The following is a 131,142-nucleotide window of genomic DNA, read 5'->3' as shown; positions in this document are numbered from 1 at the left end:
CACAATAAGCTCAATAAATAACAAATGTGACTAGGATAGACTTAGATGACTCAAATATACCATCTTAGGAAGTAAACTTTTTTAAGTATAACTTAACCGACAAAACGATCTCTTAAATGAGATTTGTACCAATTTATATATTCTAAATTTATCTTATCTCTAATTAATGAGAAATCTCAACCTCAACGTACAAGAAAGAAGAAGAGAAAAACTTGTGAAGACATTATTTTCTATACTAGATCTTTTATATCGTTAAGTTTATATACTTTTGTATAAATATCATAGTAATTTGTTTGTTTCTTTTCTTCTATAATGAACATTATAAAAGGGATACATTTTAAGATTTTTAGAAGGGAGTTGATGGTTCTATGAAGAGAAATGATGAAAGTTGTAGTTATAATGAAAGCTTATTTCGATGGATTTTTATTTTATTTTCTAGCTGATTTCTCGTACAGGTAACTTTTTTGGCTATGGCCGCTAACCAAATATGCATTTCTTGAGGCTTAGATTTGCCATTGATTTTATTATATTGTGTGGAGTGTGAGTGAAAGGTTATAACTCACAAGTTCAATACATACATTAATTAGGTGGGAAACTACATCATTAAAAGATAAAAATTAATAAGTAGATAAATAACAAATAATGTGATGTTATGGGTAACCTGGTTGTTTATATATAATAGAATTTTCATTGATAATATGCATTTAATACTATATTTAATTTACTATTTTTATTTGTTTCAACATGCATTTAATGTGTCTTAACCATGTCCTAGGCAATGGTTAACAGGACCCAATCTATATATAAAGGTCAAAAACTATTTTGGAAAAGGCAGAGCATATTGTGCACTTTGTCGTTTCTTGTTCTCCCTTTTTTCCTTAAAACTAGGACCAATCGTTATCGACGGTCTTCATCACCAGCTGTCAATTACATGGAAAAAAATATATATCGAAAAGTCCAATGTTTAGGATTGAGGTGTCTGTAAAAATCCTGTGGTAATAAAAACAAGAGGGAAAAAAATAGCCACAGAAAAGCACATTTCGATTCCGTTCTCACCTCAAGTCAAATACTCCAAGTTTCACCAACATTTTGGAAATTGATGTCGACAAAGAAAACACCAATTGGATGGTATGGTAAAGTATATAGCATGAACATGAACACTACATTTTTACAGAAGTTGGAAATCCTTTCGTATGCAACAGAAGCTAAGTATATATCAGTAGAAGTTCTACCCATACAATCTTGCTTCAAAGTACACCATGGCTTTCCCATATGGAACAAATCTCTAAAGCCAACTCTACAAGCAGCTCGACAAACAAAATAGGAAAACTAAAAATGTAAGCAACAAGAAACATGAATTAATAAATCCACCTCGCTTGCCCTATCTTGCTTTGATGCAGAAAATAGATTTGCGTCTATGTAGGATCTTACAAATCATCATCAATCAATCCATTCCTCCCACAGCTTTGCCTGCTGCCCCTTTTGGCAATTTCACACAAATAATCTTTCATGTTCAGTCTCCAAAATTGATTAAAGTTGCGATCAACTTTGCCATCTCATGTCTCAGAACCTTCTTGAACAGTAGGAAGACCGCCTTCTCTGATAAATGTTGGGTTGAGAAACTTAGCCACAAAAGCCCACAACTTATATACATCCTCAAAATTCGTCAGAAAGCCCAGTGAAGCCGTCACAACTTCAAGCCTAACAAAGCTACCTTTTCCATCACGCCGACCATTCTCCATTGGTCTACAAAGAGTTGTGTCTTCTAGATTAGGAGCTCCACGATTATGTCTTGAGCTATCAAGAATCTGTATATGACTCAGAAAACCAAGACCAAGAGAGATTCCTTCTTTTTCAGCAAGCTTTTGAACAATCTCTGGATTGATCAGCCCCCTACTTCTGTCCCTCACATTGAAAGCCACGGCTGCACCTCTTTCATATTTTATTTTCGGACCATATATGTGGACAAGATTTGCTTTTTCACCGCCATCAGAAGCAGGCAACTTCAGTTGCAGTAACGAGGTAACAAGCCAATTTATCAAAAACCGAAGTCTAAGTGTAGTTTTATTGAGACCAAGCATGTTGACGTGGTCAATATGACGACATGCTATCTCTGGTTCCCTCCGGCCCCAGTCTTGTCCATCACCATAGTCTCCATCACTGGTCGCCTCTTCATCATCAAAGCTGGTTGCAGATACGTCTCCCGGTTCTAAGGTCTGGCTAAGGTACTCTTTACGATTATCTTCCATGCTAAATGACACTCTTCTTCCCCTGCTGGTCGCTTCATTCTCTTCCAAACCAAAAAACCTACCACCGCCATAACGATTCCCTTCTCTCCTACCCAACAGTCTGAATTCACCTTCTGTTTCCCTTCTTATGGCACTCTCTTTGACATCAGCACATATTTCAGAGGTAGACCCATTCTCCAAGCTTTGATGCCGAGCAAGAGAAGTTGAATTATTGAGCCAAGATCCATTATTGACCGCTCCACTGGTTCCTGGTTCTTCCAGGATCTCGTCGACATGCAGATGATCAGACCCATTACCATTTCTTGAATAATGATCAACTTCCTCCACCTGCTCTTCTTCAGGCACCTCTTTGACCCGGTCAAGTTCCTGTGACATCAGGACAGCCGCATCAAATGACAGCACACGGTGGTCCTCATGAGCACCTAGGTTTACCTCTCTGTCATCGTACATCGGGCTGCCATACATCCTGGATGTTGGTTTTGGTGAAGGTTGCTTCTGGTTCCTCCTCCCATTGAACCAGAAAGGTGGTAGTGGGGAAGCTATCTTGTGCTTATTCGACTGACCTGCACCATCAGACCCCAATGGACTCTGACCCAAATCAATCCAAAATGAATTGTCCGATGACTCGTCCTCACTGAAAACAGGACTCTTTATCACCTCTCCAACAGATATGCTCTCCGTCTCCTCAAATATGGTGCTGGTTCCATCTCTTTCAGAGCTGTCTTGATCCATTTCAGTCTCGAACACATCTCTGACCTGAGCAGATGTGAATGCACCAGAAAAGGCAGGCAACTGTGTTCCCTGACGAGTTTCAGTAGTCTTCTCCCCCAACCCACTGATTTCATCGTCTTCAATTCCAACAAATTTATCCAAACCATCCACAGAATCACTCAAATACATTGGAAACTCCGGGGTAATCTTCACCATTCCAGACCCAGTACAACCAGACTGATTTTGAAGGCTTTGCATCACCGATTTCTTGATCAGAAGACAGCCAAAGCCTGTGGGATCATATCCAAAAACCCTGTAAAATGAAGTGATTATAAAATCTGGCCGAAAGAGGGACAAGCCAAGCGAATCCATGTCCTTGGGGCCCAATGAACCGGCATCCAGTAAGACATGCCAGTTGTTCTGTTGGGCCAAGGCCATCCACTGGTACGAATACTTAGCCCCCGTCACTCTAGACTGAACTGGGAACACAAAAAGACCAGTAGCCGAATCCTTCTTCCTCTTCTTCTTGTTGGAAATCTGTTTTCTCAAATCAGTAGAACAGAGTTTGAGGGTTGGCCATTTAAACCAAGCACTGTACACTTTAGCACCTTTCTCCCGAGCACTCTGAGCCATCCAAGCAACGGACTGGCTCTCATGGTCGAACATGGTCAACAACTTTTTGTTTGTATGAAAAGGGTATGATTCAGCAAGCAGCTTAAAAGCTGATCCTCTGCTCACAGTAAAAACAAGGCCATACTCATTCTCGGGGATATTCAAATAGTCCATGATCCTAGTCTTTATATCATGCTCAACGGTTCCTCTCTCGGCACCACCATAAAGTGCATGGTTACTCAAATTTGCAGTAATCTCAGACAAGCTAAACGTAGAAGACTCCCAGTAATGAATTGTCTGAACAAAAGAGAAGAGTCCAAAACCACAGTAATCAAGGCATACCTTGGGAGACAAATGTGAGTACTCATCAGACCTCAACTGATCAACCTTCTCGGAGGACTGGTACTTGGGGTACATGGTAAGGAACTTGGAAAATGCTTCTTGTAGGCTCGGAATTTCCTCCTCCGACTCGAAGATGCGCTCCGCCGCAAGTGCGGTGGCTCGAAGGAACTCGCGCTGGGCGTGCAGCCTGGCAAGCGATCGGGATCTCCCAAGGCCATCATCTTGGTTGGCAGCAGAGTCCGGCTGGTCTATGTCTTGAGATTTGGAGAGTGAGCCATCTTCAGAAGCTTCCTCAAGGGCCTCCCTTAGCTTGTTTTCTTGCAGCTTCCGAAGCATTGATGGGTTTCTCTTTATGTCCACATTGGATTCATCTTTCCTCCTGCTCTTCTTGTCCATGATCAGTGCCGCACAGTGAGAAATGGGCTTCCATAGTGACAGATGCATGCTGCCTTTCTCCTCTCCTCACACAAACCAATCTCAGATTCTTTCCCACACTTCAAACACCACACAACAACAGGCTTTACTTTAGCCCATCACATCAATCTACAACAAATTCACCTTCAACATCTTCCCCCAACAAAACATAAGGAATCTGGAATCTTTAAAGACTACACCTCCCCAACAATCTAATCTGTGAAACATGAGATTTTTGTTTGAAAGATAAACAAATAACTCAGCTCACCATTTCACGAGAAAACCGACAATGAAAAAGAAAACTTCTATTTTGTCCACAACCTAGAATAGAATTCAACACCCAGTTTCTCAGAGAAGGAGAGAGAAGGGCAACGAGCGAAAAGAAACCGAAAGAGAGAGAAAGTCAAAAGCTGAAACCCTAGAACCCAGATCCCAAAATTTTCCAAGCAAGTCGCAGCAACAAGAAAATTCAAAACAGAATTTTGGAGTAATAGGTTTCAAGAAGAATCAAACGACAACTAATAGAATCCGTGAAGCTGAATCAGTAGCGAGACACACTCTGCAAAACACCTGAGTTGCCAACAAAGGTGAAGAAAGATCCTCCTCCTCTCTCTATTCAATTCTTGGCAGCATAATTAAAGCACAGCTCCACAGCGAATTCTCTTTTTACTAGGAGAGAAGGATAACCAAAACAAACAAGTTTGGTTAGATATCTGTCATGAACGATTTTCTTCTTAAATTGAAAACCAAAAAAAAATAAAAAAGAAAAGGTAAAGAAAAGAAAAAGAAGGGAAATTTCAATTCAGTGTAACCCCGATGTCCTCTTTCTCTCTCTGACCCAAACACCTCTTTCAACTCTTGGAAAACAACCCTTGCGTAGCATCCACTATAGGTCAAATTATCAGAATTTGCCAATTGGTGGAATTTTGGAGATGCTATTATCTAAGTGTCTTTTGTTTATTAGACAATTGTTTAATTAAAAAACTAAAAAAAATATGCGTAAACAACAAATATAGACGGATTTCTTTTAAGAGAAAATAAAAACTTATAAGTCCTGAATATATATAAATTATAAAACACTTGTTACTATTTTATTTTTCATTTTCGAGATATGATATGACCTATATCAAGCATCCTTCTGACTGTTTTTTTTTTACGATTATTTAATAATTTACTTAAAAAAATTACTATAAATTTTGACTATCATAAAAGAATTAAAAATATCAACTAAGAACTCCGTCACCTGATTTTTGTTGAATTATTAACCATGATGTAATATTAAATAAAATTATGTATTTGATAGTAATGTAATTACTCTATCAAGTTAAAATTCAATATATCTGAATTAATATTAATATATATATATATATATATATATATATATATATATATTAACAACCGACCTATACATAGTATAAAATATTTCAAAATTATTACATAAAAGTACACAAAAATGTATATTTTCAAATATTTATAAAAATGTCAAAAATAAAATCTTCACTGTCTTTCAAATGGTGCTTTTATACCTATCTCTTATACCTATCCTTGTATTTACTCATCTACCTGGGACAATGATAGCAAATCATCATATCGAAAACAAACATAAAGTAAGCTACTAAAAAAAACAATAACATAAGAAAATAATATAAAAGAAATAACCTTACTGAAAATTCATAAATAATCAATTTTTCGATCATACACATCGTACTAAAATTACATAAATCTATATGTTAAAAGATATTCAACAAATAAAATATTAACTTACATCATTCAAAATATCCACATTAAGTATATATAACTACATTTAATTTAATTCAAGACTTAGATGTAGAAGTAAATCCAATAATATATTATTAAGGTAAGTTTATTACAATTCATGTCACATATTTACCATGTTGTGGTGTATAAAAACTCTTCTTTAGCTTTTCATCACCCTATTACAATATAAATGTTAATATTTAATACACAAATTAAACATCAATTCATATATATCACCCTATGTGACAACAAATTCATATAGCTTCAATCAATCACAACAAACATCATGAATCAGTATAATTCATTCAACTAAAATCACCTATCAATCAAATACTTTTTTTTTTTCATTTTGCTTTTATAAAAGCTATAAGTTAAAAAGACCAAAAGAAAAAATAAATTACTTTTCCTTTTAGCTTGAGTGAAAATGTTTTTAGTTAAGCAAAAAATATGCTTGTTTGATTGAAAATTATTGGTTGAGAATAAGGTTATTTTTAGCTCGTTTTTCTTTTGAGCAAAATCTGGACCCAAAAACAAAGTTTGAATCCCTATTTTATTTTTGCTTAAACAAAAATATCATAGAAATCAACCCCACCAATATAATTGATCAAATTCAAAGATATTTTCAAAATTATTTTAAATCATACGTGAACAATTCAACTTAGTAATTTAAATTATAATTTGATCGAAAGTCAATTTTCCTCATTTCAAATCATCCTTGGTCTCTTAACTTAAAGTATACATATTTAACCTCATATCAATTTTATAAATTATATCATAAGAAAATCTTCAAAACTCAATTTGAGGAACTCCATAACTAACTTCCACAAACATTTCAATAGAGTATCCAAATCTTAAAATTGTTAATACAAGCCCATGTTTTAAACTTATTTACTAGACTCATGTTTTAGGCTTATTTACTTGTGTCCTCATAGAATTAGCTCTGTGTGTATATATAACAAATATCTTTTACATTTTATACACACTTAATAATATATAATTCCCTCTTTCATATATTTCTTTGTTTTCTACATGGTATCAAGAGTCTCAAACGATCCATGATTGAGAATAAATTTTTGCAATGATTTTTATTTTCCAAGTCCTAAGCCTATTTCTCAAATCTTGAGGTGTTTCACTAGGTATTTGCAGTCCTCTAATATTGGATTTGTATATTGTTTTGTTTATAACATCCATCGCGTGGTTCACATTTTTGTTTTGTATTCGATTTATTATAGCAACTCGTAAACTCTTTATTTTATTAGTGTGCAATTAGATGGTAAAACAAAACAATAGTGCTATCAACTTTGAAAAAAAAAACTCAAACAGAACAACAATGTTAAAGTATTTTCTATAACCAGAAACCTTCAATTGATTTTTCAAACAGTAAAGAAAATGAAAAACTATGTGTCACAAACCTGTGTCAAAAAAAAATCAATTTCGTCTAACAATAAAAGAAACAAGAGTTGTACTTAGTGAATATGCCTACAAATTTTCTCTCACGTTTTTCTCTTTCAAAGACTGCTAAAATAACACTTTATTGGGTAAAATAATCCTCTTCCACTTAAATCAAGTGAAACAAAATAAACTTTTGGACACATAATTGAAAACTGAATCCAACAAAATTAGTGTAGTAGAATCCATTTCCACATTTATAGTAGCAATATATCTACATTTATAATAGTAACATGTTTTGATAAATTATTTTGATGAGTTAGGGGGGAGGATATGCTAGTTAAGAGAACAAAATAAACAGTTGGTCTTTTTTGTATTATCTTTGTCTTATTGGGACACACTCTCTCTCAGGAAAATATAGGAACTCATCTAAGTCGACCATTAAGACTAATCTCCAACTTTGATATACAAAACTTTACCACTATAAAGGATTGAGACCATTTTTAACACAAAACTTTAAGACACTGGATTTGTGAAATTTCATCCTTATATGGTGCTTAACTTTTTGATTTGTACTCATATCAAACTTTTACTCATATTTAAATTTCTATAAATTTATCATCTCTTTCAATAAATTTATCGTCTCTTTCGTTTGTGATTGACAAGACGAACAACTTTTATAACTCAAAAAGAATGATGAGAAAGTCATTCTATTTTATATATCAAAACACTTCAACAAATTAAGAAGAAAACAAAAAAAAATATATCTATATATATATATATATATATAAATTATTCCTATAATGTATTTAATAAAAGTTCCTTATAAATTTCTTAAATAGTTTTTATGTTCATCATATCTTTAACAAATATTTTGAGATATCAAAATTTATATAATGATATATAATTTTTAAAAAAATATCAAATATATTAAATATATTAAAATTTAAAGAAAATATTTTAAATTAGACATTAAGTTTTATATTATAAAGAAAAAATTGGTAGGTCAAAATCTCCCTTAACCCAACCAAAGATATGCATATATCCGATTGGTTAGTTGATTCAAGGTTAAATCCCAGATATCCCCAATTTTGTAACAAAATTTCAAATAGGTTCCCTCATCTTTATTTGACTCAATTGGGTTCCTATTTTGGAAAATTCTTTGTAATTAGACAATTTTCGTTAGTAATACTCTAAAGGTGTTAACTATGTGTCACGTGTCAGCACATGTTTTTTTTTAATTTTTAATTTTTTTTAATAATTTAAAAAAAAATTGTCATGTGTCAATTTGACATTGTGTCACGTGGTAGAGACAATGTGATATGGCAATGACAGTGCCACATGTCACTATTGTATGTCAAAAGCCTCAATGTAGTGCTTCTATTTGTTCTTTTGTCTCAATTTGGTTCCAATTTTTTTAAAACTGAATCAATTTCATCCCTATATCAAATTTAATTTTTAAAAAAATTTACAATGGTATTTTTATAATAGTTGATATTTGCAACAAAATTAAGTTTATTTAAATGTATATTTTCCATTGCACTTTATTTAAATATTGTTTCAAATATTTATATATCAATAATTTATAGACAAATGTTATAATTGGTTTAAAAATAACAACTTTATAAATTGAATTGTAAAATTTTAAATAAATTTATTTATTTTAAATTTTTATAAAATTGAATTGTTTTAAAATTTTATATTTGAATTTATAAAGTTTTTATTTTTAAAGCAACTCTAACATTTATATATAAATTATAGATATATAAATATTTAAAACAAAATTTAAATAAATATATTTATTTTAAATTGTTATAAAATTGTTTTAAATTTTATATTTGAATTTATAAAGTTTTTATTTTTAAAGCAACTCTAACATTTATCTACAAAATAATAAATATATAAATATTTAAAACAAAATTTAATGCAAAATATATATTTAAATAAACTTAATTTTGTTAAAAATATCAATTATAATAAAAATATCATTGTAAAATTTATATAAAAATAAAATTTGATATAGGAATAAAATTGATTCAGTTTTAAAAAAATTTGGACCAAACTGAGATAAAATAACAAATAGAGGAACTGAACTTTTCACATCCAATAGTGACACATGACACTGTCCACTGCCACATCACATTGTCTTTGACACTTGACATAATACAATGCCAGATCGATATGTGACATTTTTTTAAATTATTAAAAAAAAATAAAAAAACCACGTGCTCACACGTGGCACATATTTAACATCGTTAGAGTACTACTAAAGGAAATGACCTAGTTACAATGAATTTTCCAAAATAGGGACCCAAATGAATCAAATAAAAATGAAGGGACATATTTGAGATTTCGTTACAAAATGGGGAGCGGTAGAATAATTTAACCTTAATTCAATTACAAGTTTTTTATAGAACTAGCTGAAAATAGAGATGGCAAATAAACCCGTGCCCGTGGGTATCACCCGAACCCGTCCCCGTTTTGACGGGGAATCCCCGCTTTGACTGGGTATGGGTATGGGTATGGGTAATACCCGAAATTTTCAACTGGGATGGGGATGGGGATGGGAATATATATATACCCGCCCAAATACCCGTCCCCGCTTAAATTACTAAACTATTTATAATTTATTAAATAATCTAAAAAATATATATAAATAAATAATATATTTACACATAAAATATAATATAATATAATATAATATAATATAGTATATATACATATAAATAAAATATACTTTTATATATATATATATATATATATATATATATATATATATTTACACATATACATGTAATATAATATAATATAATATAATATAATATAATATAATATAATATACATATAATATATATACATAATAATATAATATAATATATATAATATATACGTATAAAACAAATTAATCATTTAACTAGTGAGATCTTTTATAAACAAATTTATAACATTACAAATTTATAAAAATTTAAAAGAAATATATATATATATATATATATATATATATATATATATATATATATATATATATATAAAGCATAAAATATCTACGCATATACATATAATATATATACATAATAATATAATATATATTATTATATTTATATTATTATATAATATAATATAATATATACTTAAAATAAATATATATCTATAAAAAATATATATATATATATATATATATATATATATATATATAAACATAAGATATCCACACATATAATATATATATACATAGTAATAATAATATAATATATAATATAATATAATATATATAAATAATTATATATATATATATATATATATATATATATATATATATATAAACATAAGATATCCACACATATAATATATATATACATAGTAATATAATATATAATATATAATATAATATAATATAATATATATATATATATATATATATATATATATATATATATAACATATTTCTCATTCTCTTTGTTTTTTGTTATACACTTTGTTTACTCTCTCAATTATCTGGTTTGTTTTTCAAGATTTAATTTTGAAGGTAATTTTTCTTCTTCTTATTACATAATTTTTACTCTCTGTACATGGTTATGTTCAAATAGGTGTTCCTCAATTTCATTCTATGAAATAATTTTTAGGTTACACATTTGATTATCTTTATTTATTTATTTATTTTCATGAAAATGTTTGACTCTTATTTTGTAGCTCTTCTTTTTGTTACTTTGGTTATACACTTTTTTACTCTCTTTTAATTGTTTGGCTTGTTCTTTAAGGTTTAAGCAGATCTTCAAGGTACTTTTCCTTTTATCATAATCTTAATTATACATTTTTTTTCCGTTATGTTATGTTCAAATGGATATTCTCAAATTTGGGTCACACATTTAATTATCTTTACTCCTTTATGATAATGAATCTGATGAAGAAGGTACATTATATTCTAGTAATTAAAATTTTCAATTTCAATTATTATATCATATCTAATTTTTCATTTTTTTTCTATGTGTAGGTGGATCGAATGCAAATGAAACCACTGATCATTTGTAAAATTAATAAATATTTTGGTTATTATAAAATTTTAGTAATGTGTAATTTTTTAGCTTTTATATAATTATTTGAATTTTATTTAGTTGTTATTTGATACTTTAATTTGAGATTTATACTATTATAATATTTTTCTTAATATTTGACATCATGAAAATCAAAAAGAGTATGTTATTTTAATATTGAATATTTTGATAGTATCATGATTCCGTTGGTGTGATTTTTAAATTTTTTTTATAAAAAATATTTAATTGATATATGGAACAATAAAAAAATGGGTATGGGTATGGGTATAAGAAAATACCCGTTACCCGGTGGGGATGGAGATGAGTCAAAAGTTGTATACCCGTTGGGTTTGGGGATGGGGATGGGGATGAATTTTTATTATGGGGATGGGGATGGGATCATGATACCCGTACCCGCCCCGCCCCGTTGCCATCCCTAGCTGAAAAGTTTAGTTAATAAATGTAGAATATCATAGCAAACTATAATATAAAACTTTGAAATAAAAAATTTAATATATATATATATATATAATATAATGTTGTAAAAACATATTGAACATTAGTCTTAAATAATGATTTGTTCATAGTTTTTGTTTGATTTTTTCAATTTGGTCTTTTTTTTTCAATTTGGTCATAATATTCGTTAATTTTATTCAATTTGGTCATTTTCGCTAACACTGTTAAAATAGTGAACTGATTCTGAACAATAATTGTCACGTGTCATTTTGTGATTTTTTTTTAAATGTCCACGTGTTAAGCTCGTATCATGTCACGTGTCATGTTGTAATATTTTTTTTTTACTTTTTTTTAAAATTAATTATTTTTTATTTAAAAAAAATTCACGTGTCAAGCCAATATCATACCACGTGTCAGATCAATTTTTTATATTCAATTTGGTCCTAATATTCTTTATTTTTTTTTCAATTTGGTTCTAATCTTTTTTTTTTAATTTAACATTTTTGTTCCTCTCCAAATTGAGACAAAATTTAATTTATATGTAAATGTTATATGGATATTCTTATTAAAATTCATATTTTTATTAAATATTTTTTTAATTTTGAGTTAAAGGTAGTTTAAAATTGTCTCTTACAAATTTAAAAGTAAAGAATAATACTATTAATTCAAGTATTTTTAACCTCTTAAATTTTAAATTAATGGTGTCAGTCCCTATTTTGAAATTTTTCGTTTTAATTTTAAATTAATTCTAACTCTAAATTAAATTAAAAAAAAATTAGGACCAAACTGAAAAAGAAAAATAATGAATATTAGGACCAAATGAAATATAAAAAATTGACTCTGACACGTGACATGATATTAGTTTGAATAGTGGTTTTTTTAAATAAAAAAATTAAATTTTAAAATAAATTAAAAAAAAATCACAAAATGACGCATGGCATGATACGAGTTTGATACGTTGACTTTTTTTAAAATAATTTTTTTAAGTTAAAAAAATCACAAAATGATACGTGATAGTTATTATTCACAGTCCGTTAACTATTTTAACTATGTTAGTGAAAAATACCAAATTGAATAAAATTGATGAATATTATAACTAAGTTGGAAAAAAAAAGAACCAAATTAAAAAAAAAAAAAGCAAAGGAAAAGTAAGAACAAATTATTATTTAAGTCTTGATAACACGTGAATTAAAAAAAAGTTATGAAGATGAACACGTGCTAAATAACGAAGATGAAAATGTAGAGATTAAAGAGTAAATAAATAGCAATATAAAACAAAAGAAATGACAAAAACGAAATATAAAGACGATAAATCAGCAATAGAATGATATATTCCACAATGATATCTATTCTTTACGGCATAATAGTTAAATAATTGAATTCTTCAATCTTATTCTATTTGTTGTATTCATTCATTTTCTTTTTTAACATGTTATTCCAGTTGTGTTCGTTGTTCGCTTATCTTTAGATGTAAAGATACTAAGTGAATATTCATAATACATAAAAAGAAATTATAAAAAGATGAGCAAAGTATAGAAAGAGAAAAATAATTTATCGTTCTATTCTAGTTAGAAATGAGTATAAACGTATAATTTATCGTATCTAAATAAACTTACGCAGATGTTAAACTATGTACCCACGTATACAAATAATTTATCGTTCTATTCTAGTGAGGTATTTCCAATCATTTAGTAATAACTCTTTCAATGAACTATGCTTTTTTAACTTCTATTTCAATTTTTCTATGGATTTAATGGCGATATTTATATTTTAATTGACATATCTATACTTACTTTTTGTTTATATTTTCTAAATTCCATCTATTCTTTTATTAGAGACCTTTCGGCCATGTCTAAACGATGCCATATTTGGAATTATGTTGGTACTTATTTTTATTTAAAGGTTCAAAGAAATCACCTTTCATAATTTTAAATAAGCTATTTTAGTTTTACAAAAGAAAAATATTATGATTAAAAAGAAAAAAATTAATAAAATAAACAAGTTAACTTTTTGTTAATATAAAAGAAGATGAATACAATCACTTTTAATTGACTTTCAAATCTTTATAATTGTTTTATTTATATTGAGTTTTTATTTAATTTTTTATTTGTTAAGTAATTGAATAATGTGATTGGTATTTAAAACAGTAAAAACTATTTATTGTTTATATTATTTATTTTATTAATTTATGATATTTCATATTTTTTAACATTAAGACAAATAAATAAAATGTCAATTAAAAAATATAAAAATTATCACAAATATATAAATTTACAATACATTCAAAACTTAATTAAATTTATTTATTTTTCAAATTGATATAATTCATTACACACCTTGTGTATTCATACTCGTATGCTAGCCTTGTTATTCTTCTTAATAATAATTTCATACTTTTTTACTAATTCCAATCTACTTTTTGTTACACCTTGAAAATAAAAAATTAAAAAACTAGCTAAATTCTTGAATTGAAGACTTCTTAATTCTAATTTATATGCATGATGTATAATAAATACATTTTTAAATGTAAGTTGTATCAGGTATAAGACTTCTTTGTTTTAAATTCGCAAAATAAACAAATATTTTTTTAATGTGAGACACAATTTTATGACCGCTGGCTATTTCATTAATAATTTCAATGACAAGCACCGATTTAACATTTTAATATAATGTACCCTAATCCTGCACTTTCTAGAGGAAACTACATCTATTACCAGTTTCTGGGAGAAGGGAAGTTGACTATTGCAAAAACCAAATTTGATAGCATATTAAAATAGATATTTGATTTTTTTTATTTAAGACATAATGTTTTTTATGGTGTGACTTTGTCTACGTTGGGATTGTGGACCCACACACTGAGCAGTGGCCAAAAGTCAAATAAAATCAGTTCGCTTGTAAAAGTTGTTATCTGTCCAACGGAGCATACCATAAAGTCCACACGAAAACCCCAATCCTTCTTTGCCTTTCATTTTCTAAATCTCAAATCAAATCATACACCAGTCTTTTAATTTTAGAACATGTTTTCACAAAATAAAAATATGCTTTGGTATAATGAAAATTCATACGGTAAATATTTTAATTTATAAATTATATTTTCAACTTGCATATTCTAATCTTATAATACATTCATAATTATTCCCGGTACTCACATACCTCATTTCAATATATTTAAACTATGAATGTCAACAAGATGGATATAATATGAACAATAATTTTTTTTATTCTATCCGTTGAATAAATATTTGTTTCGAATTCGTCTCATACGGATATATATTATGTGAGTACCCGCATATTCTTTTTAATATCCACGAATATTTATAAAAAAAGAAATTTAATAACATATTTTAATCAAAAATCCAAATAAAATATAATACGTAGATTTCAAACAAAATCCAAATAACTCATTTATATAGAATTGAATGACAGTTTACAAAGGAAGAAATTGAGACTTTTTAAAACCAATTGATAAAAAATAACTGATTCAAAATCTGTGTTAATATTTCAATCATATTTTTTTTAATTTTTTTTAATTTAAATTAGTATAACGGTTACTATGATACTTATATCCGTTCCATTAGCATGCAAGTATAACAAAATATTCGGACCTATCATCCACATAAATCTATATACAATATTCATTTTCTTATCCATTGCAAGTTTTCTTCGCGGATATCTTTAAATATGAATTTTTTTGACATCCCTAATTTAAAACACCATAATTTTAAAAAAAATCAATTATCATTTTAATGTTAGGCTTAAATATACATTTGGTCCCTATTTTTGTTGATTTTATTCAATTTGGTCCCTATTTTCGTTTTATGTTCAATTAGGTCCTCATTTTCGTCAAATTGTGGTCAATTTGGTCCTTTTCACTAACGGTGTTTAAATAGTTAACGTTTTTGAACAGTACATGCCACGTGTCAGCTCCTGGTTTTTTTGATTTTTTTTTAATTTTTTTTTTAATTTTTTTTTAATTTTTTTTAATTTTTTTAAAATTTTTTAAATTTTTTTTTAAATTTTTTTTAAATTTTTTTAATTTCAAAAAAAGTGTCCACGTGTCAAGTCACAATTGTGCCACGTGTCAATGCTAGTGCCACGTGTCAATTTCTGATAGTATTATTTTTTTTGTTCAATTTAGTCCCTATATTTGTTATTTTTGTTCAATTCAGTCCCTATATTCGTTATTTTTGTTTAATTTAGTCCCAAATTTTGTGAAAATAGAACCATTTAATTTTTAAAATTGACATTATTATTACTTATTTTTTAAATTTAATTATAAATTATAATATTTAATTATTAATTGAATATAATTCTTAGATTCAATTGTTAAATAGAATATAATTATTTAAATATTATTAAAATATAATTATTTAAATATTATTACAATATAATTATTAAAATTTTAAAAATATATATTAACATTTGTAAAATTTACATTTAAATTTAAAGTATTTAATATTTTTATTGCATTTTAGATATTAAAATCTAAAATATTTTATATGTAAATGTTAATTTTACAAATATTAGTTTATTTTTCTAAAATATTTTGAATATTTAAAATATTTTTATATATCAATTTTAAAAATATTTTAGAATATAAATATTAGAAAAAAATTAATAATTATATTTTCATAATATTTTAAATAATTATGTTCTATTTAGAAATTAAATATAAGAATTTATTCAATTTATAATTAAATTTAATAATTTATAATTGAATTTAAAAAATAATAAATTTAAAGATCAATTTTAGAAAAGATATTAATATAATTTGTATAAAAGATATTAAATTTAGTGTCAGACTAAATTGAACAAAAATAACGAATATAGGGACTAAATTGAACAAAAATAACGAATATAGGGACTAAATTGAACAAAAAAAATAATACTACCACAAACTGACACGTGGCACAATTATGACTTGACACGTGGACCATTTTTTTGAAATTAAAAAAAATTAAAAAAAAATTAAAAAAAATTTAAAAAAAATTTAAAAAAAATAAAAAAAAAATCAAAAAAACCAGGAGCTGACACGTGGCATGTACTGTTCAAAAACGTTAACTATTTAAACACCGTTAGTGAAAAGGACCAAATTGACCACAATTTGACGAAAATGAGGACCTAATTGAACATAAAACGAAAATAGGGACCAAATTGAATAAAATCAACAAAAATAGGGACCAAATGTATATTTAAGCCTTAATGTTATATGTACACTCAGATAAAAAGATTATAAAAATGATTCTTTGATATCTAATAAAAAAAGCAGTAATGTTTATTTTTTCAGTAAACCCTTCTAATTTGAAAAAGTTTGACAAATGTGAATCATGTTAGGTGAATTTTTCGATGTGGACAAAACTTTCTCACACTGCAATGTATTATTTGATATCAATGGCTTCTCCGATCATTTTTTAAACTTTTTTCCTTTTGGTAAATTACTGCTTTGAAAAATTAAATTAAAGGAGTATGAAGAAAACCCATTTTTGTGTGCGTGGTTTGGCTTTATCAAAGGTGTTGCTTTTAAGTTTTAAATTCAATTTTGTATTGGACTTCGAAAGAATCTATTCCTCCAGCCCCTTAAGTTTAAAAGAGAGAAAAATAAAAAAACGAATCTTTGACACAGGTGGTTAATTAGAAAAATAGACTCCACAATCCTAAAAGTAAATGATATAAAAGTATATAATGAGCTTTTAGATAGAGAACACAATCGAGTAATGAATAGTGACCGATCAATGTAATTCAATAATAATAATAATAATAATAATAATTATTATTATTATTATAAAAACATCCTTCCTCTCTAATATTTTTTAAAAATGATTTGTGTCATTTATTTAAATTATTTTATTCAAAAATATACTTAGAAAAATAATGTTTTTTTATTGTAGAATGTGTTTGGAAGTAGAAAAGGAAAAGAAAAAAAAAGAATGATTTGAATTAAGAAAATAAAAATAGAAAGTAAAAAAAAATGTAAATTTTAAAAGTAATTTGATTGATGCGAAAAATGTACTTATAAAAATATTATATTATTCGCATCTTTGTATAGCTATTAATAATAGTTTAATTAAATCATTAATGTTATTACGAGTCGAATATTTACATTTAAAAGGTTAGTTTTGATACAATCCAAATACTTGTTTTTGAAATAATTATGAATGATATGATATTGTCATGTATATATGTGTGATGTACAAAAAAATATGCTTTTAACACCGGTACAGTAAGGGCTTTTGACCCCGATTGTTTTTGATATTCTGTTCTGGTTCAAGAACCGAGACATATTAGAATGAGGTCAAAGGGGGATGACTTTTGGTCACGGGTGTGAACCGAAGTCATAGAGCTACTCTTCTGCCTCAGTTCTAATGTGAACCGAAGTCATTCAGTACAAAATCTGGAGCTCTTGCAGCAGCGGTGGTCGCCGGGAGACACGATAGTTTTTCATCGCAGTGGCTGGTCAATCGTCGGGAGACACACATATCATCACTATGCACACATGTTGCAACAACCAAAGGTTCCAATGCAGCAATAATCACAACAAAATTCGTCAAATTTGTTGCTACCTCATTCACAACAGTCACAGCCATTTGGTTCAATGGTGGGTTACGATGGTAAAGACACTTCTTCGCTTGCGGTGTCTCTTCATGACAGGGTAATGGTGTGTTTTGAACCCTAAATCTTGAATCCCAAAGCAACACAAACGAATCAAAAACGTAAAAAAAAATGCGAAGGAAAATCCATTTTTCGAACTCACCTTTAGCGAGAGACGACGATTTAATCGACGACAATGGATGGCGTGATGGAGGCAACGACGCGCAACGAACGGCGACTGCAGCTGGTCGGCAACGAAGCTGGACAGTGGTGGTGGCAAAGAGAGCGAAGAGGGGTTTTGTGCGCAAAGAGTTTTGAGAAGATGATGAATAGTGAAAGGATTTCACGATTTAGGAATTTAACAGGATTTATCGCCTTAGTTCAATTAATAACCGAGGCCTAAAGTCCCTTTACTGCTTCGGTCCCTAAACACCCGAGGCCAAAAATATTGATGTTGGTGACAATTTTGAAATTTTGCTTACTGGGCTGCCTTATAGGCTTCGGTTCTTTTGTAACTGAGGCCTAAAGTCTCTTTACTGCACTGGTTTTTAGAGACCCGAGGCAATATAGTTGGACAAAATTGCAAAAATGTCACCGCCTCTTTATAGGCTTCAGTTCCACTATAACCAAGACCTATAAGGTGAAGTGAAATGTCAAATCTACATTAGTGTAATAAATTAAATTCTAAATGAAATAAAATTATAATTGAAAGATATTCTAAAATGTTAATTAATACCAACATTTAAATGAATTAAAACTTAAAATAATTGACTTGTTGGTGTGAGTATCACATTTTAGTATATAATTCCATACAAAACTAAAAGAAGATAGCAAACAAACAAAAGTTAGATTATAATAATTGAAACAAAAAATAAAATAATAGAAATAGGATGTCAACTTATATAGAATAATAATTTAAACTATTGGACCTTTTAATTTTTTTATCTCTAATATATATAACATAAAAAAAATAAACCTTCACATTATATCATGGTAATTGATTACATACAACAACATTAACATTGTATCAACGGATAAGCATTACGTGCTTTTAGCATCCTACAACACATTCATGAACAAAAAACTATTTGTGTTCTTATACATAAAACATCATAATCAATTATTAACATGACTATAATCGACAATTGACTTAAAAAATAGCACATAATCGACTATGACTATGTTATTATGTCTTTTTTTAAGCATAATCAGTTATGTTCATCATCATAATCAAGTATGACTTCAATTTAGTTATGAACAAATAACACATTTCTACCATCCACAGAAAAAAAGAACAAAAACTAATACCGCTGTATTGCATTAAACCTTAGGGAAGAAAAATTAAAAAAAGAATAAAAATATAAAACTACATATTCGACTTGACTTTCATCTCATGTTATTTCACATGTGCAGTAGACAAACATGAGCGTTTCTTTACACTCGTACATTATGCTTACATAAAGAAACAAAGGCTTAAGAAAAAAAAAATGTATTTATGCACAATAAAAAGGAATAAAAAAAGCTATTTGGTTGAACGTGCCATAGATTTAGTAAAAACAAACCTCATTATATTCTTGTATTTTGTTAACATGTATTTTAGTTCGAGAGGAACAATTTTTTTGACAAGTTTTTTACGATTTAAAAAATGATCAAACTTCCGTGTATCCGCGTTTAGCGCTTGAGGATTTAGTTTATTAGAGCCAAATCAACATCATATATTTCTTTATTAAAGTTTTTTTTTTTTTTTGAGAGAAGAGACAAACGAGAGATCAGAAGCACAATCTAAAAAAAGAATATTATAAAGTTGAGTGAGTATTGCTCTATTTTAATTTCCACAAAACAATTACTCAGAAACAAATTCAGTTTATTGTTTTAATAACTGACATATGGGTCAACCCTTGCATGCGTGTCTGTGCCTAGTTCCTACTTTATAATCAATCCGTGATAAGCCATTGTTTATGACGTTTACGTGATGTTAACTACTTATTATTATAATTACTGCTGCTACATTATTATTACTATTATTAATTGATCAAGGAATAACTTGATTTTTTTTTTCCATCATCCGTGTTTTCGTCATATTCATCGAGCTTCATCAAGGTAGCAAACTTTCCTCGATGCATATTGAATTTTGAACTTTTTAATTACTTTATTGGTTCAATACTTCTTAAAAAAAAACAGATTTTAAGTTTAATTCAATCCTATAAAATCAAAATATAAAATGAGATTTATCACCTACTTAGATATCATGAAATTAATTACCTTATTTGTAATTGACATTAAACTTCCAACAATAATAGTTAAAGTGGAGAAGAATTTTCCTGTATGAATTGATTCTTTAAGTTGCGTTAGTCTAAAATTTGAATTCTCCTATTGAAATATATGAAATAAAACTTACTCTGGATTCATAATGAATCACTGCTATAGTATTCACACGTAAAAATAAAGTTTATAGGGGGGACATTCATTCTATAAACTTGCATATGAAGGAAAATAGCGTGTCTGTCTTCGAGATAAAGAGTTATGTACGTAGTAGTTATGTGTTCGTAATTTAATACTTGGTTTTAAGAGGTGTAGAAAAAGCTTGAGTAGAAAAAAATTATGATTTTACTTTTGGGGACGATGCGTGAAAATTGTCATAATAAATTCATCATGTGGAAAGCTACTAAAGAGAAATGCACATGAAAAATCAATCATACATCATATCTGAATAATGTATTTGCTCCTTAAAATATGCATGGTAACGTGTGGTGCAAGAGTTGTAGTCACGTTAAGGACAAAAAAAAAGATGGTTTATATGGATAGGGTGTTGGAAAAAAATAACTAAAATTAATGAAGAATAAAATTATATATAGAACAGAAACCATTTTGAAGATGTCGAACAACATCACAAGAAGATGAAAGGAGATTTGAATAAATTGGGAAAACATAAGCGAGGGAGGCGCTCTATCAATCACATGAATAATGCAAAATGAAAAATAAACAAATAAATACATGATGGTCCTTATATATGCGTAATGAATTTTTGTGAGGTACTAAAAATAAAACTATATGTGTTGTTTTATTTGCTTTTTCTAAATAGTAAGAATCAATTTTTTAGATTAATTTATTTTATGTTTCATCAAATATTTAATCTTAGGTTTAGGATTTACTTTGATTTCTATATTATTTTTAATTTAATTGGGTCATAATATTTGTTAATATAATCAATTTTGTCCAATTAAATTTGTAACATCCCATTTTAGTAGTATAAAACTAATAAAATAACACATTTCATAATAATATTCAAAGACAGATTAACAGAATAAAAAATATATTAATACAATTTTTCAAGAGTTCAAACTATACATATATATTATTTATACAAAACACCAAACATCAAACCTACAAAAATATCCCTATATCGAACATACTAACCATTCATACATCCGCTGCAATTCAACCACTCTAACTATGGACTTCTCAACCTTCGGAGGTGTCTTTAAACCTGCATCTTCGTGATTATCGCAAAAAAAGAAAACAACACAAGACCACAAAGTACAAATGTAAGCTGGTATAAAAATGAGTTATCATAAGACCTTTAAAACATATCAATTATAAGCCATACATAGACAACTACAATAATTCACATAATTGCACACAGACAATTGACACTAAACTCAAATATTTAGATATATGCATTTAGAATCGAAATTACTGGAGATTTGTAGTTGTGGTGACCTCTATTGTTCTGCAGATCCATTTTAATGGGTTTCATCCTATCACACACAAGTTAATCTATAATCATCTAGGGTCATTATCTTGCCTTAGACTAGGACTTCCTGCTACTCTCACCACATGAACCATTATTATACTCTATTTGAGTGTGAACTATCATTAGAGTTTCAAGATGTCACCTTACTTGAATCCATAGTCCAATACATATATTAACAATAATACCAGTAGCTGAACTTCTACGTGACATAGGGGAGTCATGACTCTCCCAAACTTTTTTCATTTAATTATATATATATATATATATATATATATATATATATATATATATATATATTTTTTTTTGTTTGTTTGTGGCACGGATGACATTCTGTAATTTGTTTTGAATGGTTCTTCACTCTATATTGTGTTTCAGACAAAAAAAAATGATTGATTGTTACAAGTCCAAAGTTGAAGATTTTGTTATTTTTGTTGTTGGCTTTCAATTGTTATTAGCTTGTTGCAGAATAAGTTTTTTTTTTTAATGGTAAATAAATACCTAATAATGCAGTGTATATAGTATTATGTTTTTATTTATAGAATAAAGCTCATATTTACTTTACTAACATGCCTTATTAGTTACATGAGAGACTCTAATTGTTTTTTAATATTTATATAAATAAATATATACTTCAAAATGTTTTTAAAAAATGTATTATATTTTATATATTTGATGCTTCTAAAAGTTTTCATACATATATATCATAATATAAAAAGGGAATTCATCTTTTTGTGTATATTTTTTTTAAAAAAATTAATTTTTTAAATATATATTTTTTAAATTAAAACAATTATTTTATTAATTAATATTACCTTCTAAATGGTGATTTATCTATAACTATATATAAAGGGGATTCCCTCTTTTGTGTCCACATTTCATAATTCCAATTTTACCCTTTACAATTTAATTATTTATTAAAATTTTAAAAATTAACGGTTAATTTTACAAGTTTTTATAAAAATATTTATTTATCTCCTTTTTCTTTTTTCTCATACTATTCATCAACAATTATTTTTTTCATATTTTTTCCATACATTTCACTTTAATTTTTATAAATATACTTTTATTTTGTTCATTAACTTAATAACATTACAATATCATCAATTATAAATATAATTCGAAAAATGCGTACACGCAGGCGCGATAGCGCCTGTGTTTACACTAGTTTAAGTTTAACCATTTTCTTCAATTTGACAAACTATTTAAACTTTACCACTTTTTAAATTAAAAAAAATATCTACGAAATAAATAAAAATTAATTGTAATAAAATTATAAAAGTTATTTATATTTAATTTGATTGTAATAATAATAATAATAATAATAATAATAATATTTCATTAGTAACCAATTTTAGTGATCAAAAATTGTTAGTCACTGTAATGACTAATTTAGATACCAATTTACAAAGTAAAAAATTATTGGTTGCTAAAATAGTTACTAATGTGAATAAAAAAATATAATTGGTAACTAAATTAGTTTTTAAAATTAGTTATCATGATTTTGGCTACCAAAGAAAATTAGTCACTAAAAATTAGCTACATAGGTTTTGGCTACTAAAATGACTTAGTTACTAAATTGACCTCTAATTAATTAATGACCAATTATAATTTTTTATTTATAATAGTGATTATTTTAGTAACCAATAATTTTGGATTTTGTAAATTAATATTTAAATTTGTCACTATAGTAACTAATAACTTTTGGTCACTAAAATGGGTTACTAATGAACCATTTTCTTGATATGGATACAGGTACGGGGCAAATATTTATCCAGCGAGTAGGGTACGGGGGAGCTACTACCCATACCCTACCCGCCCCGTTGACATCCCTAGGTACATACCTAGGGATGGCAAAAATACTCGTGCCCGCAGATATCTACAGATAAAATCTGCGGCGAATAGTTAGTACCCGCAGGTAGCGGGTATTTTAATACCCGCTTATAAACGGGTCGGGTACGGGTATCATACTATCCGTACCCGCGGGTACCTGTTATCCGCAACAAAATAAAAATAAAAATTAATTTATATTTTATTAAGTTAAATTTAATTAAAATTAATATTAACAGTATATTTTATTATGTCAAATTTAATTATAATTATAATTTAATTTAATTTATATTTTATTTTTATAATTTTATATTAAAAAATTTATAAAATATATATTTTTTAAAATATTTGCGGATATCGGGTATCCACGGGTATTTGCGAGTATTTTTTAAATGGATACCCGACATGTAAACGGGCGCGTAGCGGGCAGATTTTTTTTTAGTGGGTCGGGTTGCGGGTAGGCACTATCCATACCCGACCCCTTGCCATCCCTATACATACCCGTTGGATGAATAAAAAAAAGATTGATTAGTAAATTGTAAAAAAATGTACGAAAAGTAATACGCAACTCCAAACTTATTTATTTATTATGCCCCAAATATTTACCTATTTGGTTTGTCTTATTTATTTCTTCAAACCAGTCACCTAGTGCAAGAAATAACGATTGATTTTAGTGAATTGTAATCAAATTTGTGGTACATAAGAAATACATCCCTTTAAAAAGTAACAAGCAGCTTCCACATATTTATTCATTGTGCCCTACTTATTTGCATATCTAGGTTGACCTATATTTGATTACAGGTCACTAAAATCAACCCATAGAGTGCATTATGGAGGTGCCCCACTTATTTTCCTATCTTGTGGTGCCTTTTTTCTTCTTTAAGTCAGTCACCTAGTGCAAGCAATAAGGGTTGATTTTTCTAACTTATAATCAAATTTGTGGTACATAAGAGGTACATACCAGTTGGATGATAAAAAAAATTGATTAGTGAATTTGAAAAAATTGTACGAAAAGTAATACGCAACTCCACACTTATTTATTTATTATGCCCCAAATATTTGTCTATCTGGTTTCCTATTTATTTCTTCAAGTCAGTCACTTAGTGCAAAAAATAAGGGTTGATTTTAGTGAATTGTAATGAAATTTTTGGTACATAAGAAATACATCCCTTTAGATGAAAAAAAAAGATTGATTAGTAAATTTAAAAAAATTGTACGAAAAGTAACAAGCAGCTTGCACACATATATTCATTGTGCCCGACTTATTTGCATATCTAGGTTGGCCTATATTTGATTAAAAGTCCCTAAAATCAACCCATAAAGTGTATTATAGAGGTGCCACAGTTATTTTCCTATCTGGTGGTGCCTATTTTTTTTTAAGTCGGTCACCTAGTGCATGCAATAAGATCTGATTTTTGTAACTTATAATCAAATTCGTAGTACATAAGAGGTATATACCAGTTGGAGATAAAAAAAAGATTCATTAGTATAAAATACATCAAAATAATGAAAATCAATTATCATAAACTCCAAAACAAAGATCCCACCAGTCAAAACGAAGAATCACACGTCTAGGATCAACTATCAAAATTTTAGCTCAATCCAACGGTGAATGAAGTGAGAATCTTCATTCTACAAAGAGGATGTAGTGTAGAAAAAATGGGTGGCTCCCGTCGCCAGAAAGTGGCGGCTTGCACCACACGTGCAGTGGCTTCTATTTTGGGTTTCCAAAACTGGTGCCCAACGCCTAATCAATGCAGTCAAACGCCATGACAAATCACATAAACTCCTCCTTAAGCTTGATTTGTGAAATTTGACATTCCTTGAGTCAATCCTTAGTTAAAAACATCTCTATGATGATAGATTTCATGATTTTAGGCTCAACAAATGTCGAATTACTCAAATTGAAGCCTTACATAGAGAATTTTTTTAGCTTAGTCAAAGTCACATACACAATCTACAAATAATTGTCAATCTAACCGAACAGAATACATCTAGTCATACTCACACCACATCAAATCCATAAATATAAGCAAAGTACTAAAAATCACATCCCATAAAACACAAAATTTAAGCTAGATTCCCTTATCTATTAAAACTGCTCAACAAGCTTTAATACACCCAAAACACCTTTAACTTCATAGGATTCTCTATCTATACCTAGGAACAACACTAGAATAGTAAGGACATATCGTTATGATCACTGACCAATAAAGACTCAAATTGATGATTTAAAGTACATGCAAGCATGAAAAACCCACATATAAGACGAAACAAATTGGGCAGCAGAGAAAGACAAAAAACTTGACTTACACGATTGAAGAAACTAATCAGTCTAAAACAAAGAGCTCGCCACGAGAATCACTCCTACATTCTCAGTCTCAGATCTTCAATGAGATAAGCAGAGAACGATAACTTCTAGAGAGAAATTAGAGAACTCTATAAAAGTGGTTTATAGAGAGATGATATGTTTTGAAATAATAAAATTCGTTTATAGCAACATTATTTATACTAAAATATTTTAATATTAAAATAATATAGTCTCATTATTTTTAAACCATTATCACTTCTAAAATATCATTTTCTATAACTTTACAAAATTCACATTAATATCTTTGAAAGTATTATATGTTAAAATTTGATTAATCTTTTATTTTGGAACCTCTATTTTGCTTTTCTCTTCACATTCCTTCACTTCTCTCAGCCTCCCACCACCTCCATCCACATTCTCATCACCTTCCTTTATCTTTCTCCCAAATGTGGTCAAAAAATAAATTTGGGATTCTAAGGTATCACCGAGTGTAATTATGAAAACAAAATTGATATTTTAAAGTTTTTCACTTTGTTTTGTTGTTCTCTGGTGAGAATCTTGTTTTTGAAATTACATAAGTAGGGTAACTCATTCGATGCCATGGTATTTTATTTTTCTTAAAAATAATGCAAATTAAATATTCAATGAAAGATGGAGAGAGACGAAGAAAGACGGTGGAAGGTGAAAGGAAATGAAAGAAGTGGAGGGAGGAAAAACAAAAATTCCATTATAAGAGATGAATAATTTTTTTTTATATGTGACAATTTTAAATAGTATCACCATTGATTTAACGGACCACAAAACTTAATGCTAAACATTGATTTTTATTTATTTTTCATTCTTTTAAAAAATCAATTTACTATTTAAATTAATATATTATTGTTCTTATATTTTGTAATTTTATCTATTTAAAAAAATCTAATTATTGCTTGAATTGATACACAGTTGCTATTTTTTTAACATAAAAATAGTTGTTGTTTAAGTTTTTATTTTAAAAAAATCAATTATTACTTGAATTAGTATATAATTGAAACAGCATTAATTGTTTTTGTTATTTTTTATAAAAAAATAGTTGTTGTTTAAAGATTTTGTAAATTTTATATCTTAAAATAATTATATTAATATTTAAATTAATATACACCTGTTATTTTATATTTTATTTTTTATATACAAGAATGAAATCACTTTTATGTTGAAAGGGGAGTTACTTTAACTCATATGAAGATAGTTTTGATGATGTCCAAGTCCACACATCATGTGTATTATTAGTTTAGAATTAGTCCTGTTTTGTAGATTGTGCATTAGGGTATTAGAGCAAAAATATCATATGTAAAACAAGCTTGCATTGAGTTATATTAACTATCAAACTCTTGCTTATGCATTCATAAATCGATTAGCTATTTAACTAATAGATTAGTTGAGGGTACTACACTAAGGCAGTTACAACACACTCACGATAATTTATTAGGTAAATTCCTAATCCATTAATGACTGCAGAGAACTCTGTATAAAACTAGTCTTTGAAATCAGTTTTGAGTGTGTGAAAAATTACAGAATTCCTGAGAAACATTATGAGAAACTGTCCTTTGAGATTTACAGAGTTCCTAAACATTCTTGAAAGATCATTCAAGTAAAGATTCAAGGAGATTGATGGTGGATTCAACCGTGATGGGTAAAGCTTGGATCTAGTAGCAAATTGACAAATCTGCACAACAATAGGTGTATTTGTTTCTTGATTCTTTCTTATTGTATTTCTGTTCATAGTTGATTCACTGAGTAAAGTGAAGGTCTAGGTGCAATTGTGTGAATGCATTGCTCCTAGGGTGAGTTCTTGATTTGTAGACCAAACTCCTTAGTCTTTAGGGTCTTGAATTATATAGATGCTCTGTAATTCTTGGATCTCTATTGAGTTAGTGGAATCCTCCTAAGTGGGTTTACTTAGGAGAAGACTGGACGTAAATTCATCTTGAATCGAACCAGTATAAACTGTTGTGTTCTTTGTTTCTCTCTTCTCTTACAATCTTTCTTGATTGTTTTACGCAGTCCATTAACACAGAACTGTAAAATTGATTAATTGGGTCATAAGACTTAAAATACTTTCAAGATTCAAGTTAACTAAGTAAAAAACTTAATAATCAGTTCAAATCCCTTTCTTGGTTAAGATTGTTAGACAGATCTGTTTTGACATTTTAAAATTAATATATGACTATTCTTATATTTTCTTAATTTTGTATACATTTTTTTTATTTAAGGATTTATCTATATATACATATGTGATATTTTTAATATTTTTTATGTTTTTTTACTTAAAAATATCTTATATTTTATTTATAATGTATCTTGTAATAAGGTTTTACTCACCATTTAAACATCTCATTTATCATATATTTTGTAATAGGATTTGATTCACAGTTGAAAACATCGTAAACTATTTGGTATTTGAATCTGGATTAACGTGCCTGGAGATTATGACCGCAGATTTTGCTCTTGTGCAGTTTATCAACATCCAGCTATTACATTAAGAAACAGAGTATTCTAAGTTGTTTTCGATTCCTCTTTTTCTCGTTTCCATCAGAGTTCAAATCTTAATTTTTTATCATCTAAAATTAAAAACATAAAAAATATGAGAAAATAAATAAAATTCCTAAATAATTTACAAAATAATGCAAATAATATATCGTACTTTAATACTGTCAAATTAATTTCTAAATGCTTTTAAAAAGGTATTTTTCTTAATAGTAAACTGAGTTAAAATCTGAAAAAATAGCTTAAATCTTTTTAAAAGAATAGTATTTATAGATAATCCAAAAGATTGTTAACATCGATCATACCAGTAGCTTTAAATTCTCAATATTTACAATTGAGTATGGCAATTCACACCTTGCACTTCTTGCAGAGATTTCTTAGATGACATAAATTAACCATGTTCTTCAGTAAACCTGTAAGACTTACTTTTACATATCACGAAGTCTTAGCTTCGAAATATTTCCGTAATAACCCAGTATCCCTTCCAAATCAGTTCTGGAACTAGAATGAATCCTCTCATGTAAGAAAAAACCTCGATAATCATGTGTTAAAAATCTAATGCTTTCTCACTTTTATTGTAAGAACATACTATATTGATAGAACTAATAAAAAAACTATGATCTCATGCAGTGGCAACGTCACACGAGAAGATATATTCACAGGTTCAGGAGTTCCAAATGCTATCCAGTTTCCTAATTTCTTGGTGCAACGGATTAAGCTTGTGGCAATTATTAGCCACCATATCCTCACAATATAGTCCATGTTCAAATCTAATGGATTTGGAGATGAATCTGAAACTAAAAGGGTACCATTCAAAAGCCTGACTTTATATTGCTACAGATAAAGAGGGATACTTTTTTTTTTAGATTCCTCAATATTCCTAAGTTAGGAACAGAAATCGTCTCTAGTCCGAGTCTTTTCAGTTTGGATACAGCGCCTAGTAGTTTTTACGAAGAGAACTTATATTTATTCTGGAAAGTACAAGTAATTGAGATTGGGGTGGTTGAATGTGTTACCATATTTCATCAGCAAAGGAAAAATCAACTCATTTGAGCTATTAGTAGAAAAGTGTGAATATGAAATCACACATTCAATAAAAAAATTTAATGTCTTTAACTTAAGTTTTTTTTCGGAATATGGTATAAAGTTCACTCTTGTATGATTCTGGGTAACAGTGGTGTTTTTTGATGGTCTGGGTCACTTGAACTTATCATGTTAAGTGAGAAAGGAGAAGAATCCTTACGAAGAGAAATTATCCCGCAGCATAAAAATGTACGGTCACCATGAGATACAGTAAATGCGAATTTATTACATAATTAGGCTTTAGATTCACTCCAAGATGTTTGGTCATTTTGGTCTATTTCATATGAAACTAATTGCTAGAGCTATCATGCTATGGAGTTATTTGTTCTACTGTATACGTAACTTTGCCTAATTTTTTGTTCATGTCCATTACTTTCAAGCCGTCTTCATCAAATTTATATAACTCTTCCTATATATAAAAAGCAGCAAGAAAAGGAATTCTTTGGCCTTGAGGAAATTACCCTAGGTCCGTGAAGCACTTCTTGAGGGATTTTCCAAATCATCCAAGAGTGACAATTCACCATCTTTTGCCACGGCTCAGTAGCAAGTGGTTAATCCGTGCATTATCAAAGAACCGGCATAATTCAGAGCAGGCAAATATAGTAAACAAAGGTCAAAACACAAAAATTAAATAGTCTCTACGACATTCTTCAACGTAGGCACTTGTGGATGACCAAATATTTTCCTTGAAGTTACCTGATGAAAGCAAAGGGACTTGTCAGCCTAAAGCATTTGATCTTGTCTCGTACCAAACACAGATAATGTTTTACTGAAAGAATATACAGGTCAAACCAAAACGCTTCTCTAATCTTAAAGCATTATCTGCAAAGAATAGGAAGTTCTTAGGATAAGTTCTAATTGAGGTAAAGATACATACAGATACAATAAGCTTGGCCTCTGCTTTTAAGCTGCTGTACACTTGATAAATAGGAATTCAATCACCTCATTGCGTGCTGCTATTTTCCTCTCACTGGTAAAACTTCCCAAATATACTTAAATACCATGTGATGTTCGAGAATTTCCAATGTTCTAGAAAGAGTTTATGAAAGCACTGAATATGGAAAAACAGAAAGACTTTCTTAAAGGGCATAGACTTCCTATTACAGAAAGAATTAGTTATGCCAACCTCACCGAATCATACCCTTCATTTGTTCAACAGATCTTTGTACTCAAAGTTGTTTCATGGTCCGATTCACCTATACAAGGCAACAAAAGGAAGGACGTAACGTCCGGAGAAGCTCCATCCTCAACTTGCTCAACAATCATTATCCATGAGCAAGTTGAAGATGGAGGTTTTCAGGAACGCAACAAGCACATTAGATCGGTATTCCAACACATTCAAGTTTCATCCCAAAATTCTCCGTGTGCCAACGGATAGACCAAGAACGAAGTTGTGTGGTCTATCCCATGGTAACAACCTGTGCCTTTCTTCCTCTACTAAACCAAACAATGTGCAGGTTATCGTCGGCACAGAAACTGATCAGCAATGATGCATCAAATTGAGAGTTTAGAAAACGAAAACAAAAGTTATATATAACGTTACGCAAAGACGAGACTGAAAAACGAAACAGAAAGCAAAAGAAAAACAGATAGAAGAAGCTTCACAGAATCAATGATGCAATTAAGACCTTTCTTTATCCTTCAAATTTTTGAGCAGCAACGTAGAGTGGATAGCAATTGAGAAGATTAAAATCGTTGGAGAGCGAATCATGGTATATATAGGGCATGGTTTTGACCTTATCGGTTTCCTGTCAGTTTCTAGGAACTTACTCGGTCCTAATGATTTATATATTTATTTAACGATCCAAGAATTACGTGGACTTTTTCAACGGGGAGAGAAATTACTGCAGAAATGTCAATGTGAATACAGACATTTATATCATCATTTACTATGTAATCATTTCTAAATTGAGAAACAAAGTTGTCCAAGTCTGACTTTGAACCTATTAAATGACAAGCTACGAATGTGAACGGTTTAAGCTTTATTATTAAACAGGTCTTGAGCGATTTATTCCTTCCCTAAAGGGCGGGTGCCGTGCTTGTGAGGCGCACACGTTGTTGGATGTAGCAGTACTGGTGTAATAATCTACTTTCTGGTAGTTTGACAGGGGTATTTCACGTATTATAATTTTTTCTACTGATTTTTGAAAAAAACATATTTTGACAAATTTTTATTACATCATAGTCATTTTTTAAATAATTTTTAATTATAGAAAAAAAAAGGAGAAGAGTAGTCTGTTAGCAGCGAGTGAAACAAAATGTCCAAAAAATCTGTTTTTTTTTTAAACAATGATTCTGATACCATGTTTGATTAAGAAGTGAATTTTAAGTCTAACTCAACACCACAAAACCGGACTTGTAAGATAAGATTTGCACCACACTTATATACTATAAAATTGTCTCTAACCAATGTGGGACTTCCAACAATTTTATTAAGGTTCGACCATTGTGTAGTCTTAAATTTTTACACAAAAATTATTAAATATTAACTAAATTTAGAGATAAAAGATAATAGTCTTTATAACGACCAAGTTAGTTACTATTTAATAAACTAAAAATTATTTATATCAGAAATAGTATATACTATTAATAAATATTTATAATTATTTGTGAATTATAATTTAAATTAGTCTCTAATATAAAAATTTTAGTTACTTACAAATATTGACCCAAAATTAGTCTCTAATATCTATCAATAATTTTTAGTTTATAAAATAATGTTTGTTCTAGTACATCTAATGGTTTTACATTGTTTAAGAGTCAAGCACAATGACAGTTTGTATAGACCTTCGTCCTTCTCCTTCAATGTGTCTTTTATTGACTAATCATCTTTTTTAAGTTTTGTGGTTATTTAATTATCTTCTTGTTGTGTTAAGTTCCTCTGTAGGATTAACATGTGATTATCTTGTTTCTTTTAGAGTGATAGGAGTTGATGTCGAGCGATGGTTAAGGGAATTCATTCTTTGTGCATGGTCAGATTAAAGGGTAAAATTTTAAAAAATTATACGAAAAGTAATATGCAGCTCCACACTTATTTATTTATTATGCCCCAAATATTTGCCTATCTGATTTTTCCTATTTATTTCTTCAAGTCAGCCACCTACTACAAAAAATAAGGGTTGATTTTAGTGAGTTGTAATCAAATTTGTGTTACATAAGAAATATATCTCTTTAAATGATAAAAAAAAGATTAATTAGTAAATTTTAAAAAATTGTACGAAAAATAATAAGTAGCTCTCACATATTTGTTTATTCTGCTCCACTTATTTGTATATCTAGTTTGGTCTATATTTGATTACAAGTCACTACTAAAATCAACCCATAGAGTGCATTATGGAGGTGCCAGGCTTTTTTTCCTATTTGGTGGTGCCTATTTTTTTCTTCAAAATAGTCACCTAGTGCAAGCAGTAAGGGACTTATAATCAAATTCGTGGTACAAAAGAGGTACATACTAGTTGGATGATAATAAAAAAAAAGATTGATTAATAAATTTTAAAAAATTGTACGAAAAGTAATACACAACTTCACACTTATTTATTTATTATGCCCAAAATATTAAATATTTGTCTATCTGGTTTGTCCTATTTATTTCTTCAACCTAGTCAGCCACCTAGTGCAAGAAATAAGGGTTAATTTTAATGACTTGTAATTAATTTGTAGTACATAAGAAATATTAGATGATAAAAAAAGATTGATTAGTAAATTTTAAAAATTTTTATGAAAAGTAACAAGCATATCCCACATATTTGTTCATTGTGCCCCACTTGTTTTTCTATCTGGTGGTGCCTATTTTTTTCTTCAAGCCAGCCACCTAGTGCAAGCAATAAGGATTGATTTTTCTAACTTATAATCAAAGTCGTGTAGTACATAAGAGCTACATATCAGTTGGATGATAAAAAAAGATTGATTAGTAAATTTTAAATAATTGTATCAAAAGTAATACGCAACTCCACACTTGTTTATTTATTATTCCCCAAATATTTTCTATCTGGTTTGTCCTATTTATTTCTTCAAGCCAACAACCTAATGCAAGAAATAATGGTTGATTTTAGTGAGTTGTAATTAAATTTGTGTTACATAAGAAATACATCCGTTTAGATGATAAAAAAAAAAGATTGATTAGTAAATTTTAAAAAATTATATGAAAATTAACAAGCATATCCCACATATTTGTTCATTGTGCTCCACTTATTTGCATATCTAGTTTGACCTATATTTGATTACACGTCACTAAAATCAACCCATAGAGTGCAATAGAGTGCATTATGGAGGTGCCACACTTATTTTCCTATTTGGTGGTGCCTATTTTATTCTTCAAGTCAGCCACCTAGTGCAAGCAATAAGGGTTCTAACTTATAATCAAATTCGTGGTACATAAGAGGTACATACCAGTTGGATGATAAAAAACATTGATTAGTAAATTTTAAAAAATTGTACGAAAAGTAACACACAGCTCCACACTTATTTATTTATTGTGCCCCAAATATTAAATTAAATATTTGAGTATCAGGTTTTTCCTATTTATTTCTTCAAGTTAGCCACCTAGTGCAAGAAATAGGGGTTGATTTTAGTGACTTGTAATCAAATTTGGGGTACATAAGAAATACATCCCTTTAGATGATAAAGAAAAGATTGATTAGAAAATTTTAAAAAATTGTACAAAAAGTAACAAGCAGCTCCCACATATTTGTTCATTGTGCCCCACTTATTTGCATATCTAGTTTGGCCTATTTTTAATTACAAGTCACTAAAATGAACCCATAGAGTGCATTATGGAGGTGCCACACTTATTTTCCTATTTGGTGGTGCCTATTTTTTTCTTCAAACCAACTGCCGAGTGCAAGCAATAAGGGTTGATTTTTCTAACTTATAATCAAATTCGTGGTACCTAAGATATTATTTGGATGATAACAAAAGATTGATTAGAAAATTTTAAAAAAATTAGACGAAAAATAATAGGCAGCTCCACACTTATTTATTTATTATGCCCTAAATATTTGGCAATCCGGTTTGTCCTATTTATTTCTTCAAGCCAAACACCTAGTGCAAGAAATAAGGGTTGATTTTAGCGACTTGTAATCAAATTTGGGGTATATAAGAAATACATCTCTTTAGATGATAAAAAAAAAAGATTGATTAGAAAATTTTAAAAAATTGTACGAAAAGTAACAAACAGCTCCCACATATTTGTTCATTGTGCACCACTTATTTGCATATCTAGTTTGGCCTATATTTGATTACAAGTCACTAAAATCAACGCATAGAGTGCATTATGGAGGTACGACACTTACTTTCCTATTTGGATGTCCTATTTTTTTCTTCAAGCCAACTACCGAGTGCAAGCAATAATGGTTGATTTTTCTAACTTATAATCAAATTCGTGGTACATAAGATGTAAATATCATTTGAATTAATTAGTAAATTTTAAAAAATTGTATGAAAAGTAATATGCGGCTCCACACTTATTTATTTATTATGCCTTAAATATTAACTTTTTGCCTCTGGTTTGTCCTATTTATTTTTTTCAAGTCAGCCACCTAATGTAAAAAATAAGGGTTGATTTTAGTGACTTCTAATTATATTTGCGGTACATAAGAAATACATCTCTTTGGATGATAAAACAAAAAGATTGATTAGAAAATTTTCAAAAATTGTACGAAAAGTAACAGGCAGCTCCCACATATTTGTTCATTGTGCCCCACCTATTTGCATATCTACTTTGGGCTATATTTTATTACAAGTCACTAAAATCAACCAACAGAGTGAATTATGGATGTGCCCCACTTATTTTCCTATCTAGTGGTCCCTAGTTTTTTTCTTCAAACCAGCCACCTAGTGCATGAAATAAGGGTTGGTTTTTGTAACTTATAATCAAGTTCGTGGAACATAAGAGGTACTTGTTAGTTGGGCGATAAAAAATGGATTGATTAATTAATTAAATTTTACAACATTGTACGAAAAGTAATACGTAGCTCTACACTTATTTATTCATTATGCTCTAAATATTTGCCTATCTAGTTTGTCCTATTTATTTCTTCAAGCTAGTCACCAAGTACAAGAAATAAAGGTTGATTTTAGTGAGTTGGAATCAAATTTGTGTTACATGAGAAATACATCCTTTTAGATGATAAAAAAAGATTGATTAGTACATTTTAAAAAATTGTATGAAAAGTAACAAGCAGCTCCCACATATTTGTTCATTGTGTCCCACTTATTTGCATATCTACTTTGGCCTATATTTGATTACAAGTCACTAAAATCAACCAATAGAGTGCATTATGGAGGTCCCGCACTTATTTTCCTATCCGGTGGTGCCTATTTTTTTGTTCAAGCCAATTGCCGAGTGCAAACAATAAGGGCTAATTTTTCTAACTTATAATCAAATTCATGGTACATAAGAGGTAGATATCATTTGGATGATAAAAAAATATTGATTAGTAAATTTTAAAAATTTTTACGAAAAGTAATACGCGGTTCCACCCTTATTTATTTATTATGCCCTAAATATTAAATATTTGTCTATCTGGTTTGTCCTATTTATTTCTTCAAGTCAACCACCTAGTGCAAGAAATAAGGGTTGATTTTGGTGACTTGTAATTAAATTTGTGTAGATAAGAAATACATCTCTTTATATGATAAAAGAAAAAGATTGATTAGTAAATTTTAAAAAATTGTACGAGAAATAATAAGCACCTCCCACATATTTTTTTTATTGTGCTCCACTTATTTGCATATCTAGTTTGGCCTATATTTGCATACAAGTCAATAAAATCAACCCATAGAGTGCATTATGGAAGTGTCACACTTATTTTCCTATTTGGTGGTGCATATTTTTTTTTCTTCAAGCTAGCCACTTGGTGCAAACAATAAGAGTTGATTTTTCTAACTTATAATCAAATTCGTGGTACACACCAGTTGGATGATAAAAAAGATTGATTAGTAAATTTTAAAAAATTGTACGAAAAGTAACACAGCTCCACACTTATTTATTTATTATGCTCCAAATATTAAATATTTGCCTATCTGGTTTTTCCTATTTATTTCTTCAAGCCAACCGCCTAGGGTACACTAGATTGCTCTAGATGGTTGGCTTGAAGTAAAAAATAGGCCAAACCAGATAGGAAAATAAGTGGAACAAATAAGAAATAAGTGAGAAGTTGCGTATCACTCTTCTTACAAAATTTTAAAATTTACTAATCAATCTTTTATTTATCATCCAAATCGATATACTTCTTATATACCCTAAATTTGATTCTAAGTTACAAAAATCAACCCTTATAAACAAATAAGAAATAAATGGGAAGCTGCAATTAATAAGGGTTGATTTTTGTAACTTATAATCAAATTTAGATGATAAAAAAGGATTGATTAGTAAATTTTAAAATTTGGTACGAAGAGTAATACGCAGCTTCCCACTTATTTCTTATTTGTTCCACTTATTTTCCTATCTGGTTTGGCATATTTTTTCCTCAAGCCAACCACCTAGAGTTGATTTTTGTAACCTATCATAATATTTTTGGGTATATAAGAAGTATATCCATTTGGATGATAAGAAAATGATTGATTAGTAAATTTTAATATTTTGTGCGAAAAGTAATACAGAGCTTCCCACTGATTTCTTATTTGTTTATTTTATTTGTCTATCTGGTTTGGCTTATTTTTTTCTTCAAGGCAGCCACCTAGTGCAATTAATAAGGGTTGTTTTTTGTAACTGATAATCAAATCTAGGGTATATAAGAAATATATCGATTTGGATGATAAATAAAAGATTGATTAGTAAATTTTAAAATTTTGTAAGAAGAGTGATACACAACTTCTTATTTGTTCCATTTATTTTCCTATCTGGTTTGGCCTATTTTTTTCTTAAAGTCAGTCACCCAAAGCAATCAATAACTGTTGTTGCTTTTTGTAACCTATCATAATATTTTGGGTATATAAGAAGTACACCCATTTGGATGATAAGAAGTGTTTTGATTAGTAAATTTTAATATTTTGTACGAAAAGTAATATGTAGCTTCTCACTTATTTCTTATTTTTTTACTATGCCCCACTTATTTTTCTATCTAGTTTGACCTATTTTTTTCTTCAAAGCAGCCACCTAGTGCAATTAGTAATGGTTGATTTTTGTAACTTATAATCAAATTTAGGGTATATAAAAAGTATATCGATTTGGATGATAAATAAAAGACTGATTAGTAAATTTTAAAATTTTGTACGAAGAAGGATACGTCGCTTCCCATTGATTTTTATTTGTTTCACTTATTTTCCTATCTGGTTTGGCCTATTTTTTTCTTCAAGCCAACCACCTAGAGTAATCAATAAGGTTTGCTTTTTGTAACCTATCATAAAATTTTGGATATATAAGAAATATACCCATTTGAATGATAAGAAAATGATTGATTTGTAAATTTTAATATTTTGTACGATTAGTAATACGCAACTTCCCACTTATTTCTTATTTGTTTATTATGTCCCACTTATTTGTCTATCTGGTTTGACATATTTTTTTCTTCAAGGCAGCCACCTAGTGCAATTAAAAAGGTTTGATTTTTGTAACTTATAATCAAATTTAGAGTATATAACAAGTATATCGATTTGTACGATAAATAAAAAATTGATTAGTAAATTTTAAATTTTTTTACGAAGAGTGATAGGTAGCTTCCCACTTATTTTGTATTTGTTCCACTAATTTTCCTATCTAGTTTGGCCTATTTTTGTCTTCAAGCCAGCCACCTAGAGCAATCACTAAGGGTTGTTTTTTGTAACCAATCATAATATTTTGGGTATATAAGAAGTATACCATTTGGATGATAAGAAAAATAATGATTAGTAAATTTTAATATTTTGTACGAAAAGTAATACGCAGCTTCCCACTTATTTCTTAATTGTTTATTATGCCAAACTTATTTTTCTATCCTTTTTGACTTATTTTTATCTTCAAGGCAGCCACCTAGTGCAATTAATAAAGGTTAATTTTTCTAACTTATAATCAAATTTGGGGTATATAAGAAATATATCGCTTTGGATGATAAATAAAAGATTGATTATTAAATTTTAAAATTTGTTACGAAGAGTGATACATAGCTTCCCATATATTTCTTATTTGTTCCACTTATTATGCTATCTCGTTTGGTTTGGCCAATTTTTATCTTCAAGTCAATCACTTAGAGCAATCAATAAAATTTTAGATATATAAGAAGTATATCCATTTGGATGATAAAAAAAATATTGATTAGTAAATTTTAATATTAGGTACGAAAAGTAATACGCAGCTTCCCACTTATTTCTTATTTATTTATTATGCCCCACTTATTTGTCTATCGGGGTTTGGCTTAATTTTTTCTTCAAGGCAGCCACCTAGTGCAATTAATAAGGGTTAATTTTTGTAACTTATAATCAAATTTAAGGTATATAAAGGAAGAGTAATACACAGCTTCCCACTTACTTCTTATTTATTCAACTTATTTTCCTATCTGGTTTGGCCTAGTTTTTCCTTCAAGCCAGTCACTTAGAGCAATGTTGCTTTTTGTAACCTATCATAATAATTTAGGTATATAAGAAGTATATCCATTTGGATGATAAGAAAAATGAAAAATGTTGATTAGTAGATTTTGATATCTTGTGCGAAAAGTAATACGTAGCTTCCCACTTATGTCTTATTTGTTTATTTTGCCCCACTTATTTTTCTATCTAGTTTGGCCTATTTTTTTCTTCAAAACAACCACGTAATGCAATTAATAAGGGTTGATTTTTGTAACTTATAAACAAATTCTAGGGTATTTAAGAAGTATATCGATTTGTATGATAAATAAAAGATTGATTAGTAGATTTTAAAATTTTGTATGAAGAGTGATTCGCAGCTTCTCACTTATTTCTTATTTGTTCCACTTATTTTCCTATCTGGTTTGACCTATTTTTATCTTCAAACCAGCCACCTAGAACAATAAATAAGGGTTGATTTTTGTAACCTATCATCATACTTTTGGGTATATAAGAAGTGTATCAATTTGGATGATAAGAAAATGATTGATTAGTAAATTTTAATATTTTGTACGAAAAGTAATACTCAGCTTTCCACCTATTTCTTATTTGTTTATTATGTTCCACTTATTTGCCTATCTAAGGTTTGATTTTTGTAACTTATAATAAAATTTAGGATATAAAAGAAGTATATCGATTTGTATGATAAATAAAATATTGATTAGTAAATTTTAAAATTTTTTACGAAGAGTGATACACAGCTTCCCACTAATTTCTTATTTGTTCCCCTTATTATGCTATCTCGATTGGTTTGGCTATTTTTTTTCTTCAAGCCAGCCACCCAGAGCAATCAATAAGGTTTCTTTTTGTAACCTATCATAATATTTTGGGTATATAGGAAGTATACCCATTTGGATGATAAAAAAAATATTGATTAGTAAATTTTAATATTTTGTACGAAAAGTAACACGCAACTTTCCACTTATTTCTTATTTTTTTTATTATGCCCCACATATATTTCTATGTGGTTTGGTCTATTTTTTTCTTCAAGGCAGCCACCTAGTGCAATTAATAAGCGTTGATTTTTGTAACTTATAATCAAATCTAAGGTATATAAACGAAGAGTGATACACACCTTCCCATTTACTTCTTATTTATTGCACTTATTTTCCTAACTGGTGTGGCCTATTTTCCTCTTCAAGCCAGTCACATAGAACAATCAATAAGGGTTGCTTTTAGTAACCTATCATAATATTTTGGGTATATAAGAAGTATACCCATTTGGATGATAAGAAAAATATTGATTAGTAAATTTTAATATTTTGTACAAAAAGTATTACGTAGCTCCCCACTTATTTCTTATTTGTTTATTATGTCCCACTTATTTTTCTATCTGGTTTGGTCTATTTTTTTTCTTCAAAGCAGCCACCTAGTGCAATTAATAAGGGTTGATTTTTGTAACTTATAATTAAATTAGGCTATATATAAAGTATATAAATTTGGATGATAAATAAAAGATTGATTAGTAAATTTTAAAATTTTGTACGAAGAGTGACACACAGCTTCCTATTTATTTTTATTTGTTCCACTTATTTTCCTATCTAGTTTGGCCTACTTTTGTCTTCAAGCCTAGAGCAATAAATAAGGGTTGAATTTTGTAACCTTTGATAAAATTTTGGGTATATAAGAAGAATACCCATTTGGATGATAAGAAAAGGATTGATTAGTAAATTTTAATATTTTGTACGAAAAGTAATACGCAACTTCCCACTTATTTCTTATTTGTTTATTATACCTCACTTATTTGTCTATTTGGTTTGGCATATTTTTTCCAAGGCAGCCACTAGTGCAATTAAAAATGTTTGAATTTTGTAACTTATAATCAAATTTAGGATATATAAGAAGTATATCGATTTGTATCATAAATAAAAAATTGATTAGTAAATTTTAAAATTTTGTACGATGAGTGATAGGCAGCTTCCCATTTATTCCTTATTTGTTCCACTTATTTTATTATCTAGTTTGACCTATTTTTTACTTCAAGCTAGCCACCTAGAGCAATCAATAAATGTTGCTTTTTGTAACCTATCATAATATTTTGGGTATATAAGAAGTATACCCATTTGGATGATAAGAAAAATATTGATTAGTAAATTTTAATATTTTGTACAAAAAATAATACACATCTTGCCACTTATTTCTTATTTTTTTATTATACTGCCCTTATTTTTCTATCTGTTTTGGCCTATTTTTTTCTTCAAGACAACCACCTAGTGCAATTAATAAGAGTTGATTTTTTTAACTTATAATCAAATTTAGGGTATATAAGAATTATATCGATTTGGATGATAAATAAAAGATTGATTAGTAAATTTTTAAAAATTTTACGAAAAGTAATACGCGGTTCCACACTTATTTATTTATTATGCCCCTAATATTAAATATTTGTCTATTTGGTTTGTCCTATCTATTTTTTCAAGTCAACCACCTAGTATAAGAAGTAAGGGTTGATTTTAGTGACTTGTAATTAAATTTGTTATACATAAGAAATACATCTCTTTAGATGATAAAACAAAAAGATTGATTAGTAAATTTTAAAAAATTGTACGAAAAATAATAAGGAGCTCCCACATATTTGTTCATTGTGCTCCACTTATTTGCATATATAGTTTGACCTATATTTGATTAAAGTCACTAAAATCAACCCATAGAGTGCATTATGGATGTGCCCCACTTATTTTTCTATTTGGTGGTGCCTATTCTTTTCTTCAAACTACCCACCTAGTGCATGCGATAATGGTTGGTGTTTGTAACTTATAATTAAATTCGTGGTACATAAGAGGTACATGCTAGTTGGACGATAAAAAAAAGATTGATTAATAAATTAAATTTAAAAAATTGTACGAAAAGTAATAGGCAGCTCCACACTTATTTATTTATTATGCCCCAAATATCTGTCTATCTAGTTTGTCCTATTTATTTCTTCAAGTCAACCACCTTGTAAGTGTTGATTTAAGTGAGTTGTAATCAAATTTGTGTTACATAAGAAATACATCCCTTTAGATGATTAAAAAAAGATTGATTAGTACATTTTAAAAAATTGTAATGAAAGCAACAAGCAGCTCCCACATATTTGTTCATTGTGCCCCACTTATTTGCATATCTAGTTTGGCCTATATTTGGATGCAAGTCACTGATATCAACCCATAAAGTGTATTATGGAAGTGTCCCACTTATTTTCCTATCTGTTGGTGCCTATTTTTTTTTTTCCAAAATAGTTACCTAGTGTTATCAAGGGTTAATTTTTCAAACTTATAATCAAATTCGTGGTACATAAAAGGTACATACCAGTTGGATGATAACAAAAAATATTGATAAGTAAATTTTAAAAAATTGTACTTAAAGTAATACGCAGCTCCACACATATTTACTTCTTACGCCACAAATATTAAATATTGTCCTATTTGGTTTGTCCTATTTATTTCTTCAAGTTAGCGAGCCACCTAGTGCAAGAAATAAGGATTAATTTTAGTGACTTGTAATTAAATTTGTGGTACATAAGAAATACATCCTTTAGATGATAAAAAAAAGACTTATTAGTAAATTTTAAAAAATTATATGAAAAGTAACAAGCATATCCCACCTATTTGTTCATTGTGCACCACTTGTTTTCCTATTTGGTGGTGCCTATTTTTTCCTCAAGTCAGCCACCTAGTGCAAGCAATAAGGGTTGATTTTTCTAACTTATTATCAAATGAAATTCATGTGGTACATTGGATGATAAAAAAAGTTTGATTAACAAATTTTAAAAAATTGTACGAAAAGTAATACGCAACTCCACACTTATTTATTTATTATTCCCCAAATATTTGCCTATCAATTTTGTCCTATTTATTTCTTCAAGCCAACAACCTAGTGCAAGAAGTAAAGGTTGATTTTAGTGCTCGTAATCAAATTTGTGGTATATAAGAAATACATCCCTTTAGATGATAAAAAAAAGACTGATTAGTAAATTTTAAAAATTTGTACGAAAAGTAACAAGCAGTTCCCACATATTTGTTCATTGTGCCCCACTTATTTGCATATCTACTTTGACCTGTATTTGATTACAAGTCACTAAAATCAAACCATAGAGTGCATTATGGATGTGCCCCTATTATTTTCCTATCTGGTGGTGCTTATTTTTTTCTTCAAACCAGTCATCTAGTGCATGCAATAAGGGTTGATTTTTGTAATTTATAATCAAATTTGTGGTACATAAGAGGTACACGCCAATTGGACAATAAAAAAAAGATTGATTAGTAAATTAAATTTTAAAAAATTGTACAAAAAGTAATATGCAACTCCAGACTTATTTATTTATTATGCCCTAAATATTTGTCTATCTGGTTTGTCCTATTTATTTCTTAAAGCCAGCCCACCTAGTGCAAGAAATAAGGGTTGATTTTTGTGAGTTGTAATCAAATTTGTGTTACATAAGAAATACACCCCTTATAAAAAAAGATTGTTTAGTGCCTTTTAAAAAATTGTATGAAAAGTAACAAGCAGCTCTCACATATTTGTTCATTGTGCCCCACTTATTTGCATATCTAGTTTGGTTTATTTTTTATTACAAGTCACTAAAACCAACCATAGAGTGCATTATGGAGGTGCCACACTTATTTTCCTATCTGGTGGTGTCTATTTTGTTCTTCAAACCAGCCACGTGGTGCATGAAATAAGGGTTGATTTTTGTAACTTATAATCAAATTTGTGGTACATAAGATGTACATACGAGTTGGACGATAAAAAAAAGATTGATTAGTAAAAAATACATCAAAATAATCAGTGACAGATCTTGACCACAAAATTTGGAGGGGCCAAAGCAATATATTTATTTGATTATTATATTGAATCATTAGATAATGCTTTAAAAAATAATTCTTCTAATTGGACAACTTGATCATTAGGTTAGATCATTAGTACAATACTTCAAAATATGTAAAGAAGTAAAATCTATCTAGTTTTCATCTTTATCAACAACTTCTCTTCTATCATCTTTAAAGAATGAATCTATTATTCTTCATCAATATACTTTTAAAAAAGTTAATATTAAAAAATAATTTATCATAATCTAATGAAAAATTGAGAAAACGAATTATTAAAATAAAAATATATTATAATCAAGTCACAAAATCGATTTGAAAAAACACATAATACATTATTTATTTCTTCTATATTAATAAAAAATGAATATACAAAGGTTCATGTAATAAAAAATAATGTTAATAACTATTAAACTAATAGTTTATTATCAAGTGAGACAAGAGAGTTACATTTTTTTCTTCAAGGAAGAAAGAAAACAAATGAAAATGAGAGCAAAAGTAATGAGTTTGTGTTTAACTTCTTTTTTTCTTCAAAAACAAAAAGAAAACATATGAGACTGAAAGATGAGTATAAATTTGTGAAAACCTAAAAAGACAATAAAAATAAAATAATAAATATCTTAATAAATATTTGTTTTAATTACTTTTTAAAAATTCAAAATTTTAAAAATATATAAAATTAAAAAAAATCAATATATATATATATATATATAATTTAAAAAAAATCAAAATTTTTTGGGGCGGGGGGCAGGGCCCTTCCCCGCTCCTTGTATAGTCCGCCCCTGAAAATAAGTGATCAACCCGTGGTGGGTCGAGCCGGGTTGGCGGGGTTACCTGCTTTAACAACTCTAACTTAATTGATGTGATAGATTAAAAAATATGTTTTAATTGATAAAAAAATTTAAGATTACTAAATTACCCTTACAAATAAAAATGAAATCAAATAATTATTAGATGAATTAAAAATATTAAAATTTAACAATATTTATTTTAATATATGTATATATAAATAAATAAATAAATATATATATATATATATATATATATATTATTTTTAATTATTTATATCAAAAATATTAATAATAATAATTATATATAATATTCATTTTTAACAATATTTTAGTTATTATTAATTATTACACATTATTATATATATTATTATTGTTTTTATTAATTATTAGGTTAAAATAGAAATAATATTAGATGATTATTTTGTATATATCATTAATTATTATATATGAATATATTAATCATTACATTTTTTAACAATATTTTAATTATTATTAATTATTATACATATTTATACATATTATTAATAATATTTTATATATATAATATATTATAATTTGTTACATATATTAAAACATCAATGAAAAAAATAAAAATAAACAATTATTGAATAAAATAAAAATATTAAATTTTAACAAAAGTTTTATTACTTTCAATAATTATTATACCTATTTTTATTATTTATAAATATTATATATAGCAATAAAAATAATTATATATATATATATACACGAGTAAATATATTATTAATCATAATATATATTTTTAATAATTAATAGATTACTAACTATTGTTAAATATATTATTAATTTATTATATATATAAAAAATATAAGAAGGGTATAAAAGTAAAACATTTATAAATCATTTCAAATTTTTGCAAAATAGAGTGAAAGTGGATGAGATCTCAGAAGTAATTTACAAATGCGTCGTAGCTTTTCCTTTGAAATCATGTAATGCGAACATGACATTTTTTTTATATCCATCTTTACAAATCATTTAATCCTTACAATTTGTTCAAGCGAACATACCCTTAGTCCAAACAATCTCATTTCTACCTACAAATCAATTCAAATCAATGCAAATTCATTCTCCTAAATCCATACCCCAATCCAAACACAACATAAGGACTTAAGGAATGTCTAGTTTCACAAGAGTGCTTCTCACTTTAAATAAATGGTTGACATTATTAATTATATATGATAAATGATGTTGTTGTTTAAGGTTCTAAGTGGAGACCCTTTACCATGATAAATTAAGAGTTAAATATGTTTTTGGTTCTTTAACTTTCATTATAAATTTGAATTAGTTTATTTTTAAAATTTTGATCCAATTTAATCTTTCAACTTTAAAAATGCTGAGTATATTACTTAATATATATTTTTATTTAAATTTGTTTTTAGAAAATATTTTAGTTTTAGAAATTAATAATTATCTTAGATTAGGAGTGAAATATTGTAAATATTTTATACCTAATATTTTGTTACATTTTACTCTCTATATAATAAAATACAAAGTTATGTTCCACCGTATAAAATTAAAACGAAAAAAGTAATAACACCATTAATTTAAAATATTAAGGTTTAAAAATATTTAATTTTAAACCAACTCTAATTCTAAATTAAAAATACTTAATAAAAACATGCATTTTAATAAGAATATCCATATATCATTTATATACAAATTATATTTTGTCTCAATTTGGAGAGGAACACAAATGTTAAATTTTTAAAAAAATTAGGACCAAATTGAAAACAAATAATGAATATTAGGACCAAATTGAATATAAAAAACTAACTCTGACACGTGACATGATATTGGTCTGACACGTGGAATTTTTTTAAATTAAAAAAAATTAAAAATTTTAAAAAATCACAAAATGACACGTGACATTATATGAGCTTGACACATATATATATATTTTTTTCAAAAATTTAAAAAAAAATCAAAAAAATCACAAAATGACACGTGATAATTACTGTTCACAATCCGTTAACTATTTTAACGATGTTAGCGAAAAGGACCAAATTGAATAAAATTGACGAATATTAGAACCAAATTGAAAAAAAAAAACAAAAGTAGAACCACATTAAAAAAATCGAACGAAAACTAAGATCAAACCATTATTTAAACCTTTAGAATATAACATGTATTTTAAATATTTTTTTATTAACAAAAAAATATTGTTAAAAGAAAATCATTCTGTAGTCATATGTAAATGTTATGGGCAAAAACGTCAAAGTTCATGTGATGACATATTTTTCCTTCTTCCTATTTCCAAAATGAGAGGATGAGAATCTTGAGGTTTTTTATAAATTCATATTTCCAAATTAGCTCAGATTACTTGAAGCAAACACTAATATCATTCTCAAATCTATCATTGTATAAAAAGATATGAAAATAAATTAGGTAGTTTTGCATTTTCGAAAGAGATAAATATGTTTTTGGTTTCTTAAATTTAAAAAAAAATTAACTATTAATAACATTTCAATTATTTACACCATTTGACACATTCTCGCTTCAATATTAATTCAATGTTAACTTAAAAATGCATTCGAAATGTCAAATAAATTTAACAAAATTTAATTAAAGGACTAAATCCATTCATTTTAGGAGTTAAAGGATTAAATTAAATAAAAAATTAAAATAAAAAATAATTCAATTTTTCATTAAAAAATAATTCAATTTTTCATTAAAAAATAAAAAATAAAAAACATATTTAACTCTTCCAAAAATCCAAACTACCATGTGTGTCGGGTCGGTTTCTGATTGCTTTTAGATTTTGGGAAAATTCAATTCAATCAGTTAGATAGAATGAAACAAATATTTGTGGATAAAGCAGGACGAAGACACCTGGATATCGTGTGTAACACGAAACTCAAGTGAGCACGAGGGTTGCCAAAAGACACATCAACCATTTCCCTTTCCCGCCGAGTCACGCACTACATCACTCCCAAACTGAAATTCTGTTAATCCTTCCTTCAAATTCATCTCCTCCATCTCAACACAGCACAACCAAACCAAATAATCAATCTATGATATCACTGTCACACTGTCCATGCCCTTGAAAAGCTTTATCCGGCGGAGACTATTGTCTCTGCTCCAGCCATGGCTCCGAGAAGAGCCTCACCTCGATCTCCAATTAGGGTTCCTCCACTCTCTCGCCGTTCTCACCAACCTCAGCTTCGACGTTTCCTCTCTAAACCGCCTCTTCGACGCTCCCGCGTTCGTGTTCTTTAAGGACCTCACCGTCGATCGCATCACCTTTAGATTCTCCACCTGGTTCCCTCCGGCCTTCACGATCGAACTTCACGGCGTGCGCATCGTGCAATCGTTCGAGTAATCAAACAGTCGCAAAACAGAAAAAACACTATCAGCTCTAGTTATTTATTTATTCTTGTTCTTTGTTCCTTAACCGCTGATGTAACCGTTTTGTTTGAAGGAAGCCGGAAGCTGAGGATTGCGTGGCGCGGTTGCGAAATTCGAAGTATGATCATTCGGATTATCTGAGAAAAAAACTCTCGGCTCTTGATCCTGAGGTAACGAGTGCACTTCTCCTAGTCTGAATTTACTATTCACACTTTGGTTGACGACGAGTGTTGGTCCTGGCAAGGTTCTTTATTTGTCTAGTAACGAATTTGATCACAATTAAATGAGATCAAATCTTAAAAATAACTTATTTAGTTCTTATCAGTTGCTTTATCTGGTAGAATGATACATTGTCATGTTTGATTCTATTATTAAGATATTTGGCAAATTCACTGCTTTTATGAGTCTTATTTTGTGATTGATTTTGAAGCTTCAGGATGCTCCGGTGACTGTAGGGATAATAAAATGCGTGGCTCTTTTTCTACTCTGACAATATACTGTGGAGAACAAATTTTCAAAATAATAACATTGAACTTGAGCATGTTGAATTTCTTCAACAAGTCAGTTGCATAGTTTCCCTGGTGCATAGGAGTCCCAAGTTTAATAGCCTTGAATTCAATCCCTAGAAAGACAAAGACCCCATATCACTCATTTTGAGTTCACTCTTCAGGATGGCTTTGTGCTTCATCACTCTACCATTTGGGTTTTACTTTCACTTTGTAAACCCACTTTAAGGCAATGATCTTTTTCTCATATGGCAGACTCCCTAATTACTATTTGGTTCTTCTCAATTAAGTCCCTCTTTCATGACGTTGACTCACTTAGGTTCTTGAGTTTCTCTTTCAAACTTAATTGGTTCAGCTTCAGCTATCTATATTGTGCATTAGTTCACCTTGAGTATTCTGCACTATCTAACACAGTACTACTGTAGTCATTCAGGTTAGGTTAGTAATCAACTGCCTTAAAAGAGTAGCACATTATGCATGAATAAACAAGAAAGTTTTATAGATAATCTATGAAGATCCTACAAATATTTTGTCCTATTGATTAGGAGGTTTACTTTTATATAATGTATGTCTGTGTGACATGCATTATTGTCAATAAATGATTGTTGGTTCTATTTTAATTTGCAAATAGGAACCCTGGGGAAAAAGGTCATCCTAACAAGTTGGGCTTTTTTTTGGGATAGGTATTCAAACAAATGACCCATTTTAACTCAAACCTTAGCTGCTTAAATTGATTGACACGGTGCACGATCCTCTGATCTCACGAGTAACTGTATGATCCCACTACGACCTGTGCTTTTCTTGATCCTTTGTGCATGTCATCTCGCTCCATCATTCACACAAATCTGACCTTGTTCTTGTTTGATTCATCAAGGCTAATGAGTTTTGTTTGCCTCATTGTTGGATTTTCCTTTTCCTCCCTTTTCACTCTTACATTCATTTGCAAAGTCCTCCCTCTTCTTGCAGTTATAACATTGAATCTTCGTCTTATAATTTTTTTTTTCTTTTCTAAAACTCATGCTTGGGGGTCACTATGCTCCTTGACATCTTAGCTATCCTGACAACACGATCAAACTGCAGAGTTAAGGTTCCAACCTGCTGATCTGAGAGTTCCTCCATTCACCATAAATTTGATTTTTGTTGAAATAATCTGCAATTCCTTCTTTATCATTCATAAAAGAGTAGCTTATATTGCCTTCTTTAAGTTTGGAACTTGACTTTCTATATGTTGTCAACACCACCATACTACTTAACCAACATATCCCAAACTTATTTTTCTGTAGCGGCCTTGGATATTCCTCCAGAGATAGTTGCATCTACTCATTGATGAACAAGAACCGTTCCTCACTATCAAGCCTTTTGAGTTCTTAGTGATTTTCCATTTGTTCTTCAATGACATTTTCTCCTAGTTCTTGAAATCCCACCTTGACCACATCTCTTGCATCTCGAAAACCAAATATGGCCGTCATCTTCAATCATCAAACTTTTTCCCATCAAACACTGGTAAAGAGCAAGAAACAACATCATATAACTAACAATTTCTCCTTATTTCAAGATTCTTCAGGTTCTACAGTCCAAGAACACACTAAAACATGCCTTCACCACAGTAGGATTAAAGCACATACACTTGTAGTGTACCTCACTTGTTAACAGATCATACAGGCTTTGGATACCCACTTATTAGAGAAGAAACCACATGTGCATGGGGAAAGAAGAATAGGATTACAGAAAAATAATACTTTGTATTAATCATTCAAAATTGTATACACACAATTTCACACATTTGCTCGTACACACTCTATTCTTAGGTTCCTTTTATATCTATCATATTGAAAAACACTGTAATACCCTTTTGAAGAACTGTTTTTTACACGATCAATCAAAGAGGATCAATCAAAGAGGTCCCATCGCAACTTATTTTCATACGTGTGAACCTTGTATTTTGTAGGAAGGTATTGTACAAGATATAAGTAAAATAATGGAAAAATGCAGAAATTACTTTGGTTTTGTTGAGTATAGCTGTCTCTATCACATGTTTGAACTTTTAACCATTTATACCTCTTTATAATGAGAGAATGCTACTAGAACAGGGAAATTGCTTAGGGATGAGCTGGTAGATTTGTTTAAAACGAGGAAAGGTACTTTGTGATTGATATATGTTCTGAGTCTTAAGAGAGACACATGCCTAAGCTGCTGCTGATTTTTGTTTATTGCTTTCCCAGGCAGATTTATTCTGTTCAATATAATGACATTATGGTGATAACTGTTATTGGTTACCTTTTGTATTGTAGGGCTGTTCATTGCATCACATTTTGGAGAGAATCTTATTTGCTGTATCTGAGAAAAAAAATTTAACAATATCTTTTTGGAATATTATTTTGAAAAACTGTCATCTAGTGGCACATCGCATTCACGTGGAGGTTCAATTGCCAATCTTAAATGATGAGTTTATGTGTTTTGGGGAAATACGTGAGTTTAGTGCAAGACCTAAATGTGTGGATAAAAAATGCCTACTTAGAGGTTTTCTCCGTACAATTTTTATTCCAGTGAAAGAGAACACTGTTATATTAAAAGGTGATGGATTCAGGGTCAGATTAATTGGAAAAAATTCCACAGACCATGCTTTGGTTTCTTCTGATGTACAAATTTATATTACATTCAGAGATCTTAAGTTGGTAAATTGCACTCTCTGTATTCCAGAACTGGCTTTTTCATTATCTCCAGATGGCATTTCTGCATGTATACTTTTTCACAAATTGCTATCTAATAAGTACAATCAATCTAGAAGTGCTGGAGAATTGTGGAGAATAGCTGCCAGCAGAATTGGCCATGTGATTGTAACTCCTAGGTTGTCATTATATAGATTAGTTGGAGTTATATGTCAATGGATACATTACGTCAATGCTTATGAGAATATCTTGCTGTTATTTGGATATTCTTCTAGCTGCACATGGAAAAACTTCATTTCTAAAATGTCTCGTAATAAACCGATTTTAAGTTCTGCTAGATGTCATTGGGAGTTGATCTCTGACATTGAGAAAAAGTTGCCTGTTGAAGGCATATCACTGGCAAGGAGAATAGCCCGTCACAGAGCAGCATTGAAGTTTTCAATTAGTTGTCATGAGGAATTCGCTACTACAAATAAATTTTTTCGTCCTTTTCTTTTTATTCTGGGATTTATGTGGAAAGTGATCTCCGTGACTGTCCATTGTCTAGCAAATATATTTTCTGGGAAAAGAATAGTGCAGGATTCAGATATTGATAGATGTTGTTTAGATTCATTGGAAAGTCTTATTGAAAACCCCTGTCAAATTTCTTGTCTTACTCTCAACTTTGGGAAAATCATAATGACAGTTTCCACAATCAACAGTATTCATCCATCTGTATATGAAAAGCTGCAGTCATCTGCTGGGATTGTCTGCTCAAATGTCCTTTCGATTTGGTTTCGTTTTGATGCTTTGTTATTTGTATCTATAAAGGATCTTTTTGAACAGAAAGTCTTTGTATCATGTGGGCAAATGAAGGTTGAATCTACACCTTTGACAATGGCAGGAGATGCATGTGCAGTGAATCAACTTAGTTCAGCTAAAGGTAATGAAATGGAAGGTGTGAATCGTATGGAATCTATTATGTGGGTTGCACCTGCTGAAGTATTTCTTTCAGAAATTGATGCTGGCCAAGCTGAAGATGCTTGTGATGCTTATATTGAAAGCTTCATGGAAAAGTTGGGCATGAGTTGGAAAAGAATTTGCAGAAAATTGAATGATAATGAGATTGAGTATTCTGAAAACCCATGCCTTCTCTCTAAGGTTGAGATATCTTCCACGTGCCCTAACCATAAGAATCCAAATTTTGGATTTTGTGAGTGTGGTTTAGTGCTAGGGAAATTAAATTTAGTTTTGAGTCATTCTTCAGTATCATTGCTCTCTCTAGTTCTTGGTAAGATCCAACATGCTATTTACTGGGAGGACAGCAGGGAAGTGTCCATTGCTTCAGATTTTAGGGACAAAGCTGAAATTGCTTGGGTTGAAAAATATGACTATTCCAAAGAATTGATTATGATCTTGCTTCAAAAGCTTCCAGAGAAACTCATTCATTTTGGAGTATTTTTTGAGGGTCTTTCAGTTAAGTTTTCACACAGAAGGGATGCCAATCAAGAAATTGATGACATTATCAGTCAGGACAATTTTGATCTTACTTTTGATTTCCGTGAGATTAAAGTGGTTGTCAGTTCATCTTCTTCATTTGATATGACGCCAATGACAGGTCAATTGGGGCATGGCAATGCTAAAGCAGAGTGTGTTAAATTGGAGCCGCGGGTGATTGAAATTCCAAAACCAAGTAATGATAAATATTCATCCTCAGGAAAAGTTTCCATACATTCTTTCCTTCATCTAAATGGCACAAATATTTGTTTGGAGAAACAAGAAGAAAACCATCCGATTCAACTTTGTCTATTGAAGCCAATCACTATCCATATATTGTCCTTTAGGTAGGAGCTTTGGATACGGGCTGGTACTTTGTTTTCATTATCAATTTCCTCTATTTTATGTGAGGATTTCTTATGTGTTCCTATATCTTGAATTATTTCTTTACTCCTTGGTTTTGCACCTCTTGACATTTTAATTTATGGTTTGAATTAAATTTTAGAAAGTGTCTAACCCTAATTTATCTTGTTCTTGTGCTGTGATAAGTTGATATATGTAATGGCTAGTATATTGGTCATGACGGTGACTTAATTTGTTCAGGTCTGCTTTTGCACCCATAGATGGAAGCTCTATCTGATATCAACCTATCTTGAGTTTATCCTTTTCGTGTTAGGGTACATTTTTCACAAATTAAACTCATGCTAAGGGAAATAGTCAGTTTTTTCTCAAATTTTAGGTAGCTTTGCAGTTGTGGAATAAGTTTGGTGATGGATTACCAACTGAAATTGATGTTAAGTTTAATAACACAAGATTTTACAGAAATTACATTGGAAATGTTTTAGAAACTCTTTTAGAGAAGGAAACTTACCCAAATTGCCAAATATAGACGTAATAACGGCCTCTAAATCCCTACTTATTCAGCAGAAATCTATAACTTCCGCACATCACTCACCTGCATAGTTAGACACAACTGCTGCATAATTGTCTTGAGGATTTAAGTACATAACTACTGCATGACCATGCTGCCTTATTAAATACATTTCCGTCCTTAGTGAGCTTGCATACAATTCTTTCAAAAACTGAACTGTATAATCCTATGGTAAGAATATTTGTGAGTTGATTTTGTGACCTTTCAGATTTGCTTTTCTAACCATTGTTTTTCGGTGGAGCTCGATTTTTTTTTTAATTAGCGGAAAAGTAAATTATTTTCTTGTAGCAAGCTAAAGTTCAATAAGTTTCATCTTGAGGGTGAGTGATTGAAATGTAAGGAATATCCGAAGATATTATCTTATAATATTATAGAGTATGTTGGATGATGTCTTAAGGAATATCTGAAGATTTACCTTGTGATATTTTAGAGTATCTTAAATGATATCTTATGATTTATTATTGTTTTTATATTTTGATTTACTTCCTTATTTAATTAGGGTCTTTATAAATAGGAATGTCTTTTTAGAATCAAATTTATGAGAACATGAGTTATAGGCATATCATATCATATCATGTATATAGGTATAAAATGTCCTATAGTTATTTTGTATTTTTTTGTAATTAACTTACATAAACGGACTCTGTTTTGTAGTTCACACACACAGTTTTTATTATATTTTACATTTGTTTTTCTTATGGTAACATTTACTATTGATTTGATATTGCAGGGATTGCATTTATTCCTTGAGCACAACAATGTCTGCCTTATCAACTGCGTCTGACATAACAGCTGAAGGATTCACTCTGTTAACATTTTTGGACGAGGTCTATATGATCTATAAGGTTAATATCTTTTCTCTATATTTAAGTCTAAAGATATTTATTTTGTCGTATAGGTACATGAATAAATTTGTTGCCAGAGTGTTAAATATTTCTTATGTATTGCTTAGTATTTATCAAGTGATAAGTGAGCATTGTTCTTTATTAAAGTAGTTACTGCTGGTGTTAATATTTTATTTCGATTTCTCTTAAGATAGCCAACATACTTAACTTAGGATAATGGGGATGTTGATCTGTATAGGGTAAATGTAAAGTACCTGTAACACATTTATTTATTTATTTTTGATTTAGATGTGGGAAAGAGATTTGTTATGTCTGTAATGATATTCATTGAAAGTTATTGTTTATTTCATTGTTTTTGTTTGTGTATTGTAAGACTGTAAGACTTTGTTAGGACACAACCTCCTATTATGAAAGTCCATAAAAGAAGAAACAAGGGAAAAGGAAAATGCAGCTATTTGTTTCAAACAGCTGTGAAATCTGTTAGTTAAGTTGTTGTGTTGGGAAACTTGTATAAATATAGGTGTGTTTAAAGGTTTAGGGGGTAGGGAGAAAATTAGTTGATTAGTGTGATGTTCCTGGATTCTAGGGATGACAACGCGATCAGGACACATTTCATTATCCTATACTCATCTCCAAAGGTAAAAATCCATTCTTATCTTCATACACAACGGGTTTAAGATCTTTTTTCCATCCCCATCTCCATTGGATAACGGGTATACACTCATACCTGTGTTCGTATCCGTTTTCTTATTGTTTCAATATAAATTTAATTGTTTTTTATAAGAAAATAAAAAGGACATAAAAGAAAACATAATATTATCAAATATTCAATATAAAAAAGATATATTCTCATATCTTTATTGTCAAATATTTAGAAAGAAATTATAATAGAATAAATTTCAGGTCATAATACCAAATAACAATTGGGTAAAAGTGAAAGAATTATATAAAATATTTCACAATTAACATAAATAAATTTTCACAGCCAAAACATCTATAAAGTTTGCAAATATTAATGTAACAAAATTTAGAAAGTTCAATGTATTTTTAAAAAATAATAAAAAAATATTGAACTTTAAATATATTTCAAATGTCTTTTTACTAATCACTTTTATTATACACCAATAAATATTATATTGAACGAGATCACTGAGAGGAAAAATATTAAACTATTAATAATTCAAATTTAAACATAAACCTTTTCTTTTTTAAACTTCAATCTACGTTGGATGATGTAAACAAGATTTATAACAATAACATTAAATTAATATGTTATAGTAAATGAAAATATTTATGCAATTGCGGTTGAAAAATTACACTTATGAAAAAGAATTAGAAAATAAAAATAATTATAATATTTCACATAATAAAAAATTAACAAGTAAAAATATTAAAAAAAGTAAAAAAGATACAACAGTTTGATACACTATTAAATAAAATTGCACAAAGGAAAATTGTATAATTAAGGATATGATAAAATAGGGAATACCTTGAAGATATGAGAAAACTTTACAAATATCAGAATAATAATCGAACTGTTGAGAGATTATGAAAGTTGTTTTAGCAAAACAAATGTTTTTCAAATAAAACTAAAACTAAGGATCAAAGCAAATAAAAGAAGATAAATTTTTTTATTACTTAGTAAATGAATGACTTACACAATTGAACACTTGAGAGTCAAACTTTTTTATGTGAAAAAAGATAAAACGTAAAGAAAAATATTAAGGAGTAAAAATAATCAAATGTGAAACCTAAAATCTATTTTATTCATTGAAATTGATAGTATACCATTTGAACATAACCACACAAACAAAATGTAATCAAGGTTGTGATAAGAGGGAAAATACCTTGGAGATATGCATAGATTTTGTAAATATAGAACAAGCCAAACAATTCGAAGATAGGAGGAAGGGTACTTAATAAACTATGGGATAGGATATTCATTGGCACGACATGGGTATGAAAACGGGGACGTGTTACATTCCCATCCCTATTACCATCCCCATTCCCAATTGAAAAAATTGAGAATAAGCCATACTCGTACTCGATCAATGCGAGGATTTCCTATCAAAATGGAGACAGGTTTGGGAAGTAACCATGGAGGCAAGTTTATTTGCCATCTTTACTGGACCCTTGAAGTTCTAGGAGTGTGTCTGTAAAGGAATTTTTGAAACTTCTTTATGCAATTGTCAATTCTTTTGTTTGAGTTTCCTTTCCTTTTTTTGAGTTTATGATAAATTGGTACTAGAGCTCGATTCGGGCTCTATGGGTTAATACACATGGTGACTACTATAATGATGGAATCAAGAGTGGAAGCTTTGGAGAAAACCTTAACCATAGGGATTCAACTATCGGAAGGTTTTGAAGAAAGATTGGTTGCAAGATTATCCCTAAGGGATGCAGATTTGGAAGATAGATTCTTACAACAAGATTCTCGCATAGCTTGGTTAAGGAGGCTTGTGGAAAGACTGGTGCATGAGGGAGGAGGGAAGAATCCAAGTGCGAAAAATACTGTGAATCAGAGGGTCTCAACTGTGATTGCACCAAGAGGAGTCAGTAGGTGAAGAGTTTGGCGGAATTAAGAGATGTTATAAGTGGACAACATTAGATATTCTAAGTTTTGAGGGAGAAGATACTGTGGGCTGGATAGGTAAAGTGGAAAGATATTTTCGACTGAAACGTGTGCAAGAAGAGGAGAAAATGGAAGCTGTTATGGTGGCAATGGAAGGAATTGCTTATCTTGATTTTAGTGGTGGGAAACGTGCAATCCAAACAAATATAGGGTTTTTTTCATGAACGCACTTATCCAGAGGTTTCAACCAGTTTTGATGGGAGACCCTTTTGAACCGTTGTTGGCTCTAAAGCAGGATAACTCCGTCAGTGAATTCATCACTCAATTTGAAAGATTTACTGGAGTTATTAAGGGATTGAATGAACAGTATTTAATGAAGATATTTTCCAATGGGCTATGGGAAGAGATTAGAGCAGAATTGAAATTGTATAAAACAACAAATCTTTCGGAAATAATGAGTGAAGCCCATGCTATTGAAGGGAAAATATAGTGGTAGCAAAGGTAGTAGGGGATTATAGACACAGGAGGGGATAGGGGTTTCCCTATTAGAGGAAGAAAGGAATTGATAACAACACCTCCAAGATTAATGATAGCAGCTAATGCACCACAACCCAGATCATCGGCAGAAACAAATCTTTTTCTCAATCTGTTACCAGCAAGAGCAATAATGAGGAAAAGGCTAACAATGATGGCCACGGTCAGAGCTCCAAGAAAAGATAAAAAACGGAGAATGTTTTCACTATGATGAAAAGTATAATTTGAACCATGTTTGCAAGAACAAGCAATTCAACGTCATGATGTTAATTGAAGGGCAAGATGAAGGAGAGAACGAAAATGGAGGAAGTTTATATTATGGCTGAACTTTTCCCAGTCCCATCTTGAGGACAAGGTGAATCTTTATGGGCCGGGTATTGTTAGGACACAACCTCCTATTTTGAAGGTCCATAAAAGAAAAAGGGAAAAGGAAAATGCAGCTATTTGTTTTGATTCAAACAGCTGTGAATTCTATTACCTAAGTTGTTATGTTGGGAAACTTGTACAAGTATAGGTGTGTTTTCAGGTTTGGGGGTAGGGAGAAAATTAGTTGATAGGTTCCTAGACCCTCAAAGTGCCAGGGGTGTGTCTGTAAAGGAATTTCTGAAACTTCTTTACATGATTCTCAATTCCTTTGTTTGAGTTTCCTTTCCTTTTTTGAGTTTCTGATCCAGTTTCTATAAGACTTTCACCTAACTGCCAGTCTCATTTTGCTCCCCGGCATTCTACACCTGTTCTACTGATGGTACGCAAACAATTAAGAGAGTCTGTTAACATCCTGGCTAATTGAATGTAGCAAAAAGTTAGTGGTTTTGGAAATATGTTTAGATTAGCGTGATGGTTTGTAGCTTCATTAGTTGCTATATAGTTTCAAGATACATTTATGGTTTCTATCTGTCATTGTTTATTTCAGTACATGTTCATCGTAACTTTTTGTATAAATATGATATCAGTTCAGTGCTTTGATACTGAAAAGTTCTCCAAAATGATTATTTTTCTTTTGCTGGTCTCAATTTTAATATGGTATCAGGAGCCTAGTTGTTTTCTTTTTCTTTGCTGTGCGCTTTCCTTTCTGTTTATCATGCACATGTTCTTTAATGAAGGTTTGGTGTGAATTAGATGAATGTGTGGAAGTGATACCTTTTTTTAATAATGAGAGTGCTGAGGCATCACTATGTTGTTTGCCATCCCAAATGTGTTGGTACCACTAAGAACATCAATTATATGCAACACCTCAAAATATCATAAACGAAAGAAGCAATTACACAATAGTGGGGGGGACCAAACCTGGCCCACTAATCCTTAACCCTATGGAAGGTAAATCAATCTATTCCTGAAAAGGAAAAATAAAGCTAGGAGCATTGTGCCACCAAGTGTAATCTTGTGATCAAGTACCAAACATTGAGTACCCTCTCTAAAAGTGTGCAAAATATGAGTGCACACAGTATTACTCTTACAAAACAGTTCAAATTCAACCATCTATTACAAAGATCCCAAGGAATGATTAAAGTGTAGGATCGAGCTTGAATAACAAGTTCGAAGTCACACTCAATCCAAAGATTAGTCCATCCTTTGGAGATTGCAACTTCCATAGCTAGAATCACACCCATCACCTCAACATACAAAATATTATGAACACAGATATGAAGAGACACAACCTACAACGGAAGCATGAGGATCTTTAAAATTATGTTCACAACCAGATCATATACCAGGACAACCTTTAGAAGGAGGAGGAAGCCAAAAAAAGGAACATAGGACATAACCTTCCTATGATGTATGTCTACTCCAAAACTTTTAAGAATAATGAGTTCTTGCCTTTGGACATTTTACAATGAGTATAACAATTCCCAGCCAGTTTGACCTCAACCCAAATCATGTTTTCAATTCTCTCCTTGGACAAATAATGATTATAAAAACAAATCTCGTTCCTAGTTGTCCTTATAACTTTCATGACACCAAATAAAGAAGTATGTATAACAGTCTCAGCTTAAATGCTCCAGGATATTTGCAAGAAACAAAGAATGGAAACAACAAAATCAACAAAAATGTGGCATTGAAAATATTTTCTAAGCCAGGCCAGAGACGTTTTGTAAAGTTTCATTCATAAACAGATGTTGTGTAGGTCGAGGAAAAAGAAAGTTATATGCAGTGTTAAGACTGAGTGACTTGACAGAACCATTCCATCTAAGCCCATCCTCAATAACAAACTGAGATCAGACTAAACCAGAAGTTACAGCAGTGAGAACAAGATGTTTAGAACTATTAACATAGTGTACAGACCTTGATCCATTTGATATAAAGTATGCTACCTAAGCCTTCAATTTGATGTGTAAGTGATCTGTTTGGAAGTGACACATGCTATGAACTTATGGTAAGTTGCTTACAATGATGGCTAGGCATAAGGGTACCTACTTTGGAGGCTGGGTACTCAATTGCTCAGCAGTGAGGGGCTGAGAATAGTTGAAAATAGGCTCCTAGATTGGGAATAACAATGTGAACTTGAATGAATATTAAAATCATGCAAGACATTATATCTATAGGCCAAGCAACATGCTCACTTTCCTTAAGCAAGACAAAATATTTTAATTGCTAACTAAGTATCAACTGTTCGTTATATAGAATTGTATATGTTCTAAATGTATTGTGTGTCTAATGCTTACCACACAATATGTATTTATACTATTGAATATAATCAATTACAATAAAGATACCTAATAATTAGGAATCAATCATCCTAATTTCTGAGATTATGTAATGGTTGATTTCCTAGAAATCTGGAACTGCTGATTATATTCTAACACTTCCCCCTCAAGCTGGATCATATGTCATATGTACCAAGCTTGTTACAAATGTACTGAATCCGAGGGCCTCTAAAGGATTTGGTGAATACGTCAACCAACTGATTACTAGAGTTGACAAAATCAGTAGTGATTTCTCCATAGAACACCTTTTTTCTAAAAAAGTGACAATCAATTTCAATGTGTTTTGTTCTTTCATGGAAGACAGGGTTTGATTATGAAGTGCAACTTGATTGTCACAAATAAGTTTTGTTTCATGGATGTCCCCTATTTTTAATTGTAGTAGTAGTTGCCTAAGTCACATAAACTCACAATGGTTGATTTCCGGGAAATGTGTAACGGCCGATTATATTCTAACACTTTTCAATAATTATGGTACAATTAGTGCAGGACTGACAAAACTGGGTGTTTTTCCTTCAAAAATACATGGCTATTTTGCTTTCCTTTTACTTTCTGTTCAACAGTATAGTTAATAATTGCAATCCTATGCTAATTTATGCATGTACATTTAGCAAATCATGACTCAAGGATATTTTTCTCTGTTGACAGGCAGTGTCAGGTTTGTCTGCTGTGGTGTGTTATCTGTTTACTAGTAGCTCCGGTGATATGGGTTTCGTGCATCCTGAAATTGTGAAACAAGAATCTTTGTTTGCAGCACGTGATAGAAGTGAGACAACAACGACAAGGGCTTTATTGACAAATAATGTCTGCCCTTTTTTTATTGATGTGACTTGCAGATTCAAGTCTATTGAGATTGTTCTTCATAATTCTAGGACAAGTGATGGTTTAGAGAGTTTTGCCACTATTTTTCATTCCTTAACTGGCAACAAAATGGCTGTGCATAAGTTGCCTGACCGTGGAATTTGGATGACGGTTCAGAACACAACTGTTGTAATATCTTGCCAAGAAGGGAAAATGGATCTCCTGACTGATTTATCCGGAGTCCTTTCGTATGTTTTTGAATATCAGAGTTCAATTGGAACCAACATAGATCATATTGTACCTGAAAGTTTACTACTGCAGTCTATTAATTGCTTACATGAAGTATCTCTTTCTGGTTTCTCATTTACTTTAAGCTTGGATCTTGTTCAAAATGCTCTGTCTTCAGGTAATGCAGGAAAAACATTTGGTAGTTCTAATGGAAATTCTTCTTACTTCGTACGTGAAACTAATTTGACAGCCTTTGAAAGGTCAAGTAATCTATCTCCCCAATCAATTCTCAAAATTAGGTCTCCATCAAATGCCAGTGTGCCAGCTTCAACAAATCACTGGTTACTAATAGATGTTGCAGTAACTAGTATCTTCATAGGGAAATGCTCACTGAAGAGTGAACTGATTCAAGCACATAAACTAAACAAGCTTTTGTCTTTGCTTTCCATTGGTGGAGAATTTCATATGATATCCTGGGAGATTCAGGTAATTATTTAAGGATCTAGAAAGGGAAATGTAATCTCGCAGGCATGTTCCTGCATCTTTTATTTGTGCTTTCTGTTATAAACTGAATCTCAGGAACTTTATCTTTTTTACAGATGAAGCTATTTTCTTTGTCAGGATTTAAGGTATACAACTTGTCATACTAAAATTTTAATGTTATTGAGCAGGGTGGATTCTTTTTTCTTGAAACAACATCTTTGCCAATGGCTATTGATAGCTATTCTTCATATATTTGTTGTATTGGCAATCTCACTTCTGATGCAAAGCTACCTAAAAAAGGCACCAAGTGGGAACAAAATGTCAGAGAGAACTATACTTCAGATGATGTTATTGATCGTGGAGCTAATAGCACTTCTCAACAAGCTGCAAGTAGATTGCCAGAAGCATGTGACTTTTCTTTGTCTCAGTTTGCTTTTGTTTTAGCACATGAAAATGAATCTGGTACGTAACCTCTTCTCTAGTTTTGTTGTGTAACTGTATTTTTCTTTCCCAAATATAATACAATTCATTGCTGCAGGTTGTATTCAAGAAATTGTAGTAGAGGTTGACATCCATATGAATTTTGAATTGGAAATTTCTGAGATGAAATTAACAATTGACCTTTCTCGTTTATCAATTCTGTCTCAAACTATTCAGAGGAGAGTGGAAGATGAAGCAGCAATTCCACATTTTTCTTCTGTCACGTCAAAAGATTTGTCACCTCAGCATGCTTCAGGAAATCCTCTTTCAGGATTTCAGAATTTTGCTCAATTGAACTCAATTAGTGATGCAAGTAGTTCAAAAAACACTCTTCCTATTCAGGTTATTAGTCATCAGAACCAGATTTTGAAAAACTTAAGAGCTTTCCTGACGCTGGAGAAGCCAGATAATGGTGTTATGCTTTTGTCTCGGTGTTGGTTTGGCACTGGTTCCCTTTTTGGTTTTGATATTACACTTTCTATATCTGAAATTCAGGTGAACTTTCATAGTATTCTTTATTTATTAAATATTCAGTCAATATTTGTCCCTGCTGCTTTGTTTTTCAATCAAATTTGGCTGCCTTTTTTCATTGCTACATGTACTGAGACTAATGTTACATTTGTTCTAACTTATGTTTTGTTATGACAATATGCCAGACAATTATGTCAATATCCTCCTCACTCTCTGAGGTAGCCAGTCAGAATACAATAAAAAAATTGGAGAAAAATGATTGGTCTTCTAGCCATGAAGTTGACAATTGTTTGGAAGCAATGATTCCTGATGGTACTCCGGCTCCTGCTATATGTTATCTGTTTTTAGTATTTTGTGAAATTTCAATTGTAATTAGCAATGATTGTGTGTAGGGGCAATTGTTGCTATCCAGGATGTCAACCAACACATGTATTTTACAGTTGAGGGTGAGGAAAAAACTTTCAGAGTAGGTGGTGTCATTCATTATTCTCTGGTAGGAGAAAGGGCTCTTTTCAGGGTAAGAATTATGTTTACAATATCTTTCTATTTTTTTTTTAATTCATTTTTCAATCTTCTGTTCTATCCTTAGTTGCTATAAATTTTTCAGATCTTCCTCTTTCAATTATAATTTCTTGATTTCTTGTCAAACACTTAATTATGTTTTTAAAATATGAAGTAATTTTAGGGTCTTAAATGCATTGGAGTTTATAGTTTGGATTTAACTACAGTAAAGTTAGAAAAAAAGAGTGTTTCCACCTTTAATTTCTACTAAGTAAACTTAAACTTACACTTAAAATAAAGCGATGCTACACCCTTAATTTCTCACTGTAGAAGAGTCAAAGTCTTATATTTTATAGGAGTTTGATTTAGAATATCTTCTTGAGTCACTTATGAAATCAGTAGCACCTTTAGTTGTTGTACTTAGTGTGATTTTTGTGAGCAAATATTGGACGTGAATACGATTTTATGTTTGTCTCTGAAAAATGAGAAATAAGAAGTTTTCTGAATAAGCAACATGTTTTTAGTTTATATAAATAAAATTTACATGGAAATAATTAAATTAAACAATATTCCTAAGACATATTAAACACTGGTTGGGACTTGGGTATTATGGGTGCCTAATTCCTACATTTAAGTTGTATGAGATGCTAGGGGGGGTGTTTATCTGATTGTTTCTTCGCTTTTAACAACTAGCTTGCAAAGGTGAGTTTCCCTTGTGCTTTAGTGCTTAGCAATTGGTGTTTTTTATTAGTTGTCGATGTTTCATAAATGGTTAGCTAGGTGTATGGGAATTCTTAGAGATATTGTAAAATTCTATTGAGTTGCCCGCAAATGAACATCTCTTGGGCTGTGCATAAATTTTATTAGTTGAGCTTATTAGAATTATTACCTATTGTATCATTAACCCTATGTGTAGGGTGTTGAGTGTGGGAAACTACCTACTGCCGTATCTACTGTTGCATGTAATCATGCCTAGTATCTTAGAGTAGTCTTTTCATATGTACTTGCTTCATTATAAATAGAAGAGGAGGAGAGTGGTACTGTTGTCCACTACTCATATATTTTAAAGTCTCAGTCTCAAGTTGGTATCAGAGCGGGTCGATCCCGCTCTGGTTTCTGTCTCATCTGGTCCGTCACCGCTGTCCGCGGTTGATCGCCGTTAGTCACCGCCGCTGTTCGCGGCTGTCCAAGTTCGGTTAACCTCGTTTCTGAACTACCCAACACTGTCAAACAACATTTCGACTCTGTCCGCCACTGTCTGCATCCTCTGCCGCCGTCCGCCGCCGTCCGCCACCGTCCGCCGCCGTCCGCCGCCGTCCACCAACGCAGTTCCGTCCGGAAACCACCGGATCTGAACCGCCTCTCCGCGCGACAGCCAACCCCGCCGGTGTCGCAGGCAGCGCCGTCGCCACGCGCCTCCACGTGCGTCTTCTCTGTTCGCTGCAATCAGGCGCGTGCCGCCCACGCGCCGCCTTCCCGTCGCCAGTTCGTCGTCGCGCCATCTCCGTCGCCGTCGCCGGAGCCTCCTCTACCCGTTTTGACCCTCAAATCTCTGTTCCGGTGAAGTCCAGTGGCACCTCTTGTGGAAATCGTCACTTTCGAATTCGAAAATCGTCACTGTTTCACTGTTTTCCGGTATCCTCTCTGTTTTCATTTATTCTCTTGATCATATCATGGCCACTGGAGGAACTGGGAGTGCTATTTCATTCTCCGGAAGCCCCTGCATTACGTCCGAGAAACTAAATGGCCAAAATTACTTATCTTGGTCCGCTGCCGTCGAGATGTGGTTTCTCGGTCAAGGACACCATGAACACCTTGAGAAAGATGGCAGCCACGTACCTTCTGAAAAAGCTGAACAGTGGAAACAAGCGGATTTCCAACTATGTGCTCTATTGTGGCAGTCGGTGGAACCACGACTTTTGATGTCCCTACGGGCCTTCAAAACTTGCCACTCGTTTTGGAAGCGAACTCAGAATATCTATGCAAATGATATTCAACGCCTCTATGATTCGGCGAACAAGTTGGCATCTATGAAAATAACTAACCATGATATGATGTCATTCATGAATGACGCTCAAGCTGCTGTGGAAGAACTTCGAATGTTCTTGGAAGTCGACTCTCTAGATGAAATGAAGAAAAAGCTTGACAAGTACTATATGGTAATGATCCTCCGATCTATACACCCAGACTTTAATCATATCCGAGATCAGCTTTTGACCTCTCATGAGGTTCCTTCCATGGAAACTTTGATCTCCCGCATGATACGTGTTCCAACTCTTCAAACTCCAGAAACTCTTGCTGTAATGGAACCATCTGTCATGGTTGCCACCCGAGGAAGAGGAGGTCGTGGAACTAGAGGAGGTGGACGTGGAGGTCGTGGACGTCCTCAGTGTACGTATTGTAAAAGGATGGGTCATACCCAAGAAAACTGCTACACTTTACATGGATTTCCTGCCAAAACAGCCAATGTCTCCCAGGCAGAGACTACTGACTCCAAGTTCACTGAGGACGAGTATCAAGAGTACCTACGCCTCAAATCCAACAGCTTGGCACAGTCATCTCAAGCTCCAAGTACATCAACTGTTTGCATCTCTCAATCCATGGAAGGTCACAATTCATGGGTAATTGACTCTGGTGCTTTTGATCACATTTCTGGTAATACCTCCTTGTTCTCAACCATTTCATTCCAAGAAAAATCTCATTTTATAACCCTCGCAAATGGTTCTAAAACATCCTCAAAGGGAGTCGGTCAAGCCATCTTATCTCCGTCCTTAAATCTAAAATATGTCCTTTTTGTCCCTAATTGTCCTTTCAATTTAATTTCCTTAAGTCAGTTAACCAAAACATTGAATTGCTCTGTAACCTTCGATAACAAATCTTTTGTTATACAGGAACGTGGCTCGGGGAGACAGATTGGAGAAGGATATGAAGCGGGCGGATTATACCATTTTGGATCTCGTCCACGTGTGTCATGTGTTGCAGCCCCCAATCCTAAAATGTTACATGATCGGCTTGGTCACCCTCACCTGTCCAAGTTAAAGAAAATGTTTCCTGAACTTAGTCGTCTCCAGACTTTAGAATGTGAGTCATGTCAACTAGGAAAACATGTTAGATCTACCTCTCCTAAAAGATCTCAATCAAAGTGTACTTCTAGTTTTTCTGTCATCCATTCCGATATCTGGGGACCTAATCGTGTCTCATCGTTTGGCTTTAGGTATTTTGTTACTTTCATTGATGAATATTCGAGATGTACTTGGGTTTATCTTATGAAAGATCGTTCTGAATTATTATCCCTCTTCACATCTTTTTTGAATTAAATCAAGAATCAATTTGGTCAAGTAATTAAAATCTTAAGAAGTGACAATGCCAAAGAGTATTTTTCGTCTGCTCTTTCTAATGTTTTGAGTTCCCATGGTATCCTGCACCAGTCTACTTGTCCTCATACGCCACAACAAAATGGTATAGCAGAAAGAAAAAATAGACACTTAGTTGAAACTGCTCGTACCCTTTTGCTTAGTGCCAACGTTCCTGTCCATCACTGGGGAGATGCCATCTTAACTGCAGGTTTTCTTATTAATCGGATGCCATCTTCCTCTCTCAATCATAAGGTCCCTTTCTCCATTCTGTTTCCAGACAATCCTCTCTTTCACACTTCTCCTAGAGTTTTTGGTTGTGTATGTTTTGTTCATGACATGTCTCCCGGGTTAGACAAGCTTTCTGCTCGCTCTCTCAAATGTGTTTTCTTGGGCTATTCACGACTTCAAAAAGGGTATCGATGTTACTCTCTTGAAACCAAGAAATATTACATGTCTGCCAATGTTACTTTTTTTGAACAGACCCCTTACTTCTCTCCATCTGTTCAAGATGTCCATGCCATACAGCAGGTCCTTCCTATTCCCGTGGTTGAGTACAATATTTCCAATGTCCATGTCCCTCCAAGTCTCGACCAAAGTCCTCCTGAGCCATCATCTCCACCTATTGATTCTCTCCAACACAGGACGCCGACGAATAGTCCAGTTGTTCCAGAACATGGTGAATCCCCTACTTCAGATTCTTCTCCCTCGTCTCTTGATCCCACGACTCCTGGTGAAGGTGATTCAGGTTGGCCCATTGCTCTCAGAAAAGGTACTCGTTCCTCTCAAAATCCACATCCCATTTATAATTTTCTTAGCTATCACCGATTATCGCCTTCCTATTGTTCACTTTTATCCTCAGTGTCTTCTGTTGTTATTCCCAAAAATGTGAATGAAGCACTTGATCATCCTGGATGGGGACAAACCATGATTGCAGAGATGCAGGCTCTTGAAAGCAATCATACTTGGGAGCTCGTGCCCCTCCCTTCGGGTAAGAAGGCTGTTGGTTGTCGCTGGGTGTATGCAATTAAAGTTGGCCCCGATGGTCAGGTTGATCGACTCAAAGCCCGATTGGTTGCAAAAGGGTACACTCAGGTTTATGGCCTTGACTATTGTGACACCTTCTCTCCCGTGGCCAAGATGACTACTATTCGCCTCTTCTTTGCAATGGCAGCAATTCGTCACTGGCCGCTTCATCAGTTGGATATCAAATATGCCTTCCTTCATGGTGATCTTGAGGAGGAAGTTTACATGGAGCAACCTCCTGGGTTTGTTGCTCAGGGGGAGTCTGGTATGGTATGCAAATTGCATCGATCTTTATATGGCCTCAAACAATCACCACGAGCTTGGTTTGGAAAATTCAGCTCCATTGTTCAGAAATTTGGGTTAAGACGCAGTGAGGCAGATCACTCAGTCTTTTACAAACATACCTCTCCTGGGAAATGTGTCTACCTAATAGTATATGTTGATGATATTGTTATTACAGGAAATGATACTACTGGAATATCTCAACTGAAGGAGCACTTGTGTAAACATTTTCAAACCAAGGATCTCGGAAGCCTCAAATACTTCTTGGGCATTGAAGTAGCTCAGTCAAAAGATGGAGTTGTAATCTCTCAAAGGAAATATGCTCTTGATATATTACAAGAAACAGGTATGATTGACTGCAGACCAGTAGAGAGTCCTATGGACCCAAATCAGAAGTTAACAACAGAAGAAGGCGAATTATTCTCCGATCCAGAGAGATATAGGAGGCTCGTTGGAAAGTTAATTTATCTCACTATTATGAGGCCTGATCTATCTTTCGCAGTTGGAATTGTTAGCCAATTTATGCAGACTCCATGTCTTGGACATTGGAATGCCATCATCCGTATTTTAAGGTACCTCAAGAAGGCTCCAGGACAAGGTTTGCTATATGAAGATAAAGGAAATGTTCAAATCTCTGGGTACTGTGATGCTGATTGGGCAGGCTCTCCTATTGACAGACGCTCTACTACGGGATATTGTGTCCTCCTTGGAGGAAATGTTATCTCTTGGAAAAGTAAGAAGCAAAATGTAGTGGCTCGATCCACCGCTGAAGCTGAATATCGGGCAATGGCGTCTCTCACGTGTGAACTCATATGGGTAAAGCAATTTCTTCGAGAGCTTAACTTCTGTGAAATTCAGACCATGAAGATGTACTGTGACAACCAGGCTGCTCTCCACATTGCATCAAATCCAGTATTTCATGAGAGAACTAAACACATAGAAATTGACTGCCACTTTGTTCGAGAAAAATTGATGACCAAGGAAATTTGTACTGAGTTCGTTGGGTCAAATGACCAACTTGCAGATGTGTTGACCAAGTCATTAAGGGGACCTCGGATTGAGTTCATTTGTTCCAAGCTTGGTTCATACAATTTGTATGCTCTAGCTTGAGGGGGAGTGTTAGAATTATTACCTATTGAATCATTAACCCTATGTGTAGGGTGTTGAGTGTGGGAAACTACCTACTGCCGTATCTATTGTTGCATGTAATCATGCCTAGTATCTTAGAGTAGTCTTTTCATATGTACTTGCTTCATTATAAATAGAAGAGGAGGAGAGTGGTACTGTTGTCCACTACTCATATTTTAAAGTCTCAGTCTCAAGTGAGCTTATAAGGAGATGTCAACAATCGTATTTTATTATTCCATATTTAGCAAATTATAATTACGGTGTATAATGTGAATACCCCTAAATAACAGGGATCTGATTATATCTCTGAATAATAGGGATCTGATTATGTCCCTGAACAATAGGGGTCTGATCACAAGTGTTGTTACTACATTTCTAAAATTATCTTTGCAATCTTGTACAAATATACGATGTACTCTTAGCAATAAAATCATTCTATTCTACCCTAATATTTGAGAGAGATATTGTACAACAAATACTTTTGTGTGTGACAGGTAAATTAGTTTTCCAACCAAACACCAATATATCTCCTTATCCACCACTAATTATTGAACTTGTGATTTGGATGGATATATAGGAGTACCATTGGAAAGCCACCTTAATTGCGGTCACACATGTGCTTGCCTTAGTTGAGGGCTCTTCGGCAAGGTTGTCAAACTCGAGAGTTTACGTAAACTCGTGAGAGCCTAGTAAACTCGAATCGTAAACTCGTAAGAGTTTACCTCACAAGGAAAAAAAATTAATTTATATAAATAATAACCTAATTCAAACAAGTCCATAAAATTATATAGCTTAAAAGTATTTGAAATAAATAAGTTCATACAAATACTGTAAAACATAAATTCAAATATCAAATGTCTATGTGTAATCTTCTAATGATATCATCATCTCCATCATCTAACTCCTCCCCTGATGACACATGTGCATCCTCACTGGCATGAAAAGTTATGTTATCAAGATCAAGAGCATCTAGAGCTGGATCTGTTGTTGGTCCATCTAAGGGAACATTTTGAATATCAATTTCACCTTCAGCTTGCTCAACCTCAACAACATCATCTGCCTCTTCAGTTATCCATTCATCATCTGATTCAATGTCATCAAATGGTACAACAACAGTTTTTCGAATTTGTTTACTTTTCAACTTCAAGTTATACATCACATCAACGAAATCATTCATCTTTTTCTGATGCAAACGGTTCCTTCTCTTTGTATGAACCTAAAATGAAATATTAAATTTTAGTACATATAAACCTAATAAAAAAATTATAAATTATAAATAATTTAAATTACCATCTTGAATGAGCTCCAATTACGCTCACAACCCGAAGAACTACAAGTCAAGCTCAGAATTCGAAAAGCAAATCTCTTCAACTCCGGAGATGCATCCACAAACATCTCCCACCATTCACCAGGATTTAATGCTTTCCTGCATTCCTTTGCATCTTCCATTCCAAAAAGACCTCTAGCAAAATGAAATTCAACAATTTGCAAATTAATTTTTCTTCTTTCTGCAATATCTGGCACCAATCTTCTCATGCACTCATACAATCCTTCTTTAACCTCTCCACCATCATCACATCTAAAGTTAGGTTCATAGTTGAGAAAATAGGCAGCTGCATGCAAAGGCTTATGAAGTTGACTATCCCATTGAGCATCAATTATTCTCCAAATCTCTTCATAACTACATTCAATACCAAACAAATTTCAGACATAAGGAATTAAACCTTTAATGAGTTAAAGTTTGGATGTTTACCTCTTCTTAATATTGTTAAAATTGGACCTAATCTTTTCTTTTGCACAATCCATCTCTTCATAAATGAAACCCATTGCGGGTTTTACATCTGAGTCCACCAATCTTAAGACCACCATAAGAGGGGCAGTAGCCTTCAAGCATATGGAGACATTCTTCCAAAATCGGTTGTCTAATACCACGCGTTCTATTCTTTTCCCCTCTTGTGAAGTTCCAAATTTGCTTGTCTTCCACTCATCGAAGTTAAACATGGTCAATAATGATGCTTTCAATTCATGAAGACAACCAAGAGTCAAATATGCCGTGGCAAATCTAGTCACACCCGGTCTTATCAAGTCTCTACCTTTAGTGAACTTTTTCAACAACGAAATCAACATTGTTCTTCCATAAATGTAAGTGGTAATCTTTCTTCCCTTCTTGATTGTCAATTCATGGACCTTCAAATTCTTTTCAAAATCTTCAAAGATCAAATCAATACAGTGTGCAGCACATGGAGTCCAATACAATCGTTCTCTTTTTTGCATCAACAAATCACCAGCTGCCTTGAAATTTGCAGCATTATCAGTGACAACTTGAACTACGTTTTCTTCTCCAACATACTCGACAACATGCATCAAATTCAGTGGATACTAATCCAAGTGCTTCCTCATCTATTAAGAGTAGAAGTAAAAATGCTCTGGGGAACCAGTCTGATATTGGATGGAAACACAAGTTTGATATTAATGGCAATGGTAGAAAAATTAAATGTAATTATTGTTCAAAGATTGTGGGTGGAGGGATATTTAGATTGAAACATCATCTTGCTAGAACTAGGGAGGATTTTGAACCTTGTGCCTCTATTTCAGAAGAAATAAAAAAATTTGATGATAAAGATCGTTGCAGAAGCTAAGCATGCAACATTAAAGAGAAGAAAGTTGAATATCATTGATGAAGAAGATGAAGAAAGTGAAAGTATTGAAGGAGGATATCAGTTGTTTGGCTTTAAAGGAAAATAAACAGTTGCCAATGCTTGTAAAGGGGGAGTCCAAGCAACTATAAATCAAATGATGAAAAAAGGATTCAAAGAAGAGGTTGATGCTTAAGTGGCTGAAGTCTTTTACACTAGTGCCATTCCTTTCAACGTGATTAGAAATCCAGCATTTGCAAAGAAGTGTGAAATGATTGGTAAATATGGAGTTGGCTACAAACCACCTTCGTATCATGATATTAGAGAGAAACTCTTGAAACAAGTTGTGAGCAAAACAAATTTAATGCTTGAAGAATACAAGGAGGAGTGGAAGAGAACTGGTTCTACCATTATGTCTAATGGATGGACAGACAAAAAAAGACATTCTATTTGCAACTTCTTGGTCAATAGTTCTAAAGGGACGGTTTTTCTTTATTCACTTGACACCTCAGACATTTCCAAAACAACTGATAAAGTTTTTAAGATGTTAGATGATGTTGTTGAGTATGTTGGAGAAGAAAACGTAGTTCAAGTTGTCACTGATAATGCTGCAAATTTCAACGCAGCTGGTGATTTGTTGATGCAAAAAATAGAGCGATTGTATTGGACTCCATGTGCTGTACACTGTAATGATTTGATCTTTGAAGATTTTGAAAAGAATTTGAAGGTCCATGAATTGACAATCAAGAAGGGAAGACAAGCCAATTTGAAAGACAAGCCAATTTGAAACTTCACAAGAGGGGAAAATAATAGAACGCGTGGTATTAGACAGCCGATTTTGGAAGAATGTCTCCACATGCTTGAAGGCTACTGCCCCTTTTATGGTGGTCTTAAGATTGGTGGACTCAGATGTAAAACCCGCAATGGGTTTCATTTATGAAGAGATGGATTGTGCTAAAGAAAAGATTAGGTCCAATTTTAACAATATTAAGAAGAGGTAAACTTCCAAACTTTAACTCATTAAAAGTTTAATTCCTTATGTCTGAAATTTGTTTGGTATTGAATGTAGTTATGAAGAGATTTGGAGAATAATTGATGCTCGATGGGATAGTCAACTTCATAGGCCTTTGCATGCGGCTGCCTATTTTCTCAACCCCCACTTCCACTATGAACCTAACTTTAGATGTGATGATGGTGGAGAGGTTAAAGAAGGATTGTATGAGTGTATGAGAAGATTGGTGCCAGATATTGCAGAAAGAAGAAAAATTAATTTGCAAATTGTTGAATTTCATTTTGCTAGAGGTCTTTTTGGAATGGAAGATGCAAAGGAATGCAAGAAAGCATTAAATCCTAGTGATTGGTGGGAGATGTTTGGGAATACAACTGTGGTGTTGAAGAGATTTGCTATTCGAATTCTAAGCTTGACTTGTAGTTCTTTGGGTTGTGAGCGTAATTGGAGCTCATTCAAGATGGTAATTTAAATTATTTATAGTTTATAATTTTCTTTATTAGGTTTATATTTACTAAAATTTAATATTTCATTTTAGGTTCCTACAAAGAGAAGGAACCGTTTACATCAGAAAAAGATGAATGATTTAGTTTATGTGATGTATAACTTGAAGTTGAAAAGTAGACAAATTCGAAAAATTGTTGCTCTACCATTTGATGACACTGAATCAGATGATGAATGGATAACTGAAGAGGCAGATGATGTTGTTGAGATTGAGCAAGGTGAAATTGATGTTCAAAATGTTCCCTTAGATGGACCAACAACAGATCTAGCTCTTGATCTTGATAACATAACTTTTGATGCCAGTGAGGATGCACATGTGTCATCAGGGGAGGAGTTGGATGATGGAGATGATGATATCATTAGAGGATTACATATAGACATTTGATATTTGAATTTATGTTTTACAGTATTTGTATGAACTTATTTATTTCAAATACTTTTAAGCTATATAATTTTATGGACTTGTTTGAATTAGGTTATTATTTATATAAATTATTATTTTTTCCTTGTGAAGTAAACTCTTACGAGTTTACTGGACGCTCATGAGTTTACGTAAAATCTCGAGTTTGACAATCTTGGTTGAGTTAGGCTTAAAATCCACTTATAACACACCTGTCATAAAGATTTAAAATATAGCAAGGATAAAATAAAAAACTTTCTAAAGTACATAATGAGCACTGGAATTTTGTTAATGATTTTCTAGTTTACTTATGTAGTCTCCTATTTTGTTTGGGTCCTTGAATTCTAACGCATACAATCCACTCTGCACTTTAGCAATTAAAATGGTCTTCCTTGTGATAGGGTCCCGAAAGACATAGTAAGCGGAGAAAAACACTGTTAAAAGTTCAAGTCTTTTGTAAGGATTTGTTTAGAGATAAGACTATTGGTCAGTGTTGGGACATATAAAACACCCTTTAATTTAATAAATGATTCTAACATTATATTCCTGATTCACAGTATGTATGCTATCACCATTTACAACTGTAATGAGTTGTTTTCTATTCATTTTAACGTATGAATAGGAAAAATAGGAAACCAATCATTTGATGAATGGTTCTTGTATCAAGAATCTAAACACCCTAAGACACATGCCCAAGAATGAATTCTTATCTTTCATGGACTTAATTGTTCAATTATTTTTCTCAGACAATCAGGCTCTTATAGGATCTCGTTTGAAGATTTGGTGGAGGTAGAATAGTGGGTTGATTTGTTTTTTCATGCTCTAAGGTAGTATTGCTTGCCCATTTTTTGTTAGGTTCCTCTGTTTCCTTCTATTGTTAGTTGGATATTAAATGCAATATTAAAAGTTGTTGGTAGAATATTAAATATATTACAAGTAGTTAGAAGATTCTAGAGATCTCTTGTAATTATTACTTTAGGGTTTGAGTTTTCTATATATAGAAGTTGATGTACTGTTTCAAATGAATAACAAAATAAGAATATTTTTTCTTTCAAATTATTCCTTTCAAGTTGGTATCAGAGCTCCTGATCTAGGGATTCCTACTTCTGCATTTCTTCTTTTCCGTCTTAGTTACAGCTCTCTTTAGCTGTCTGAAGTGCAGCCATTTCTTTTAATTATTGGGTTACCAGAAGTGCTCCCAAGTTGTGGTTTTGTCACTTTTGCTGCCCCATCTGCTGTCATCGTCATTGCTGCATCTCTGCTGCATTGTCGCTGCTGTATCGTCGCTGCTGGCACATTGATGTACTGTTTCAAATGAATTAACAAAATAAGAATCTTCTTTCTTTCAAATTATTCCTTTCAAGTCCTTCTATTCACTCCAATACATTTTCTCTCCCAGGGAGTTTGAAGCACATTTCCTTAGAATGCCTAGATCTTTTACACTATGAGCAATATTATCCATGATTACCTTTGGAGTAGGTGTTCCTTTAGTGTTTTCATATTGTCATAATAGAACTTGTGTTGGAGGTTCATCAATTATAGATGACGACCCTCCGAGTCTCTTCTCCCCTGAGAACAAATAATGCTTTCGATAGAGGAGCCAATTTTTCTCTCCCTATGTTTTTATGCCATGATTGGGTCATCATATTCAAGGTCCAGACTCTGTAAAAATTTAAAGATCCTTCCCTTTTCAACAACTTTAGCATGTGTGGAGACGTCTATTTTGTAGATCTTCAAATTTTGGTACCAATCTAGTTCATTCCCTTTCAAAATTCTGATATAGAGAGAGACTGTGTTTGGTATTACAAACCGTGTTTTCAAAGTCATATCAGACAGCAAAATCCTTTTTGGAAGAAAAGGTCTTACTCAAGTTATCCTAAATTTATTTCCAGAAGGTGGCCCCAACAGTGGCAACGGACAAGGTCAGGAGCTTTGATTGATGCTAACTTGAATCATGAGAGGGAATAAAGAAAATCTGCTGGAATAAATGTATATATTCTAGTAATATTTTTCCTAAGTACTTTGGAGATATTAGGATACTTTTATCCTAATAATCCCATGTTTACTACAGTTACATTTTGGAAAGAGACACCATTTCATTCTTTCTCACTTCTGGAAATCCATTCCTTCTCATCTACAATTCTACATACACAGCATTTTCACTCGTGTCGATGTTGACTATTAAATGAACAGTATATGATCTCCTTTACTTTTTTTTAAGATTGTAATAAACTTAACCTTCCAAACCATGCTTAGGGTGATTGTTCCAACCTGCATAATGCCTTTTTTCAAATGGAAAATAGAATTGATCATATTTTTACCTTATTTTGGTGGGACATTTATTAACTTCGTCACGCTTTCCTTGTGATAAAACACTCCTCAAATCAAATTGTTCTAATTCCAAGCAATAAACTGTAAGGATTACAAAACGAACTAGGCTTGGTTGGCTGGCATGCTGTGAATTTGACAGGACAAGGTGGCATATTCAGCTTGCCCTCTCCAACCCATTTACATATTTTAAATTTTTATATCATATATAGAATATTAAATTTGACTTATAAAAGTAAAGTGAAAAAAGACTAATTTATAGGATTACAATTTTATGTGCTGCTTGAAGGATGCAAACAAGCAATGACATTTTAATTTAAATCATGAGAACTTTTAAATTAAGTTTCAATTATTGATTTTAATCGAGTTATTTGTCTAGTAAAAGCAACCACCCTTTCAATTCATTCAATTAGAGATAGTAATTAACTAGTTAAAGATTTAAAAATATTCACAATGTTAAAATGATTGGTGAGAAACAAGTCAAAAGGGGCATTGCCCCGGTACCATGTTGACAAGAGAGAAAACGAGAAGAAATATAATGAAATCCATGGGTGGTACGCACACATGAAAATTGTTACATATGATGGAAAAGAAATGATAAGGAACAAAATCAATATGTTATAATGGCAAATATTTTTTTAGATATTTCCCAATCAAATTGAGTCAATACTCAAATAAGTCCCTGAAAGATTAGTGCGTCGGATGATAGATCCCTAATTAAAATTATCATGTAAATGAATTATTGGAAAATTTGATTGCATTACACTAGAACATTAATGTGGTTCAACTTCCAATAGTGTTATATGAAATCATCTATTTTCATCGAGAGGATGCTGTTGCAAAACTCTGAATAATGAATGGTTCCACCTTGCTTGTGAACTACAATGTAGTTTGTTATAAGAAATGAGTTTAAGTTTAACTCATCCTTGCAAAGGATGACTTGTAAGGTGAGGTTTGTTTTACTTATATACCATAAATTGGTCTTACTGTAGTTGATGTGTGGGATCTTCAACACACCCTCCCTCATGTATAGGGATGGCAACGGGTTGCTTACAGAAGTAACCTAAAAAAATCCATCCCATTACCCGCCTCATTACCCATCGGGTATCCGTGAAAAAACACCCGCGGGTATCCATTGATTCTCCGAATGTTTATATATTTTAATTTTAAATAAAATTACTTAAAACCAAATCTTTAAAATATAAAACTAAATTAAAAATTTATTTTAAAGTACTATTCAAATCAAATTACGCACTAAAATATTAATGCAATACAAATTTGAATGAGTTGCACCAAAATATAAATTTTAAAAAATTAATCTTTACAAAAAGTAACTTCAATTTTATAGGCCTAAATAAAAAAATATATATATATCAAGTTAAATTTTAAACAATTCTTCAATAATAATTATTTCCTCCACTAGTAACTTTATTTTGATTATTTGATTTAAAAAAAAAATAAAAAAATAAACTTACTAATAATTTTATCCAAGAAAAAAAAATTATAAGCGGGTAGCGAGTATCCACGAGTCGAATACCATAATATCTGTACCCATCCCATTGTCAAACATGTAATTAAATACACATACCCATTACTCGCGAGTATCCATTACAAATATTGTTGGAAGTCCTACATCGACTAGAGATAACACAATTTCATAGTATACAAGTGGGTGCAAACTTGATCTTACAAGCCGGTTTTGTAAGGTTGAGTTAGGGTTAAAGTTTACTTCTTAACATGGTAAGAAAGTCATGGGTTAGAGTCTATCCTAACAAAATTTGTTGTTGGGTCTATTGTTCTACATGCTATCGGGCCTTATCGAACCATCGATTAAAGTCTAATCCCACTCACGAGATGTATGCCTCGGTGTGAGGACGGTATGTTGGAAGTCTCATATCGATTAGAGATAAGACAATTTCATAATGTATAAGTGGCTGCAAACCTTACCTTACAAGTTGGTTTTGTAGGGTTGAGTTAGCTTAAAGTCCACTTCTTAATAGATATCCATTTAGTATTCCTGATGGATTTTATCAGCTGGGACGGATTTTTTTGCCAATTCTACACGCTCAAGCATCGGCATCTTGTGTGCGGGACTAGATATTTGTGGGTGGTTCGATATCAGGTAGCACGATTGGCCTAACAAAGCTTGCTACGATAGACTCTAATACCATATTAGAAAGTCAGTTAAACCTAACTCATTCTTCCAAAACGGCTTATGTGGAGAGGTTTGTCCTACGTATACTATAAATTGTCTTTATTTCGTTGATGTGGGTTCTCCAACAATTTAATTTTTTTTTTGCTTTGTCTTTTAGCTAAAGTTCATGTATTTTTTATTGGATATACGGGCTGTTTTTTCTCTAGTATCATGATGTGTACATAACAAATGTGTCAACTAAGCTTTTTCACAGGTCAAGCATTGTCGTCAAAGGGGGTGGAATTCTACAGTTTTGTGGTTTTCCTTTATATCATTGTTTGCTAAGAATGATATGGGTGTTCCGTTGAGATTAAGTTTTCGACCAGGATCATGTTTTGTTGACATCTGTTGTACTAATGATGGAGGATGTGCACTATGGAGAGCCAATCCTGCTCAGGGCGAAAATGATGTAGGATTCATTGACTCAGAGGTTAACAATCAATCCTTCAAGAGGAATTTCTACCTTGTGAACAAAAAGAACGACTCTGCTATTGCTTTTGTAGATGATGCTTTAGAGTTTGTCAGGAAGCCTGGAAATCCAATCAAGTTCAAAATTTTTAATGATATTACTGCAGCTCGCAGTGCTTCGGAGATGGCTAGCTATCCTAGAATGGCTACCGAAACTACACTATACACAGATGAAGAAAGTACTTCCTGGCAGGGTGGAAAACTTCCTTGTATTGATATTAAAGTTGAAAAAGTTTCTTTGAATATCGTTCATGAACTTTCAGATACGGAGTATCTCTTCCCTCTCATTTGCTTGCTCCTGAACAGTACACAACTCAATATACAAACATTAGCAAAGAAATCCAGGGTCATTAGCACATCAAGTGCAGAAGCACATTATTTTGATGTTGAAAGAAACTTATGGTTAGTTTAAATTCTCATTTCAAATGTTCACTCCTCCTGTACACTTACACATCTAAATTGAACTACATTCCTGATATTACTTAATTTTTTTATAAATTTAGGGGAGAACTTCTCCATCCTTGCGAAATTTGCCTTTTTTACCGATCTAACATGGAAGCTCAGCTTTCAGAAAATAGATCTCTTGCTGTGCCTGTTAATTACTTCTGCAGAATGAAAGAGGTTGTTAGAATTGTTTCTGTCTTTTGGTTCTTTATTTTTATTTCGACATTATATCTTTATTTCTAAAATTTATTGATCATCTGGACAGCTGGACGTTTTCTTGAATGAGAATTCATTGGACGTGCTTCTCTTTTTGATTGGGAAATTGAATCTATCTGGTCCTTACTCACTCCGAAACTCCATCATTCAAACTAACTGCTGCAAGGTTCTAGCTATGGTGCATCAACTTGTTTTTACCATTATAAAGAAACAAGTGAACCTAATAAATGATCTTTCATTTTCTATTTTTTCTTAAGCTCGTAATTCTTGGTGTGAGCTTCTCTTTTTCTATATCTCGTTTACCTTATGTCAAATAAAATAATGTTTTATGCTCTACCAAATTAGTGGTGCAATTGTTATAATTATGATCTACTAATAATAATTGCTAGATGGCAGGTGGAAAATCAAACAGGCTTAAATCTACATGTTCACTTTGACCAGCAAAGTATAATAATACCCAGAAAGCAATCTGCGTCCATTCTATTAAGGTATGCAGTTATCTGTTTCCTTGTATATTGTCATAATCCTTTGATTTATGCTGTAGATAATATTTCCTTGTACAATTTTAAGTACATATCCAGTAGTTTTAATTACATTCCATAATTAGGAGGATTAATAGGCTGACAATATATTTTATATTTATTGTACAACATTGTCCTCCTTCAAGATAATTCATGAATCTTCTTGTATGAAACTGCCCTGGCAAAATGGGGTGGCATAATGAAAAATTTAGCGTCTCATAAATGTAGGTTGAGTATCTCTTCTCCCTAAAAATGTACCAAAACAATATTGGGAGGAAACTATCCTTACTGCTATCTATTTGGTTAATCGTCTACCCTTCAAAACACTAAATATCAGTTTCATCCATCTAGTCTCCGAATTTTTCTTGGACTTTAGGATAACAAATCATCTTATATATCGAGTCTTTGACAAAGTATCCTTTGTACATGTTCATTTTATTCACAAGGGGAAACGCGATCCTTAGGCTATTGAGTGGCATATTTATTGGTTGCTTTTTACCCAAGAGGGATACAAATGTTACCACTCTCCAACAAAACAATTCCTTGTGTCTTGTGATGTGACCTTTGATGAAAATATATATTTTCAACCTTATCTTTTGGGGAAGACCATGCATTGAAGATAAGGATAATTTATTCTTAACAAAAAAAATCTTTTTCTCCCAAAATAAATCTAATATTTCACTATCTATTGAGTCTAGTCATGTTCCTTCTCCTATTCATTCTCCTTTTCTATCAAGCCTAAAGATAATTAGAGAACAAACTCAGAGTGTTGCCAATCCACTCCAAGCATACTCACAAAGCAGAAGGTTTGTAAATCAATCACCATAAGTCTATGAATTTGAACCTATACCTGAAATACTTGACATTAATGAAGAACAAAATATGTCAACCGTCGAAGTTCAAGAGCTTCCAATTGAAGTAAGGAAAGGTGTTAAAGCATGTTCTAAAAAGCCAAGTTATCCATTGTCACACTTTGTGTCTTATGACGAACTATCTAGTAATCACAAAGCTTTCTTGGTCATCTATTTACTGTCACTATTACAAAAATTGTGGACAAGACATTGAATAGTAAGGAATGGAAGAATCCTTTGAAGATTGAAATTGTTATTCTAGAAAAGGATAAAAGTAGGTACTTGGTGGATCTACCTAAATGAAACAATCATGTTGGATGTAGGTGGGTATTGACTATTGAAAACAAGGTAGATGAGACAATAGAAAGGTATAAGGCAAGTTTAGTAACTAAGGGATATTCTCAAACATATGGGATTGACTATCATGAAACTTTTTCACCTATTGCAAAAATGAACGTGGTTAGCATTTTATTGTCTCTAGTAGCTAACCATGGATGAAGTTTGTAGCAATTTGATGTCACAAATGCCTTTTTGCATGGCGTTCTTGAGGAACAAATTTACATGGAGGTCACAGGTCAGTTTAAAACCAATTGAAAGGTGTGTAGACTACGAAGGCACTCTATGGATTGAAACAATCTCCTAGAGCATGGTTTGATAGGTTTACTATTGTAATGAAGACGATTGGGTACAAGCAAAGTCAAGGTAACCATACACTATATATTAAGCATTTAGCTTTAGGGTAAGTTATTGCACTAATATCCTATGTAAATGATTTAATTGTAACATAAAAAAATGTTTGATAACAAAATTTGAAATTAAGGAGTTAGGCATATTGAAATATTTATTAGGCGTGTAAGTGGCTCATTCCCATCATGGTATAGTTGTGGATAGACAATCTTATCAAAGATTGGATGGGAAATTCATCTACTTTTCTCACGCTTGGCCTGACATTGCCTATGTTGTAAGGGTTGTAAGTTAGTTCACGAATAATCCGAAGGAGACTCATTTGAGAGTTATTTATCGCCTTCTACCGTATTTGAAAGGAACTTCTGGAAATGGAATTCCATTTCAATGGGGAATGAGATGATCCTAGAAGCCCAAACAAATGTTGACCTTGTAGGTTCCATGGATAACAAAAGATTGACCTCCTAATATTGCACTTTTCTTAGAGGAAATTTAGTCACTTGGAGGAGCAAGAACCAATAGATTGTGGCAAGATGAATTGTAGAGGCAGAGTTTACAGCAATGGCCTTAGGGATTTGTGAAATACTATGGTTAAAGATAATTTTAAAAGACTTGAAGATTGATTGAAAAAAGCCTATGAGATTAAATTGTGATAACAAGTCAGCAATAAATAGTGCAATCCTACAAGATAGAACTAAGCATGTTGAAGTAGGCACACAATTCATAAAGGAGAAATTGGATAATTGGATAATGGGACAATATGTATACCATTTTTATCCTCTAGAAATGAACTTGCAGATGTATTGACAAAAAGGCTAGTGGTGCTAGATTTCGGTCTATTGTTGGCAAGTTGGTAATGGATGACATCCACTCACGTACTTGAGGGGCAATGGTAGAATCCCTTGATTTATGTTGCAGATAATATTTCCTTCTACAATTTTAAACATAAAAAAGAGATCTAATTATATTCTATAATTAGGAGGATTAATAGGCTAAATTCATATTTGATATTTATTGTACAGGAATCTTTATCCTAAATTATAGGGATAGGTTACATCCATCAAAAATTAGGATTTTTTGTTATTAAGTCTATAGAATTGTATATATTTTGAATGTATTGCGTGTCTAATGCAGACCACACAATATGTATTTATACTATTGAATAAAATCAATTACAATAAAGACATCTAATAATTAGGAATCAATCATACTAATTTCCGAGATTATGTAATGGTTCATTTCCTAGAAATTTGTAATAGTTGATTATATTTTAACACTGCACCTCAAGCTGGAGCATATATGTCTTATGCACCAAGCTTGATACAAATGTATTCAGTCTGAGGGCCTCTAAGGGACTTGGTGAATACGTTAGCCAGCTGATTGCTAGAGTTGACATCAATGGTGATTTCTCTATAGAGCACCTTTTCTCTAACAAAGTGACAATTAATTTCAATGTGTTTAGTTCTTTCATGGAAGACCGGGTTTGATGCAATGTGAAGTGCAGCTTGCATGTGAAAAGAACCTGAAATTGGCTAAAAAGGGGGCATCTGTGTGTGAGGAAAGAGACAGGGGTGCCGACAAGTGGGTCATGCCGGAATAGTGAGAAAAAAGCAAGCGGATAAAGCGTGTGTGACAGACGTGTTGGGAAGGGACATCACGTGCTATGGCAGATCGAAACGACGAAGGAAATGTGGTGGTTGCCGGAAGAAGACGGTCCTGATCGCAGTGGGCACCGGAGGAAAAAGAAGCTGAGAGACAGAGCAAAGGGGCACATAGTCCCCGCAGGCACTGTTCACCTGAAAAAAATTAAAGATCAAAACTTTAAACTGCTGCTATCATATAGAATTGTATATATTCTAAATGTATTATGTGTCTAATGCGGACCACACAATATGTATCTAATGCGGACCACACAATATGTATTTATACTATTGAATAGAATCAATACAAATAAAGACACCTAATAATTAGGAATCAATTATATTAATTTCCGAGATTATGTAACGGTTGATTTTCTAGAAATCTATAACAACTGATTATATTCTAACAAAGTCTTTGTATTCTATTTAATCCTCCTGATTCTAGAATAATATCAATACTTATTCTTATGCTACACTCATTCTCACGTATGTTTAATTATTTTTTCATGCATAACATGTTCTTAATTGATTTTCTTGAGTGAGTATTAGCTCTATCATTTGACTGGAAATTTGGTCATTCGATCCAAGATCTTGAGTTTTGCTTTGGTGTGGTTGCTTTTAATAATTTGTGTTCATATTTTTGTTTCTTTGATTTTATGATAATGTTTTGGAAGGATCTCATATTTCTTTTCTCATTTGTACTCCTCTTGCTATTCCCACATTTGTTTAATTGCTTTTTTTTATGCATAACATGTTCTTGATTGATTTTTGTGAGTGAGTATTAGCTCTATCATTTGACTGGAAATTTGGCCAGTCGATCCAAGATCTTGAGTTTTTCTTCAGTGAGGTTGCTCTTGATAAAATTGTGTTCATATATTGTGTTTCTTTGATTTTATGATAAAGTTTTGGAAGGATCTCATATTTCTTTTCTCATTTGTACACCTCTTTCTATTTTAAGTGTATGATTCGGCTCCATTTAATTTAGTTTGCCTACTAATTTTCGTTATTCAAGAGAATGTTCTTAATGTTGATTGTTGGCTACTGCTATTTTTTATGATTGTGAATTTGTTATTTTAACGTAACAGGGGGATCTTTAATTTGAAAAATCAAGATTCAGAAGCAGCTTCTATTTCTATCCAACTAACTGATCTTGGTCCATTTGCAACTTCTTCTAATAATGTCTTACTTTCACGAACACAGACTCTTGCTTGGAGAACTCGGATAATGTCTACAGAAGGTTTTTCTTTACTACTTTCTTTACCATGCTATATTGTTAAACTGACATTACAGATAACAGTTAAATTAAATACAGACATCTTTTCATTACCATGACAATGTTGTTTCTAGCCATCTTAGTAGTTGAACTACATTTCTAAAGCAGTATGACATGCAAAATAAATGCGATTATCTGCTCATGATGGACAATAATAAATTATATTAATTCATCAATAATAATATGCAGTTTCTTAAGCATGGTTGGAGGTAGTTAGTAGTTAAGGATGTTTTATGTTCCACATATCTGTGGTTTATTTGTTGCTGTGCATATTTGAGACTGCAAAATCAGCATAGACTGTCCTTAATGTTTTCATTATTCAATGAACAGGTTCAACGACTTTCCCTGGGCCAATATTTGTGGTTAACATTACTAGAAATTCAGAGGTATCTGCAACGTGACCATTCTGCAGGCATATAATTTTTTCCACTTATAAGTTGAATTGATATAACTTTTAGAGGAAATACATAGAATTAAATAGTTAAATATCATGAAAAATAATGGATCATTGTAACCAGAATTAGTTACTGTTAGAAGTGTGCCTAACTCAACCCCACAAAACCGACTTGTAAGGTGAGGATTGCACCTTATCTCTAGTCGATGTGGGACTTCCAACACACCCCCTCACGCCTGATAGAGCAAGGGATGTGGGCCTGGACATTAGTAATATAGGCCCAAGGTTTGGAGGGTGTATGAGAGAAGAACAAAGGGTGTGAAGAGGAGTGTTGAGGTGGGAAAAGATGTAACAAAATCGGTTAAGGAGGGAGATGAGGGAATATAGAGGGAGAAAGGAGGGGGAGAGATTGGGAAGGGATGTGGTATTCCTTGTAAGGAGCTTGCTCTGTGGTAGAAGGTTTTGTTAACCTTACTGTTTTATGATACGTATTCTGAATAATACTATTAGAAATCTTTCATCTCAATTGTTTTGTCCTTTTTCGATTGTTGGTCTCTAACAATGCCGAGGTATATTCATCTCGTGCGTGGGACTAGAAGTTAGTGGGTAGTCCGTTAGCGACCCGATATTAGGTGGAACAGAATGTCCAAAAAAGCTCACTAGGATACGTGGCTCTGATACCATGTTAGAAGTGGGCCTTAAGCCTAACTGAACTCCACAAAACCGGCTTGTAAGGTGAGGTTTGCACCTCACACCAAGGTATATACATCTTGTGCGTGGGACTAGAAATTAATGGGTCGTCCGTTAACAGCCCGATAGGAGTGATACAAAATGTCCAAGAAATCTTGCTAGGATAGGCTTTTTTTTAAACAATGACCATGTTAGAAGTGGATTTTAAGTCTAACTCAATCCCACAAAACCAGCTTAAAAGGTGAGGATTGTACCTTATCTCTAGTCGATGTGGGACTTCCAACAGTTGCAAATTGATTATATAATATTCTATAATTTACTTTTATTTTATTTATAAATTTATTAATTCAGTAAAACTTTTAACAATATATATTATTAGGGCGGATGATGGGTTGTATTAGATGAAACAAACAGAGAAAATAGAGAGAATAAACTAAACATATTTTATTAACATCACTCACCGAATCATATGTTCACTGACTTATTTATACATGTTAGTTACTGACTGCACATGAAAACAAAAAAGTACAATAGAATAGAACCTACAGCTTTACAATACAAAATAACCCATACAAACCAACTATATTATAGTATACTAACAGCCCCCCTCAATCCTAAGGAGAAGATTTTTCAAAATTAAAATTCTTCACATTGAGTTTGGCACGAAGAAGAGCAAAATGTGTTGAAGGGAGAGCCTTATTTAAGATATCAGCCCAATTGTCAAGAGTTGGAATGTGAGAAATACACAGTTGTTAGGCCATAAGTTTTTCGTGCATGTAGAAAACATCAATCTCCGTATGTGTGGTGTGATTATGAAAAACATGATTGTATGCAATTGAAACAAACACTGATTGTCACATAAAAGAGTATGAGTGGTGTAGGAAATGTGAAGTTCTGTGATCAACATAGAATTCCAAGACAACTCAGCAGACTTATGAGCGAGATTCCTATACTCAGCTTCAATGCTGGAACATGCAACCACTTGTTGTTTTCTAGACCCCCATGAAATTAGGTTAGTACCAAGGAAAATAGTTGCACTGGAAGTAGATTGTCTACCATCAATGTCAGAAGCCCAATTAGCATCACAAAAAGCCGTGAGAGATATAGACCTGTGCAGAAATGCGAGTTGAAAATGAAGTCCATGAAACAAAGTTCCTTTTAGATACCTTAAAATGTGTTTAATTACAATCCAATTTGAGTCTAGAGGATTGGCCATAAACAGACAAACTTCATTAACAACAAAACTTATTTTTTAATTGTTAAGTGTCCCATCTAGGCTTTAGCTAACAGGTTTGTTTACGAAAGGTTTTCCCGCTGAGTGATTTCATGAACTCTCAAGCAAGCTGAGAATGATAGAGATATGTATTCACCAACTTGAAGGGAGTGTTGTAAGTAGGATATTAAATTTATTATTGAAAGTTGGTAGAATTTAAATGTATTACTTGAAGCTAATAGAAGTTGTTAGAAGATTTTAAAGATCTCTTTGTAATTATTATTTTAGGTTAGAGTTCTGTATAAATAGAGACTGGTGTACTTTTTCAAATGAATCAATTGAATAAAAATCTTTTCTCTTTCATATTAATTTTTTCTAGTTATATAAATAAAAAAGAAACATAATTGAGTGTCTGTGTGTGTGCATATGTTTATGTCATTTATATAATCTACATCATAGATAGACCCCCTCATCTGCATCTATATGATATAATGATTTTATCTTTTATCAGGTCGGCCTGTTGGTTGTGGTTTCACCTTTGATCAGAATACATAATGGAACTGGATTTTCAATGGAACTTCAATTCCAGCGGCTTGAGCCAAAGGAAGATGAGTTTGCATCTCTGTTGTTAAGACCAGGGGATTCTATTGATGATTCTATGGCTATGTTTGATGCCATAAAATTCTCTGGGGGTGTAAAGAGGGCTTTAATTTCTCTGAGTGTTGGTATAGACTTTCACTATATGTACTTTTATTGACTCTATTCCTTTTCATTTCACACAACTTTTCATCTATTCGCAATTCTCAACTATTCATACCTGAGAGTTATAATAATATTTTTCAAATACTATTATATCCATTCACTATTGTTGAGAATAAAGAAAATAGGGATTGAGATTAATCTCTCTTGTGTATAAATCACACATAGGGTAATTTATTTATAATAGAGAGAGGTACAATTAAAAAGAGTAACTGAAAATAAATAAACTAAATAGAAAATATTGTTTTATATTGTGATTAACAATATCTAACAATATCTTAATAATATCAAACAATATCTAAAAAGTATCTAACACTCCCCCTAGAGCTGGGGCATACAAATCGTATGTGTCAAGCTTGTTACAAAATATCTGCTAACTGATCACTTGAGTTAACAAAATCAGTCTTGATGTCTCCAGACATGATCTTTTCCTGAATGAAATGACAATCAATCTCAATATGTTTGGTCCTCTCATGAAAGACATGATTAGAGTTAATATGAAGAGCAGCCTGATTGTCACACACAAGTGTCATTTGGGTAACATCTCCAAATTGTAACTCTTTAAGCAATTGTTTGAGCCAAACAAGTTCACAGGCACCTGAGGCCATAGCTCTATATTCTGCTTCTGCACTGGATCTTGCTACAACACTGTTTCTTACTTTTTCACGAGATCAAGTTACCACCAATGGAGACACAATACCCAGATGTAGATCTTCTATCAAAAGGAGATCTTGCCCAATCAGTATCTGAATAGCAAACAACTCTTGTATGGTTATTAGAACCATATAACAATCCTTTTCCAGGGGATTTTTTAATATACTTCAAGATGCGAGTGACGAGTAACGGTAAGATAATTCCAATAATATATTCCAATGATGCATTCCAATGATCTTCACATGGAGAATTAAGATATTGGCTTACCACACTGACTGCAAAGGAAATGTCAGGACGAGTAACGGTAAGATAATTCAATTTCTCAACATACTTTGAACTCATCAACCCAGTTCCCTCCAAAATATCCACGGCATACTTTCTTTAATATATAACAATACCATCATTGGACTGTGCCACCTCAATACCAAAGAAATATCTAAGTTTGCCAAGATCTTTGGTTTGAAAATAGTGACAGTGATGTTGTTTCAACTGAGAGATGCCATGGTTGTTACTCCCTGTAAGAACGATGTCATCAACATATATTATCAAGTAAACACATCCAGCAGTCAAGTGTTGATAAAAGACAGAATGATCTGCTTCACACCGAGTCATACTAAATTGCTGAACAACATTGCTAAACTTTTCAAACCAAGTCCTAGGAGATTGTTTTAGGCCATATAGGGATTTGCGAAGATGATATACCATCCCAGAAGACTCCCCCTAAGCAACAAATCCAGGAGGTTGCTCCATATAGATTTCTTCTTGCAATTCACCATTGAGGAAAGTATTTTTAACATCTAGTTGATAAAGAGGCCATTGTTGAAGAGCAGCCATGGCGATAAATAAATGAACAGAAGCCATCTTTGCCACAGGGGAAAAGGTATCTCCATAATCCAACCCAAAAATTTGAGTATAACCTTTGGCCACAAGACGAGCTTTGAGGCGATCAATAGTACCATCAGGTCCAACTTTGATAGCAAACACTCACCTGCAACCAACAACAGATTTCCTAGACGGCAACGGGACCAGTTCCCAAGTTCCACTGTTATGAAGATCACTTAAATCATCTGTCATGGCCTGACGCCAACCAGGATGGGCTAAAGCGTCACAAACAGTTTTTGGAATGGTCACAGAAGAAAGAGAGGAAAGACATGTATAAAAAGGTAATGACAATCGATGATAACTCAAGGCAATATAATGGGGAGAGGGATTACAGGTAGAACGCATACCTTTTTGGAGGGCAATGGGAAGCTCAGACTCAAGTGTCAGAGCCGGAGGAGACAGAGTAGTTGGCACTTGAGTGGAGTCACATGGTGGTGGTTGTGATCGAGTACGGTGACTATAAACCTGAAGAAGGGGTGGAGGAGCAGTTGACTGTGGAGCAGGAATCGAGGGTGAAGAAGACACAGTAAGAGGGTCACAGACAATAGGAACATTAAATGTATTAGAAGAGTTGTCAGGATTGGATGGAGTCAAAGGTGAAGATTGACTCTTAAAATAAAGGGAGAACTCATTAAAGGTGACATCTGCAGACACAAAATAACGGTTAAGAAAAGGAGAAAAACATTTGTATCCCCTTTGTGATCTTGTAAACCCTAAGAAAACACACTTATGTGATCTAGAAGAAAGCTTGTCAAGACCAGGATTAAAGTTATGAACAAAACATGTAGACCCGAAAACTCTTAGAGGCAAGGGATGAAGAAGTTTATGAGGGAATAAAATGGAATAAGGTATATTATTCTTTAAAACCGAAGAAAGTGTACGATTAATGAGATAACAGGTAGTAAGAATGGATCACCCCAGAAATATTCAGGAACCTCTCCATGAATTAAAAGAGTGCGAGTGGTTTCAATAAGATGTCTATGTTTACGTTCAGCTACACCATTTTGTTGACGGGTATAAGCATAAGAAGTTTGATGGAGAATGCAGTGAGAAGCCATAAATTGTTTGAAAGAATGAGAAAGATATTCACGGCCATTATCACTACGCAAAATTCTAATAGAAACACCGAACTGAGTTTTAATTTCATTAAAAAAAGATTGAAAGATATGAAATAATTCCGAACGATGTTTCATTAAAAATAACCAAGTGCATCTGGAATAATCATCAATGAAAGTAACAAAGTATTGAAAACCTAAAGTAGATTTAACGCGGCTAGGATCGCAAATGTCAGAGTGAACCAGGCAAAAGGGGACGAAGCATCACGTGTGACACTACGAGGAAAGGAAGTACGACTATGCTTGCCTAATTGACATGACTCACAATCCAAACGAGACAACTTGGACAAGGCAGGGACAAGCTGTTGTAACTTGGTAAGGCTTGGATGACCTAATTGAGCATGAATAAGAGAGGGAGACTCCATAACTGCACCAACGTGTGTAGAGGGACGGAGATGATAAAGACCATAAGACTCATATAATGTGCCAATCACCTGTTTCGAACTCCGGTCCTGTAAACACCTATAATTGTTGGTAAAAGAAACAACACAATCAAGAGAACGAGTTAGGCAACTGATGGACAACAAGTTAAAAGGAGACCCAGGGACATAAAGAACATTATCAATGGTTAAAGAAGGGAAAAGTTTAACAGTGCCAGTGCCAACACCATGAGATGAGACTCTAGAACCATCAGCTAGTGTAACAGAAGGTAAAGAATTAGTAGAGGATAAAGAAGAGAACAAAGATTTGTTACCAATAATATGATCAGTGGCTCCTGAATCAAAGATCCAAGGACCAGGAGCGGCAATGAGAAAAACCTTAAGCTCTAGATACCATGTTGAGAATAAAGAAAATAGGGATCGAGATTAATAGAGAGAGGAACAATTAAAAAGAGTAACTGAATATAAATAGAGTAAATAGAAGATATTGTTTGATATTGTGATTAACAATATCTTAATAATATCAAACAATATCTAACAATTATAATGCATTATTTGACTACATAAGAGTAGAACATGAATATGAAAGTGTATGTTGCTGCTCTTGGTATTGGTAGCCCTTCTATGCTGGTTAATAATATTACATTCCCTCTCATCCTCATTTTTGTTATTCAGATATACATCAACACCAGAAAAAGGAAGAATTTTTAGACGAAGGGAGTTCACAAGGGTCCTCTAGTCATTGGATTTAGTATCAATTTGAAATTATAAATTTTAGTATTAGGGTAGGAGTAAAACGGAAAGACGTAAAGCACTGATTCTGTTATTGGTATGAGTGTATGATACATGTAGACTAAATTTAGCCTAATTAAGGAATTGCAACATAATATGAATTGTACAAATCAAGTGTAATCAAAATTTTCCTAACTATGGATATTAATCTCTTCTAATTATTGTAATTACACTACACGACTGGCTCTTTTGCAGTTGCTTCGCTAGATGCATTAACAAATGGGTTTAGTTCAGTAGCATATTTTGTCTTTGGTCAATATTTTATTATTATCTTTTTATTTTGTTCTGGATAAATGTGTTTTCCTCTGACAGATCTGTGATTGTTTGTTTTCCCAAGAATTAGTAGTACCATTTAAACTTTATCCTGAGATGATGGAGTTTGGTGATTATTTTTCAGGTAACTTCTTATTTTCATTTAGACCCAAAATAGCAGAGGAACTGATTAATTCTGAAAGTTCTCTTTCTTTGGAATGGTCGGATTATATTAAAGGTGGAAAAGCTGTTCGTCTATCAGGAATATTTAATAAATTGAACTACAGAATTCGCAAGGCATTATTTGAAAAATCAGTCAAGTGTTCCTTTAGCACATCATGTTGCACCCTTAAGTCTGGGGGGAAGAGTATTGCGAATATGCATTTTCTCATTCAAACAATTGCTACGGAAATCCCTATTGTACCCGAAAAGTCTGCTGTTGTGTTGAAAAATGATAATCCAACAGTTTCATTGCTAGAAAAGAAAGAAATCTGTCTTCTTCCTACTGTACGGATGACTAATTTATTGCATTCTGAGATAGATGTCATTCTTAGTGAAACAGGTAAAGAAAATGAAAGCATTCACAAATGTATTACTTTTAATTCTGTATTAATGTTTAATGTTAATTATGGTGAAGATCAGTCAAATCTGGTTGGATATGACAAAATTGGGAAGCAGGCAGTTATATCATGTGGTTCAACAGTTGACTTTTATGCCAATCCAGAAGTTATATACTTCACTGTGTCTCTACCTTCTTCCAATTCAAGTTCCAAGCCAGTAAATAGTGGAGACTGTATGAAGAAGTTTCTGAAGCAGAACAATGATGTCCATCATCTGGATATAAATTTGGACTTTGATGGAGGAAAACTTTTTGCAACCTTGAGATTGTACCGTGGAAACAGGGGCATACTGGAGGTTGTTCTGCTAGCCTTTGCTTTCATTCTGTGAATTTATATCCAGTGAAGTGTATATATATAGATTCAGTTAATCTAATTTCTTACGACTCCATCAAGCTGCTTGCAGGTTGTCATTTTTACGTCCTATTCCATTAAGAATGATACAGACTTTCAAATTTTTGTTCTTGAAACTAAAAGGTCTTCTTTATCCAGGTGATTCCCACCCTTTTTGACAAATTAACAGAAAAATTAGAATCATCTATATAAATTCTTGACATATGGTTTTGCTCTCCACGTACAGAATTGAATTAGAGAACTTAAATATGAGTGTTCCTTCAGAGCTAGGTTTATGCTTGCCACCAAAGTCGACTAGTTCATGGTTCTTGAAGTAAGATGAGTTATTATCCTTTGCTTAATGATTTAATATGTAAACAATGCTACCTAGATTTTCCTGTTTTATGACGTTCTTTATTTTTCCAGTGTCTTATTATTCTCTCTGTTTCCAGATCTGAAAGAGTGCTTCTGAAATTGCTGGAGGACCATACATCTGAGGCACTGCTTGACTTTGGTTCTTTATCAGGCCTTGCAGAGATAAGCTTTGAAAAAGAAGAGGGATCTGGAATTAAATCTGTAACAAAGCTTGGAATTTCTATTGGTCCTTCTTTAGGAGAAATTGTTGTGCCATCACAAATGGTGACTTTGGTTCCACGATATGTAATTTGCAATGAATCTGAAGAATGTTTCACTGTTCGCCAATGCTATTTGCAGGTATGCATTATGTATGTATAATGTACCTGTTCATTTATCTCTTTCTCTTCAGTAAGTGATTTAGCTGTCTTCAAGGATGAGGTGGCAGGTGCTATCTCCATTAGCAGCAAACAGCGAATGCCGCTACAGCTGAAGGAAGGATTTAAGAAGATGAGAGAGTTCAGTGTATTTGAGCATTTTATCAGAAAGCACAGAAGTTCCAGTGACAATACCTTGTTTTATGTTCAGATTCAATTAAATGAGGCTGGATTAGGATGGTCTGGGCCAGTTTGCATAGCCTCTCTAGGACATTTTTTCCTGAAATTCAGAAAACAAACTAATGAAGTTACAATATCAGACAACAGAATGACACAATTCGCAGCAGTGCATGTGGTGGAAGAAGGTTCTACACTTGTTTCAAGGTTCTACAAGCCCCCAAATATGAGCCTGCCTTATCGAATTGAGAATTGTTTGCAAAGTCTATCAATAACTTACTATCAAAAGGTGCATAAGATTGATCTGTTTTATATTTTCCCTTCATCATTTGCCTTTTTTCTGATCTCATCATTTGAGAAATTTCCAGGGTTTGTTGGAGCCAGAAGTTCTTGGACCTGCATGCAGTGCTGATTATGTATGGGATGATTTAACCCTTCCTCGAAGATTGGTTATCTGCATCAATGGTTGTCATTTCAACCTTGTTATAGGCTATTTAAGCTAACAATTCTCCGTATAACTAATTTTGGAGTGGTCCTTATGATTGGCAAAGTTAAAACTTAGTAATGCTTTGTAAAAAAAAAAAACCAAAAAAAAAAAATTAAAAATCCAACTAATGAATTTAAACCACATAAATGATTAAATCTGCCTGAGATTAGTATATCATAGAATTTGGGTTTGGACCTAAACCAATTCCATAAACCAAAAGTTGGGACTAAATTACCACCCTTGTGATTGCAGTTAAGGCAACCTCCAACCGCAAGTGATGTGGGCTTGAGTTGACCGCTACTAAGACAACTTTCTAGCATAGTACCTTGGCCACTAAAGTGTTTGTTGTTTGTAAATTGGAATATTTGATACTTTTAGCCATGATTACCTCGTAAAATTTGGAATTTGGGTCTAACTCAAACCAACAAAAATGGTTTGTAAAACTATGTAAGATTTGTAAGTTCTATTTATGTCATATCTATAGTCAATTTAGGACTAAATCACCACCATTAAGGTTGTAGTTAAAGCAGCCTCTAAAAGAGACTACAATTAGGCAACTTTTTAACACTCTCCCTAGATCGACAAAACTATTTCTCAAGGTTTTTAGTTGAAGGTGATGTTGTGGTTTCTTATATGTGTTTGCTTATGACTTAGTTCCAACATTTGGTATCAGAGCGGTTGGTTTTGGTGACCAACTCAAATGAGTACCGATGTGGATTGGGTGAAGAATGATTCCGCTTGAGGGAGAGTGTACCAATGTAGAAGATATTCACACTAAGGGGAGCCATTGTTGGAGTCAAGTGTGAGTTTGAGTTCTACATAGGGTAAGAATAGGCAAGAAGAGAAACATATGAAGAGAAAACCACACAATATGTATTTATCCTATTGAAGATAATCAATTACAATAAAGACACCTAATAATTAGGAATCAATCATACTAATTTCCTAGATTATGTAACGGTTAGCACTCCCTCTCAAGCCGGAGCATATATGTCATATGCACCGAGCTTGTCCGAGGGCCTCTCAGGGACTTGGTGAATAAGTCAGCCAGCTGATTGCTAGAGTTGACAAAATCAATAGTAATTTTTGCAAAGAACATCTTTTCTCTAACAAAGTGACAATTAACTTCAATGTGTTTGGTTCTTTCATGGAAGCCCGAGTTTGATGCAATACGAAGTGCAATTTGATTGTCACAAATAATCTTTGTCTCATGGATGTCCCCTATTTTTAGTTGTAGTAGTAGTTGCCTAAGACACGTAAGCTCACAAGTGGTTGTTGCTATAGCATGATATTCTGCTTCTGCACTAGATCTAACAACTATATTTTGCTTCTTGCTTCTCCATGAGTAAGGTTTCCTTCGATAAGAACACAATACCCATAAGTGGATCTTCTATCTGATGGTGATACTGCCTAATCCACATCAGAGTAGCAAGTGATCTTAGTACTTTTGTCTTCATATAATAATCCTTGTCTTGGAGCCTTCTTTATGCATCGAAGAATACGTGTCACAACATCCCAATGGCTATCACAAGGAGCATTTAGAAATTGGCATACCACACTAACCGCGAAAGTGATGTCGAGTCTAGTGATGGTGAGATAGTTAAGTCGTCCTACCAGGTGACGGTCTCTTTATGGGTCTTTCAAATGGTTCCCCCTCACCTGGAAGAAGCTTGATATTGAAATCCATAGAAGTATCACAAGGACGACTTTCAACCGTAGCAGTTTCAGTAAGAATGTTTAGGGCATACTTTCATTGATTATTGACAATTCCAAAAGTAGATTGAGCAACTTCAATGCCTAAAAAATATCTGAGAGGGTCCAAATCTTTAGTATGAAATTGTTGTGAAAGGTACTCTTTGAGTTGTCGAATTCCTGACTCATCATCACCCGTGACGACAATGTCATCAACAAAAACAACAAGGTAAATGCATTTGCTAGAAGAGTATTGGAAGTAGAAGACAGAGTGATTAGCCTCACAACCTCACTTGTAGTCTTAGGAATAGACACAGAATCCAAAGAAGTAACAAAGGAGAAATAGGATTGAGACAATCGATCACAATTAATGGTAAAAGCATAGATAGGGTTGGGATTACGAGAGAAACAAGTACCTTTTCGTATCGCAATAGGAAGTTTAGGTGTAGGAGGCATGGGCGATTGGAGCAGGAGATGATGCTTGAGGATTAGTAGAGTGAGTCACAATTGAAGTTTGAACTTGTTGAAGCAAAAGACGTTGAGGTGGAGCAATTACCTGAGTCGAAACAGGCAAAACTTCTGGATGTTGAGAAGCAATTACCTGAGTCGGATCAGGCGAGACTTCTAAAGATTCTACTGTAAGATTGACATCCAATATAGTGGAAGTGTAGAACGGGGTAGTCTTGAAAAAGGTGTCATCAACAGAAACTATATATCGTTGAAGTTTAGGAGAAAAACAACGATAACCCTTTTGAAGGTGTGAGTAATCAAGAAAAATACTTTTTAGAGATTTGACAAAAAATTTATCTTTTCCTAGAGTAAGGTCATGGACGAAGCATGCAACCAAAGACACGAAGAGGAATGAAGTAAAGATTTTGTGTTGGATATAAGAGAGTGTAAGGAACCTGATTATTAAGGACGGAGGAAGGCATGCGATTTATCAAATAACATGAGGTTGGAATGGCATCTCCTAAGAATCGAAGAGGAATATCGTGGTAATACTGAAGCAGAATGTCGTACAAAAGCACAACAATAACACAAGACAAGTAATATTCCTCAGCTCAATTTTCCAAAACCATTAGATGAGGTTTCAATTTCAGTGCTCTGATACTATATAGCATTGTATATGTTCTGAATGTATTGCGTGTCTAATACAGACCACACAATATGTATTTATACTATTGAAGAAAATCAATTACAACAAAGACATCTAATAATTAGGAACAATCATACTAATTTATGAGATTATGTAAAGGTTGATTTCCAGAAGTCTGTAGCAGCTGATTATATTCTAACAATTTGATTAGATGTTGTTGAAAGAGAGAAAAATAAATGCATGAGATGTTGAAATTGCATCTAAACTGCACACCAAATTCCATTTTATTTGAGGTTGATCGTAAAAAATATACAAGTGGTTATAGGTAATTTTCTCCATATATACATGATATAATTTGCAATTATATTTTTTTATGTTTGGTCTAAAGAGGAGGTGGTTCACTGGGGATACAATACCAATGAGACCTGAACCCAATCATATAAGGCATTGACACCACTCTCAATCCTAAACCTCAAGGCAATGGGTTTATGGGTCTTCATCCTTATATAACTTTCTCATTTCTAGCCAATGTGGGACTTAGATTCACTTGGATTCCTAACAATCTCCCCCTCAAGGGTGAGTTCCTTCAACCACATTGGCACATTCCCCCTCCAACAGAAGCTTTCCCAACCACAAGTACCCCATTTTCTGTATTGCCGTTCTTCTTAATGGGACACCCTTGCCAGGAAGACTTTTGATACAAGGACCATACTGTACTCGTTTGAGCTGGTTTTAACCATCAGCTCTGATATCATTTGTTAGGTCTAAAGAAGAGGAGGTTCACTAGGGGATACAATACTAACGAGACTTGATCCCAACCACATAAGGCATTGACACCACTTCCAATCCAAAATCTTAAGGTAATGGGTTTATGGGTCTCATCCTTATACAGCGTTTTACTTTCTCATTTCTAATCAATGTGGGACTTAGACTCACTTGGATTCCTAACACTTTGGCCTAGTGGTAAGCATTCAATCCTAACATTTTAGACTTATCTCTCCTTGGACAGCTTTTTTGCATTTAGGAATTTTGAAGACATCTTTTACAATTGTAAATTGAAATTTGGCAACTTTTCCACGAAACACTTAAATAAGGGGTGGTGGTTACATGATCTATCCTATTTCCACATAGCAATAGGAAGGTAAAGATAAACTAATCCAGTGGGTTTTGGAATGTCAAATAGGTTCGGATTCACTTTCATTTACTTGTAGAATTTCAAGATAAATTATGTTGTAGGTCTTTTAAGACAAAATGTTAGAGAATCACAAATCTTCAGTGAACATATCAACCCATTAGTAATTAAAGTGTCAAGAAAGCTTTCTCAGAGTGAAATTCTATCTGTGTTTTTCATGGACGGATTAGATGCAATGTGTTGAGTGTACCGCATCACTTACCTCACTTCTTGCAGTGCAGTTTGTATGTTTGTTGGGCCATACAATATTTAATAATATGATTGCATTGTTTTTTTATTAAGTTTTAAGATACTATCTTTAACAATATGATTGTACTGTTTTGTTGTATTATTAAGCCCTCTCTTGTTTCGGTCTGAAGTAGTAGTTGTACCGGAGGGATTAAGTAATAATATAATAGCATTGTTGATTTTTGTTGTAGATAGCCTTCAATTACGAGAGATTAAGTTGGATAAGGTGCGAGCATGGAAACCATTTTTTAAACTTGGGCAGCAAAGGGTATTAGCTCCCCGTTTGCTTTTAGACAGAAGATCAAGAGATCAGATGATGAGTTTCAGTCATCATAATGGCCTGGAAATGGAAAAAGTAGGGTATGAAATATATGCAGAGGGTCCAACAAGAGTTTTGCGAATTTGTGAGATCCATAATAGTTTCAAGATGGATACAGTTCTTGATTGGTGTGCAAAAGTTCAATTGAGAGTTTCTCAGTTTGCAATTCACCTACTTGAGCATGTAAAACAGGTATCCTTGCTTCTATTAGGTGTTTTAATCTATCAACATCTACTATCTGTTGAATGTAGTTGAAGTTGTACTTTCCATGTTTAATATTTATGTGTACTGTGTGAACGTAAAATATAATTTAGTTTTGGAGCATAAGGTATATTAGTCTATTGAATGCTATCATATTGTACTCAACGGTTCAAAATATGCAGCTTGTACGATCTTGAGTCCATCCATCCAAAGAGAGAAATACAAATGGAAAGTAGTATCTTAGATACATCTATAATTACTGATTTTATATGGATAACATTGTAGTGGGTCAATGACAAACATTGACAAAAGTAGTGATTGTGAAGTTTTAGTTCGTGAAATATTTCCTTGAAAAAGGGATTTGATTTTTCCTAGTTTACAATATGTTGCCATATTCAATTCACAGTGAAAGCACAACAGGCACGACTCTGCCTCTTTCCCCTCTATGTTTTAAACTTCACCCTTTTGTTCTGAAACATTTGTACTCTTGCTAATTTCTACTGATTTTTCTGAGCTTTTATTTTTTTATTTCTTAAGGAGGAAGACAACAATGAGCGCAAAGATTTTACTCCAATTGTAATTGCAAAGCTTGGGAATCTACACGTGATTACTGTTTCTAATAATAATCAAACATATAACCAATTCAGTTTACAGGTAATGTCAATAAAATACTTTCCCCAAGTTCTTAGCTAACTTGATTCACCTTTTTTGTTCATACCAAGTCTCAAGACATTGTTTCGGTCAAAGAAATTATTGATGCTATCCTATTCATTATTAATCCAGTACATGAATTTGGAGCTTAAGTGGAATGGATCTCCTTTTGCATCAATGCTTCGCAGACATCAACTAGATTACAGTGACTCAAATGATAGTGTACTTAAGATTGTTTTTGTTGTACTTACGTCATGTTCCAACGTTAAGCAATTTAGATACTCATCAATTTTTCTTCAGGTAAAGTAGAATGCTAGTTTTTTCTCCAACCCTCCCCCCTTTTTTTGTAGAATTGTGTTTACTTTTAAGCTTTTTAAATTAATAGAAGCCAAGAATTTTCATTTTAAAGAATTAATTCACTAATTCTATGTGTGCATTGGTATTGTGTAGCCGATTGATTTGAATCTTGATGAGGAGACATTGATGAAAGTTGCGTCATTTTGGAGAACTTCTCTTAGTGACTCTGAGAGTCGACGATTTTACTTTGACCATTTTGAAATCCATCCAATAAAGGTTTACTTCATTGAATTTTATCTTTCATTTAATTTGAATTTTTTGGCTTAATTTATATTTTTGAATATATTTTTGTATTTTGTAGATCATTGCAAGCTTTATCCCTGGGGAATCACGTTCAAGTTACAACTCAACGCAGGAGGCTTTGAGATCCTTAATTCATAGTGTGATAAAGGTTGTCTAACATTTCTTAATTAGCCTATTTTCTTAAAAATGATGTATACTGGTGTAGTTAGTCATGATAGATCCTTATTATTCTTAACAGGTACCTCCCATAAAAAACATGGTAGTAGAATTGAATGGGGTCCTAATTACCCATGCTCTGATAACAATACGTGAATTATTTATTAAATGTGCACAACATTATTCATGGTAAGCCTGTGACATACTTTCTTTTCAATTTTGTATCAAATTCATGACTCAAAATGAAAGAGTTTCTCCAGGTATGCAATGAGGGCCATATATATTGCTAAAGGAAGCACTTTACTTCCCCCAGATTTTGTTTCTATTTTTGATGACTTGGCTTCATCATCCCTTGATGTATTCTTTGATCCATCTCGTGGATTGGCAAATCTTCCAGGACTCACCTTAGGTATATTATATGCTCTATTAGCTTCTTGTATGCTCCACTTTTAAGAACCTAGAACTAGATTGAGTTTTCAGTAAAGGATATTATAGAGAAATGAAAAAATAAGTTTGCAACTTTTTATTAAATTTAAATAGACACCAAGGGTATTCTATGTGCTATATTCTTATTAAGCTTGTTGCTTCCTCTTCTTCCCTTACTCTCAAAGCATACTATGATGTTGGTTGAGTTGATGATTGTAGATCTACATATGGGGAAGTTATATACCTGGGTCACAATTTCGTCTCTTGGTGGTCTAAGAATCAACAACTGGTTAATAAGTAAAGTGTAAATGCTGAATATTGTAGCTCAGCTCAGGCACCTGCAGAAATCTTTGGACTGAGACTCTCGTTTTCGGTTCCCATCTTCTAGTGTGACAACTAGATTATTGTCTCCATTTCCCTCAATCACATTCATCACCTCTCTTCATCCCTATGATAAACACATGAAAATTGACCTCTATTTTTTCAAGAAAAGTGATGAAGACTCAGCTTACTGTTTTTGGCACCTTCCTACTCAAGAACAATGAACTGTTCTGTTAACTAAACCTATCTCTTGAACACAATTTTAGTTTCTTAGACACTGTTAGATATTGTTTAGATATTGTTTGATATTATTAAGATATTGTTAGATATTGTTAATCACAATATCAAACAATATCTTCTATTTACTCTATTTATTTTCAGTTACTCTTTTTAATTGTACTTCTCTCTATTATAAATAGATTACCTTATGTGTGGTTTATACACGAGGGAGATTAATCTCAATCCCTATTTTCTTTATTCTCATCATGGTATCTAAAGCTTAAGGTTTTTTATTCGCTGTCGTTGTCTCGGCCTCTGCCGCCACCACCGCTGCTGCCACGGAGTCGTCGTTGCCGGCGCCACCGCCGCCCACCGGAGCCGTCGTCGGAGCCACCGTCGGAGCCGCCACCACCGCTGCCACCGATCCATCGTTGCTGGAGTGTTAGTTCCGACCGGTGACCATACGGTTCTGATCGTCCCTCATGCGCCATTCGAAGCCGCACCTCTTCCAGTTCCTCCATGGCGTTTTCCGCTGCTTTTCCAGTCCTGAAATCTCTTCTGTTTCATCTGCTATATTTGTTATGTTCAACAAATTTCTCAAATGGTATAAGGATCAACAGTTTTCTAGTTCCACTGCATCTGTTGCTCACATAGGTACATCTTTTGTTTGTCTGACTCGATCTTCTTCTCCTGGTCCTTGGGTTTTTGATTCAAGAGCCACTGATCATATTACTGGTAACAAATCATTGTTTTCTTCTTTATCCTCTACTAATCTTTTACCTTCTGTTACACTGGCTGATGGTTCTAGAGTCTCATCTCATGGTGTTGGCACTTTTAAACTTTTCCCTTCTTTAACCATTGGTAATGTTCTTTATGTCCCTGGGTCTCTTTTTAACCTGTTGTCCATCAGTCGCCTAACTCGTTCTCTTGATTGTATTGTTTCTTTTACCAACAATTCTGTCTGTTTATAGGACCGGAGTTCGAAACAGGTGATTGGCACAGGATATGAGTCTCGTGGTCTTTATCATCTTCGTCCCTCTACACATGTTGGTGCAGTTATGGAGTCTCCCTCTCTTATTCATGCTCAGTTAGGTCATCCAAGCCTTGCCAAGTTACAACAGCTTGTCCCTGCCTTCTCCAAGTTGTCTCGTTTGGATTGTGAGTCGTGTCAATTAGGCAAGCATAGTAGTACTTCTATTTCTTTTTGTGTCACACGTGATGCTTCGTCCCCGTTTGGCTTGGTTCACTCTGACATCTGGGGTCCTAGCCGCGTTAAGTCTACTTTAGGTTTTCAATACTTTTTTACTTTCATTGATGATTATTCCAAATGCACTTGGTTATTTTAAATGGAACATCGTTTGGAATCATATCTTTCAATCTTTTTTTAATGAAATTAAAACTCAGTTCGGTGTTTCTATTAGAGTTTTGCGTAGTGATAATGGCTGTGAATATCTTTCTCATTCTTTCAAACAATTTATGGCTTCTCATGGCATTCTGCATCAAACTTCTTATGCTTATACCCCTCAACAAAATGGTCTAGCTGAACGTAAAAATAGACATCTTATGGAAACCACTCACACTCTTTTAATTCATGGAGAGGTTCCTGAACATTTCTGAGGTGATACCATTCTTATTGCTTGTTATCTCATTAATCGTATGCCTTCTTCGGTTTTAAAGAATAACATACCTCATTCCATTTTATTCCCTCATGAACCTCTTCATCCCTTACCTCTAAGAGTTTTCGGGTCTACATGTTTTGTTCATAACTTTAGTCCTGGTCTTGACAAGCTTTCTTCTAGATCACATAAGTGTGTTTTCTTAGGGTTTACAAGATCACAAAGAGGATACAAATGTTTTTCTCCTTTTCTTAACCGTTATTTGGTGTCTGCAGATATCACCTTTAATGAGTTCTCCATTTATTTTAAGAGTCAATCTTCACCTCTGACTCCATCCAATCCTGACAACTCTTCTAATACCTTTAATGTTCCTATTGTTTGTGACCCTCTTACTGTGTCTTCTTCACCCTTAGTTCCTGCTCCACAGTCAACTGCTCCTCCACCCCATCTTCAAGTTTATAGTCACCGTAATCGATCACAACCACCACCATGTGACTCCACTCAAGTGCCAACTACTCTGTCTCCTTCGGCTTTGACACCTGAGTCTGACCTTTCCATTGTCCTCCGAAAAGGTATGCGTTCTACCCGTAATCCCTCTCCCCTTTATATTGCTTTGAGTTATCATTGATTGTCATTACCTTTTTATACATGTCTTTCCTCTCTTTCTTCTGTGACCATTCCAAAAACTGTTTGTGACGCTTTAGCCCATCTTGGTTGGCGTCAGGCCATGACAGATAAATTAAGTGCTCTTCATAATAGTGGAACTTGGGAACTGGTCCCGTTGCCGTCTAGGAAATCTGTTGTTGGTTGCAGGTGGGTGTTTGCTATCAAAGTTGGACCTGATGGTATTATTGATCGCCTCAAAGCTTGTCTTGTAGCCAAAGGTTATACTCAAATTTTTGGTTTGGATTATGGAGATACCTTTTCCCCCGTGGCAAAGATGGCTTCTGTTCATTTATTTATCGCCATGGCTGCTCTTCAACAATGGCCTCTTTATCAACTAGATGTTAAAAATGTTTTCCCCAATGGTGATTTGCAAGAAGAAATCTATATGGAGCAACCTCCTGGATTTGTTGCTTAGGGGGGGAGTCTTCTGGAATGGTATGTCGTCTTCGCAAATCCCTATATGGCCTAAAACAATCTCCTAGGGATTGGTTTGGAATGTTTAGCAATGTTGTTCAGCAATTTGGTATGACTCAGTGTGAAGCAGATCATTATGTATTTTATCAACACTCAAGTGCTGGATGTGTTTACTTGATAGTATATGTTGATGACATCGTTCTTACAGGGAGTAACAACCATGACATCTCTCAGTTGAAACAACATCTCTCACTATTTTCAAACCAAAGATCTTGGCAAACTCAGATATTTCTTGGGTATTGAGGTTGCACAGTCCAATGATGGTATTGTTATATCTTTGAGAAAGTATGCCATGGATATTTTGGAGGGAACTGGGTTGATGAGTTCAAAGTATGTTGATACACTCATGGATCCCAATACTAAACTTCTATCAAATCAGGGGGAGCCTATATCTGATCCTGAGCAGTATAGAAGATTGGTTGGGAAATTAAATTATCTTACCGTTACTCGTCCTGACATTTCCTTTGCAGTCAGTGTGGTAAGCCAATATCTTAATTCTCCATGTGAAGATCATTGGAATGCAGTCACTCGCATCTTGAAGTATATTAAAAAATCTCCTGGAAAAGGATTGTTATATGGTTCTAATAACCATACAAGAGTTGTTTGCTATTCAGATGCTGATTGGGCAGGATCTCCTTCTGATAGAAGATCTACATCTGGGTATTGTGTCTCCATTGGTGGTAACTTGATCTCGTGGAAAAGTAAGAAACAGAGTGTTGTAGCAAGATTCAGTGCAGAAGCAGAATATAGAGCTATGGCCTCAGCTGCCTGTGAACTTGTTTGGCTCAAACAATTGCTTAAAGAGTTACAATTTGGAGATGTTACCCAAATGACACGTGTGTGACAATCAGGCTGCTCTTCATATTAACTCTAATCCTGTCTTTCATGAAAGGACCAAACACATTGAGATTTATTGTCATTTCATTCAGGAAAAGATCATGTATGGAGACATCACGATTGAGTTTGTTAACTCAAGTGATCAGTTAGCAGATATTTTTACTAAGTCTTTACAGGGGCCTAGAATTGATTATATTTGTAACAAGCTTGGCACATACAATTTGTATGCTTCAGCTTGAGGGGGAGTGTTAGATATTGTTTAGATATTGTTTGATATTATTAAGATATTGTTAGATATTGTTAGATATTGTTAATCACAATATAAAACAATATCTTCTATTTACTCTATTTATTTTCAGTTACTCTTAATGTTATCAAATTTCGGCCATGGCGGCGCTATGGTGGAAATCGGTTGCGGTTTTCCGACCTACCGCCACAACATGACGGAGGCGAAGCGGGTTTTCTGTGACGGCTCGTGGCGGCCGCTTTTCGCATGGCGGCTGGCGGTGGCGAAACGGTAATAGCGAAAAAAGAGAACTAAAGAAAGAGATAAGCAGTAGCAAAGTGGAAGAGATACTGCAGCTACCGTGTCTGAGAAGAGATGAGTAGTGTGGGAGATGAGATAGGCAATGGCTGACACAAATAAACCCTAATTTCATCCTTCTATGCGTTTTACTCTACATCAGTTTTACGGAGGTTTAATTTGGGTCAGGCCCACTAACATTATTTGACCTAACCTAAGCCCAGAACCCCTCCTCTCTTATTCTTTTATATTTTACTGTGGCCCTTCTCTTATTCTTTTACCAGTTACTGCAGTAAAATATTACTAATGCAGGTAAATATCCATTAAAACATCTCTTCTCTTATTCTTTCAACTTTGGCCTTAGTTACTGCAACTAAGAGCCACAACTGCCACCACCAGTTGTTGTTGCCCACCATTGTCAGCCACTGCCGCCTGTCGCCTACCGTCACAATCAGCCACCGCCGCCTGCCTCCGGCTGCCACAGTCAGCCACTGCCGCCTGTCGTCACTGTCAACTCCTTTTTTTTCAAATTTTTTTCTACTTCTCTTCTTTCTCTATAATTATTTTTTCAAAAATTATACTTTCCGCTATAACCCGATATGATTTCCGTTATAACTTTATAACGGATTTTTGGCTTGCCGATATTTTCCGTTATCCGATATTGATAACATTGGTTACTCTTTTTAATTGTACCTCTCTCTATTATAAATAGATTATCCTATGTGTGGTTTATACACGAGAGAGATTAATCTCAATCTCTATTTTCTTTATTCTCATCAGACACAAACTCCATGGGGCTGGGTTTTATCAATGCACCTTCTGTAAGTGTTTAGGGAATGGGAGTGAATACTGCATACCACATGTTAATTGTATTTTATATTTGGGCTTGAGTCCATCTCAATGTAATGCTATGCTAGACTATATTATATTATATTATATTATATATATATATATATATATATATATATATATATATATATATATATATATATATATGTGTGTGTATGTGTGTGTCTTTCTGTGTTGTATAATACGCACAAGGAATTCCATTGCACATGACTCTCTACATGGTATCTAGGGCCTAATCCAAATTCGTGTCTAGCCGATGGACCCACAGTCCATTAGTGCTGAAATTTTTCTAGAAGTTGTCTTATTCTAATTTTCTGCCCTCTTCCCTCATTCTCTATCTCATTAATCAAACCGCTGTCCTCACAAATCATTGACCCTCTGTCCAATTCTCCTACCCCCAATGTCTCTTCTTCTTCATGTCTAATAGATCAGTCCTATCCTTCACCCTCTAATGTCAATACTCCACCAGAACAACCCACATCTCCTGTCCCTAAAACACTCATCCCATTCTTCTCCTCATCCACGTGGAACCAAACACTGCCGAACCAGCCTTAGAAGACACCAACTAGCTTGATGCCATGAAAGCTGAATTTACTACCCTTCAAGTTAATAACACTTGGACTCTTGTTATTCTTTCTTCTAACAGGACACCCATTGGTTGCAAATGGGTTTAATGTAAAACAAACATTGATGGTTCTTTGAATAAATACAAGACATGACTCATTGTAAAGGGTTTTAATTAACTTTATGGCTTGTTTTTGCTGAGACATTCTCTCCTATAATAAAACCTGCCACTATTCGGATTATATTCACACTGCTCTTACTAGTGGTTTGTCTTTTCAGCAATTAATGTTAATAAGTCTTTCTTGGGAAGTTCTTAGAACAAGTGTACATGATAGAGCCCCTTGATTTTGAAGTTTGTAATAAATCCCTTATTTTGTCCACTGCAAGTTGCGAACTTCAACATCAATCCACTGCAGTCGAGAAAATTTCTGATCCGGAGTAGACACAAGCTCCGAAACAGAAAATCATGAACACATATGATATTGCATGTAATTTTGACTATCATGAGTGTAGTTTTTACGAGTGCCCTTGAGAAATTATGTGAGAGCTGTCCTTAGCTTAGGTGGTTAGTTCAGATGTAACCTCTTGCAGTGGTATATTATTTACATCTATACTCTTGCTAGTTAATCCCAGTTAATGCGATTGATTTCTTTTTTGTACGAAATTACTTTTCTAAATCTTTTCTCTGAACCATTAACATTCATGGTCAAGGAATAGTTGCAAAAGGGCTTACTGGATGACTCAAGGAATAGAGGGGTTACCTTTACCTTCCGCCAAGATAAAAAATGGCCTATTCTAAACTCATGCTTATTCTCAAAACTCATTTATTTCTCAATTAAATTTTCTATAATTCATGCAGACTCATGTTGTGTCTACTGTTTTGAATTACATTAGAACAAGAATTCTCACTTTTCTCCTTATAATTTGTATTTTCTTTTTGGTTTTTCTGTTCACCAGGTACTTTTAAAATTATAAGTAAGTGTATCAAAGGTAAAGGTTTTTCAGGGACAAAACGGTACTTCGGTGATTTAGGGAAAACTGTGAGTTCTTAAATCTTTGTGTCAATTTTTTCATTAAATTACAAATGTGATTATGGAGTATCAGCATATTAATCAATTCACAACTACTCAGCAGTTGAGATCAGCAGGCTCCAATATTGCTTTTGCAGCTGTAGCTGAAATATCAGACTCTGTTCTGAAAGGTGCAGAGGCAAATGGTTTCAATGGATTGGTAAAGAACTACCACCTGCTTGTTAATTTGGTTACTATCATTTTAGCTGGGACTTGTTCTCTATTGAATTGCGATGAGTTTAATACTTCATTTTTGTCATTTAATTTTCAAGATGAGTGGCTTCCACCAAGGAATTCTAAAATTGGCTATGGAACCATCAGTTCTCGGAACTGCATTGATGGAAGGTGGTCCCGATAGAAAAATACTGCTTGATCGAAGTCCAGGAGTTGACGAGGTGTTATATATTTTGAATATTATTCTCTTGTGTTGAATGTTCATTTCAAGGAATGTATGTCTTTCTTAATTCCTTTGTTTTAAAACATAATTGTTTCGAACTTTAGACAGAATGTATGCATATTGTTGGAAAGTCACCTGAGTTGTGCTGACTCTGAACTTACTTTAATCACAACCTGAGTTGATTTAATTATAGTCTCAACGTTGGTGATTTAATCCTGACTTGACTGAAGTTATGACTTACTTATAAAGCATGACAATGCTCAACTTACAAACCAGTCTGAGTTAGATCTTTAAGTTCTTAAGTGTTATTAAAGCCCATCTTAAATCAATTGTTGAGCCACCTGCACTGCATTTTCCTTGCTCCAATCCGGTCACCCTAGGCATAAGGAGGAGAGTTGGAAAGTCACTTTTATTGCCGTCACCCCTGGTTTGCCTTAATCCCAATCTCTAGGGTGGTGGTTTTGTCCCAGTTAGAGATATTATTGGATTGATTAAGCCCTAAGTTCAAATTCTGAGACATATATCAAACATCTGACGGGTAAAAATAGAAATTTGTTTGGAATTTTTTTATAATAGGTACCAACTATAGGAGTGTTTAGCTTCATTTGAAGTTTGTCTTGTATTTTTTATTATAGGTTTGGTCTAGTCCCTTCATGATTCATTATTATTTCTTTTTTTCTTTTTTTTCATGTAATGACAAATGATAGATGTATTTTGGATTGTGAGCATAGTTGAGATGTCAAAATGCACAGTGATGCATAGCATGAGTTTTTTATTAAATATAAAAATAATTTAATGAGAAAAGGACTGAATATCATTTTGAATAAAAGAAACTGCACACAGCATTGGATTATTAGACTAACCAAATAATTACTTCCCTAAAATATATTTCTATGGTCATTGATATTCTGTTCTAATTGGAGAAGTAGTTACAATAATTTCAAAGTCGACCGTTGTGGGACTGTAATAATACAGTATGTAAAATAAGATGAAATAGGGTTTTGGGATTAATCTCCCTTGTGTAAACCCTACACAAAGGACAGTTTATTTATATTGATAATAGGTCAAATCCCAGAAATACATAATGGGCTGAGCCCAACTATTAAACACAATATTATATCATCTAACACTCCCCCTCAAGCTGGTGCATACAAATCGTATGTACCAAGCTTGTTACAAAGATAATCAATTCTAGGTCCTCGAAGAGACTTAGTGAAAATATCTGCTAATTGATCACTTGAGTTGACAAACTCGGTCTTGATGTCCCCAGATAGGATTTTTTCTCGAATGAAGTGACAGTTAATTTCAATGTGTTTGGTCCTCTCATGAAAGACAGGATTAGAGCTAATATGAAGAGTAGTCTGATTGTCACATATGAGTGTCATTTGAGTGACATCTCCAAATTGCAATTCTTGAAGCAATTGCTTAAGCCAAACAAGTTCACATGTGGCTAAAGCCATATTTATATATTCCGCTTCTGCACTAGATCTTGCCACAACACTTTGTTTCTTGCTCTTCCAAGAGATCAAATTACCACCAATTGAGACACAATATCCGGAAGTAGATCTTCTGTCGGAAGGAGATGCTGCCCAGTCAGCATCTGAATAACATACAACTTTTGTATCAGAGTTGGAATCATATAGTAAACCTTTTCCAGGAGAGCTTTTGATATACTTTAATATGCGAATGACTGCATTCCAATGTTCTTCACATGGGGAATTAAGGAATTGACTCACCACTCTAACAGCAAAGGAAATATCAGGACGAGTAACAGTAAGATAATTCAACTTTCCAATTAACCGTCTGTACTGTTCAGGATCTGAGAAAGGCTCCCCCTGTTTAGGTAGAAGTTTAATATTAGGATCCATGGGTGTTTCTACCGCTTTAGAATTCATTAATCCAGTTTCCTCCAGAATATCCAATGCATATTTCCTCTGAGATATGACAATACCACTATTGGATTGTGCTACTTCAATACCCAAGAAATACCTGAGTTTTCCAAGATCTTTGGTCTGAAAATGACGACAAAGATGTTTCTTTAAGAGGGAGATGTCAAGGTTGTCGCTTTCTGTGAGAACAATGTCATCAACATACACTATTAAGTAGATACATCCAGCACTGGAGTGACGATAAAAAACTGAATGATCCACTTCACTGCGAGACATGCCAAATTGTTGAACAACACTACTGAATTTTCCAAACCATGCTCGAGGAGACTGCTTTAGGCCATATAAAAATTTGTGAAGACGACAAACCAATCCAGAAGACTCCCCCTGAGCAACAAAACCCGGAGGTTGCTCCATAAAAATTTGTGAAGACGACAAACCAATCCAGAAGACGAATGCATTTTTGACATCAAGTTGGTGAAGAGGCCATTGATGAAGAGCAGCCATGGCAATGAATAATCGAACAGATGCCATCTTGGCCACTGGAGAAAAAGTATCACCATAATCCAAACCAAAGATATGTGTGTAACCTTTGGCAACAAGGCGAGCTTTGAGACGGTCAATAGTACCATCAGGGCCAACTTTGATAGCATAGACCCACCTGCAACCAACAACAGATTTCCCGGATGGTAATTGGACAAGATCCCATGTTCCACTATGCCTGAGAGCACTCAATTCATCAAGCATGGCCTGACGCGAACCAGGGTGGGCTAATGCATCACCTAAAGATTTTGGAATTGACAAAGAGAAAATAGACGAAAGGCATGTATAAAAAGATGGAGAGATTCTATGATAACTCAAAGCAGCATAATGAGGGGAATGATTAGGGTAGAACGCATACCTTTACGAAGGGCAATGGGAAGATCAGACTCGGTTGTTGGAACCGGAGGAGACAAATAACTCGGCACTTGATGTGAGTCATGTGTTGGTGGTTGGCAACGATGTCTTCTGCTATAAACCTGAAGAGGTGGTCTATCCGCAATAGGTACACTCGGAGGTGGCTGAGGAGAATCCGAGGTGGCACTGGAAGTGGGCACACTAGGAGGATCACACACAACAGGGATATCTATAGTAGTAGATGGTGGCTCACAACGAGAAGAGGGGTGTGTGAAGTAAAAAGAAGACTCGTCAAAGGTGACATTAGCGGAGATAAAATGACGGTTGAGGGAAGGAGAGAAACACTTATACCCTTTTTGTGAGCGGGGGAATCCTAAGAAGACACATTTGTAGGCTCTCGGAGACAACTTATCCAAGCCAGGACTAAAATCATGAACAAAACATGTGGACCCAAAGACTTTAAGAGGTAAAGGGTGAAGAGGGTCGTGAGGAAATAAAATACAATGAGGAACTTGGTTATGCAAGATTGAAGAAGGCATGCGATGAATAAGATAACAAGCAGTAAGAACCGCATCACCCCAAAAATGTGAAGGAACTGCACCATGAATTAAAAGAGTGCGAGTTGTTTCAATAAGGTGCCTATTCTTGCGCTTAGCCACTCCATTTTGTTGGGGTGTATAAGCGCATGATGTTTGATGAAGAATGCCCTGAGAAGCCATAAAATGTTTGAAGGATTGAGAGAGATATTCACGACCATTATCACTCCGCAAATTTCGAATAGAAACCCCAAACTATGTTTTAATTTTATGAAAGAATGATTGAAAAATAGAGAACAACTCAGAACGATTTTTCATTAAATATAACCAAGTACATCTTGAATAATCATCAATAAAAGTAACAAAATACTGAAAACCTAAAGTAGACTTAACACGACTAGGTCCCCAAATGTCCGAATGAACTAATGCAAAAGGGGACAAAGCCCGTTGTGAGACACTACAAGGAAACGAACTACGACTATGCTTTCCTAATTGACAAGACTCACACGACAAACTAGATAACTTGGACAAGCTGGGGACAAGTTGTTGCAGTTTGGCAAGGCTGGGATGACCAAATTGTGCATGAAGAAGGGATGGTGATTCCATAGCTGCGCCAACATGTGAAGGAGGACGAAGATGATACAGACCATGAGACTCACATCCGGTGCCAATCATGTGTCTCGAACTCCGGTCCTGTAAACAAACAGAATCTTTGGTAAAGGAAATAATACAATCAAGAGAACGAGTTAGCCGACTGACAGATAATAAATTGAATGGAGACCCAGGAACATAAAGAACATGATCAATGGATATGGATGGAAAAATATTAACAGTACCAACACCATGAGATGAGACTCTAGACCCATCAGCCATTGTAACTGAGGGTAAATGATCCGGACAAGACAAAGAAGAAAACAAAGATTTGTTACCAGTAATATAGTCTGTGGTGCCTGAGTCAAGAACCCAAGGACCAAGAGAATCAGAGTGAGTCAGGCCAACGAATGATGTACCTGTGCGTGCAACAGAGGCAAATGTAGTGGAACTAGAACTCTGACGTTCCTCATACCATTTGAGAAAGTCGTTGAAAATGGCAGGGTGCCCTGCGGTATCAGATGAAGCAGGATCCACAGTCGCTGATCGGGGAGGAGGATCAGAGTGAACTATTGCAGCAGGCCGAGGAGGACGTCCATGTAGAGCATAACATTTGTCAATCTTGTGGCCTAATTTGCCACAATGGTCACACTTGGGTCGTCCCTTTCCCGGCTTGCGAGAACGATTGCGATCATCCCGCTGAGAGACCAAGACTGAGGAATCATCAGCACAAGTAGATGTATCAATGATTTGTTTTCTTGGCACACCTAAAAGGGCAGAACTAGTAGCAGTAAAGTTGGGCACAACAGGAGACCCCAAAATCTGGTCGCAAACATGGGAATATTCATCAGAAAGACCATGTAATGCCAACAACATAAAGAACTTTGACCGTTGCTCAAGTTCTTCAGCTGGAGTGGAGGCCGGAGGCAATAACTCATTAAACTCATGCAAAAGGGCATGAATTTTGCCCAAATATTCAGCCATGGGTCCAGGACTCTACGGAGCAACAACTTTGAAAAGATCCTGACAAACACCATAAAGACGCTGAGTGTCATTGGTGTATAACAACTTGGCCTGTGCCCAAACGTCTGAACAGGTTTCATATGAACGAAACATTTATTTCAGGGAAGAGTTAATGGTGGACTTAATGACGATGCATAATTAGGCATCAATTTTCGTCCAGCGGGAAACTTCATTTGCAGCAACTGTAGTTACACTCTGGGTGAGATGATCTTCATATCCTTGACTCTTGAGCCAAAGTTTGATATCGGATGCCCATGTCGCGTAATTTGTGCCATCCAACTTGTCAATGGATAAATGCACATTGACGTAGTTGGTATAAACATAGGGTTCAGACAGCGGAGTGCTTGAAGATGACACACCCGAATTGGCAGCGGAAGAAGCCATAGAGGGAGAAACCCTAAAAATTCAAGGTGCTCCGATTGAAACAACAACCACAGATTCAGAAAGAGCTCAAGAAGGTGATTCAGGCGAAGTTGATCGGCGCAGAAAACGACCGGCGACACGCCGTCACGCACGGCGGAGAGGTGGCAGCTGCCGGAGCTTGCGGCGGCGCGTGGAGGCGCGTGAGAACTCTGATGGCGACGATCTCTGCGGCGTTGGAGTCGCCTGGCCGAGACGAACAAAATCGTCTGGCCGTCGGTCGAAACTGCAGCTCCGGCGACGGCGGAGGCGGCGGCGGAGGCGACGGTGACGACGGCAGAAGCGGCGGCAATGAGCGGCGGCGGGACGGTGGCTGTAGTAAACTAACCTAAGCTCTAGATACCATGTAAAATAAGATGAAATAGGGTTTTGGGATTAATCTCCCTTGTGTAAACCCTACACAAAAGACAGTTTATTTATATTGATAATGGGCCAAATCCCAGAAATACATAATGGGCTGAGTCCAACTATTAAACACAATATTATATCATCTAACACAGTACATAGCTGAGTTTTACAAAATTAGAAACCTATGCGAAAAAAGTTAGTTATGGAGGACATTAACCCTGTTGTTGAATATAAAAAAATGTTCAATAGATATTATTATATATGTTAGAATAAATTATCCTTTGAGGAACTTTGTGTAATTCTTAGCGATGTTATCTGTAGGAAGTTATTTTGTTCGTTAGTATTAAGAGTCTAGAATTAGTATAAATAAGGTCAGTGCTTTATATTTTACTTCTCATTGTAACACATCGCATCATTTCATGTCATCCTAACTATGTTGTCACCACAAGATCAATCTTTATAACATATATCTGTTGAATCCTTCGTTCTTAATAGCATATATTTATCAAATTCTCCCGTCTTTAACAAAAGAAATATTTATATTTCAGCTCTTCCATCTTTATTTTGAAAATCTTGATCTGGCTATCAGTCGCTAATAGATATGTGGTCTGGTGCAGTTATACATTGAAGGATATATCCAAGCCATGCTGGATGCAGTTTATAGACAAGAATACCTGAGAGTCAGAGTTATTGACAATCAGGTAATAAATTGCACGTACTAAGATTATCTTTCGAGCTTTGACTATATATCTAGAAAATTTGCATTGCACACCTTAGCTCGTACTTTGGAATGAAATTTTAAGTAAGAACTTCTCTTTGAAATTGTTGTTCACAACTACTATGCATGCATGTTATGCAATGAAGTGATTGATTTGATTTTAATACTTAGCAGATGTAAACTTGAAAATCATTAAACAAATATCTTAAATACGCATGGATGACATCTTATTAAGTGGTGTTGATTCTGATCTGCACAGTGATTGAGCTGCCTTTGTCCGTTGTCTTGTCGCTATAGAGTTTTGTTTTGATTCGTCTCTGTAATTTTTTGTTGGTAGTGGTGTATGACCTTTATCTGTATAATTATTTGCATTCATAATGAATTTTTCTCTATACATAAAATATTAACCTTTGCCTTTTATTGTGGTTATGATGGATTCATATACCTGTTTAGGTTATCCTGAAAAACCTACCTCCAAATCATTCCCTTATCAATGAGATAACAAATCGTGTTGAGGAGTTCCTTGTGAGCAAGGCATTACTTAAAGGAGATCCGTCAACCGTATCCCGCCCTTTAAGCCGTCTTCGTGGAGAAAGTGTATGTTCTATTCTAGGGAGCATTTCTTATTTATCCTACTATTTCGTCTTTTTCTTCTCTATGGTATTTCCATCTTCCTAGTCATTATGTTTCGTCACAGCAGTAACTTTAAATGATTATAATGATGACCCACCAATGTTTTCTACTTTCATTTAAAGTATCCCCGTCTTTTCTACACGGGAATTATGGGTTTACATATAGCTTCCCAAACTAATACTTCTATGCATGCCTTGAATGCACTAGTTTAGTTTGGAATCTCCTCAATTGTCATATATGATGTTACCATTGTAAGTTTATTTAACGTCAAGTGCTTCACTTGTTTCTGAAAGGGAAACCGGCATACTTAGTATACAATCACTAATGGCAGAATTGGCATATAGTTTTCTAGTTACATGTAAAGTTGTTGATTCGGAATTATTTGTGTCAGGAATGGAGAATAGGACCGACAGTCTTGACATTGTGCGAACATCTTTTCGTAAGCTTTGCAATACGCATACTGCGAAAGCGAACTAACAAGTTTATATTCAGCATCAACTGGAGGAAGAAGTCCGAGGTTAGCAGTCACGCAGATGTGCCAGCGAATTCTAGTCAAAAGGGACAGAAAATGAGTTTCATTCGAAAATGGGGCATCGGCAAATTTGTCTTGTCTGGCTTATTGGCATATATCGATGGACGTCTATGTCGTGGCATTCCCAATCCTGTAGCACGGAGAGTAGTTAGTGGTTTTCTATTGAGTTTTATTGATCAAAATGATGATGAGTAAATTCTACTATTGTCAATAAGGAGATGAACTCATTTCAGATATGCTTGCTTTGATCAGTTTATTTTTTAAAAAACAATTTATTTTACAAAGGACTTTTTTTTTCTGAAAATGGAATACCTAAAATCTTAAAATTTCAAAAATGTTCTCTTAAGAGTATGTTAGAGGTTGCTTTGTTTGTTTGAAGTAACTATCTATTGAAGTAGTTTGACATTATACTGCTTAAAAATATTTTAGCTGCTTTTCTAAACAACTTTAAGTAATTCATTTTTAAAAATAAAAATATTATTTTATTCACTTGAATGACAAATTTTACTATGTATAATAATAAAATCTAAATTAAAAAATGTAAAATGGTGAGTTGTTTGAAATTATTTATAGTGATGTAGTATAATAAAGATTGCAAATTACATTTTTTTTTCGATGTATGAAGTAGTTCATATTAATTGCTTTTATTAGAGATGTCTAAACCACGTCCTTGTTTTGAAATTTGGATTGGAACTTGAAAAACAGTTAAATTGAGTTAAATTTTGAAGTGAATGTGCATCTAACCTTGTTATATTATTAAATCGACTTCAAGTTTGAATTAATTGTTAAAGTTTAGCGTTGAGGCAATATGTTTAGACTAATCCTTTCTAGCATACGCACTCTTCAAGAGCGACTCCTAGTATTAATGATACTTAGTTGTAACAAAATGATTCTGATAGGATTGCGAACAATATTATTTACAATATATATCCATATTCTAATATTTGTATTATGGCATGTCTTCTAGTTCAATGAACCTGTAACTTAATGTTTTGACTGAGTCAATACAAGTTTGATTTTTTAAAGGTTATCTCTAGTAATATCTTATTTTTAATCCAATTTTTATTATCATTTTTTTAGCAAGGTTAGACTAGTTGTGGTTGTGTATACAACTAATGGTGAACACTTAACTGTGTTAATCACCATCACCTATGATAAGTATATCTTTCACCATTGTTACTATTGATTTAATAGGATCCATTTTCTATTACTAGTTTGAGTGGCTGTCATTGAGACGAATATTCTGATGCTATTGATGGGAGACACCGACAAATGAAACATGAGTACAATCTATAAGATTGACGCTACTGTCAATTCAAAATATTAAGACATTATCTTTATGGTTTTTTTAAAATTCACTTTGTATTTTCAGCTATTCTTGATAACATGATCTATCAATCCAAAATTTCCAAGATTTTATGTCAGCCCAATCACTTGTGTTGTTTTTGTATATTTGATTAATTCTTTCCATAAAGTTTTAACCATCGTCAATTCTTTCTATAAAGTTTTAGCCATTGTAAGAGATTAAGTGATAGAAATCTGATTCAAGATTAATATTGGACTTAGACATTGCTCCATCTATGAAGCTATTTTTTTTCTTCCCTCTGAAGTGATTAAAACCCCTCTGCTCTGCTCTAAGGACTATAGTTGTCCCTGCTTAATGGTTGTGAAACTATGAAGGCAACAAGATTATGAAGAACAGCGGAAGAGCTTGAGAGAAAACTTAATTTTTTTCTTTTTATATCAAGATTGAGATTAGTCGTAGTTACAAAAGAAGGAAAGAAGAAAAGGGAAAACAGAGGAATTAGAAGGACGTCATGTTATTAGTGTTAATGGGTGACCTCTTTTCCTTTTCTTTAAAGTTGTCATCCTAGATCCGAAGATTTATTTGCATTACTTGGCTTTTGATCTTTTTGCATGGTTTTACTCTCAAGGATGGCACCGGAATTTCATTCACCTGAAAACATTGATGTTTACACATAAGAAGCAGTTCAAGTTTTCAAATTCTTAAAGACCAAACAGTATTTGAAATGTACTATGAAGTTCTTCACTAGAAAGTGTTTCTTAGTTAATTGCTTGCTCTGGTGTTCATGTGCAAATTAAGAAAAGCTGAAAGAGGTGGGAACAGAATAGTCCTTTGTTTACTCCAAAACAGCTTACCTGTTGTTTTTCTAAGCTATTATTTGGACTTATCCAAGGTACTTCTATCGTTGTATTGCATGCTATCTCATAACTTTTTTTTTTTCTCCTTTTTACTAGTATTAGTGTGTTAACCCTCAATTCCTTCTGAAAAACTGCTAAAATTTGTAATATAAAAAATATATTCATTTAATGCCGCCTCAGACTGTTTTAATAATTATTAAACTTTGGCATTTGATAAATAAATGCACAATTCTTTTTCTGCTCCAAACCCAACGCATGTTGTCGGTTCTGCAGAATGATGAAACACGACATCTCTTCACAATAAGCAGCCACGTAAGGAAACTAAAATGTGGAACCATGTATATTTGACACCACTCTTGAGCTCTATAACTCCTCCTGTTTTGGCAAAACCACTGGCTGAAAGAAAGTGAGAGTGAAACCACTTCCCATTGTCACTATATATATATGAACCTCACTTATCATGAATCCATTCCTCTAGGTTGTGATGTGACTCTCAAGATAGAGAGAGAAATGGATTTCACGATTTCCAGATCTCAATCAGGTTTCACAGAAAAAGAAAAGGAGAATCTTGATAAGTTAGGGGAGAAGGAGTGTGTAACAGAGGGTGTGATATCAAGACAGCTTCAAAAGTCCGTTCTCAGAGCATGGACAAAGAAGCTGTGCTTCTACGCTTACGGCAACGCAGGTCTTACAACAGAGCCAAAAGCGCTTTGGAGACTCTGATGGGAACCTCAGAAGCCAACGCCGCCACTGTGCATGAACAAAAGTGGCTTCATCTGGCTGACTCTTTCTCCTCTCCATAACTGGAAACACCATCACTACTATTGTGCTGTAGTTCATATGTTGGTTATCTGTCACCTTGTCAATACCACCTATTATTATTTTGTATGCAGCTTCTCATGAACCTCTTAAGAGAGTAGAAGCAACAATGTTCCCTAAAGAATAGTCTCTCTGATACAAATTCTTCCTAATGATAACACCTCTTCAAGCTCAATTCAATAGTTTATCTCTGGGTACAGAATTGTTCTTTAATAATAATAATAATACTTTATAATTTAGTTACTTTCTGATAATGAACGAAAATCGTTTGTTTATACTTATCTCAATCTAAAGAGATGAGATATATTTTTCAGTTAACAAACTATTTTGGAATTAAAAAATATTTCGAGAAAAGTATCATTAAATTACAATCTTATTTGGAGTAAAACATTATTACAGTCTCTGCACCTTGGTAGGTTTAATTTCTGACCGACCTTCTGAACAGAATAGTACTCTCTTTTGTTTACTTGTTCTTAAAATACTATTAAAATAACAATCCTTGTAAATAAAATGTATCTTTTGTTTACTTGTTCTTAAAATACTATTAAAATAACAATCCTTGTAAATAAAATGTATTGGGATTTAAATTCTGAATTATAATTTTTAATATTCATATATTCTAAAATTATATTTCGCTATTGATGTGAGAAAATTAATCCTGTGAGTTTCATTTAGAAATTCTGAAAGTGTAGAAAGTAAAAGCTGGATTAAGGATGTGTTTGGATACGCTTTGGGAGAGAATTGAATAAATATGCACTAAATCTGTTATGAAGCTAAAATGATTGGTTAGAGAAGCCGCAATTTTATTTTTGTTTTTGTTATATGAACCTTTTCTGAAAGCATGAAGGAAAAGGCCATCCAAAATATGGATACAGGTGTGAAGAGTAAAGAGAGGGAAAATATTAATGAACTTAGATTATTTGTCTAAACATTGATTACATTGTTGGGCTATCATAGATTTGCTTGGGCTTTTGCTTTCTGCAATCCAATAATTTCTTCATTCACTCACAGCATTTTTAAAATAACCCTTTTATCTTGAAAGTGGTTTTCATATTAAATATTCTCGGTAAATTTCTTTTAAAAGTAACCCTTTTACCCTTCTTGAAAGTGGTTTTCATATTACATATTCTCTGTAAATTTTTTGAAACAAATTTTTTGAAATTTTCAAAATAAGATTTCTGGAATAGAATTTCTAGGAATAGGATTTACAAAACACATTTAAGAACAAACTTTTCAAAATAAAATTTTTAAAGGAAACTTTATTTTCCAAAACTTATATAATATATTGTGGAGTTAGTTTTTTAAAATAATAAATTTTCAAGGAATATATTTTAAAAAGAATTTTCACTGTTTTTCACTTCTTTTTTTCCCTAGGTTGATAATAAAAGGGCAGGCAGCATGGCGGCAACAGTGATTTTTAATCTTTTTAGTAATTGTATGGGTCCAGGAAGCAATATATGTTTGCTTTTTGTCTAACTTCTGGACTATGCTATGGATAAATAGTTATTAGGAGTGTTTCTTTTAACACCCTTCAAAACTCATTTTACACTCTTTTCTTTTTTTTAATATTTTCAAAAGTCTTAAATTAACTTTACGCATGCACCTTATTATTTAATCTGTTCTTGTTTGTCATATTATTGAATCTATACTTTTATTTTAAATATTATATTCAGAATACCTTAGGTATAGATGTTGCTATTCAATATCATGTTCAATGATTTATTCCATAGTGCATTAAAAATAATTGAAAAAAAGTTGTGATTCAGACGTTGGTAAGAATTTTTAAATTTCAGCCGTAATTATATTTAAATTGTCATTTCATTTGAGACATTTTTTTAGATTGTTTAAAAGACAAATAATAACTGTAGGGAGAGTCCATAAAACAAATTCTGACCCTTACCCACAAACATACAAAATTAGTCAATCAGACTAAAATAATTATGACATAAATTGAATCAAATTATACTTGGAAGACTAGTTTTGTATGCTATCTAAATTAAATTAATTCAGGTAAGACCAACTCATAAATTTATGAGTTTGACTAAAGTTGACCCGTAGATTTATGGTCTAACACGTCTTATAAAATAATAATTATATTTAAAAAATAAAAATTAATATTATTTTTTAACTTTTAACGAAAAGAATATATAAACAAGTTGTTTTTTTAAGAAAATTTCACAAAGTAAATGATTTATAAAATAAGATTATCTTCAATCATCGTATGATAAACACATTGCTTATATTTGTATAATGATTTTGCTTGAAAATAGTATGACATTATGGAAGAACTCGTATTTGAAGGTGTTAGAAAATATGATCGTGTTTAAATGGATGTAATATTCAAACTTGTGCACACTTCACTTTTGTTTCCAAAATACAAATTTTGTCTAAAACTTTCTTTTTTTTGTTTTTACTATGATATTATTCAAAATGTAATATTTATCTTCCATTAAGGACAATTCATAACAAAAGTAAATCCTAAATATACTTCATATTTATCTATTAAAAAATTCAAATAATAAAATCCAAAAAGAAAATAATGTAAGAAACCTCTAACACATTTGACTACCACTACGAGCTTCACCAACACTCTTCCCAATAGCCACCAGCACTATTGGAAAATAAAGAAAAAACCTTTCACATATAAAAGAGATATTTAGGATAGTAAAAGTGTTAGTCATATTGAAATGGTATCAAAGTAACCATGTCAAGTGATGATCCAAGGCTGTTATAAGTAATGCCCTAATGATGATAATATTAAATATTTAGATTAAAGTTTTGAAGGACAAAGAAGATAAAATGATTCATATTAACTTACTTGCTCATGAGTTAATGGGTGACAAAGACATGAGAAATATGTATGATAACCATGTTTTTGAACCATAATGGAGTTAAAATTTATAAATTAAGACATTATAACTGACATGTTAAGAAGTTGAAGAGATTAAAGGTTGGAAACGAGTTTTCTTTCAATTATTCGCTGAATACGAGTTAACTCGATATAACACCTCTTATCATTTGTCACACGTTAGTAATTAAAAGTAATAATGTAGTACATTAAAAAATAAAAATAAAAACTAAAATAAAACCTTAATTTTAACCTGAAACAACCAAGAAAATAAGAGGGGATTGTATTTTTATTCAATATACATATAACTAGTGGAGCATTTTTTTTATTCCCAGATCTCACATCGATAGATTTCAAATATATAATTGGGTATATATTTCATTTTGTAAGTTAATTTTATAAAAATAACTTAAATTTAAGTTAAATATGAAGTTTCAGGATAGTATTTAAGTTGTCTACATTATATAACATTATTTTTTTTAATATTAGTTAAGAAATCATTATAAAACATATTTAATACGTTAAATAAAATTAACAAAATTTGGTTATAAAAATTAAATCGATGCATTTCTAAAATTAAAAAAATAAATTAGATCAAAATTTCAAGACTACTTTCAATTTTTATTAAAATTTAAAAATAAAAATATATTTAACCTATTCAATTATAATATCAAAATTACATGAAATTTATATTAAAAAGTTTATTATTCTGTGAAATTTATCATTAACAAAAATGAAATCTCTTTTGATATTTTGTACAATGGTGGACCACAAGTCCTTAAGGCCATTTGAAAATATCTTTAGCTTATGGGACACTGTCCCGAAAGAAGAGAATTCCTAAAAGGCATTTCTATGTGGTTCCTATTTCTTTGCGCCTCATTAAATGTATGACGATGTTATTCGGTATGTGACAATTATAGTGGTTTCAACCAAACCATTTTGAGGGCAATTTGTACAGTTTCTATGTGTTTGCATGCAAATAGATATAAATAAATCCACACACACGTCATGAAGAAGATCCATAGAGAAAAGACAAGAAACAAGCTAAGAGTAATTGACCCGTCACAATTAGAAGGTGATGTATGTGGCTAACCATATTTTACTTCATGCAAATTGACATCATGATACCATGAACTTGCAATGTATATATATATACATGCCGTGATCGTGGAATGGATTATTCTGAATTGTAACAATGCCAAGAAGAAAATGACAAAGAGAAATTGAGGAAAAAAAGAACACAAAAGTCAAGGTAAGTCAACAGGATGCATTGGTTTGGAGTGTAAGACCGAGTAAAAGGTTGATTTTGGTGGATAAAACAAATAATGATAAACAAGAAAATCACCAGCTGTGGACTCATATTTATATAATTTTAGAAATGATAACGTGGATAAGTCCGTTATGTGATTTGATCAACCTGCTTCATTACTAATTTGATCAACTTGAAATGCCGTTACTAATTTTTCTGATTTGTTTATTATAATATTTGACTCTCAAATAAGTGAACCGATTTTTAGATTCTTATAAAAGATAAATTGTTTTATAACTTTTCTCTTAATTATAACATGTATAAAATTTTAATAACTTTATTTTTATTTAATTAGATTAGTAAAAATAATAAATTCTATAAATTTATTTATTAAAATAAGTAATATCGATAATTTTATAATTTCTAATTTATAACTACAAGTTATTAGAAATTTCATACCATGTGTATGTAATTAAATCAATATCAGAAACTAAATTTAACTAAATTTCAAGTATATAAAGTTGTGAAATAGAATTAAGAACAAATGAAAGACCCTCGAAAATTAAACTTAGTTAATGATAAATGTACATAATACTTGTACAAATAAACACATCATAGGTTATGGACATATTTTAAGACATATTCATATAATACGAGCTATGCATACTGGTTCGTCCTGGTCTGCATGTACTATGGAGTATGCATGATGGATATAAGCATACCAATGAAGCAAAATATTCATTTTGTCCTACACTTTTTCTTACGAAACGACCCACATAACTTGTCACACATTATTATATCTATCTTTCAATAAACTTTGTTTATAAGTTTTTATTCAAAAAATGAAGAAAAATAATTTATTTATCTTTTCATGGGTTAGAACTTAATTATACATAAGTTAAAAAGATTGTCTAGAAATTAGTTTATATATAAATTAATTTTAATTTATAAACACTATTTTTTTTTCTCAAAAGAGTTATAACAAATTCATCAAAACACCTACAAACATCTTAATTCTTTGTTCTCCACCATAAGTCAATGTTTCATCAATATTTTGTTCTTTTTCGGAAAAATAACTAGTGTTACTTTTCTTGACTTAATCCATCTAAACATTTTCTTTTCCGGATTGTAACAAGATTTAGTTTCTAGAAACTATTATTCAAGAAATAAATTATTTTTTTATAAAATTTATCCAATACCATATTATGTTATTGATGTTATTCGCGTATTAAATTTGAAATTTAACTTGATAATCTACCTAATAAATAACCTTATTAAATATATACATGTTCGTTTTGTATGTAGATACAGTATTCTATTTAAGTTTTTTCACTGATTTTTATGAAATTAATAAAACGAAATAAGTTTCTTCAAAGGCTAAGCTTATATTATGTAACATAAAGATGAAAAATTACAAAAGTGATATAAAAGTTTATATAAGTTAGTCTATTAGTAATTTGTATTCATAGAAAATTTTATTTAGTTTTCTCTAAAAAAACTATGCATGGAAAAATTGATCCAAATATATCTATATTAAAATCATACAGTGAAAATAGAGTGAAGTCGATAAAAACCTAAGAATCCATTTAAATCGTAAAAATGTTCAAGTATTAATAATAATAAGGTATAAACAAATGTTAAGTCACCTTAAAGAAAAAAAATTAAACAAGGCTAGAGTCGTAAATTCCGGTTATATCATTATTAGTATTGGTGACATTTTTGTGGAGAGCTTTTAGAAAGGTTTTCCCTCTCCAATTGTGGCAAAAACAATGCTTTGAGAACACAACCGAATTTGGTTAGTGCCATATTATATCGATGATGTGTTAGGTTAGCCAATAAACATTGTTTGTTTTCTGTAATCATCAAAATAAACGATATGCACTAAATTAATTTGACTTAGGATTATAACATTTTAGGGTTCATTGGATTGGACATGGCAATGATAAAATAATGTGTCATTATTTATAGGATGACTATACCCACCTTTCATAATTTAAAGAATTATTTATTTACATGGAGTCCGCACACCACATTCCCCACTCCATTCGTCTTGTGTTTTGGTTATACCATTTTATAATTTATTGGTTGACCATCGCCATCACCAATATGTTTCTACTTTTTTGTTTTTTTTCAAATAAAAAATCATTATCATGTAATTTGGTGTATGGTAGGGGACGTTTTCCACACACATGACCTGTTCCCCATAATTTTAAAACATTTTAGTCGTAACACCCGTATATTTATGTTAAGCAAAACTTCACATATATTACTATTATACAACTTCAATTTAATACAAGAGTTATACACCATAAAAGGCTTATACAACATATCAATTCTATAAAATATAGATGCATTTAATCAAAACATATCAATATATATATATAAATAATCTAATGAAAGACTTATATGAAAATTTAATATTTTGTTTATAACAATCACCAAAATTTTTATCAACATCTGTTATCTCCTAAATATAATCATAACATAAAATAAAATAATTTTGTGTAAGGTGAGCTATTTCCAGTCGGTGAGTTGTTTCGAGTAATAAGTTTCTTAAAATTATCAATTTATGATTCGTTTGATCAATTGTTTTACACTCGTCTGGTCAACGAGTCGTCTCCTATATTCTTATCTTAAACTAATAATGACTAAATCTATTTCCATCTTTATATGAATGTATTCTATTTATTCTTTTATTGATATATGACTTTAATATTTGAATCTTCTTAACTAATGTCTTTCGATTCATTATAAATTTTGTTATCATAAAAAACTTGTTTTATCACACTAGTTTCTAATGGATTTGAGGTGTCTAATTCTAACACTTAATATTCTAAATTAGGTTGCTTAAAATATTGTATTATTAGTGATGTAAGATAATCTGTTATATCGTAGATTCTATTAGTCGATACTCACAGATGTCACTAAAGTCTAGATACCATCCTTAGACACATGACTCGATCAACTTAATTTAACAAAATCACACCATAGATTAATTTAATAAAATATATCATTTTAAGTTTATGCGTAAACAAAATAACACTATTAACCAATGATATTATATATACTTGTATATGTACTGCTATTGCAACCAAAACGTAACGACGAACTAAAAATAAAATTTGAAAAAAACAACAGAGTTTGGAGTCGTTATCATAATTTATTATGACAAACTACAGGAAAACTAAAAAGATAAGAGAAGATATGCAAAAACAAAGTCATGACGAACCAAAAATAAAAATTAAAAAAAAAAAACAGAGTTTGGAGTCGTTACATAAGTTTATTCTGTCAAACTACAGAAAAACTAAAAAGATAAGATAAGATATGCAAAAACAGATTTTGGGTCCGAGAGACGGTTACGCGTGAAAAAAAAAAGTATAAGAAACAAAAATAATTTTTTGATTTGTTGGGTCCGATAAGGATTAATCCTCGCTCCTAAGTATCTCCATTTATATTGGAAAATCAAGGTTACGGATTACATAATTCTGTATGAAAAACCTATTTGAGAAAAGATTTGATTTTTATTTGGTAAACTCGACAAGGATTGACCTCCCTCCTACGTATTTCCATTCATAACGAGAGATCAAGGATAATGTAATTCTTAAAGAACCTTTTAAAAATTGTTGATTTGATTTTTTAAATTTTATAATTTTGAAAAAAAAAATTATGTGTTTAGGTATTTTTAATTATGTGAAAATGAGTATCACGTATTGCAAGTGGCTGCATAGAAACTGAAATTAATCAAATAAAACTATTTTTTATTTTCAGTTCTTTATATATATTTTAGAAAATAGATTTGAAAATCGGTGTTACGCGTCGCGAGCGGCCGGAAAGACACTAAACGAGATGAGAAAAACTATTTTTTGTGATTTTTAGGATGATATTTATGAATAATAGTAAATAATATTCCAAAAGCAAAAGACCGAAGTTAGATGTAAAACTAAAACGCGTACAATATTAAAAGAAAATATAATAAAATTTGGAAATGCATGAATCAAAAGAAAAAATAACGACACTATTCTAAATTTTTTCATTCCTCGTCTCCTCCATTAATCTACTATTTTGTTAACTACCTTTGCTTCCTAATTATTAGAATGATATCACTATTTTCTCTATGAGAAATAAAGGGTAAGCAAAGGGTGAGGACGAAAATATGGTGGGTTGTTGGACTCATGAGAAATAGTGTGATAAGTAAAAACAAATTGGACTGTTCCTTCTTCTTTTTTATTCTATTTATCTTTCTGTCATCTTTTTTTTTCTTTTTTTTTGTTAAAATTAAAGTTTAAAAAATCTTCGAAGAAAATATTATTTCACCTTTTTTTTTTATTTATCATCAACTAAAAAAAATATTAATTTTTTAAATTTTTTTTGTAAAGAAATTTATTCACCCGGACAAAATTGAGTGTTCATAGTTACTCTTGTTTACTTAGATTTTACTATATAATATAAAAGTTTGAATTTTTCATATTGTTGTAGTCAAAGATAAGTAAAAATAGAAACACTAATTTCGGTCGGTTTTAAAAGAAAACAAATTTAAAGAAAAAATTGACAATTCAAAAGTAGATGGTCTATATCTGAGAGAAAAGAATTAGGTGATCATTAACAAGTAGAGGGTCCCAATCTGATACACAATTTTATTTTCTTTTTTTACTTTTTGAAAAAAAAAAAACAAATTAGACCAGTCCCAAGGAGATGGTCTATATCCAAAAGATTTGAAGACCATTACCATGTAGAGGGTCCTGATCCATTTTTTGTTGTTGCAATTTTGACATTTTGAAAATAATTAGACTAATCCCGAGTAGAGAGTCTATATCTAAAGGATTCAATGACCATTATCACGTAGAGAGTCTCAATCCAAAAACCTTTTTTTTTGTTTCACTTTTTTTTGAAAACATATATTATACCAATCATGAGGAGAGAGTCTATATCCAAAAGATTCGACGACAATTACCATGTAGAGGGTTTTGAATTCATAGAATCATTCTACTTTGAGTTTTGTACTTCTTGAAATAACTTCTTTGGTATAATCGGTGTACAAATGAACCATTTCGTTTATTATTTCTTTTGAAACACTATTTGAATGACATTCATGAAATTGTCAAGGACTTGAAAAGGCTTGGATGAGGTGATGAAGATTAACTAGGGAGTTGCTCAAATTTGAATTAGTCTCATTATTGATGGTATGAAGAAAGACTTCAAAATGTTGCCTCTAGTGTGAGAGTCTAGGATGATCTTAGAATGCAAAAGTGTGTTTTGATTTTTCCCAATTGAGGAGGTGGAAAAATGACGAAGTCTTCACAAGTTGCCCTTAATATGATCATAGTCTTCAATGTGAATAAATGCCCCAATTTGGGATGAATGACGAGAATATATGAATTACAAACAAGGTAATTGCTCCAGTTTGGGATTGATAAAAATGAACTATTTTAAGGTTTGTCAAGGTTTAGGCTCAAAGTAGGGGATAATGTAGGAGTAAAGATGGAGTTTCATGAAGAATGAATTGAAATGGACAACACAAATTTAGCCTAATTTCTTGATTTCCTAAGAAGGATATGGTTTTTCAAAATGTTTATCTTTCCTAATAATAATAATAATAATAATAATAAAATAATGTACACAAGAAACAAATTTTTTTTTTTAATTTTTTGGGCCCAACAATAATTAATCTTTGCTCTTAAGTATCTGTGTTTACAAAGGAGATTCAAGGTTACGTAGTTCTTTATGAAAAATCTATTTGAAAAAATATTTTATTTTTATTTAGTGAACCCGACAATGATTAAACTCGGTCATGTGTAAGGAGAGAACCTTTTAGAATTTCTTAATTTAATTTTGTATTATTTTATAATTTTGAAATTTTTTGGTTTTTTTAATTATTTGGAAATGAGGGTCAAGCGAGGTGTCGCACAGACACTGAACTTAAGCAATACCAATGTAAATGATTGGTCATGATAGCAACATATTACGTAATTCAAATCACATCAAATCAGAACATAATCTCAATCATCATAAGTAATATTGATTTTGATTCTAATAATTAGAAGAGAAATATTGCTACAAATTATTATAATTATATCACTTCTCCTCTATCAGGTAAAGGGGATAGGGGAGAAAGGTAAAAAGTGAGGACAAAGATATGTTGGATTCTTGGGTTTATGGGAATGAGTGTGATAATTAAAAATAAATTAGATTTTTCTTTTTTTTTTCTTTTTTTGGTAAGATTAAAGTTTGAAAATTTTAAAAAAAAAATTATTTCACCTTTGTTTATTTATCATTAACTAATTTTTTTTTAAAAATGAATTTATTCATCCGAACAAAATTGGATATTCACATATACATATTTATATATACATACAATATATATATATATATATATATATATATATATATATATATAATATAATATATATATATATATATTATAATTTGATAATATATATTAAAATAATACGTAAGTGATCATTATTAAATAATTATTAAACATGATAATTATGATAAAATTGTAGAACATAGAAAGAAATTAGTATAAATTTAGAAAATATAAGGTAGTTTATTGGAATGGTTAAATATTTATACTTGTACACAATATCACATTAATAAGACCGACGCAAGTTTAAATAAAATAACGGTGCTTTTGAAGAAAGATAGTAAATTATCCGGGAGACAAAATTAATTATTGTCACTGACCATTTCAAGATAATTAATTATGTTTTAATGATATTAATTATTTTATTTTTCTTAACTCGAAGATAATTAGAAAAATAAATTTTTTGAAAGACAATATAAATAGACTTAAATATTTATTGATCCCAATTTTTTTATAAACTTTACTAATTTTAGTTCTATTTTTTAAAATATTAAAATGGTTCTATTTTTGGAAATTATGGTCAATTTGGTCATTTTTTCTATATTCCGTTTAAATTGTTAACAAGATGTGAACTCCAACTATCATGTGTCACTTCGTTTTTCTTTTAATTTTTTAAATTTTAAATTTTTTTTCTAAATGTCTTCTTTTAATTTTTTTTAGTTTTAAAAAAGTTGTCCACATGTCAAGTTAACATTATGACATGTGGCAGTGTCACTGTCACGTGTTAAGTCAGTATTATTGTCACATATCAAATCAATATCATTGTTATGTGTACGTGTCTCCTAACTTATATTCGATTTAGTATCAATTTTTGTTAATTTTATTCAATTTAGTCCTAATTTTCGTTATTTTTATTTAATTCAATCCCAATTTTGTCCCTCACCAAATTGTCTAAATTTACTTTTTATATAAATGTTATACTAATTTTTTTTAAATTCACAATTATATTAAATATTTATTTCACTATTTTTATACCAAACATAACTATACTTTTGGAAGTGAATAATTAGATTTATATTTAATTTTTGCTATATGTAAAAAATATGGTTAAAGTTAATTTAAAATTATAAGAAAAATTCTTCATTATTTTAAAAATTAGAAGGAAAATTCTTCATTATTTTTAAGTGATAAGGAAAATTATTAATTATTCTGAAAATTATAAAGAAACTTCTTCATTATTTTTGAAATTAAAAGGAAAATTCTTCATTTTTTTTAAATTAGAAAGAAACTTCTTGATTATTTTTAAAATTAGTAGGAAAATTATTTATTATTTTTAAACCAAATATAAACCTATTTTTTACATGTAGCAAACATCAAACATAAATCTAATAATTTTTTTTCAATAATATAATTATGGTTGGTTTAAACATAATGAAAGAAATATTTAATGTTAATTTAAATTTTAATAAAAAGTTCATTATTACATTTATATAAAGATTAAATTTGATCAATTTGGAGATGAAAAAGATTGGGACCGAATTGAACAAAAATAACGTAAATTTGGGTTAAATTGAACAAAATTGTGATTAAATTGAATATAAATCACGAAATACTAACACGTGACAATGATACTGACTTGACACGTGGTTGTGATTTGGCTTGACACATGATACCGTCACATGTCACATGTCACAATGTGTTGACTTGAAACGTGAATAACTTTTAAAAGAAAACAAAAATCAATAAGTAACACGTGGTAGTTACTGTTTATTTTTCGTTCACAATTTGAACGAAATGACGTATAGAAAAAGAATCAAATTGACTGTAATTTAAAAAAATAGGACCTTTCTAAATATTAAAAAAAAAATCAATTTAACAATTTAAACGATGTTT

The 131,142-nt window shown here is 32.2% G+C and overlaps 4 protein-coding genes, 1 long non-coding RNA gene and 2 pseudogenes across 17 annotated transcripts; 4 read left to right on the top strand and 3 right to left on the bottom strand.

Annotated features, from left to right (window-relative positions):
* Window positions 1-1,102: 1,102 nt before the first annotated feature.
* On the bottom strand, window positions 1,103-5,175 carry LOC114179416 (uncharacterized). The gene has a single exon (XM_028065755.2). The coding sequence runs from the start codon at window positions 4,356-4,358 to the stop codon at window positions 1,557-1,559; it is 2,802 nt and encodes a 933-aa protein (XP_027921556.1). The 5' UTR covers window positions 4,359-5,175; the 3' UTR covers window positions 1,103-1,556.
* A 24,175-nt stretch (window positions 5,176-29,350) lies between these two features.
* LOC146887928 (uncharacterized) lies at window positions 29,351-31,870 on the bottom strand. Its single transcript, XR_014993594.1, has 2 exons — window positions 30,929-31,870; window positions 29,351-30,747 (listed from the first exon to the last, which is right to left on the bottom strand). It is a non-coding gene; the product is annotated as an uncharacterized LOC146887928 (long non-coding RNA).
* A 16,165-nt stretch (window positions 31,871-48,035) lies between these two features.
* LOC114179483 (vacuolar protein sorting-associated protein, putative (DUF1162)) lies at window positions 48,036-116,150 on the top strand. Of its 13 annotated transcripts, none has more exons than XM_028065838.2 (36): window positions 48,042-48,523; window positions 48,627-48,723; window positions 51,351-53,551; window positions 54,866-54,980; window positions 61,437-62,303; window positions 62,489-62,762; window positions 62,839-63,275; window positions 63,437-63,563; window positions 63,644-63,768; window positions 78,827-79,482; window positions 79,584-79,701; window positions 79,790-79,918; window positions 80,137-80,228; window positions 84,522-84,673; window positions 85,040-85,095; window positions 87,518-87,731; window positions 91,986-92,402; window positions 92,478-92,755; window positions 92,864-92,949; window positions 93,038-93,124; window positions 93,243-93,504; window positions 93,580-93,987; window positions 94,067-94,163; window positions 98,585-98,904; window positions 99,451-99,567; window positions 99,697-99,864; window positions 100,015-100,137; window positions 100,223-100,312; window positions 100,403-100,509; window positions 100,581-100,729; window positions 107,773-107,855; window positions 107,950-108,045; window positions 108,158-108,280; window positions 114,601-114,684; window positions 115,155-115,298; window positions 115,726-116,150. In XM_028065838.2, the coding sequence occupies exons 1-36, from the start codon at window positions 48,243-48,245 to the stop codon at window positions 116,059-116,061; spliced, it is 9,516 nt and encodes a 3,171-aa protein (XP_027921639.2). In that variant the 5' UTR covers window positions 48,042-48,242; the 3' UTR covers window positions 116,062-116,150. The 13 variants fall into 13 exon arrangements, 10 of the variants coding, with proteins under 10 accessions (XP_085527891.1, XP_085527892.1, XP_085527888.1 ...); XM_085671760.1 differs by having other exon boundaries at window positions 48,043-48,523; window positions 79,790-79,906; XM_085671763.1 differs by having other exon boundaries at window positions 48,394-48,523; window positions 48,631-48,723.
* On the bottom strand, window positions 70,360-71,905 carry LOC146887927 (uncharacterized). The gene is made up of 3 exons (XM_085671259.1): window positions 71,295-71,905; window positions 70,832-71,222; window positions 70,360-70,757 (listed from the first exon to the last, which is right to left on the bottom strand). The coding sequence occupies exons 1-3, from the start codon at window positions 71,903-71,905 to the stop codon at window positions 70,392-70,394; spliced, it is 1,368 nt and encodes a 455-aa protein (XP_085527385.1). The 3' UTR covers window positions 70,360-70,391.
* On the top strand, window positions 70,774-73,259 carry LOC146887926 (uncharacterized; annotated as a pseudogene).
* LOC146887925 (uncharacterized) lies at window positions 73,247-78,818 on the top strand. The gene is made up of 2 exons (XM_085671769.1): window positions 73,247-73,649; window positions 73,725-78,818. The coding sequence occupies exons 1-2, from the start codon at window positions 73,404-73,406 to the stop codon at window positions 74,073-74,075; spliced, it is 597 nt and encodes a 198-aa protein (XP_085527895.1). The 5' UTR covers window positions 73,247-73,403; the 3' UTR covers window positions 74,076-78,818.
* Window positions 116,151-118,417: 2,267 nt separating the features above from the next.
* On the top strand, window positions 118,418-119,023 carry LOC114177423 (uncharacterized; annotated as a pseudogene).
* The last annotated feature ends 12,119 nt before the right edge of the window (window positions 119,024-131,142 follow it).

Source organism: Vigna unguiculata, chromosome 3, assembly GCF_037176805.1.
Source record: "Vigna unguiculata cultivar grain cowpea cultivar isolate G323 ecotype 2 chromosome 3, ASM3717680v1, whole genome shotgun sequence".
NCBI lineage: Eukaryota > Viridiplantae > Streptophyta > Magnoliopsida > Fabales > Fabaceae > Vigna > Vigna unguiculata.
Note: the sequence above shows the minus strand (reverse complement) of the source record. Positions and strands in the feature narration are given on the sequence as shown.

Bases quoted from the DNA above. Each gene is read 5' to 3' on its own strand.
- LOC146887927 (XM_085671259.1), bottom strand. From the start codon at position 71,905: ATGCATGTTGTCGAGTATGTTGGAGAAGAAAACGTAGTTCAAGTTGTC. The intron at 71,223-71,294 runs GTAAACATCCAA...TATTGAATGTAG, and splicing joins TTTAACAATATTAAGAAGAG to TTATGAAGAGATTTGGAGAA. The intron at 70,758-70,831 runs GTAATTTAAATT...ATTTCATTTTAG, and splicing joins ATTGGAGCTCATTCAAGATG to GTTCATACAAAGAGAAGGAA.
- LOC114179483 (XM_028065838.2), top strand. From the start codon at position 48,243: ATGCCCTTGAAAAGCTTTATCCGGCGGAGACTATTGTCTCTGCTCCAG. The intron at 93,125-93,242 runs GTAAGATGAGTT...CTCTGTTTCCAG, and splicing joins ACTAGTTCATGGTTCTTGAA to ATCTGAAAGAGTGCTTCTGA. The intron at 108,281-114,600 runs GTGTTATATATT...GGTCTGGTGCAG, and splicing joins GAAGTCCAGGAGTTGACGAG to TTATACATTGAAGGATATAT.
- LOC146887925 (XM_085671769.1), top strand. From the start codon at position 73,404: ATGAGAAGATTGGTGCCAGATATTGCAGAAAGAAGAAAAATTAATTTG. The intron at 73,650-73,724 runs GTAATTTAAATT...ATTTCATTTTAG, and splicing joins ATTGGAGCTCATTCAAGATG to GTTCCTACAAAGAGAAGGAA.
- LOC114179416 (XM_028065755.2), bottom strand. From the start codon at position 4,358: ATGCATCTGTCACTATGGAAGCCCATTTCTCACTGTGCGGCACTGATC.